Raw genomic sequence first — 144,179 nt, forward strand, 5'->3', positions numbered from 1 at the left:
CCTAGTCGGATAGTGAAGGCCGTCATGCCATGGTCCGAAGACGATCAGATGGTCTTCCTTCAAGCCTTTGCTGGACTTGGAAAGGCAAGATATCAACCTCACTTCGTCAGTCCTGGACTTTAGGTAGTATGAGTCGTCGAGCTTATGGCATTCATAGAGATGAACCACGTCGTGCCATGAAGGGCCGAGGTTCATCTGGTCGATTAAGGCGTCGGCGCACCCCAGGATACGGAACAGGTTAGCGGTACACTGATGAGGGGCCAATCTATGACCACGTAGGTAGTCCCTAGTTATTCTCCCCATTGGAATCGTCATTCCTCCTTCCACGAAGGCTATCATTGGAATTGCGACCTCCCCTGTTCTCCTCTTGAACAAAATTTCCTCTTGGTGGCAATACTCTAGGCCTACCTCCGGAGGAATACGATACTTCGCCCTGAAGCCCGCCATACCGGACAGAGAGTCTACCATTTTTTCAAGCCTACCCATTCCCCCTAGTCCTAGACGACAACACGAAGGGAGTTTGCCTAAAGAAGAGTAACAAAGAAGGAGAAGGTAAATTGCGCGCACTTACGGGAAAGGAACTCGACGGAATCTTTAAGAGAATGACGGCGAAGGTAAGAGCGTGCTGGAGGAGAAGGCGCTGAGACGTTTTGAATACTGGAGCGTTCGTCAAAAGTAAGGAACGGCCACCTTTAAAACCTTATATACCCAGAGGCAGTTGGACAGACATGCTCCCGCCTAGAGCAAATGAAATAATATCCACCGTTGATCTGGTCTCTAGCCGTTGGATTGGAAGAGCGTAAAGCTCCAAAAGCTGCAATTAATCCCCCCCGGGTCATTAAATGCCTACAGCATTAATGAGGAACGTGAGGGCACGCCCCCGCACTTGTAAAGCAGGAATCCCCCACGAACTGTCCAGCAGGCATCAAAATCCCGCCTTTCCTCCTCGGACCAAGAAGGAAGAGCCGGAATTTTGAGGGGCTATTGTGGGGGTAAAGTTCGCCAGTAAACTGTGGGCCATGGTACCCGTACAAAGCCCAATCATAATAGGAAGCGAAAACACGGACAGAGGACCCCCAGCCCAACCATGTTGGGCCGGGCTTGTTTAAGGGGCGTCCGAGGAGGAGTGCCTTCTCGGACGCACCAAACGGGAGTCCAATTCACACTCTTTACATGGTGAAAGGTCATCCAAAATCAAAGGAAAATGCTAGACGTTTAGGGGGCAACCACAACAGCCGCATTAAATGCAAGGAAGCTACTTTTCTAGCCGCATTAATGTGGAGAGGACAGGAGAACAGTATTATCTTGGCCAGTGCAACTCACAGAAAAAGAGGAGGATGTCCTATGGGACAGGCACTCAAGTAGAGACCCAGATGATCAACAAGTGTAAGGTCATTATCACTCGAAGGATGCTATATAAGAGAAGAAAACCCCCATGATCAGGGGAGGGGGAGCGAGAGAGCAAAAAAAGTAAGGAAAGGAAGAGAGAGAAAGAAAGGAATTCTGTAAACGAAATTCTGGGGTACAGCCCTACGAACTGTAATCCCAGGAAGTTTAATGAAGTATTCCCACGTTCGAATGGTTGCATGACTTACTAACAGTTACGTTTACTCTGTCAAGATCTAGTTCTACGATCCACTCTCTATAAATTCATTATTGAGAGTCTTTTGGGCCAGAATCGCTCGCTTGCTGGGCTTGGGCCTCCAAAATCTGCTCTTACAGTTACCAACTTACCATAATGTTTTTCTTTTTATAGTTCACTATTACAATTCTTTATACCTAATTAAATTATTAATAATATGACAAAATTTGATCCACTCATTTCAAAATAAATGACTAAGATTTTAGGATTGTTTGGGAAACAAATTGGCAAAAACAATAGAAAATTTTTCTTAGGTTTCATATTTATTTACTTTGGAGTGTTTCAATGTAATATAAACTATTTTACAGCACTCATTTAGAAGAAGGGTAGAACCCGTCAAAGATAGAATCAGCCTTGCTGGCAATTTTAAAAAATTCTACCATTTTTTTTTTTTTACTGGGTAATTGCAGGGAATAGAACTCTCGAGCTAACGGTTACAATGAATCTGGGTGCCACTAGGCTATAAGGCCCAGTGGCAATTCTACCGTTTGCATAGATGTCTTCTAACTATTTGCATAAAAGGTTTCTCTCCGCGTAAGCTTAAAATTTCTTTACAAGACAAAGGTCTGGGTCTGAGCAAAATAATCCACTATGTGAGCCTTTTGATTTTCATCATTCATCCACTTTTATATATATATAATAAAATAAAATAAAATTCCAGCCCAAACTCCAGCTAGCCCACTTTAGGAGAATTTGAAAATAGGCTTGTAATTGAGTTGGGCTGGATGCACTCGCTGGGTCAGATTCGGCATTAGCTTAAGCAAGACGGGCCATCTCGGCACTTACTATTTCCACTCCTCTCAATACTACCTCATAATACATATATCATTGTCATGAGTGATGTTCGAGGTGCAGGGAGTGTGGTTTTGGTCATTTTTAACACCGTATTAGGTGTGGTTTAACCAGAATCATAATAATATCGTGCCTCATTTTTACATCACATGTATGGTGCGATACAGTGCAGAGTTTAGCTAAAACTATAACTGCACCGTACTTTATTTTTGTAGTCACATGTGCAATTCGGTGTATAAGATGCGATTTGAACAATTTGAAGTTGGTATATTTTTCAAATTTTTGGCTTTTCCTGCCCAGTCCAAAACTGATTTTTCCTTCTTCTTTTTTGGGCCAAGTTTTAAACTATTGACCTAGTTTTTCTTTATTTTGAGTTAAATTTCCTAATCAACACTTGTTAGGGTTATTAAACTATTTTTTTCATTGAAAACTAAACTATTAATAATATATTTAATATTAAAAAATAAATATATTAATATATAGAGATGGTGCGATGTGGTGCAATTTTTTTATTATAAAACTACAAACTGCATTGCACTATACGTATTGATACTTGCAGCGCGGTGCGATTGTACCATTTTGCGTGAAGTTTTGATGCGGTTTTTGCAATTTGTATTGTTTGCACTGTTTGGTGAACACCCCTAGTCATAACTGTGTCCACAATTATTCCAGAGTTCAAATCTTCTGTCTCACTTTCTCTATTCCACTCTATACTCCACAAATAAAAACTTGTTAAACGTCTATCTATTTAATTAAATACTAATTTTGTGGCTTTATTATTTTAGTTACCTAAATTAAATAAATAAAGAAAATAAGAAAAACCCAAAAGTCAACACATCCTACCACCTACACCACCACCATTGTTCACCAGAGCCATCAACACCTTCATTCACAGCCATCCATCGGAACCAAAAAAATTTGGTCGTGATTTTCCTCATCACAAAGAGCACCTCAAAATATAGAGTTTGATATGACAAGTTTTTATTTCTCAGGAACCAAAGGTCGAAAAGATATAACGTGGTACAATTAGAAAGGTAAAATAAAAATAAAAGTAGTTTTATTTGAAAACTATAATAGATTTTACATCACCCACCCACCCACCCACCCGCACTTTTAACTGATTGAATCAACCATAATGTTTGGTTCCTGAGAAAGCCGAGAAAAGGAATGACAGAATATTGGACTTTGTTGGAGTTTGAAGGTCCTATATTTGGCTTGGCTTTGTTTAGAGTTCCAAGATGGTACCTTACTTAGATGGCTGTGACTAGATTTGTTGGTGGCTGTGGGGAATGAAGGAGGCGCTACTAGTGGTGGGATGGGTTGACTGTTGGGTTTTTCTTATTTTCTATATTTATTTAATTTAGGTAACTGAAATAAATAAGCCACAAAATTAGGATTTAATTAAGTAGATAGACATTTGGCAAGTTTTTATTTGTGGAGTATAAAGTGAAGTAAAGAAAATAAGATAAAAGATTTTGACTCATTATTCCAACCCCATAGATTCATAATTTATAAAAATACACTTTGAGATACATGTTCCATTAGGATAAATCATTAATTAAGTAATGACATGGAAAATGACGAATATATAGTCTTAAAATCTTTTTAAAATAGAGCAAAATTAAACATGATCAAGCGAGCATAGTCAATGGTTGAAAGCCATGTTGAAGACTTGCTTGCCCTATCTCCTCGATGTTGAACATCATGTCCCCACATTCGTGCACATTCCAACCTTTTAAGGTTTTTTTTTTTTTTTTTCTTTGCTGAATCCCTTTTAAGGGTTTTTGTGTACCACTTTATGTTCCACTTGCCGTATGTCCATTTATTTAATTAAATTCTATTTTTTTGCATTTCTTATTTCAGTTGCTTAAAATAAATATTAAAAAAATAAAAATAAAAATAAAACACAACAAATTCCCACTACCACCTGTCACCTCTACCAACCTTCATTGATGACACTAATAAGAGATCTTTGTCATCTCTCTCTCTCTCTCTCTCTCTCTCTCTCTATATATATATATATATATATCAACTTTGTATCATTGGCTCATTGCATGGTAAACAAAAGCTACAGCTTTCACCAAGAAAGGTGTATATATAAATAAAGTAAGATAAACACTTGGGGAATTTTATTAGAAGATAAAATTGAAATCTGATACTCTCCAGATTTTCTTATTGTACATCAAAGATGTAATGCCTTTTCCTCTGGTTTGGCAACATATCAGCTTAAATTAAGTACTAGTAGTCTCAAAAAAAGAAAGGGGAAGAGAAATGACTTGGCATTCGCCACAAATTTATGAACTAAATTTGAAATAAATTAAAACTTATTGCAGAGACATAGAGACAGAACTATATACAAACATCTTCAACACGAAAATTCATTCTTTCTCCAAGTTTAAGTAGTCCCCACTTTCTTAGACACGCCCGCAACTCGAAATCTCTAGCACTTAATCTCTCAATTGATCACAATTGAAATGGGAATGAGTTTTTCCAGCACTTCACAAACGGATGAATAAAGTAAGAAATAGATTTACGGATGCACCAATCTTTAGTTTGGGATGTAAATCCCAAACAATGTAGTCAGCTCAGGCATTCAAAACTCCAGAGGATTGTCCAACTCCTAAGTTGACGGTTGTTTCACCTAAAATTGTAGACATTATTGAAGAATGAATTAAAAATAATCACATATATATATTATATTGTTTGGCTACATGCATGGTAAGTAAGAAAAGCTTTTTGACTAGGCACTTACTCACTGGGATTTTATGAACAAAAAAACAAGCACCAATAACAATGTAGCATAGGAAAAGAACAATTCCCTTCATGTAATGTGAAGTTCCATCCTGAATAATGACAAATGATGAGTTTTTGTAATTAATCATTGAAAACCGATCATCAACAATATCTAACATAACAAAAGACATCGATAGAATCTAGTATAAATTAAGAACCTGTAAAGTGAAGGCCGTGACAATTATTGTGAATGCAAGACAACCAGTTTCGAGGAGACTAAAATCAAGATCCATGTCAATGCCCATTGTCCAAGCAACAACAACGCTCAGAGGAACCTGAAATTCATGGATTAATATTAGATGTTCCTTGTTAATTAATTAGGTGAAGGGTTTTTTTTTTTTTTTTTTTTTGGATTTTCAAGGTTTAATTTAGCATAATTTGAGGTTTTAAAGGATGATTGATACATGTAACATAACCATGTGGAGTGTTGATCCAACGTCACGATCATGGGAAATTTCACTAAATACCACTATTACCCTTCTTAAGAAGTCAATGGGTAAACTCTTCCATAATATGTTCATTGAAAGGAAAAAAAATCCATAATATTTCAAATGCATGTAGTATAATACTCATAGCATACGGGTCCTACCTCTGTGAGGCCCACATATCAAGATTGTAATGTTGCATACATCACTAATCAATGATAACACATGGCTTTCACTTCTATGAGGCCTTTATGGGTATAAAATTGTGTGCATCCAAAAATCTAAATATTGTCTCCATAGAAAGGGCTTCTAATTTGATGGACCTAATGTTTTGTATGTATATAGCATTATACTAATAATATGTAAATAGTATGATGTTGTGTGTATCCAAAACGCTAAATATCATCTCCATAAAAGAGAATTTTAATTCACTAGACTTTTTTAAGGAAAATATTTTCTACATGAGAGTTATTTTTAGAAATTCATAAAAGTCGTGGGTACATATCATTCTTATTATAAACCTAAGAATGTATTGGGAAAGATAAATAATTCTTATAAAATATTGAATTTCTCATCTCAAAATACCAGAATTTATATTCTTAACAATCTTATTTAATTCTTAATAAAAGAAAACATGAACACAATTATGTTTCTAATTTTTTTTTGTAACTTAAATTTCACCAACCAAATGCTACATAAATTTCCATTTTCCCTGTGTGATTGTGTTTATTTCTCAACCAAAAAAAAAATGCTAGCTATGTAAATGTTTTGACTTTTGAGCTAATTTAATCTTACCACAAACATGGAAATTTGAGATGCAGACCCCAAAGCTACACCGAGAGAGATATCCTGCATGGTACGCAGAATTCTATACAGTTAAATCTACATTCATTCAAGGTATACATAATACCCAGAATTTAATTTATACACAAAATAAACAAATCATATGTCATACCAACTTGTTCTTGAACGCAAATATGATTGATCCAGCATGTTCTGCTGCATTTCCAACTATTGGTAGCAAAATTATGCTGATGAAGCTAACAGAAATTCCCCAAGAATCTGATGCAGCCTAATTGAGAAAGATTTTTATGTAAGAGTATGCACTATGCCATAGAACGCAATTAAGGTTTTACACCAAAAAGGTTTGCATTTATACCTCTATTGTTCCCACAACATACTCAGATAGCACAGCTATGATAATTGTCATGCCAACTAGCCAAGTAAATGCACCCCAAAATCCTATCACTGCCTTTTCGTCTTCCTCGTCATCCTGGAAATAATTGCACCAAAATAAGTTTTAGTCATTGGGTTTTATACCGACTCTTTGAAGATAAAAGAAATGGTCTAACAACCCAACTACATTTTCCCAACGCCAAAATCAAGGCATGTGTATTTTACCTACTGTTGGTAATTTTTCACTATTGTTCTCCTGTCTTTTAGTATAGATGTTAAAAAAAAAAAAAAAAAAAAAAAAAAAAAAACGGAGAATATGAGTAAAAGAAATTTCTGAAAATATTAGAAATTTTTCACAAAGGTAATATAGAAAATTGAATAGCATTTGTAGGGTGGAAAAATAAAAAGAAAAAACGAATAAGCTTTTTTTTTCTTCAATTAAAATAATGGTAAAATGATTAAATTCAATTTTCTAACAATTTAAAACTTCAAAATTATTGATAATTTATTAGAATATCAAAATAGGTGGTTTTGAGTTGGAATCTTTCTCCACTTTATCTCCCAGTAATTTACAATTAAGTACTTGTTATAAAGCCTTTTTTTTCATTTCTGGACCAATCCGCTATTAAAGCACCTGCAATTAAGTTTCCCATGCATGCAATTTAAGCAGAAGGAATTTAGACAATAACTTAAAACTTTCTTCTTCTTCTTCTTTTTTAAATAGTTAGAAATCTCTACTCTATTGCCCGAATCCCTCCCCTCTCTCTCTCCCTCTCTCTCGGTACCATCAAATTAATTGGGTCTTTTGCAACCTAAAACATTGTTCACCGGTATAAACTTGTTTGTTTTTTTAATCACCTCTTGTGAATCAAACAATTCCCGGTGGGTTTTTAACTGGAAGAAGATATATGCAACATATGCTATAAGCATCACAATGCTGCTTGCTCTTGACAACTGGAGGGTATACACAGCTGTGGAAGTTTCAATTCCTGAGGCATATCTGAACATCAATGGTAGCAAGTGGCATAGCAATCCCAGCAACAGAAGGAGCGAGTTCACATCCGCCTGTTTCTGTTAAACCAAATAAAATAGAATAAAAATCACATAAAACCCACCTTCCTAATTTCTAAATTAAAGTGGCTAAATTGGAATTGATGTCTTACTCTGTCATATCTTTGTTCCTTTTTAATGTTGGCCAAGCCTCCACATAGGAGAGAGGTCCCAAGTACAAGAAGAAGGTTTGAAAGGATGGAACCCAGAAGAGAGTACTTCACAACATGTATTTTGTTTTGGCGAAGAGCAAATAATGCAATTATGAGCTCCGTTGCATTACCACATGTTGCATTCAGAAGCCCTCCAACTACACATCGATCCAACACTCAATATTTCAATTCCTTTGATGAATGTGGAATTCTTATTTTTGAAATACCAGATGAATAATGAATGAGTTCTAGGAATTGGATTCAAATAATACCTGTCGGACCCGTGAAGTATGCAATTTGCCTGTTTGTTACATAGAAAAAAAAATGTATAACAATGTTACATAATTGTCTTTTGTTTGTTCCAAATGTTTTTAATCACATAATTAAAATGCCAACTTACTCTGTCAGGAAGCTGACTCGTTCAGCAAGCGGTGCGAGTCCAAGTAAGCTCAAAGCAAAAATCCAAGGCTACGTGTCATGAAAAGAATATCGATCAAATAGCATATCATAATGTATGTATTTTAAGATCTCGATTTTGTGTGTAAACAAAATACACAGATACTATAAGTTATATATGAGTCACGTTTATCTTAAAAGCATGCATTTATCCACTAAAAGATCCAGAAATATTGACACTTACTCTTCCAAAGTTATAAAAGTCTGCAGCGATTGCTAGTGGAATAGCTGGGAAGAGCACAGCAATCTTGGTGCCAAGAATAACCTCTTGCAAATTGGCCAAGAATTGTCTAAGCATTTTGAACCGAACTCTGGATACAAGCACTGGATCCGATTTCTTGCGCAAAATTGAGGATGACACATTTTGTTGTGTCCGACCCTTGGAGAGGCCCTTGTTCATTAAGCTCTTAGAGTCACCATTCTCCACGTCGTTCATGGCCTCATGATGTGAATCCATGCCCATGGTATCATGATGTAAATCCATTGTATGCCAAGCTCTAATTGTGATGAAGATACCTTAGCTAACAATAACAATGACTTGGAAGAACCCCTGAAAGTACTCTCTCTCTTTGAGGTATTACACCACTGGATCTTATAAAGGACAAGCCTATTGCAGATTTAAAGAGTCGAGGCATAGTGTGTAATTAGTGTACGCAGCTTCCAGGAATTTTCGCATGTCCTTGTCTTCGTCTTGCATGAGTCTCTCCACGTACTTTTTTTCTTTTTTAATGAAAGTCTCTCCACGTACTTAAACCTCAAACTTACGCATAGGTGTTGCTGCTGCGTTGTCGAAAGGTGGCAAACGAATAGCCGTTTTACGTTGTGTTATAAGGCCCATAGACGAGAGATAAAAATAATAATTAAATAAATAACTTTTTATTATTAGTTCCACTTTCACACTCTCCGAGGTGAAATGTTTCACACAAAATCCACATGTTTATGCTAAATATTCACATTTTATGCAAGACATGAAAAAAATGTGAACATGTTAAACGGAAAATAATCAAAGCCCATATAATAAAATAAAATAAAATAGAAAACCTATGTATAGCCCAACCTCATCCAAAATGCAACATGCAAATGCAATATGATGATTGTTGAAGTTCATAAGTTTGGTTTATCTTTGAAGTCAATTTACAAATAGTAACTTTTAGGATTTATTGCTCGTTTAGGATACACTTATAAGCAAGTTTATTGTTTATTTTTTCTATTATTTGTGGATTACATGTGAGTCATCTACTTATTATATTTAACTTTTGCTTATTTTTATTACTATTTACGAGTCTCACATGAGTCACCTGTTTATTTTTGTTTAACTTTTACTTTTTATTTATAATATTTTTAGCAAAAAGTAAAATAAGATTTTTCAAATGCACACTTAATGTTGGGTTGGTATGAAGTAACAAGTTATTAAAATAAGCGTAGTTGAAATAAGAATGTTAAGATGGATAAATTAAAATATTAAGAAAAATAGGATACAAAACAAATAAATTTATTTAAAAATATCTATGATTTTTATCAATAAAAGAATGAGTGATAATTATTTGAAATGGTTTATATGTAAAAAGAGAGCAATTAATGCACAAATTAAAAAAGTTTCTTTTTCTTCTTCTTTTTTTAAGATAAGAATGAGTCATTTGATTCAAGTTAAGGGAACAAAAATATATAGAGCAAGACCTAAACTAACACTAGTAAAATAGTAAAAATGACATGTCAATTAAAAATAATAGAGAACATGAGTTTGGAGTTTGAGTGGCGGAAAATAATACCTATAACTGACCTTAGTTAGTTTGTTGAGAATAAATAGTTAACCCAAAATTTGGGATTAAAATATTTGTAATTATTTATAACTCTTGTTGTTTCTCAAAAAAAATGTATAACTTGTTAAGACCATATTTCATTTTTTTTTTTTTTAACCTTACTTTTATTTAAATACAATTATATTTTTATGCAACTAATTATTTTTAAAATTAAATAAGATAATGAATTTAAACTTATTTTTTAGTCATTCAATAGTCTGGAAGCAATGCTTCCTTCTCTCATATGAATGGCGACTCCCCACGATAAATGTGAGAGAATGGAGCATTATTCCAAAAGTATTAAATAGCCTTTCATACATTTTATTGTAATAAATTATAAAATATTATTTAGGATATTACTATCATTTTCACAAAATTCCAAGACAAATGTTTTTCTTAATTATAGGCTAATTAGTGTAAATTTTTTATTAAAAAAATACTATTGTCAGTACCAAAATCACATACTATATAATACAAATTATATCTCACATGTTATGGTTGCATCAAGTAAATGTTTTCTCCTTTTCTCTTTATTTTTTACTTTGTTTTTTGTTTTTACTTCTTATGCCACATGGAAAAAAAATTTCCCATTATTGTGCACTCTTAAAATTCTTTTCATTCCAACCAACAAAAGAGCCTAGGTGAAACTTTAGTACTACAGTTTTAATAAAATTTATATTAACATTTTATAAAATTTCTAATATCAAAAATTTGAAAATTATAAATTAATTTTGTTATATATTTTAAATCATTGTCATCATATACCATAATTTTTAGTTTTAAAAAACAGCCTTACTTTATAGGCTTGAATCTTAATATGTTTATCAATTACTTTTCGCTCAATTTTAGTCATGATATTTGTGAAATATTTTCACTATTTTACATTTAAATTTTATCTGACTCATATCTCACAAGCATACTACTATTGCAATATGATTCTTTTACTTCTATATTGCTCCCTACACATGCCATGCATGAAGACGCAAATATCATGATATACAAATTGATTGGTGTAAGAACAGGTCATAATCATCATACCCACCGGTGCTTTTGACGTGCAAACGATGCCATAACTTTATAGCACATGTATATAGCAATCCATGTCATGATATACAGTAAGAAATTTTGTATTTAAAGGGGAAAAAAAGTCTCCATAAGGCATATGACATTGTTCAAAAAAGTTAAAACTAGCTTACTCTTGCTTTGAAGGTAAATAATTTAAGAATTGTCCTAGTGCCACATAAAGTGACACAACTTGACGAGTTGTAAATGATAGAGATGTGACTCCACGTGAACCCACCATCATCTCTCTACCACTCAACATCAATGGACACAATAATTTTTACAATAATTTTTTTACTAGTTCTTATCTGAGCTTATTATTAACGTTACATAATTTTAAAATTTTATGTCTAAACATATTATTCAGTGTCAACTCTAATACTTATTCAACAGTACTAGGGGTATTATTTTAAGGTTTTTTTTTTTGGCTGAATAGTTTAGGGTATGTTAAAAGAATGCTACTCTGGTTGTAATGTGTGTGTCTATATATATATATATATATATATATATAGATATATATATAGAGGGTTGCTGATTGCTTATAAAATAGTGAGAGAATTTTCATCATTCGATTAAAAATTTAAAGAAGATTAAAATAAATTGTAATTTTTTTGTGAACAATGCGTGTTCAATGTTCAAGCTAATCAAAGGAATGGGAGAACATTCTACAATGAGAGGCAAAAAATCCGTAAAACTAAAAAAGTGAATACACGCAGCCTCTCCCTCAATGAAGTTTCTGATATTTTATTTCTGGGGGAGAAGTCTGTGGAAGTTTTCCATTGTTTAGAGAGTGAAGTTCCAATTAATGCTTGAACATATTAAGCGGTGAGTGCTGACACCATGGATCAGAGTTATCATCTTGTCATCTTTCCCATTAAAGCTGTTTGCTCCCTGTAAAAATTGATAGCCCAGGACAAAAATGTGCCGCATGGCGCATGGGAGTCTGAGACGACTGGGGTCATTGTGCATGCATGAGATGTCAATTGTGTTCTTGTTTGATCATATTTATGACGAACTGCATGCAAAATGATGCAAACAAGGCATGATTTTTTGGGATTAATATTTAGGGTAGATGAGTTGTGACGAAACATAGAAATTCGTTTTGATATGATTAATAAGTTAGGGTTAATTCTATGTTGACTTGTTTAACTTATAATCAATCTAAAATGATCTGACTTATGTAAATGTCATTTTTGCTCAATATAAATTCGTATTTTACCTATAGAATTGAGTTATCAAAAGAATTTTAAATTTTATGTTAATAAATTCATTCTTTTGGATACTTCTTAAATGAGCAGGAATAAGTTGCATCCATGTTAACCCAATACATGTTTATTAAAGTTAAACAAGTTGAAATTAATTGTGTGTATCAATCCAACATGAATGGTATATTAAGCAAGTTGCATGAGTCTTGTTGTATTAATCCGATTAATAAGTTGAAGAGTTTTGACATGATTATTAAATTAATTGGGTTGAAATTGATGTCAAATATTTTTCTCTTGCAATGACCCGAATACATCCCATTAACACGTTACCTCCAATATTATATGGATAAAAGGGCTGGAGTTTAATCAATCTTAGCCTTCAAGTTAAGCAAGGGGGTTGTGCACTTTTTATGATCAAAACAAATCTAACAAAAAAGAAGAAAAAGGATAAGTAACCTTCTTATGAAAGAGTTCAATAAAATTGTTATTGAAAGTTTGAATTATTTCCTAAGTATTCCACGATTGCATTAATCCTTCAGAATTCTTATCGTGTACGTGCATATTCAGACAACACTGACGCATATATTCACAAGCTTATTGCCGGCTACTAGAAATTAGTTTCAGCTCGTTTGCAAAGATTATATTGCTGATATTGCATATGAAATGATGAAACCTCCTTAATTTAGAGATCACAATCAAATGACTGAAATAATTCAATATATAGACTAATACTTAACATAGGCAAATTCCCCTGTTTCATCCCAAGAAAAAATCTGCAGGGAAAAAAAAAATTTATATATATTTCTTTGTGGAAATTTATATCGCCTAAATATAAACTTGGGAAACAAAAATTTTCAACACCCCCACCCTTCTAAAAAAATAATAAGAAGAAAAATCCATTGTAATGAGGGATAAACTTGAAGCAACACCTTATACCGTACGTCCGTACCAAAAAGTTAGAACTTAGAACTTTCGTGGAAATTTTCAAGGCACCCTAGCTCGGGTAGAATCTAACGGTTGTATATTTTCAGATTAATGAGAAAAAAAATAGACAAACTGCCATATTAATTAACTTATTGGGTTTGATCGTTGAGAGAGAAAAGAAGATTGGACGAAGTTTCCTCACACTCTTATACTTGCAGTCCAAAATGGTTGACCCGTGAATCATACTCAACTAATTAAACAGACCCGATCCGAATGTATACATTATATACTGCCATATTACAACACTTGCTACGAAAGCAGGAATGAAGGATCGATGCATATATCTCACAATGTTAATTGGGTACACTTGTTTTTCACTTCCGACCACGACTTGTGATTTTTGTGATACATCTCACAATGTTCCACAAACGATACAGTCTTGCTATGTTTGGTTTTATATGTTGTGTGGTTGAGCCAAATTAAGATCATGTATACAGTATACGAATCTTTGTACTAAAGTAAAACGTTTCTATGCAAACAAGGATCTTGAAATTAACTAAGCTAAATTGTTGATAGAGAGTTGTTGTTGCCTATTGATAATCTTCAACATTGTTTCAGCTAGTTTTTTTCACCTACTATGTGGCGATTGAAGATACAAGTTGTACTATTTTTTTTAATAAATCGTGTGACTTGTTTAAAAAATACACATTGTTAGTCTTATAAATCATCATATAACTTAATGATATTTAATTTGGACTTAAACTTTGTCTTTCAAATTGTGATTTTGATGGTTAATTCATTACCATAGGAATGTCACTACAAAACTTTTTTTTTTTTTTTTAATGCTAAAGCTACTACTCATATTCGTACAAATTTTACAAACTCATATAATAATGAATGTGGTTGGTGTTATATCAAAGATATGGTAACTAAATTTCTTAATCATATTTTGGTTATGTTTATAATTTGACAATTAATTTTTATTTTTCTTCATTCAGCTCATTATGATTGCATTTTACCATTAAACCAAGACACTAATAAATTTATTTTTTATGTAGCCTTTGGTGTAGGTGAAATTTTGAACTATTCATAAAAATAAAAATTAAAATAAAATTTTTGAACCCAAGTTTTTTGAGCAAAAGCCAATTTTTCTAATTCTGGTTTCCTTGTATGTTAACTTTAGGTTATTCAAAGAGGAATCTAACTTCTTGAATCAAGGAAGGGATTTGAAAATGGCTCACTTAGGACTCTTTTTTGTAAATGCAACAATAAAAATGAAAACAAGTGATATTGTTCTAAATTATTTCTAATATGGACTGAAATTAAAACAGATAAATTCGAACCATAATTAATTTGAAGTAAAATAATTCAAAGGTTATCATTTATCCTAATGTATATAGAAGATGTTATCGTTTTTTATATTTTTTTATAGAGACATTTCTTTAAATTATAGGCAAAAATATTAAATATAAAAATTTTCAATTTATACACGATATTATGTTAAATTATACACATGGAAAAGTGAAAATATAGTTTTATATATAAGGTTATTTAGGAAATTTGAACAATTTTTTAGATTACATCATTGGAATGGTAAATAGTACGCGGCAATCAAGCTTCAATCGATCGTCAAATGGTCAAAATATGGACAACTTGCTTTTCTTGAGTTGCTTCATCGTCAAACGGTCTTCAATTTTAATGAACTCAAATGAACTAATTAAAAACACATTTCACCATTTACATTATACTGAAATTTGCCTTCTCTATAGTCTATACTAAACAAAAACAATAGACTAATATTGTATAAGAATTTTCATTTTTCGTTGTCAATAGATAGAATGACAGATCGAAGTGGATCTTAAACTCAATATTGTCGTTATCACATCAATTTTGCTTCAATCTACAACACGACGTACATCATTATTATGAGAGGATCGATGAGCATCATGTGACATGTCGTGTAAGTATTATCTTTGCCTTTTAAACTCAATTAATTTGGTTTATAAACACACGTAAAGTCGCCATTAGATTGCCAAATTCATATTCTACCAAAACGTAACTTCGACAATATATAGAATATTGAGTTATCTAAAAGGTCATTAGATTGTGTGTGGGAAAAATATTTTGTTTTTTTCTTTAGTTAGTTGATGATGTCTCACGGCTTGGCACACTCACATGAAATGATAATGATAAAGAATATTGAGTTAACCGCAGTATCTACTATCTACTAAAAAAAAAATAAGCAATTCAATTTTGAGTGCTTCACAAACCAGACTAACCAGTGACTTGATTCAATTTAGGCAAAAATACTATTTTGATCTCTATGTTTTGGGTTTACTATCAATTTAGTCTTTACATTTTGGTAGCAATCAATTTAGTTTCTATTATTTTTAATTTGCATTCAATTTATGTTAGTGAGTTAACGTGTAGAGACCAAATTAATTTGAAATTGAAAATAACATTAACTAAATTGGCTACTATAAAAATATAGGAACCAATTTACTGCTGCTAAAATTTAAGAACCAAATTGATAATAACTCCAAAATATAGGGATTAAAACTGTATTTTCACATTCAATTTAACCCATAATCTATACTACTTGATGATGGTGTTTGATCAATGGCTAAACTTGGTTCGTAAACACCTAACAAAAAATACAAAAACATGTCGGGGGTGTCAGCAGGGAAATCTTTCTGTGCTTAAGTCATTAGCAAATCAAAAGGCCAAAAAGTATCTTAAAAGTGGGAAAAATGTGGTCGTACCTTTTAGGTGGTGAATGGTGATGCTGCTAATTATTTTGAGATTATCAGCAGGAACTTGGAGTTGGAGGTGATAAGGATATATGCAAATCTTTCCTTTCTTATCGGGCTTTCACTTTGGCCAAATCGACAAGCTTTAAGATGTTGTGGCAGAGCTGGTAACTCACCAATCCGAGAAATAAAGTTTCTCTCCAAACTAGTTTAAAGAGAAACTCTACAAACTCCTCATATATCTTTATAATGAATGTGAATTTAGAAAATCTAACCATTAGATTGCATGTTCTTATTATATTTTTCATGATTACAAAATTTCAAAAAGATCAATTACTATGTCATCAAATAAATGTTAAAATTTCAAATTTTTGTGATCTAAAATTGTGTATAAAATTAAGTTTATTGATCAAATAGTAAATAAAATCTAATTTGAAAGAAATTTGATATTCATGTTAAAAACAAAAGGAACATGAAATTCAACTGTTAAATTTTCAAAATTCACACAAAAAAAGAGATATATTAGAAATTTAAAAAATTTCTTTCTAAACTAGTTTGGAGAGAAATTTTGTTCCAATTAGAATTGCCACATTGGTCTTTTTGTTATATGCCACGTCATAGTTCTTCTCTAAAACTGCTAATTAAGCAAACCTTAAAATTGTCTTCGATTATCAATTTTGACACAAAATAAAACTATTACAACAATGTCCTCGTTTCTCATTGCCCAAGGTGAAAGTGGTCCAATGAAAGGTTTAGGGTGAGTTTGGTTCAGCTTTTTGTAAAAGTGCATAATGAAAAAGTGTCTTTTCAAAAAGCTGAGTATTTGGTAAAAACTGTTAAAAAGTGTTTTTTGAAAAAGCTAAATGTTTGGCTAACACTTATAAAATTGGCAGTTTGAGGGGTAAATTACCAAAAAGGACAATGTATATATAAGAGAGTTTATTTCATACTTAAATCAATATTGTGAAATTATTTTTTTCTCACCAATATTAGCTAATAATAACCTACCACTTAAGATTTATTGTGAAAATATTATTGTAGGGACTGAAATTGTGTTGATCCCAAGACTGGATTGGGCTCAAATGTTAACGACCCAAACAATAAATTTGTAGAGCGTGGGTAGAAGAACTAGATTTATCCTAGAAGGAAAATGATTAATTTCAATAGTTCAAAATGGTTCGACACGAATAATATTTTTCAATCTCTCTTTCTTTTTTGGAATAAGCTAAGTTCTTGGTTTTATATCGTTTTTCTCCAAACAGAAATCATCTCCATTTTCCCAATGTGTTCTTCCAGGTTATATATTGCAGTCCCATTATCATCCTTACCACACACGTGTTAGTTAGATTTGGGGGACTCTTTCCTGTCCCATCTAACATCTCCTAGAACCATCAACCAGTAGCTATAAAACTGCTTGATTACTGTTCAGGCATCATTTCCACATTAATGCGGCCAGAGAGTTGGTTGAAAGGCAATTAATGCGGAGGTCGCAGCCTTTGTAGATATTTGTCTGTCTTTTTATCCTTATCCTTGGTCCGATGTCTTACTCTCAACTGTGATGTTGCCCCGAAGTAAGTTCATGAAGATAAGGTACTCAGATTCATCTCGGACGCATGTTGTCGAGGATACTTTTGTCCTCGGACACTTGTTGGACCCATCTCACATTGCCTCCTCTCCTTTCTTAACTTTATTCTACTCATAACCTTATTTGGGCCTCCTCGGATGGTCCAACATCCTCGGATAAGGCCATAGGCCTAGTTAGTACCGCTTTTAACAATACTTCCTGAGTAACTAACCCCCACAATTGTGATAATTTATACTAATTTTAATTTGAACGTACTATTACAATTATTTTTTTCTCTTTCTAAACAAATTATTTTTTTTCTCACCAATATTAACTAATAATAACCTACCACTTAAGATTTATTGTGAAAATATTGTGATAATTTATACTAATTTTAATTTGAATGTACTATTACAATTATTTTTTTCTCTTTCTAAACAATTTTTTTTTTTTTACTAATATTAACTAATAATAACCTATCACTTAAGATTTATTGTGAAAGTATTATGAAAATATTATAATAGTATTTCTCAATTTTAATTTCTTATTATTTATTTTATGTTTCCCTTATTTTATTTTATTTTTTTATCCATATTTCCTTCTTTTTTTCCTTCTTTTTTTTCCCTTTTTTTTTTCTCCTCCACACACGTACCTTTACTTTTTCTTTTTCTTTTTCTTTTTTTCCTTCTTTCCTCTTTTTCCCTTCCACTTCCTCCACACACGTGCCCTTACTTTTTTTTCTTTACTTCTTTCGTCTTTTTCCCTAGTTTCCACACTCCAAAATGTTCCAGTGTTCCACAAAGTCTCCGCCCCTCTTATCCCTCAAAGTCTCTACTTTTTTTTTTTTTTTTGACAGTTCGAAAGCTACAAGGAAGAGAGAAGATGATGAAGATGAAGATGATTGAGTTATCGGTTTGTATTTGATTTTGATTTTGGGTTTGGGTTATGGGTTTTCAATTAATGGTTTAGTTTTGAGTTGATTTTCTGTGGATTTTGGGATTGATTTTGAGTTGATCTTGTTTTGGGATTGAGTTTGAGTTGATCTTGTTTTGGGTTGATTTTGAGTTGGGTTTGGGATGGGTTTTCCAATGGGGTTTGAGTTGATTTTAAGTTTTTTTGTGTTGATTTTGAGTTATTTTTGGTTTGATTTTGTTGATTTTGTGTTTGGATTATCAAATGTTGAAATGGGTTTTGTTGATTTTGTTGATTGTGGTGGTAAACGGTGATAATTGGGTGATGCTGTGTTTGTAGCAGTACGGAGAAGGCAGAGCAGAGAGATAAGATGAGAGGCGTGAGAGTGAGCTTCAGGGCACAGGGAGAGCAGAGAGGTGAGATGAGAGGAATGAGCTCGGACAGGCGTGAGAACTGAGGACTTTTTATCAAGGGTAATTTGGTAATTGAAGGAAGAGCCTAACGGATAGTTCAAAACGCACATGGACTTTTTGTTTTATCGACCTCCAGAGCTCCATAATGTTTTGCGCATTCTCAGCCTTGGCCCAAAACGCAACTTTTTCCAAAAAGTTGCATTTTAGGCTGAACCAAACACACTTTGGGCTCCAGCTTTCTTCAAAATGTGCGTTTCAGCTCCTAAAAGCTGAAACAAACAGGCACTTACTCAAGCTTCTCGCTAGTTAAGGTTACTAGGAACCCTAATGTACCCAAGGTTGGACCATAGTTAAAATCGTATGAGAGAGAATTTCTATGGCCCTCTTTAATCTTAAACTCCTTATTAAGCATTAGTTTCTCAGTGGATTACATTTAAATATGGTCTTTCATGTGTAAGGTCCAACCGCAGTGGCAGCGGCACTTCTATGGCCCTCTTTTTATTAGTTTATTTTATGTTTAAATATTTTTGCATACATTGGCTGAAATTTTACACACCTTGACCGTAGATTAATACAACCTAAAACTAAACAACAATTAGACATTTAGTATATTATTTATGTTAGTATATAATTGAAGAAAAAATAAATAGTAAAGTTGGCAATTGTTCAAATATTTGATTTGTTTAGTAGACACTTGGATCTATTTGGATACCGTTTATTTTGCTGAAACTGAAAACTTATTATTGAAAGTACTGTAAATAAAAGGTAAAAATTAGCTGAAATAGTACAGTGGGACCCATGAATAGTACCAAAAGTACAATGGGACTCATGAATAGTACAAAAAATAAGCTGAATAGTGAAATAATTTTCATTTTTCATTGGTATCCAAACGGAGGCTTAGTGTAATATTTATGCATGTATGAATATGAATGTGTTGGTTAATAAATAATATATTTTCAGTGGGTTGCATTTTGTCATTTTAGTTTAAAATATTTTTATAAAAATAATGACAACTGCATAAAAATTATTAAATGTTATACAAACTTAACAAAATAAAATGATCACACCTAGCACATTGACAATAGATAATAAAAACTAATAATAAACTATCATGTAACAATTTTAAAATATGAAAACTCGTAGAAGTTGTAAAATTTCATATATTTGCATTTTTTTATGACTCGATATATTCAATTTTTTTTGTATTTAATTTTATTTAATTTAAATTTCTTAATGACCCCCTTGAAAAAAATTCCTAAAGCCGCCACTATCCAACCCTTTTTTTTATATATTAAAATTTGACCTTATTTAATTCTCAAGTTTGTTTTGTTTTTTTGTTTTAACAAAGAAATACATTTTAGAGGAAATGTTAAAATTTGTGACTTTTTTTTTTTTTTTTGATAAACTACAATATCATTACACTAAAAAAGACTACAAGCAGAGGCATCTCCCTTACAAGCCACCTTAAGGGAGGGAGGGGGGGGGGAGATTACCATTAGAAAATCAAAAGGGTAAATCAGAGTTCAAAGTAAATCTAGTAGCTTCATGTGCTGCAGAATTGGCAAACCTCCGAACCCAACAGAAATTACAAGACAAAAAATTGTAATACAAACTACGAATGTTGCTGATGAGCGTGTTCAGATGCTAGCTGGGGGTATGATCAGACAGGGTCAAGGCATCAAAGCAAATTTTTGCGCCTCCTTCAAATATGACCACGTTCCAATGCTTCTGGATGGCAAGCTGCACTACCCATTGAAGAGCTGAAGCTTCTGCCTGTGAAGGGGTACAGAGATGGTGTTGTTTTCCCCACATAAAGGACACATCCCTATGATGATTTCTTGCCATGACAGCCAGAGCAAACTTTGAAGAGTTTAACGCAGCATCTACATTAATCTTAATGCAGTCTGGAGGTGGGGGGAACCAAGAGGTTGAGAAAGGGTTCGATGAGAGGTGGGTGATTGGGGAGTATACCTTGGATATCTCTGAGAACCTTGCAACCACATTTAGTTTGGCCTTGGCCAAGTCAGCTTTGCCCTCTTGGAAAAGAATGTGGTTCCTAGTCTTCCAAATCTCATCGATGATGATAGCCATGTTAAGAGTTATGGTCCATAAGTCTTATGCAGGAATAGGGGCGTTTTGGAGGGTTCGTGATCAACTTGATGATGTCTTCTCTTGAGGTCATTGTTGTGGTGTCAATTCTGAGTCCCCAACACGCAATTGCCTAAAGAGCTCTGGCGAAGTGGCAATGAAAGAAAAGGTGGCCAAGTGTCGGATGAGTCAATATGCTGAATTTTGTGCTTGAGGTTCGCCTTGGTGGGGATGGCGTTGGCTCCTATCCTCTAGATAAGCATTTTGAGACGCTCAGGGAGCTTGGCTCTCCATAGTTTTTTCCAAAGAGATTGATCTACGGAGTTATCAACGAAGTGAGTGAAAGAGACTTGGTGAACTGATTTAACAGAGAAAATAACTTTAGAATCGAGGAGCCATATAAGTCTGTCCTACCTGGGTGAGAGTGGGATTGGAATGGTAAGAATGGATTGTGCATCATTAGGGGCAAAATTTTCTTTCACCATACTTCTGTCCCAAGATTTAGTGGAATGGTAAAAGAGGTGGTGAGCCTTGATAGGAAGATGGTTGTATTCTTCAATTCTCGACTTCAGTTTAAAACCTTCAATCCATGGAACCCAAGGATCAACCCGAACATTAATGGATTTGTCATCTCCAAGCAAATAGCACGCCCCTTTTTCTATCAACTTTTTAGCTCTCTCTATAGCTCTCCAAGTAGGGGAGGCTGATTTAATTGGCTCTGCTCTAAGCAAATTTTCTTTTACCTTGTACTTTGAACGCAAAATCTCCATGCAAATGCTCTGCTTCCCAGAAGCAACCATCCAGGCCAGCTTGGCGAGCAACGCAGCATTAACCTATTTTGCTTTTTTGAATCCAAGGCCACCCTTACATTTAGGGCGACATAGATTGTCCCACTTCTTCCAAGCAATGAATCTGCCTTCTCTCTCTTTCTATTTCCACCAGAATCTTCTTAAGAGCTAATCCAGTTTGTCACAAATATTGTCGAAAATATTGAATGATGATAAAGTGTAGTTAGGGATGGCTTGGGCAACCAAGTTTATCAATGTGCATCTACCTGCCCAAGATAGGCATCTACTTCTCTAGCCCGATAACTTGGTTTCCAGCCTCTCTTGCAGAAACTTGAAGTCTTTAGAAGGCGATCTTGTCCTGAATAGGGGTGAACCGAAATATACCGAATCTTTTTTAAGGCTTTTCATATGGATATGCTGCTTTATAACTTTTCTACAGTTAGGACCAGTGTGCTTCGAAAATAATATGCCAGCTTTGCCTCTGTTAATGGCTTGGCTTGACCATTTGCAGTACTTTTCTAGACATAAGGCTAGTCTCTCTGCATCTTTCCTTGTTGCCTTAGAGAAAAGAACGATGTCGTCCGTGTACATGACATGCATTAAAGCTGGTCCTCTAGAGCTTGCTTTGGCACTACTGATGTTTCCAACACGGAGCTTCTTATCAAGCATTTTAGATAGGATGTCTTGCCCTAGAATAAACAGGTAAGATGAGAGAGGGTCGTCTTGTCCAAGTCTTCTGCTAGGTTTGAACTGGTCTGACTTTCCTTCATTGACTAGGACTTCAAAAGACACTGATGATATGCAAGTTAAGATCCAATTGATGAAAACAGAATTGAATCTGAGCTTGGTGAGCACAACATGAATGAACTTCCAATTGAATCTATCACATGCTTTTTGGAGGTCGAGTTTAATCGCCATAAAGCCAGACTTGACTTTTCTAGTCTTGAAACTGTGAAGAAGTTCATGGACTAGAACTTGATTTTCTGCAATCCATCTACCTGGAATGAAAGTAGATTGATAGGGAGAAATAATCTTATGCAAAAGAGGTCTCAGCTTTGCAACCAAAAGCTTCGAGACGATCTTGTACACAACATTGCAGAGACTTATAGGGCGGAAGTTGTTGACAATTGACGAATTGGATAATTTAGGAATAAGTACAATCAGAGAGGAATTGGCTTCTTTAGTTAAGCATCCATCTATGAGAAGGAAGTGACAATTTTAATTATAGCATCGCCGACTGTGGACCAAAATTCTTTATAGAACAACGCTTGGAAGCCATCTGGCCCAGGTGCTTTTAAATCTTGCATCTGGAATAATGTTTCCCTGATCTTTTCCAGAGTTTGTATTCTCTTTAGACTCAAGTTTTTCTCCTCAAGGATGCAGCTAGTAAGGAGATTATCTAGATGCTCAGGGAAGGAGACCGTTTCCTCAGTGAATAAATTTTTGAAGGATGAGAAGAAAAGATACCTAATTTGATTTGAACCAGTAACCTAGTTGCCCTCTTCTAACTTGATAGCATCAATATTGTCTTGCCTTCTTTTAATAATGGTAGAAAGATGGAAGAATTTGGTGTTTCTGTCTCCTTCTTTTAGCCAGAGTTCTTGGGATTTTTGTTTCCACAGAATTTCGGTTCTGGTAAGCCATTCTAAGGCTCTAATTAAAGGTTTTCCTCGATACTGTCATTGAGCTCAGAAGGGGGCCTCTTCTACACTTCGACAATCTTTTCCATAAGACGATTGATCCTGGCTTGACAATGCCCAAATACTTCCTTATTCCATTTTCAGAGTGCTTCTCTCGTATTATCTTGCTTTTTATAAAGCTTAACGAAGGTCGAGCCATTAGTTTCCTCATTCCATGCCTTTCTACAACTGTGTTGCACCCCTTATCTCTAATCCAAGCAGCTTCGAACCTAAAAGGTCTGTGGGCAAAGCTATCTTACGGGTTGGTGTCTAAAAGGATAGGGGTATGATCAGATTTTATAGCTCCTAAGTGAGTCACAATTGCTTTAGGGAAAGCTAAACACCATGAGATGCTAGCAATTCCCTTGTCCAATCTCTTCTTAATTGCAGCGCTTCCCCATCTTCCTCTAGCCCATGTGAAGGTGTTACCAAAAAAACCCAGGTCAATAGCTTCGAACTCAAAAATTAGCTCTTTTAGATAATTAATGGTTGCAAAGTTGCAGGCTCTTTTTGCTCTAAGCATTTCACTGTCATCAGTGGTGAAATTGAAGTCACCAATGTAGACCCAAGGGTAATGACATGAGTTGAGAAGGGCCATGAGATTTTCCCAGGCTTTTTTCTTTTTGGATGGGTACAAAGGGCTGTAAAAACCCACAAGGAGTCAGTCGCAGACCATATCAGACACTTTGAAAACAACTAGATTTTTATTATAGTCTACTTGATGGATAGAAAGACCAAATTTCCACATGATACAGATACCACCTGCAGTACCTTTGGTCTCAACAACACACATATCAACAAAATTTATTGATTTTAACACTTCTTTCATCCTAGTGGCCGAAGCCTTGGTTTCACAAAGAAAAATAACATTAGGGCTATTCCCTTTTATTTCAGCCTTAAGGGCTTTGACTGTCGCGGCGTTGTAGATGCCATGACAGTTCCGGCCTAGGAACTTCATGGGGAAGTTAGGGGCTTGATAAGGCCCGCCTCCTCAACTATAGAAGTAGCAAGATAGCATGAATTAGCAATGATAAGAATAGCAAATTGAGATTTTTCAGCTTCAAGATACTCACCTTGGAAATCAGGGGTGCGCTAGCTTGATGAATTTTGCTTTTCTTCAAGAATGAAGTGATCTACCCTTGATTTAGGGATGGAGGTGACTATCACAGGGTCGAAAAATACTGCTTCTGGTGCATTAATTGCAATCTTAACCCTTTTTGCAACATTTTCGAGCTCTTGCTTCGTAACTTTCCTTTTTAGAAAGGGGTTCAATTGGATGGTAAGCTTCTCTAATGGGTCTTGGCGTGATTGGGGTTGAGATGAGTCTAGTGGAAGGGAAGGAGATGAGTCTTGGGTTAGGTTAGAGTTAACATCAGGTTGTGGTTCTGGTTTGGGCGGGTGAGTTTGGTTTAGATTAATATCAGGTGGGCCAAAGCCTGGAGGGAATGCTAGGCTTAGGTCGTTTGTTTGGGGATTTAAGAAAGGGTGGCATTGGGCTTTTGGGTCCATCTCGTGAGGGTGGCTAATGCCTTTTGGGTCTAGATCATGAGTTGAAAGGATAAGAGAGGGATTGTCTACGTGTGATGGTGAGAACGCCAGCTAGTGACTACTAGTTCCTTCAACAGTACTCTCCTCCTGAGTAGTGGATCGTTGTTGTGCTATCCCACTAGTGTCGTGCACCAATAGTACACAATTTTTCCAGGGAATTTGTGTTTTGTCCTGGCTTGATGACATGGCTTGGCATGTTGGCAAGGTTGGGTGTGAATCTGTTATGTTTGAATCTACACCGATGGGGTGTTAGGACATATGTGGTTCACTTGTTACAAACATATGTCATTATTTTATGTAATTAGCTAATCCTTTGACAAAACGCACTTTACTTGTATTTGGTTAGATCTAGGATGTATTTAATGCTTCAAGAAACTTCGTTTCAAGTTCAAGTGTTAAAGCCATGAAAGTCTATCCAAGATTCAAGTGCAGAAAATGCTATTCATTAAAACTTGACAGCTAGCCATCTATCGAGCCTTGAAGAGCTGTTCTAACCCGTGGCTCGACAGCAGCTTGACAAATAAGCATCTGTCGAGGTTTATAAAAAACAGAGTTTTAGGTATGTTTTGACTCCAATCTGTGATTGTATGTTTGAGCTTTCTTTTCTCACAACCCTAGACATATAAAAGGATTCTTTTAAGGGCCGTCAAAGGTGGAGCAAGTTGCACAAGTGTTGAGCAAATTTTGTTCAAGCAAATTGTGACCGGAGACAGAATTTGCCCTAGTTCATCTTTCTTGTGAAGAAGATGTTGTGTTTGTGCACCGTAGGGTTTTGTAACCAAGGAACTTTTCGATCTTCATCGTGTGATGAACTGAAAAACTTTGCAGCCAACAACTTTCTCTAGTTGGTGATTGAAGTCACATACTAGAATTCGCACAATTGGTTAGCCACGTACTGGGAGCTGTGCATTATAATGAGAGATTGTCACTACAGAACAAGTCCAACTGGGTATTGGGGTAAGGATTCAACTGTAGGTTGGTATAAAGTACTAGGATTCCTTTACTTGTAACTGCTTGTTTTGATAATAGTGAATTCTCGAGAGTGGTGAACTTAAAATCACCCGATGGGGTTTTTGCCGTGTAGGTTTTCCCCATTCATAAACAAATCACCGTGTCAATTTATTTTCCGCTATATTTAGTTTAATTGGTGATTTGTTTATGTTGCCACACATTTTGTATGTTAAATTAATTAATTAATAAATTTAATTCATCACAATGGGTCAATACATTCTTCGCCTATCATGAGGGACGGTGGAGGCGTGTGTTAGCCGGCGTGATAGAAAAGCTTTGATGGAGTGGTATCATTCTCTGCTCTTAGCCATGGCCCTGAGGCGAGGAATTCATGGCCAAATGGATTATGAATGAGAAAATACTTTCCTTGGCATGCATGGGTCTCATGGCCAATAATACCACATCGGTAGCACACATTAGCTAGCTTCTCGTACTTCAAACTAATCCATAGATAGGGGAGGTCCTTTCTAAGCAGAAATATACCTGGCATGATAGGACGAAGGAGGTCTACCTCTACTTGAATGCATATGAACCTCTTCCAAGCTCCACCTCTCTCATTGAGTAAATCTATCTTGACGACTTTTCTTGCTTTTTCACCCAACTTTCAAAGATTGTTTGGGGCTTTCCATAGCTCAAGGAGCCCATGCACCTGGACCCACATGGTGGAGGTGATGAATGGTATTTCTTGCCAAGTGAGAGCTAGAAGCCACTACTTTAGGACTAAATGACAACCTCTGATGGACCAAGGCCTTCTGCGATATGCGTTAGCCATGTCTGCTTCATGCTAGAAGTGGAACATGAAGGTGTTTATATGGGGCAGGGCCCCAAGTCCATTGTTCCTAGGACTCTAGGCTTGTGGTACCACACAGGATAGGGCCCCAAGCCCGTTGGGCCTTGGGCCTTAGCCTTGTGATACAATGTATGACCCTGTCCCTGTTGACTTGTGACCTTGATCCGAACACACCTCGAGGCCCAATTTGAGCCCAAAAACCGAAATGACACCATTCTGTCTTAAACGTCACAAGCAAGCCCCTCCCGATCAACTTTAACTTGGTCGTGAGCGTGATTGTTCGGAGACTTAAGGTCTCGGCTTCCCGGTATTGCCTTGGGGAGTATCACTGCCGAACAGTCTTTTGGAGGCAGGAACCAATTCCAATGCCATTACCACTATTCCCAACAGAACATCCACTTAGGACTGATGGAATTGGACCCACTTTCACACGAGTGAGATCAGGAAGTAATCATAATACCTGCACTTATCTCAAGCTATAAATAGAAGAACAGAATGAAGAAAAAAAAAAAAAAAAGGGTTGGCAATTCTAGAGAGAACAGAGAGAAAAGAGCAACTGTATCAAGAGAAAAGAGAGCAACTCTGTGAAGAAAAAGAGAAGGATTTGCAGAGTAAGAGGGTGCGTCTGGGTCTCCGAGTATAGGACTACCCATAGTAGAAAACCCAAAACCCACATTATAAATAGATTTTGAGCCTAAGTATAGGTAGAGTCTGTTAACCTTATATTGGGTGCACACGGTGTTGTTATTAAGACAACCAACCTGAATCTGAAATGTTGGTCTCCTGCTCTGTTTGCCACTTCTGAGATGGTGGCTATGCCTATATTTTTATGGGTTATGAGTTTTCCTAGCAGGATCCAAGAATTAGCGTTTGGGACAGATTGGTTTAAAGGGAGCTCTAGGCTAGCATCTATCCATGAACTGTTTTCTGTGCATGCTATGAGATCTGAGACCTCCATTTTTGAAAGGAAATAAAGTGTAAGGACTAGTAACACAAGGGTAAAAACAAAGATGGCTTAAGACAGACAACCAAAAAAGAGAAGGGTGAGAAGCTTATAGAAAGGAGAGAAAAAGGGTGCTACTGGAGAGAGCACGGGAATTTATTAGTATGAGATAGATGGGAGCAAAGAGAGGTAACCTCTCTTTTTTTTTCTTTTTTTTTTGAAGGAGGAAGCCATATTTTTCAATCAAAAAAATTAACCCAAAAAAAAAAAAAACATTTTCAAAGAAAACTTACCATGATATACTATTATGATTACCCTTTTTTTTTTGGGTTACTTTTTTGAAAATGCTCAAAAAAATTCTTCAAAAAACATTTTAAAAATTCCACTTTTTGTTAATGGAAATTTATTTTTTTATGTTATGTTATTGAATTGCTAATAAGTAATAAGTCTTTTGTAATAGAATAGGTAAATGAATTTGCTTCTAAAATAAAAAGAATAGGTACAATTATAACATTTTCATTTTTCTCTTAAAAAAAAAGTATTACTTCACAACATTCTTTTTCTTTTCTTTTTTTTTTTAAGAAATTACTTCACAAAATTCTCATATGACACTTTCGTAATAGGTTTTTTTTTTTTTTTTTTTTTAGGAAAAAAAAAGTTATCATTTGTAGATAAAAAATAAAAAATAAAAATCAGTATTAACTTATTGCATAAAATTTGTTGCTAAAGATTGTGAAAATATATTTCTAAAAAAAAAATAATAATAATCCTTAACTCTTGTTTAGCGAGAGAGAGAGAGTTGCAGAGATTAGACAAGTCAGCGAAACCGCGCGAAACGAAGAGTCAAAACCCTAAGGGAAAAAAAAATGGCGGAGAAATTGGCACCAGAGAAGCGACACAGCTTCATCCACAACGGTCTCTCTCTCTCTCTCTCTCTCTATCTCTATCTCTTTCTCATCAATTTACAGTGGTTTGGGCAACTGAAACCATGTTTCGTATTTTCATTTTTCCGGTTTTGATTTGTTTGTTCAGGTGTGAAGGTGTTCGAATGGGACCAGACTTTGGAAGAAGTGAACATGTACATCAATCTTCCACCAAACGTTCATTCCAAGCAATTCTATTGCAAGATTCAGTCCAAGCACCTCGAACTCGGCATCAAAGGAAACCCTCCCTACCTCAATGTCTGTTTCCGAATTTCAAATTTGTTTTTGTTTTTGTTTTTGTTTTGATTTGCGTGTTTGGATTTGTGGGTTTTGTGAATTTCGCTAATGTCTTTGAATTATTCGTTTTGGTTTTCTTCTCAGCACGAGCTCGCATCTCCCGTTAAGACCGACTCTTCTTTCTGGACCCTTGGTAATCTTTTTATTTTGTTTTCTTTTTTTTTTTTTTTTCTAATGCCACTCAGATTGCTGTTTGTTCATAATTGCTTGTTTGGTTCCCGAGAAAAGTTAGGAGAAGTTAAGAGGACATATATAGAATTTCTAGCTCAGTTTTGTTTGTGTCGTAAATCTTAAAAGCAAGCTGTTTTCAGTGGTTTTGTGTGTTTCCTGAAAGGAAAATGAGTAACTGAATTATAGAAGAATGTTTTATCTATGTGTTCCATGTTAGTGCTGTTAAAAATTGTTTTTGAGAATGATGCAAAACAAGGCCTTTTGTGTTCTGCTGTTCTTCATTTGAGCCAAATGGTATTTGTTGGGTGGATTGGATTTTTTATTTTTATTTTTTTGAGGTATTAACTTAAATGATTAACAAAATTTATTTATTTGATTGTATTGCCCTTTAAATTTTCAGCAATTAGTTGGAAATAGTGTATTTCTTGTTTTACAGTTAGGTTTCTACATAGTTTGTGCTTAATTAGGGTGGTTTTGCATGGCAGAGGATGATATAATGCACATAACACTGCAGAAGAGAGATAAAGGTCAGACCTGGGCTTCACCCATATTGGGTCAGGGTCAGCTAGATCCTCATGCTTCCGATCTTGAACAGAAGCGCCTCATGCTCCAGAGATTTCAAGAAGAGGTGAATTAATTTTTATTCATTTAGTCTTATAACAGACATAACAATGTGGATTCATAATGCTTGCTAAGTTCACTATATTATGTTTAAAGAATTTATTATTGGCATTGACCACCATGTAGTTTGTATCAGAGTGTTAATTTATCTCATATATTGAAACTCAATGCCCCTGTTCGTAATTTGTAATTATGGTCCTACTATTGATTACGATTGATTGTTGTTACTTGTTCCAATTGTTAAACTCCATATCCCCCATTTGCTATCAACATGAACAAGAGCAGTTCTAGTTGAATCTGTAGCTCACAAACTAAACTTGAGCCTTTTCTTGAGATTTCCTTGTGACTTGAATTTGCAATTCTACAGTCTTTCATCTCATATTAAGGAGATTAATTTTATATAAAGAACCGAATTTCTGAGGATCTAGTCTTTTGCTTCAGGTTCAAGGTGAAGTTGTCACTGGCACCAATGTCTAGTAGTACTAGTTCTTGAATCTGCACCTGAAGTTGTTGATTTTAAATTTCAATTTATCCAGTTTATTAAGATATAAAATTTACATCTAATCAATAATTTCTTATGTATTTGGTCTGGGAGATGAGTGTGGTTATCATACCTTCCTTTGATTGAGCTCATTATATTGATGCATTTGGATGGATTGCTTTTCTGTGACTTCTATGAGTTCACTATTGTTGTGACATTATTTAAAGCATATTGGGAAACTGATAAGACCCTGACAAGAATTAGCTGAATTCAAGGACAGCCAACCTCCAAGAATGATAGAGAGTAGAGAGATAGAGAGAGAGAGAGAGAGAAAACAGATCATTAAAGAAACAATGGAACTATGTGTTATTTCTCATGCCCAATCAATACAATCCAACTTCCTATGTACTGAATCCAATGTAACTAACTAATTCCCTAATCCATGATTACAACCCACTAATCAATGCTTACACGGTAAATGAGTAACTAACTAACTACCCATAACCCCCTGCTCTTAACAGCCTAACTGACTAACTACCCCTGAACTCACATCAGCAGCCCACACAGCTCACAGCAGCAGACCACGCACCACACAGCAGCAACCCACGCACCCCCAGTGCACACCTCAAGGCCACACAGCTGTACAACACACAACCCTTCAGCCACTAACTGCCTTAGCACGTGCCTCCATATTTAGCCTTGTATCAGAAACATGTCTTCTATACTAGACTGTTTTTTTTCTCCCCCAACCCCCCTCCCAATCCTCCTTTCGTAATCCTTGGATCTTCTCTAATTTGTGCTATTGTCCCCTTAGAAATATTTCTTTAACTAAGTCAGATCACTTACCTTGTGTTTTTCTTTATAAGTAATAAGTTTATTGATATCAAAAAGGGAACACCCTAGTACACAGGGAGTGTACAAGGGGTCAACAAATCAAGTACAAAAATTACAAGAATCAAGGAAAACAATAAAAGAAGGGAATGATCAGTTTTTGCATAGCAACCAACCAATCTAATAAAGTTCTAAAGAAAAAATAACTTGAGGTCTGGTATGGATCTCTCATTATCCTCAAAACTATTTCTCTCCCTCCAAAGACACCACATTAAGTAGTGGGGAACAATTAACCAAATATAACCATTTTGATGACAACCAAACCTGCCTTGCCAACACGCTAGGAGCCCCAAAACGGATTGCGGCATAACCCAGCTTACTCCAAATAAACCCAAAACTATATACCATAGATCCATAGCAACCAAACAATGAAGAAAGAGATGGTCAACTGAGTCACCATTACACTTGCACATGTAACACCAATCCAATATCCAAACCTTCCTTTTTTGTAAATTGTCAATCGTCAAGCATTTCCCTAAAGCAACAGTCCAAACAAAGAAAGCTACTCGAGAAGAAATCTTTTGTTTCCAATACTTTTCCAAGGAAAACAGTAGTCAATAGAGCCCACTGAAATTCTACAATAATCATTAACCTTAAACCCCTTATCTCTACTAGGTTTCCAACACTTCTTATCCTCACCAAACCCCCTTATTGAAGAACCATTTATGGTATTCATGAAACCTAACATAGCCTCTAATTCTTGAGCATGCACACCCCTAAAGAAACTGGCATCCCAAAAGAGGACGCCATTGGTGGACTTCATAAGCTCAGCCACACTAGCCTCCTTATCCCTGCAAAATCTAAACAAGCCAGGATAACTGACTGCAAGGGATGTCTCACCACACCAACCTTGTGTTTGGATGAAGTAATTGATATTTACAAGGAAAATCTAAAATGAATGTATTTATAATCTCATCATTTAAAATCCCATCAATCATTAATTCCACTGTTCAGTCTTATTAAAAAACATAATAATTTCCATTGTTTGGATTTAAGTTGGAAATTCCATTTATCTAAATCAACACAAAAATTGAGAAACAACATCCATAGTTGATTAGAAACTCATCCCATCTACCATCAAGCTAACTAGACTTTAAAAATCATTTTTAAAATTTTCAAATCAAACTTAATCTTTTGAATGATTAAATCTTAAAGCATTCCACACAAATATATACTAAAGCAATATATTCACACCGATAGGACCATTGTCTATAAAAGGAAGATACAGTACTATTAAGTTTATAAAAGAAGTAATGTGACAATACAATTCAAGGTCTCCAATTTGGTTAAACTTGACGGAGTAGGACCTATGGTGGGTGTGTCCTGCCTTAAGTTCTTGAACCTAGAAACTACTTTGCTGGTGGGGTATTCAGTCTTGTTTAGAATGACTCACCCTCTCCCTCTCTCTAGAACTCTTATCTTCAACCTCCTTTTTACCCATGTAATCAATTTCTAAATTGAAGAGATGGATCACCTTGTATTTGCTTTCGTTAGTGTTAAAGTTTGTTTAATAATATTCTTATTACCTATCAAAAAAAAAGAAGAGATGGATCAACAAGCTCACTGCATTTGTTCTATCTGTGGTGGAAATGGATGCAATTGGACAAACGAGTGAACAACAACTTGAGAAAGAACTTGAGATCTACTCAAGCTGACCCATGATAGGGTAAAGTTGTTTTTGTTGTTTAGATGTATTGGGGTGAAATCTGATCTATGAAGAATTTTTTGCTGATGCGTTGGTCATTTTATCATTGGTAGAGAGGGGAGAGGTTAGGGGGATAGGGCCAGAGACTATTGGTGGCAACAGAGATTGTAGAGGAGGTGGAGGTGGGCAAGGGCGGATGAGAACATGCCAGATAGGTTGTGGTCAAATTTTTCAACGGTAGTCTTCTTTGATATTTGCTAAGCCTTATATAGAGAACTTTGTAAATTATAGTTATATTTTGAACCTCATGTTAGGTACTTTAAATAATAGTGAAGAATGATTTTATTCATCATTCTAACTACCTTGCGGCAGGCTATTAGAGAGGGATTAACTGCACAAGGTAAGCTTCAGGGAAGGGGTAGTGGGGTACTGTCAGTAACATAATATGAACTGCGTGTAAAAGGGACTGTAACCACTCTCATGGGTTATGGTTACATGAGAGCAAAAGTCTTATTATTAATAAGACTTTTGCTCTTGCCATTTACAGTATTTGAAGATTATAATAAGACTTTTGCTCTTGCCATTTACAGTATTTGAAGATAAAGGAAGCAATGAGCTATAGATTAACTGGCACTTCCTTCTCCCATAATAATTGGTTGAAGGGTAAGGTTGTGGATCCAAGATTCACTGGGTGCTTGTGTAACTTACCAATAAAAAAATAAGGCACATGAAGATCAGAAGGGGACCTTTCAGGCATGAGTAGGAATTTCTCCTTTGTGATTCATGTGATCGCATGCTACACTAGGTTTGGGCAGAAACTTTTTGTGCGGTAGAATTATCTTTGTCAAGTGGGGAATCAGTTGTATTTTAAATACATCTTTATGGCACTAAATGCATTATCTGCTGTTGTCTGTGATGCGTTCGCCTAATTGTTTTCTTGTGACTCCCCAACTTAGATCTCTAATTTTCGTTTGTTTGGTGGGCTATAGATTTGATGTGTTTGCTTTGGTTAATGCACATCATGTTATAAGCCATGCCATGTGTGTCAAACAACTTCCTCACATGCACATCATGTTATTGGCTATATGCATTGCTTTCTCCATTTGTATGAGATGTGTTATAGTTTCTTGATATGCTTGGCAGCATGAGTATCTTTTGCCCCTGTTCTGATAACAATTGTTTCTTTTCTGCAGAACCCGGGTTTTGACTTCTCACAAGCTCAATTTACTGGGAACTGTCCTGATCCACGGACCTTTATGGGTGGGATATGCACTGATTAACAATCTTGGTATGATGCATTGGTGACTTACATTAGTGTGTTATAACCTAACTGAGATTTGGTAAATAAAATGATCATATGTGCTTGTCCTCACTTCGTTATACAACTTTGATAAGTGATTAGTCTATCTACCAGTCTTCACAAATCTCTGTAAGAACAGAATTAACATCGTATAGCATTTGTGGTTGCTTGTTTATACTATTCTCTAGTTCCTAATCGCAAAGGTAACATAACAGACAATGTGTGATTCATCATCTAGTGTTTGCACCCCTGCATTCTGCAAGTCATAAAATACAATACTGTGGATCAGAGTTCAAGCTAGACATATTAAGGGCTCGTTTGAATGAGCTTGTTTTCATTGCCATAATTTGTTTAAAAAATGAGATGTACTTTTACAGCCCTAAATAGAGAAAGTGAGGTTTTAAAAAGGCTTCACATAAACTAGAAGTAAAAATAAGTTGATATTGTAAACTAAAACAAATAGATCCTAAGAAAATGGCAGCTTTACATGAGGTTGAATTAATGAATGGATGAAGATAAATAGAAAATGATGAACTGGAACTAACAAGAATACTAACAGTTATATCGGTGGATTAGTGGATATTGGATTGGCTAGTGATGTTCCTGGTTAACATGATTAGGGATTAAAATTAGCAATAATTATCCTATGTATTTGCCATGCATTGACTCTCTCTCAAATATGTGGATCTCACAATTGTGTAGTCCAAATACTGTGAGATAGATGATGTATGTGCCATTAGAGACTTACACTATATTTCGATACCCAATTGGGAAGTTTCAAATGTCATTTTTGTTTTCTTTTTTTGACAAAGTTCTCTTCCAATCTGAGAAATCTATATTAATTGGTGGTGATTCATAAAATCATTCACTTGTATGAGTCATGACTTTATTAATTTATTTAAACAAGTTATAAGACTTTTTAAATAGGTCATGTAACTAAAAGTAATACGTGTAAATTGTCATTTAAGTCATTACGTAATAGGTTGGAAGAATTTTCAGAGTTGAGTAGTCATATAATAGGTTGGAAGAATATTTAAAATTTTCCTTCAAACTAATTTAGAGGTAATCTCTCTCTCTCTCATGACGCTGTACTCAGTGGTGGAAGTATGTTTAGGTGAGAACTCATTTATTGGTTGCATAAATATGAACGGTACAAGTGTTCTGTCGGCAAGTGGAATGGATGGCGAGAATCTGATAATGGGCATCGTTTGGCCGAAACAAAAAGTGGGGAAAATATAAAACCAAAAAGGAACGTCGCTATTGATTACGAGCGAACCAGAAGCACAATTGTTGGCCATCAACCAGAATCACATTCTAAAGCATCAATAAAAGGTTGTGAACGGACTAGAATCACATACCTCAGTTCACAACCTTAGATTGCTAAGTTAATGAAAATGTAGAACGAATACTCTTTTTATAGTAATTTACACTTATACCGTAGTATGGTGGTAAAAATCTATAGCTTCCTCGGATTGGAAGAGAACTTGACTAAAGCTGTAATATCTGGAATAGAGTTATACTCGACTAAAGCTTACGGCCATTAAGCTTTAACAAGGCCTTGGTTCTCAGGAATCGACTTCTACTGTAGCAATAATTTAGGGTCACCAAAAATCAAAGTCCAGAAGCAAAACAATAATATAGGTGATTGCTTTGGGCATTATTCTTCACCAAACAAAACTCAAAATTTGTGGAAAATACGTGGGATCGAATATTAATTTTGTAAACACCAGTAATCAGCAGATTGGATACCTGTGTAACAATATATCTGAGAAGTTTATATATATAAATAAAAAATAAAGAAAATAAAAAGGTTAACATTAAGGAGATTAATTTGGCATTATGATTAGACATTTATATTTCAGCGGAATTGGCATATAATTTTTTTTTTTCTTTTTGCTAAAAAAATTGGCATACTATTGTTGATGTGAAAAAAAAAAAAAAAAAAAAACCATACAAAATTTTGGGCTGGAATGGAAACGAATTTTACATGTGAGAGAAACAGGTGTTGAAAGTAGGGGTGACGGCCATTTTTAGCACCGCACTTTGCGGTACGGTTTAACTAAACTATAACTGCACTGCACTTTATTTTTGCGATCACATGTGCAGTTCGGTGCGGTTTAGAGTTTAGCCAAAATCATAACTACACTGCACCTCATTTTTGCGGTCACATGTGCGATGCTATGTATAAGATACAGTTTGAATGGTTCGAAGTTGGTATATTTTTCAAATTTTGAGCTTTTTCTATCCAGCCCAAAACTAATTTTTCCTTTTGTTTTAGGTTAAGTTATAAACTATTGAACTAGTTTTTCTTTATTTTTGGTTGGCTTTCCTAGTCAACATTTACTAGATATCAAACTTTTTTTTTTTTGGTTGAAAATTATGGTTATTAACGCTTTGTTTGTTTCAACAATGATATTTTCTAGAAAATGAGTCATTTTCCAAGAATCATTTTCAATAAAACTATTTCATTTTTCAATATTTGGTAGTAACTTTAAATGAGTTGAAAAACAATCTCCTAACTTTCCTTATTTAGTTTGATGTGAGATAGAGTTGTTTTCCAAAAAAATTTAGTGGAAAACAATCTCTAAAAATAAGTCATACTTTTTATGTTAACCAAAGATAATTTTCCTTTGACTTATCTTTTTTTATGCTACCAAACACTAGAAAACATGGAAAACTATCTTTACACAAAGTTTTCCACCGAAACAAAACTATTAATAATTTATTTAATATTAAAAATAAATAAATATATTAATATATAGAGAGGGTGCAGTGCGGTGCGGTTTATACAGTTTTCTTATTATAAAACCGCAAATCGTACTGCACCATGCGGTGCGATATGGTTATACCATTTTGCTGGCAGTTTTGGTACGGTTTTTGCAATTTATGCAATTTGGTGAACACCCCCTAGTTGAAAGTCTCGGATTACATGAAATTCTAGTGCATATATGGCAACCAAATTTTGCCACATCTATAAGCATTATGCAATGTTGAATGCGGTTTTTGAGGAATAACTGGATTCCATTTAATTTTTTTTTTCAATTCTCTCACTCTATGTACATGATGGAATTGGATGATTTCAATTGGATAAGACGAGTTTCCACCACCATGACACATTTCATTTACACAACACATGGATGCTGCTGCTTGTGCTTGGTAATGAAAAAAATAAAGCTAAGAAAAAGGGAACAAAAAAAAAATACAAAGATAAAATAAACACAGATTTTGTACGTGAAAACTATCTATGCTTTGGAGAAATAGAAAACCATTTTCTTAAGTCAAGCAAATGATCCACTATATTCTGGAAAATTGTCACAATAGTGTATGTATTTAGTATTTACGAGAGAGAGAAGCAAAGCAATGCGTTTTTTAAGAGATGAGGAATCCAACATCCCCTCCCAAATTGTTCTTCTTCATTATCTTTGGCGGTGGTAAGGAGTACAGGTATGTGTTGCTTTCCCATTCGACATTATAATACTGCTGCCTTAATTGACAATGTGTTGCTTGCTTCCTTATTTGACTTGAATATTACCCCATGCCATACACGTTTCCTTAACACGTTGGTCCTTTACTCAAACATGGCCAAAAAATTATGGTATTTAATTATCACTAACAGTCCTGGATGTTAAGTTGTGTTAGATGAAGTCCCCTTCTCTACCGTCGGAAAAAGTATTTTGTATTAAATAATACCACATCGTCATCCGTATCAAAATTTAATAAATGAAAGACTTGTATAAAAATAATTACCCACTAACACATGTTTTTTATTTGTTAATGGAGTAGTTATTAATTTTTTACTGACATGTCTCACACTTATTGAATTTTGATACTATGACATAGTATCATTTAATACCAAATACCTTCCCTATGGTTGCCATTATTCACAAGCCTTGCTCGGTCACACGACCTCTATGATTGGCCCATTATTTTCCTAACAGATACCATTTGTACACTCCAATTTTTTGAATAATAATTAGATCTCATTCCCTTTCCTAACAATTCATTTAGAAAATTTTGAAGAATTAAGACAAGATCCAATTGTAATCCCAATAAATGTACATTCTGATTCTTCAACAACTAGATCTCATGCATAGGCCTTTTTGGATATACATCACTGTCGAAGTTTCATTAAGACCTTCTCCTATTTTCCCATGTGTGTGTTAAAATACTTAGTATTCTCAACAACGAAAAAAAAAAAAAAAAAAAAGATCTCATGCATTCCACATCCCAAGTGTAAGTGTTTGTAGGGTGTGAGAGGCAAGGGTCGGGTTCAAGTCTCCAGGAGAGAAGTTCACATACATATATACTTAAATTAGGTTAGAGTAAAATTTCTATCTAAAAGCTCATAAATAAATAAATAAATAAAAGATCTTATGCTTTCATTCTACTTCATTTAATTTTCACCCATGATGATTGTTAGGAATTAGCACACCATAAACTTCACTCAAAATCATAGTAACTTTTAAGTTTTAAAAGAGAGTAAGGCAAGTTATAGTACACACAATACACTCTCTCAAGCAATGAGGAAAAATTACATTTTAAAAAAAAACAAAAAAAAACAAACACACTCACATACAAGGAAGGGAGAATGAAGTTCAAACACAAAAGCACGTCACAAAAGTTGTTATTTACAATATTGTAGCATTTTAACACTTTTTGCATCACTCTCTCCATCTCTAAAACATCTTATTGAAAAAACTCTATACACACGTGACGCAACTTGCATTTTTTTCAAACCATACTAAAGCTTCTCCACCACAAATTGTAAGTTCTTAGGCTTCGTTTGGGAGTTCATAAGGGAATGGAATGGAATGATCATAAGGCAATGAAAAGGAATGGAATTGAATGTATTTAAGTAAAGGAAAAGAATAGAATGTAATAGAATTAAGTAATCTTGATTAGATATTTTAAAATAAAGGAATGGAAATGAATGGAATGTAAGTAATCTTGTTTGAAAGTAACACGGAAGGAATCAAATGGAATCATTTTATGACAATATTACTATTAGACCCCTATTTTAAAATAAATGGTTAAATATATGGGGGTATTTTGGAAGTTTTAGTAAAAAAATCATTCAATCTAATTTTATTCCCTTATATTCTTCCCAATTTCGGGGAAAATGAAAATTTGAGATTTTAAGGGAATAGGGAGAAATGAGTGTTTCCTCCTACCCATTCCATTCCCTCCCACTAAAACTCCCAAATAAGGGGATAGACTTTCCATTCCCTCCATTAAAATTCCTAAACAAATGAAGGAAAGAATATTCTAAAATTATTTTTTTCATTCCTTTTCCTTCCATTTCATTCTCTCCTCCCAAACAAGGTTTTAATATCCAACATTTTTTAATCAATAAAAATTGATTTGCTAATATCAGTATATCAGTATAATGATTCGCTAACTTTAAATTTTTACTTTTAAACAGTTTTATGACAAAATTTTATCAAAATTTTATATTTGTTATAATGAACTTTATAATATTATTATGCTTTATAACGCCATTACTTGTAGATTTGGGAAAACAATTTTACTTGTGTTCATTTGCATGAATAATTTGTATCGAACTTTATATCTCTGTTAATAAATGTAAGGACACGATTCTTTTGCGGCCCAATAATGATGTTGGGCTCGCACATGAAAGATCCCTCACAATATGATTTGTAGAGAGTGGGCTTGAAAAGCTAGCCGTTGGGCACGGGGCGATGTTCCGGTCTTGATTTTAGAGGAATTCATATAGAAAGAGGAGTTGGGTTTGAACATTTAAGCCCTACAGTGTCGCATCCTATGGGGTTGGACTCCTCGGACTTGATCCGAGGATCATTAAGGTCTTACCCCGATTACCCGACGGTGGGTTTTTCTGTGATGTGCAGGTGTTCTCCTGATATTTTCCCCCATGGAGTCCCTTTTTTTGGAGGTGGAATGAGCCTCCCCTAGATTTACTTACTTCTTTCTTTTATACTCGCCTGCGTTAGCTGTCCTTCGTCCACGTGTCGGGTCAACTTTTACAAGACTGATATTTGTCCCATCAGTCTAATCCCGAAATTGTTGGGGATGATTGATAAAGCTGAAGAATACGGCTCTGCTAGGTGCAGAGTCTTATCTAGGAAGGGTCATAAGGGTAACTTTTCCAAGATATTTTAGATCTCTTTTCAAGTTTAGTCCTATACCAGTTTTACCCCTTTTTTCCGGTGGGATTTTGGATCTGTCGAGGACTGAACTGTCCTCGGTTGTATTCCAAAACTGTCTTGTGCTCTATGTTATCGGGCTTGGGTCATAGCTCTCCTCGGCTTGGGCCTTCGAATTCTCCACGAGCAAATGTGCCTGGCCCATAAATTATTGGGCCTCACAATAAATTTTATATCTTTACTAGTAATTTGTGTTAATAACTTGCTATAATAATTTAAATTTTACTTGTGAATCATTTGGTCAAAAATGTAGATTTGTGTTAATTAATAAACTTAATAATTACTTGTAGAGTTGTGTTAATAACTTTAAATTTTTATTTGTATATACTTGTATGGAAAACTTGTCTCTAAAATCTAGATTTGTGTTAATGAACTTTATATTATTACTTGTAGTTAATAACTTTCTAATTAGTTTTTGAATTTACTTGTATATATTTGTATGTAAAAGTTTGTGTAAATGATTATATATTATTACTTGTAGATTTGTGTCAATGATTTGTTAAGGAACTTTAGATTTGTAATTGTAGAATCTACTACTACATATTATCATAATAACAACAGCAGCAACAATAATAAATTAACAATAATATCATTTTACCATTGTGCATCATTGGCGTGATGGTCATTCTATAAATACAAAGTTCTTGTGAGATGGGAATGACAAAGGCTGAAATTCAAGTCTTTATGAAAGAACTCGCACACTTATACACTTAGCTATGGTTAATTATGTCATTTAAAAAATAAATAAATAATTGGTTGTTATTGTTATCACCTATTGTTAATTATTAATTTTGTACTTTCATACTTTCATTTAGTGAGAATGGTAGAAATGCCAAATAATTTAGTGAGAATGGCAGAAATGCCAAATAATACGGTCGTGTTCAATAAGGTCAAAATGGGGTTTATCATGAGAGTTTGCCACTTACGGCTAAAGACAGAGAGGAATTCGGTAGCCAACGGCAGGAGAAGCAAAGGTATCCCTCTCAAGTCTCATCTAATATTGAATACTTGTTTGGGATGACTTTCTTTTAATAATGTGTTGACACTTGACACTGTGACTTATAAAGAAAACTTAAAAAAAAGCATAGAGCAACTAAGCAACTAGCGTAGGGAGTCAGCCAATGGCAGTCAGGGACGCTGGGACTGGGAGCTTGGGGCTAGGACGGAGAGACCTGAGACTCAAAGACAGAATATACTAGAGAGAAAGAGTTAAAAGAAAGGTAAAAATCTGATCCAAGACCCATCTTTGTCTTTAGCATTCTTTTATAAATGAAAAAGTTGCATCTGACAAACACAACACCACACGCAACAGTCAACATTTATTGCATTTGATGTTTTGTATTTTTTTTTTTTTTTGTAGTTTTGTCTTTAGTGTTTTTGTCTATTAGTTAGTGTCTTTTAAAACATTAAAGTTGGATAAATAATTAAAGAGATTATTTGTAACTTTGAAATTTATTGGTTAGTTGTTGAATGTTTGTGTGCATAGTATTTGTCTATTGTGTGTAATGATTGTAGATTATTGACCATATAATGACATAATAATTTCAAATTATATTTTATTTGTAGACTATGAAAAAGTCAACTAGCATATTTGATTTTTTCAAAAGAAAAGTTTCAAATGATTTAGAAGTTAATACTAGTGGTGCAACATTGCCAAACCACTAATGTTGAGGAAAATCTCAACGTCCTAATTGAGGAAAATCCTGATGAACTTGTTGAGGAAAATCTTGATGTCCCTATTAAGCAAAATTCTCAAAAAAAATTTCAAAAGGTTGATATGAGTTCGTTGCAATTAGAACTTGATCCTGGATTGTGTAGATAAATATATACTTATCATGTTGATCAACGAGATGAGATCCAGCGACGTTTCATTAAGTTGGGTCCATACCAACCTCGTTTTAAAAAAATTTAAAATCTGAGAAGGGTCGAAGCTTTCAAGGTTCTTGATATGAAGATGATCGCTTTAAGTCATGGCTTGAATATTCTTCTAAAAAGATGTCGCTTTTTGTCTACTATGCTTTCTCTTTCATAAGCCAACTGGGCATGACGGACAAAATACATTCATAGTTAACGCATTTAAGAGTAGGAAGAAAGTTAGAAATGGTGCAAGTTGTTCTTTTAGTCTTCATATGGGGAAAGATCTTAACTCCACTCATAGAATTGCCCATAAAGCGTGTCTAGATTTGATGAACCAGTCTCAACACATAGACAAGGTAGTAAGCAATTTCACTTCAGAACAAATTGCAAATAATCGAGTACGATTGAAGGCTTCAATTGATGTTGTTTGACATCTTGCCTTGTAAGCTATTGCTTTTAGAGGTCGAGATGAAAGCTCTACTTCAACCAATCGAGAAAACTTTCTTACAACATTAGATTTGATGGTGGGCTATAATAATAATATTGTTGAAAGAATGGAAAAAGCTCCAAAAAATTTCACCTACACATCGCCTCAAATTCAAAAAGAAATTCTACATGTTATTTCAACCAAAGTGAAGAAGACAATTAGGGAAGAAATTGGTGATATAAAGTTTTGTATATTGGTTGATAAAGCTCGTGATGAGTCCATGAAAGAGCAAATAGCTGTGGTTTTAAGATATGTTGATACAAATGGCTTTATGCAAGAATGATCTTATGGGATTGTTCATGTTGTTGACACTGTAGCAGTAACCCTTAAAAATGAGATATATGATTTGTTCTCTAATTATTGCTTAGATATCCAAAACATTCGGGGGCAAGGATATGATGGTGCAAGCAACATGCGGGGTGAGTGGAATGGATTACAAGTTTTGATTTTGAATGATTGTCCATATGCTTACTATGTTCATTGCTTTGCACATCGCTTACAATTGACATTAGTAGGAGCATCAAAAGTAGTTGTCCCTCTTAATAGATTTTGCACTAAATTGATTTTGGTTATCAATAATATCTGTGCTTCATGCAAACGTATTGAGCAATTAAAAATTGCTAGAGCTTCTGATATTGCATATTTGATTGATATTGAAGAGCTTGAGACTAGGAAAGGACTTAATCAGATGGCCACTTTACAGCGACCTGGAGATACTCATTAGGGTTCGCATTATAAATCGATTTCTAACTTGATAAAGTTGTTTAGTCCAACATGTGAAGTTCTACTAAAAATTATGGATGAAGGAAATTCTTCACAAAAAGTAGAAGCAGAGTCCGCTTATGAGGTATTAATTTCATTTGAATTTGTCTTCATCTTGCATTTTGTTAATGAAACTATGAGGATCACATATAAACTTTGCCAAGCTTCGCAAAACCAATCGCAAGACATTTTAAATGCTATGCATTTAGTTTCATCCACTAAAAAACTTATTCAACAATTTAGAGATGAGAAATGGGATGATTTACTAGCTACTGTGACATCATTTTGTAAGGAACGTGGTTTAGATGTCCCTGATATGAATGCTCGTTATGTTACAAAATTTGGTCGATCTCGTCATCAACAAGAGGACTTTAGAAATGACCATTATTATAAAGTAGATATTTTTAATGCAGGAATAGATTCTCAATTACAAGAACTAAATCATTGATTTAGTGAGAATGTCATGGAGTTACTTATGCTTAGCTCAGCTCTAAACCCTCGAGAGGCATATGAATCTTTTCGAGTCAATGATATTTGTTCATTGGTAGATAATTTTTATCCAATAGACTTCACAAATGATGAAAAGAATGATTTGAAAAAGGAATTTGATCTTTATAAGTATGATGTAGTTCAGCATTTAGGGTTCAAGAATTTGAAAAATATTTCTAAATTGTGCCAATGGATGGTGAGAACTAGAAAATCAGAATACTATCCGCCTATTTATAGAGTGGTCAAGTTTGTGCTTACTCTTCCCATTTCTATTGCAACTACAGAGCAATCATTTTCATCTATGAATGTCATCAAAACTGACTTTCGCAACAAAATGAAAGATGAGTTTTTGTCAAACGCTATGATGTTATTCATTGAAAGGGACATTGCTGCGACAATTAGTATGGATTCAATCATAGGTGATTTCGAAGATTTAAAAAGACAGCGAGTTCCATTGTCATAAATAATTGCATTGTAATATCTTAAAAAACAATAATTTTGTGTATTTTTCTTTGTTGATGGTTTATTAAATGAATGTTTATTTAGAGTTTCAATTTTTTTTTTTTTTTTATACTTCTGCTCCCCTAACTCCAAGTCCTGGCTCTGTCCTTGATTGTCACCATCTAGGTTCGGGTCACCCTGTGCGTCAATTGTCTTACTTGGGTTTTGTAGCATGACAACGATGGAGAGGGTGGAGTCTGGGAGGAGCTTACGAGCCCAGATGTATGCTAAACTTAGTAAGGAGAACTCGCTTCGACGAGTTGACTTGGCTGCGTCTAATTTTGGTTGGGTGTTCGAGCTGGTTAAGTGAATTGACTCATCAAGTCATTTTCGTCTTATATATATATATATATATATATTTTTTTTTTTTTTGGGGATTTAAGAAATCGGTGGCCTTTGATTCTTCTGACGGTGTAAATTTTATGTTGATTTTGGACATTTTTCACTGTAAATGCTCACTTGGTTAGGAAGGGAGATTTGATGGTTGGGTGTCGCAATTGTGGGTGGTGGTGGTTGTGGTTGTGCAATAGTTTCTATGGTTATGGTGGTAGTTATGATTGTAGTTGTTATTTATTGTAGTGAATATATTATTTTATTATATGTTATTTATATTATTTTAATATATTAAATGGTAAAATAAAATCATTGATTTTGAATATTTTATAAAACGAAGGACTAAAATAAATAAAGTAAATTTGTAAGAATTTATAAGTGAAATTTTTAGTTCTACCAGTGCAATGCTTGGAAGTCCGAGAAAGAATCCATTCATTTTTTGTTAGTATTTCCATCAATTGACACTAGACGATCAGTTTCCAAGGTTCGCAAGCGAACGCAAACACTATTGTCAGTCAGCTCCTCCCAAAACGAGTCAAGAAAAATAAAATTTTGATCCTTCTTCCTCACTACATAACAATAAATACACTGATTCTTAAAAAAAAAAAAAAAAAAAAAAAAAAAAAAACGCCGTCGCTGTCCATATAAAATGCCGGCCAAACAAAACCCATCCAAGGCGCGCGTCCTCTCTTCCGTGTTTACGCGACACGTAACGTAATTCATTCCCCCAAACACTCAATTCCATTTTCTCTCTCTACAATCTTTCTCTATATTTTCACGGTGTCTCTCTAAAAGAGTAAAGCCCATGATCCCAGAACTCACTTTTCACAAATCGCACAAACAAACTTACCTCAATTCCTAGCTCCCGAATTTTATAAATGGTGAGAGACCAAAACACTTCACCACAACGCCTTGGTGGGCTACTCGTGGGAAATTACTGCCACGACGTTCTTATCCGAGACGGCGTCGTTGTGGGCGAGACTCTCGGTGGCGGCGCCGCCTTCATCTCCGCCGTGCTCGATGGGATTTCGATTCCGTATAGTTTGGTCTCTAAAGTTGGACCAGACTTCGCCTATACGACGTGTCGTAGCCCAATCGTGATACCCACATCGAGAACGACTCTCTTCCACGCGCATTTCCATTCCGACATCGACGGGAACGGGAACGATGACCGGGTACTAAAACGGGTCACCGTCTGCGACCCGATCGGGGCATCGGATCTTGATACGGAATCCAAATTCGGTTTCGGAATGGCTGTCGGTGTCGGCGGCGAGATAAAACCCGAAACGCTGGAGCGAATGGTGGACATTTGTGATTTAGTTTTGGTGGATATCCAGGCTTTGATCCGAGAATTCGATGAAGATGGGACTGTGAAGCTCGTGGGGTTGAAGGAAAGTGGGTTTTTCCACTTGTTGCCGAGAGTTGGGTTCTTGAAGGCTTCGGAAGAAGAGGCTGTGTATATGGATGTGGAGGAGGTGAGGAAAATGTGTTGTGTGGTGGTGACGCATGGGAAAGAAGGGTGCAACGTGTATTGGAAAGATGGGGAATTGGAAATCAAGCCTTTTGAAGCGAATCAGGTGGATCCCACAGGTGCTGGGGATAGTTTCTTAGGTGGGTTTGTGGCTGGCTTGGTTCATGGCTTGCCTGTGCCTGATGCTGCTTTGGTTGGCAACTTGTTTGGGTCTCTCACTGTTGCTCAAATTGGATTGCCCATGTTTGATTCCAGATTGTTGCAGGTTTGTTTCTCAATAATCCTTCTTTTTGTTATTGGGTGTATTTGTTTTATAATTCGAGTTGAGATACAAGTCTGTTGGTTTTTGATAAAGAGAGAATAGGAAGTTACAGAATTTGAGAACATAATAAGTTAAAAGGGTGTATTGGTAGTTGTTGCTTGTTAAACCTTTTGGGCTTGTGGAAATGCATGGAACTTAAACTTAGGAATGTAATTGAATTCTCTGCAACCCCCTGTATTGTGACTCAATTTTTAGTCTATTAGGTTCTGGACTAGAGAGGGGTCTTTAAAGTGAAGTGGGCCATTCTATTGAGAAATGTTGGTTTTGGTTGTTGAGAGAGAATTTAAAATTTTATTTTCCTTTTGCAAGAGCTAGACCATGATAAAAGTTGATAGAAGGGAGTTGGTTTCAGATGTTCGTGATGTGGTAAGTTGGTAACATGATAGAATGGATGCACTTTTCTTTTGTTTCTTTACTATTTTGGTTGATTGCTATGACTGAGATTGGTGCTTTAGTAGGGAAATAACAATAATTGCTTGTTAATATAGATTGACTGTTGGAACAAACTTACCATATCGGACTTTGAACTTTTATAGAGGGTAGATATGATAAACTTGTGTCTCATTGGGCATAAAATTTTTCACTATTGAGTAGATATTCTTTTTGCCATATATTTTTGTCATGCGGTTGCATGTTTTGAGTTTGCACCTTTCATTGAACTGAATTGATCAGGTAGCAATGTTCTGATCACGTTATTTCTATCAGATTTTTGTGGTATTTTCATTCTTAAGCACCTCAGAAAAATAAAATGATTCTTTTCTTTTCTTTTTTTAAAGAATCAATGACAGAAATAAAATGATTTGGTTTCGATTGGATCCTGCAAGTTCCCAATATCTTTGGTAATTTTACACATTAGAATTTGATTTGTCGCATAATAGTAAAATGTAAAAGTAGCTCTTTACCTAAATGAAATAAATAAATAAATATATAAAAACAGTGATGAAGTTTCGAGAAGTCTCCAAGTAAAGGAACTGATCATTTAGTTTTAGTTACCCAATTTTTTTCTCATAGGTTCTTGTTTTTGTCATAACAGCAATACTTTCATTAACTTTTTCATTGTGGCTTGAGAAAATGAGTGTGATTTCCTACATAAACATGTCATGACACAAAATTGGCATTTCATTGTCCTTCCAGAGAGTTAAGGATGAGGTGCAGAGGAGGAAGATGCAGTTTACCACCAGCCATGAAATACAGGATGATGAGCTGAGGTTTGTGAAGCCAGCAGGGCATGAACAGTTCCATGCATCCCTTGATGCAGCCAAAGTAATACCCACATGCATTTCTCAGGAATGTCAATGGGATCTTCCAAGCTCTCCTCCCAGAGCAGTGGAAAAGGCTATCCTAAACTAGTACTTAATTCGATTTATGAGGAAAAACTTCACACAGTTGAGGATAAACCTTGACATAGAGCAGGCATCTCTGTACATCTCATTTTCTGTACCAGATAATTGGGCTACCATAGAGATCTCTTTGCACAGGGTGTTTTTTGGTTGTTCAATCAGAAATTCTGGAATCACTTATTGGCAAATTAAAGCTGTAAATGCCTTTTTAAGCAAGAAAGGTTCTTAGTTTTGTGTTTGTCAGTGGGCTGCATTGGGTTGTGCCTGGACTGAGAATGTATTGGCCCCAGGTACCCTGCGTCTGATCACTAATGTAGGTTTAACTGCCAAAGCGAATGTAAGAGATTGCTCGAACTTGTCGAGATCACAATCTAGGTATGGCAATAGGTTCTGATCAGAATTCTGTTTTAATAAAATGGTGATCTTCACCGATCTCAATGTTTTACTCACATTCAAATACGAAGGACACATTGATATTCCAGTGTATTATGCCCATCTTCTTTTAGTTTCTGCCATTTCTCTTTCTATGAACTCTTTCAGGTGACCCTAACTGGAATCACTACATAATCACACTATAAATTTCTTAGCAATGACCAAATAGAACCATAAATTGAGATTCGTTTACTCTGTCATTAACCGATGCATAGAAGATAATGGAGCTATCACGTAGCCTTCTGTTTCCACTTTATTCTCTGGTTTAAAATTTTGAAATGCCTAGAGGCTCTCTGTTCCACTTCTTTGGTTGAAAAAAGCTCCATACAAGGGAGTTGTATCTGACATAGATCGTGATCTGTTCATTTGAATATATTTATAAATCCTTACCATATTAGTATTTATTACAGTATTACGGTTTTTTAGAGAAGCACTTATTCCTTCTTTTTTTTTTTTCCTAAAAAAAAAAACTTTGTAATTACTAATTATCACGGTTTAGGAAAAATGCGAGGCAATTAAAGGAAACTTTAGCCTACCAATTCTAAAAAAAAAAACTTTGTAATTACTAATTATCACGGTTTAGGAAAAATGCGAGGCAATTAAAGGAAACTTTAGCCTACCAATTCAACACCTTTCTTTCTTTTCTAGCCTGGCTTTTAAGGGCACATGTAGAAAGTAGAAAGTATAGAAATGAAAAGTGAAGTGAATAAAGAAGAATGTAAAGTAGGGAAAAAAATGAAAGGTGAGTGTTTGGATTCAGATGATTTGCAGTGCGTTTTGCGTCTGCATTTCTCTTTTTTTTTTTTTTTTTACCAAAAGCATGTGAACAAATATCCGCAAGTGGGTTTCATGCACTGTATACGGAACTCATTACCACTTTCAACGTTCACATATTTCACTGTAATGGCACTGTCAGTGGGTCTCATGCACTATTCATGGGATCCACAAACATCTATTTTCACCAAATCTTTAATTAAAAATGGGTCTCATAGTACTATTTACACATTTAAAAATTATTTTGTTACAGTATTTTTAGTTTTTAGTTTTCAACAAAATAAGTTGTATCCAAACAAAGTATATCTCGCTTATATAGCTGTAAAATCAGAACTACTCTTGGAATTTTTAGTAGATAGCCAATAAAAATGCCCATTTCTATTGAAACTTCCTCCAGGAAGGCTAAGAGTAAGAGGTTCTACCTTCCCTCATCCATCCATCCACTTTACATTTATGTGGGTTAACTTTTGGTTGCAAAATTTAGTGTCTTTTTCTTAACATTAGTATTCAATTAATTATGCAAGCTCCACACTGGTGTTCATTTTGTAGACATCTCATTTTACAATTGTTGTTTAATCTAAAATTAACAATAAAAGGGTAATTTCAGAACATGCGTTAAAGTGTATTTTAGTTTCTTACTAACAATCAAAACAATACCTCTAGTGCAAAGAATAAACCACCAGTTTGTGAGATCAAACCATATCAAGTTTCAAAGGACATTTGAGTTCAAAGAAATCAATTGCTTGAGTTTCCCATTGTGAAGTGTTTATCCCTTGTTATTTACTTATACGTTGGTTGATTGAATAATTATAGTGTGAATTTGTGAGAAACTCCACGGGCCAGTCTCTGCTTCCTGACAATATTTAAAAAGCAACAATTCACCAAACTGTACAAGATAATTCTAATGGATAGTTGTTGCTTTAGATGACTGGCTAATTATTGCTTAACAATAGATGATTAATTAAAATCTAAAAATCTTAATTATCCTTTAACATAATTTGATCATAAATTGATTGAAAATAAGGTTAAAACTCGTAATTATCCCAAAACTTATAAATAAATAAAAAGAGCAAAATGAATAAAATAAAATGTGGCCCTGGAGTCGGCACTTGGACTAGAAAATAAAGTATCAATTGGGAAATTGCTTGCCCCACTTTTCGACGTTTAATTTTCAGCTTCTGTTCCAATTTTGTTGTTATCCAAATCTTTTTCCAAAAAAAATAAAAAGCTTTAAGGGATAAATATAAGTTAAAATAGTCTTCATAACTGATTTCTAACGAAAGACTAATGCTTTTAGCTCGCACTTCTATAAATAGAAGGGTATACACAACAAAAAAAAGGAGTTTGTAGCATTTTTTATAATATATATATATAGCATCTATAATTTGAATGGTTGCTCTGAGTGACTATTCACTTTAAGTAAAACCATCCTCATAATTTTGATGATTTGATATTCTAATACAATACAATTTATCAACAATATATCATCTTCTTTTTCTTTTTTTAGAAGAATCATCCTTAGGCCAATTAATTTAATATATTTATGTTGTTACTAGCCTTATAACACGTGCTTTGCGCGTGCAATGAGACTTTTTTTTTGTTTAATGTCATAATTTTTCATTCATTTTAATTTTTAGATTATGACCAAAAAAAAAAAAAACCTTAATGCTCTCATTTAGAGAGATTAATCTGTTTAGACTGTCAAAGTGGACTGAGAAATTTTTTTTAATCAAATTTTTGGATAAATTTGTTTTGAATACATGGATTAGTAGGAGAGTATCTTATTTTGTAAACATTTTAAGTGGAGTTGGAGACATATTTTTACCATGTTATTTCTAAATTTTGTCTCTGTTTAACGTAGGGTCTAAGGGTATTTTTGAAGCACATAAAAGTACAGTTCAAATAGGGGAATTCTATTATATATAGTATAGATAATTAATTTAAATAGTTTTTCTCAAAAAAAAAAAAAATTCTATTTGGTATTGCATAGGGCATAACTACTAGCTATAATTAAATTAGATATGTTCGATACTACAAGTTTGAATTGAATTTGATTTGTTTTTCAGAAACATATCCAACTGTTCAACTATTTTTTTTAGAAGAAATTATCTAACTAAATTAGATATATTTGATTTTCTACTAATTCTTTAATTGATTTATTTATAAATTTCTCGTATCTTCTATACTATTAATAACAAGATTCTTTGTTTGAATTTTAACATTTTTTGTACTAAAATACTCTCATAAAAATTCTTAAATTTTTAAAAATATCTCTATTTTTTAGCTAAATAATTTTAAATTAAAAAACACAAATCAGTTAAAAAGAGTAATTTACTATTCCTAAATTTTAGCCTTTTTTCTTTTATCTTCTCAATTCAGTCTAAAATTTAGGATACTATTTATATCTTACTTTTAAAAAATTATAATCCAAAATTTCTTACCTTCTTCTCAGAAAAATAAATCCAAAAAAACAAATAAATAAAAAAGTTCATGTTAACGGATACCTTTAGAACAATTATTAATAAATTATAATAGAAAAGTTTAAATATCATTTTAATAAGAAATATAAAAAATTGTCAACAATATTTATTGTTTTATTATTTTTTCAGTAAATTGTTTCTAAAAATAATTTTTAACATTTGCTATAAAAAGAAAAAAGAAAAAAAAAAGAAAAGCATTATGAATCTAGTATTACAAGATAATTAATTAATTTTATATGGGGTGGGTGGCTAATAATTGATTGAGATGTAAGCATGGCCCACAGATTCCATTAAAACGCGTGGCTCAAACAATATATTCTGATGAAATAAAAATACATTTCTCATCTTATCGGCCAAAAAAAAAAAAAAAAAAAATTGTCATCCATCATTAAAAAAAAAACCTTTTTTCAAAGGAAAAAAAATTGCTTCCATGTGGGTGAATAAATAAATGGTGTAATAAAGAGTACGTACGCCTTTGAAAAGTAAGATTCTCACTATCATTCATTACATGCCGTCAAAACATGAATCCTTTTCCTTTTCCTTTTCCTTTACCCTCTCTATCTCTCAACAACTACCCCACCACCGTCCACCACTTTTTCCTGCAAATTCCATATTTCTCCCAGAATCCCTCTTTGTATTTCAGTTTCATCCTTCTCTCTCTCTCCTCTCCAATTTAGGATTTTCAAATTCCAACGCGATCGCTCAGAATCAGAAACCCTAATTTTTAATTAAAGAAAAGGAAATCAATCAGAATCCTCACCGCGATCGTTGTATCTCGGCCGTTGATCTTCCATTCTGATACGCAGATGAAGAACACGAGGAAGAAGAAGAGAAGGCCTCGAGTCTCTAATCCCGTCGCCGGCGACAATGGTGGCGTTGTTCCGACTGCCGAAGAGGACGAACAGAGTAAGATCTTCAAAGCCTTAGCGGATGCTTTCTCTTTGGCTTCTCTAGACGACGCCGATTCGGCCCTCCGCCAAGCCAACGGCGATCCTGACAAAGCTGCCGAGATATTATCCATGAGCTCGGGTTACAGTGCGGATGACCCGTCCACGACGTCGGGTTCGGGTTCAAGTTCGGGCGCGAGTTCGGGTGCGAGCTCGTCGGGCTCGTCAGAGGGGTTTGTGGAGACCGGGTGCATTCAGAATGTGATGAACGGGAATGGTGGGTTTAGGGGGACGAAGCAGAAGAGAGTTGTTGCGTCGACGGGTTCGATCTCGACGTTGTTGGGGAAAGATTACGTGAAGTCCAGCCTACGGAGGGACTCGAAGAACAACTCCAAAGGGTTTAGTAACGGTAAAGGCGTTGTCGACAAAGAAGAGGCTGAGCAGTTTTTGTGTTCGATGCTTGGAGATGAATGCGAGCTCAGCTTGGCTGTTGTTAGAGATGTGCTCTGTGAGTACCCAGCTATATCTTTTCTTGTTTTTCTTTTGTTCCTTTTTTGGTTATTTGGAAATATTTTTTAAGACTATGTAATGGATTTAGGGAGTGAAGGAAGTTGATAATTGATTAGTAGGGGCTAATCCTAATATGAATTTGAAGGTCGGTGTGGTTGCTTGGATTAAGATAGTTTTTTTGTAGTGTTTTGTGTGAGCTTTACTAGGTCTAGTTAATTGGGTTTTATTGGTACTTTTTTTTTTTTGGTAGTAGTAGTAGTTTGTTTTGTGGAAGGACCATGGAAGATTGTATTTGGGTGTCGGCTTATTTGGTTAAGTTTGGATAATGAAGGTGTTGATGGTGCAGATGAGAATGATAGGAAGGATAGCGCTAGAGATGTTTCGATGTATGAGGGCCAATGGGGGAACTTGTAAATTTTAGAAGAGGAAAGACACTAATTGTGGACATGTATGAACAGTACCAATGATAATAAGAATGGAGTTGATGTGATGAAGGCAGGTGTAAGGGGTGCTAGGATGGTCTGAAAGGCACAACTTTAATTGGTTATGTGTAAATGGATTATGTTGCCAGTGCCATCTATGATGCTACAATGAAAGCTGGTTTTCTTTACTATTTTTTCCTTGATGCTGATATGGAAAAATGAGTATCTTGAGATTTACAAAAATGCATATGTATGCATGTATCTGTGTACACATAATAATTTATTTATGATATACTAATGTGGAGGTTGGGCTTTGGTGCGGTGCTAAGTGCCTTCCACTTAAAGTGATAGGTTGCGGGTTGGAGTTCAAAAATCAACCTCTCCAAAAAATTGGGTGTAAGGATGCATACCATGACCTCATCCAGATTCCACAAACGTGGGACGTGGGAGTTTTGTGCACTGGGTATGATACAACATGACATTTTAATGCGGATTTATTGTTAAAATTTAGGGTAAAATGCAAAACTGTCCCTCTAAGTTTTTTCGAATTTCATTTCAGTCCTCTAACTTTGCTTTTGTTCATTTCAGTTCTCTATCTTTCAAGTTTATTCAATTAAGGCTTTTTCATCAACTTGTGTTATATGTTGTGGTTAGTTTTTCAATTTTATAAATTTTTCTTCAAATTTTTTAAATTAAAAAAATTCAATTAATGATTGAAAAATATTTTCCAGATTTTTTTTTTTTCAAAAAATTTTAACAAAAGTTAACGGAAAGGGCTTAATTAAATAAATCTGAAACTTAGAGGACTGAAATGAACGAAAGCGAAGTTAAAGGACTGAAATGAAATTTGAAGAAAGTTAGAAGGTCAGTTTTACATTTTAGCCTAAAATTTATCACCTAGTACTCTCAGTTACTTATGCCACCACATGCCTATCTTCTTCTTGTGTCCTTCTCTTTCCGAGTGTTTATCCTTCATATACCCTTTCTTTTCCAATGTTTCTAGATTTTTATTTGAATTCATTATTTATTTATTTATTTATTTTTATTGTTTTCATTATTCCTTTCGATCATTTTTGCAGGTCAATGTGGATATGATGTTGAAAAGGTATTTTGAGTATTGTGACTTTGTTTTTGTTTCATTCTTTTTTGATTGATCATTGATGATGAATTTTTTTCCCCAAGATATATTACATTTGATGCTAAAGAAAGGTGTAAGTGAAATGCTTTCTGCTTATTTGCTTTCCAGGCCCTAGATGCGTTGATTGAATTATCATCTTCCACCTTTGAGCAGTCTAGGAATGATAGTTACCTCAACAATAGTGTTAACTATAAAGAAGATATCAGATTTCTTATTGAACGCAAAGACAGTGTAAGTTATGTCATTTTATTGCTTGATTATGTGTTGGTAGTTCTTGCTTAAAGATTCATATTTCAGTTTATTTTAATCTACCTTTTTTTGCCAAGAGCCTTGTAGCTTAGTGGCATAGCTTGCTCTACTTTATTAGGAGAACCATGGTTAGAATCCTCCCTCCTCCATTGTTGTACCTATCGAATTTTAATCTACTCTATTTTAGGTTTCCTGTTGGCTTATTTGTACAAATAATGCATATGGTCTTGTTATGTTTAATTTTATGAATTTTGTGGTCAAGTCATGATATGAGTTTCAGGGTTTATGCTTTTGGGCCTTGTATATTGACCATTAGTGTGTTTGCAGTTTATTACTGTAAGTCACAATGGAGTGAGCTTGGTATTTGTCTTTGTCATTCCTTGATCAAGCCTTATTAATGTTATGCTCCTAATGGGTGGCCAAGGAATCCATTAGCTATTTTGTTCTATTGCCCTTCTTCCTCCAGCATCCCATATGTATATTAATTGCTGTCTTTGCCATACTGTGTCTTGGTTTTTCGATAATTGCCGTGTCCCTTCTGTATATTGTCTTAGTTTTTCAAGAATAGCTGTGTTGCCTTATATCGTATTGTATTGTGTCCATGTCCATGTCCATGCTGCTTAGGTCTTTGTCTGGCATGTGTTCTTGAATATGGGATATATAGTCAAGCAAAAATGTAGATGGTCAATAGGTACATGATTACAAGTGTATTGGGTAGAACTTTATTCTTGCAACTGAAATCTCATTGTCTCCTATCTTGACCTGTGGAGGATTAACCACTGATGTAGCATGCTTCATTCATTGTTTCTTGTATAATTTAATTTATGTAAATATTTAGGTTAACCATTTCCTCATCTGAATAAAATAATTTTACTTCTAAATTTTTTATTTATTTTTATTATTATTATTTTTTTTAAATTTTTTAAATATTGGTTCCAAATGATGACAGGAATACTTCAGTGTTGTGAACTTTTTACCATTTGGCTATGTGCTTTATGTCTAGTGATCAAGTACATTTTGTAACAGATTACTGACAGGGCTTCCGATTGCACATCTTATTCTTCTGAAAGTGAAGTCCAGGATAGTATATGGTCTGTGGGGTATGGTTGCAGGTAATTCATTCAGATGTTATTTTTGTTGCTTTAGTTGTTGTCATTATAATTTTATTATTTTCTCAAGTAGAAGGCTGCAGTGTGTATCTTGCAGTGAGCATGGTATTACAGATTGGGGTGTTGAGTTTAAAGTAAAATTCTAGAGAAAGTTGTGGAGAGATTTAGCACATACAATATGGCTTGTTCAAGTCATTACAGTGGAAATTTAAACTGAACTAGCCTACATTGATATACATGTATGCATAGGTTGAAAGGCCAGAAGGTGCAAGTGTTGCTACTGTTTTTGTTTTAAAATGCATATTAATAGGGAAAATAGAAGAAATGATATAATCAGATGTCATTATTTGCACAACATGAGCCAATGAGCTCTAGCTCTACCAAGGTAGTCAAAGGTGAAAGATGACCCTAAGGTGCCAAGGCCTTGTATTGCCCGAGGCAAGAGGCGACAAAAAGGCACTAGCCTGAATGAAGCTAGGCCACCAAATTCTAAATATATTTGTTATACGTATAGAACTTAAATCATATGTACCTAGTGTATCGAAATAGTGAAGCGTTTTTAAATGTGTTGCATGAAGAAATTAGGTCTATCAAATGATTTCAAAATAGGGTTAACATGGTTTAGGCTCTATTAGTTATTTTAACAATAGGTTTTACCACAAGCTTCTACCATATGTAAGACCCATCCATTGCGTGTTTAAATTTTTACCAATAAAAGGGATGTAATGTATGTGAGGTCAAATAAAATGTCATTAACTGCATTTTGATGATGAGCTTTTTGGCCTTCCGGATGGTCTCTGCTCAGCTAGAACTGTGATGCTTGCCCTGGGGCCACTTCCAGCTTAAAAGTCTGAACATGTGTCTCACTGCAAATAGCCATAATTGTACAATTTGTGAAAAAAAGGATAAGTAAAATTAGCAAGTTGTTTCAGATTTCTTGAACATCAAAGGGGCAATTCTTTGTGGTTTATAAAGGCTTAGGAGCTGTTGACCAGTTAAATTTATATATACTAAGCAGATTAAGAAATTATCTCAAACAACGTAAGATTATGTTTTATTTTTTAATCTAACCACAACATGATCTTTGATATTTGATTCATGTCATGAGAGTTTCAGCTTTGGGTGTGTTTCACTTGAGCAGCGGCATGATGTGAGGCTCAATCCATAGGCTCTCAGTGCCCTGCAAAATTGTGCATGTATAATATAATAATTCTTGTTAATCTGTGTTCAAATTTTATTTCATGTAACATCTACTAGTTTATGATACTTCTTAGATACCAAATTCTTGGTATTTGGAATCTGATTCTCCGAGCTTATATTTTTTCTTCATTTTAGGAATTATGCAAAGGTTCTTGCTAATCCTGAAGCTAAGTCTCCAACTGGCCCAACAATTACTGAGTCAGAGCTCCCTCAGAAGGTTTTGGAATCTTTGTTTAATGTCTCCAAGAGTCCTGAATATGAGCCAAGCACAATGAATTGGAGGAATGTAGTAAAGAAACTGCAGTCATTGGGGCCTGGGCTTGATGTTTATCCTTCTGGTGTTGCAGAACCGCAGCAGAATACTTGCGGTATTCATAATTATTTTCATAATGCTTTATTGCACTTGCTAGTGTCTCTATATTAATAATTTCAGAAACTGAATTTCTGCTGTGGTTCTATAGCTATTTTACAATTTAACATTCTATCATTAGAAGTGATTTTGTAGGAAATATGTTAATAGGCTCTGATCTTCATAATGTTGTACATTTGGGATTTTGTGTAATATCTTTATAATTTTATTCTTTTGGGTACTGTCAGTTATTAGCCAGCTGCGGAGAATGCCCCCTCCCCAAAAAAAAAAAAAAAAAACCAAAGAAATATACTTGCTACAATCAACTGTTCAGAATAAAGGACTTCTAAGTGGTGATAATTTTCCAAATCCGTGTACAGTTGGTTGCTTTTATATTTTGTCTTTTGCTATACATATTTGATTATGATTGCAGCAGACTTTAGCATTTAACTTGTTCAACCCACATTTTCTAGGTTGTGTGTGCATCTTACTAACTGAACAAGGGAAGTGAGAGCATTAGATAGTGTTGATTGTAATGGCTTTAAAAACTTGTCTAAGCCAATGTGCTTGGTGTGGTTGACCACCCCCCTTCCCCCATTTTGTTTAGTGTGATTAGCTACTTCATGTTTTCCGCATGATGCCCACTCAAATGCAACATGTACAGACGTCCACACAAAAAGGGAGGGGTGTGGGGGTAGGGAAAATAATATTAGTAGTTTAGTCCCTCCTATTCAAAACTTTTTCTTCTTATTTATTTATTTAAAAATTGAAATACTTGATAGTTGTTTGGGAGGTTAAATTACTTCTCTCTGGTCAGTATCTGCAACCATTACTTTTTATAGAGTTTTTTAAAAGGTTTTTCTTCAATACATCCATATTAATAATACATGTGTAATAAATTGGTAATTGTTATCAATGATATCAATTTCTTTACATTTGAGTTTTCCTTGGATTGTAGCCAAAGGAGAGGAATATCACGTGTTCAGAACATCTGCTAAGCAACATTGGGATTCAATGAGGTCTTGCTATCAGAAAGTAAGTTTGTTTTAACTTTGTATGTGGGTTAGGGTATTTTTATGACACAAGCTCTAGTTTATTATAGACTTGAAAAGAATCTGATTAGGAAGCTATTCTGCAGGCTGCAGTGGCATTTTCAAAGGGAGAGCGGCAGTATGCAGCCTATCTTTCTGACCAGGTTTGTTGTGCTTCAACAAATAACATTGTAAATTTAGTGTATTTATGTTTGTGTTTGCACACTCTTATACATCTTGTATCAGTTTAGTTTTCTCTGATGTACTTCCAACCCTGCATATTTCAAGATGTATAACAGTGTAAGCCACTGCATGGAGGAGCAGTTAACATTATATTGTCGCTAGATATCCAATGGCCTAGCCAAGAATCCATTACATAAGTCTTTGGTAAGAAAGAATGCACAGCTCAAAAGTGTGTTTGGCAAGCCCAAAAAAGATTGCCCCTCCATTTCTAGAGATTACTTTCAGGAAAGCTCATCCAAACACACTAGTTCCTTCTGAATGCTCTCTCTTGATTCCAGTTGAGCTCCAGTTTGTTACATCTGGGGTCATTCAGAAGCCTAATAGTTTTAAGAAGCAGTCCATTTGTTGCTATATCACATATTATTGTGGGATTTGGGCAAAAGGTTTTGGTTTGTCATGGCCATAATTTTTTTCCTCTGTTGATTTATGGATCAACCTGATTTTTTATGTTGCATTTTTTCTTGAGGATGTTCCGGTATAAAATGTTGATCACCTCAAAATTGAATGATTTTTATGATAACATGAATTTCAGATATTTTTTAATTTTTGATTTTTTTTATTTAGGTATGGCTTGTCCTTTGTATACATCCTGTGTTCTGTGGTTGCACACCTTATGCTTTTTTTTAATAAATTTTTTTATTTTTAATAATGAAATCATTACTTAGAAAAAAAATGTAATAAGATATGCTGCATTTTACTAGGGCAAGGTTCAAACAAAATTGGCTCGAGAGGCAGATGAAAGGGCAAGCCATGATATATTTAAAGCTAGGTTGGTACATTGCCTAAAAGATTGACGCAAAAACTGTCTACCTCTGGTGTTCTTTATTCCACTAAGCTATTGCATCCAATCTGCAGAAACAGGGGCATTGAAAATGTGATAACAATTGATTTACATGGGCAACATGTCAAACAAGCAATGCAGCTAGTAAAAGTTCACCTTCTACTTGGAACATATGTGCCCTGTAAGTGCCTGCTGGGCCCCCCATATTTCTTGCGTTTCTCTTCTTTATTTCAGAAAAAAAAAAAAAATAATAAATAAATAAAAATTTGCCCTTTCTGGTGTTTTATTATTATTATTATTATTTTTTGGTTTTCTCCAGCGGTTCAAATTCTCAGGGTTATCACAGGATGTGGGTCACATGGATTAGGGAAGTCAAAGGTTAAACAATCGGTATGGTTTTCCAAAGCATTTTGCAAAGATAATATCAATCTTTCAATCTTGGTACAGTGGCACAAATACTATTGTTAGCATAACTTTTGGAGCTAAAATGATGCTACCTAATATTTTGACATAAATGTATGTAGTTTTCAGCCAATCCCAGCAGGCATAAGCGCTTGCTTAAAACTTTGAGTTGAGTATGACCTTGAGAGAGCTTAAAATAATGTCATGTGGCTATTTATAAGTGTGCCAAACTCCTATTTTCATTCATTTAGATTAGATTGATTAAGAATTAATAGAGTTTTTCCCTTTCTATATATTAGATCAAGTAAGAATTCATTGAATTCAACCTTTCCCTTTTTGCTTGATGCGCAGCAAGGGAAGAATAATGTCAATTTCACCTGAGCTCTCCCTTTTTTCCCCCATTATTTTGTTTATGAACATTTGTTTATCAAGTGTACAGTATATTAAAGCTGAAAAACAGATGTAGGCCTTCTGCAGGTGGTTTAGTTATAATGTCTTAATTAATCTTCTTCACAACTAGCCCATTAGAATCTTTAGAGAGAAACAAACTTGTAGGGTGTATTTATATTCTTATGTGGATGCAGGTTATCAAACTTCTGCAACGGGAAGGTATAGAATGGAGCGAGGAGAACCAGGGAGTGTTGCTAATCAAGCTCAATGGATGTAGAGAGTTTAGCTTTCTAAATTCTGAAAGTGATACCGAGTAGATTTACCCAACTTAGTTCTTTACTACTCACCATAGTTTTTTTTTTGTTTTGTTGTCAAAAGCTTGTTGTCTGACTAGAGACCATGTATGAAGTGTTCATGCATAGGCTCCAGTTGTTTATATTGATGTAGAAGCTTTTTCTTTTATAGGTAGGTGGAAAGAGAAGTTAGACCACCTAATTGTAAATTTATTTATGGCTTAAGCTGCTGTCTGTGCGTTGAATCTGTATTAACCAGCAGAATAGTGTATCTGACTCGATTGTCTATAATGACATGCATGACCATGATTACCTTAAATACTGACTGTTGATCGATTAGTTTCTTCTGGCACTTCAATTGCGTTGTTACCTTGTTTTTGTTAAATTTCATTAACTGAAAATCCACGTGCTGGCATCTGCCCCCTGCATTTAATTTGATATGAATCATAAAAACATGAAAATGGTTTGGGCAAATAATTCGCCATGAGAAATAGTTGTAGCCTAGTCAAACTCCTGGTTGTCCTACATTTAATTATCCTTGGAAATATAGCAATGTTTGTGCTTAAATGGTCAATGCAACTAGGTGTTTTGTATTCAATTGGGAAACCTAATGTATTCCACTTAAAGAATTGTACATTATACTTCAGTTTTATCATTTTTTGGGCAGTTGGGCAATATTTGTTTGACCACTCTACCCATTATCAGCCTAACAAGTATTAGGTTTCATGACATGAAACATGTTGTCAACTAATGGAACTAGCAAACTCAATTGTAAGGTTGTGGGTTAGTCGCAGTTGAGTGATTGTGTGATATTGCAAATTGTGCAAATATGATTGTACTGGATTTTTTAAGTGTATGATGAGTTTTACATCCGGGGTTGGCTAGATAGATCTTCAATTTGTAAGTAGTTTTGGAGAAACTCGAATTGGTCCTAGGGTTTAAGGGCAAATGTGACAGCCCAAGGGATCTTTTACAAGTCAATATACACTCTTTTAAGTCACAATCAGCAAATTTGAGAATTTTCCAAGCCGGTCTAAACACAAAACTTTTCCAAAATTTTTTTGAAGTTCTCAAATCTAGAGTACACTGTAGCATCTTCAAACCATTATTTTATCTTAAAAAAAAATACTCGGTTGAATAAAAAAAATTCTCTCTTTCCTCCTCTCTTCTTTGTTCATCTGTATCTCTCTCAAACGGTAACACAATCAAAACACAAACACAATCTAAAATCAGAATAGAAACAACAGATCAAGAACAGGGAAAAATACAAGTTTAATTAGAACAACAAATCTAAAATCAAAACAAAAACAACAAATCAAGAACATGAAAGCCTATCTAAGCTCCATTGTAACAACAAAGTGATCAGAACAAGAAAAGAAGGAAGAAAAAAGAAAAAAGAAAAAAAAAAGATAGACGAAGACCAACTCTCTCAGTCGGCTGTGTGTGAGTGAAGTGAGATGAAGAAGAACGAAAATAAAAAACAAAAATGCAAACATAGAGGAGAAGTCAAAAGATCATGGTCGGCTATGTGTGTGTGAAATGAGCTGAAGAGGAAAGAAAATAGAAGTAGAAATAGAAGTTAGAAGATCATGCTAGAGAGTGTTCTAGAATAAAAAGAAATAGAAAAAGTCTAAAAAGAGAGAGCTAGAGAAAGAAAAAGAGAGTCCGGAATGAACTAGAAAAAGAAAAAGGAGGGTAGATAGAGATAGGAGTGGGATACGTGTGTGGTGGAGAAAAAACCAATAAAAAAAATGAAATTAAGGAAGAAAAAATAAGGAAAGACAATTAAGATATATTACCATAATATTTTCACAATAAATATTACTTAGATTGTTATTAACTAATATTGGTGAGTAAAAAAATAATTTTAGCGGTGGGTTCAAATTAGAATTAGTAACAACTTTTCACATAAGATTTTGATGTGATTCTTGTGAAAATATTACGAAAAATGTTGTGGATATAATACTTTTGATTGAAAAATATAATCATTGGGAATGAATATAAGAAGAATAAATGATGATAAAAAAAAGAATAAAGAATGAATAAAGAAATAATATTTAAATGAGATAGATAATGAGATAGAAAATATGTTAAAAAGTGTATTTGAAAAAATGAGGAAATAAAAGGTAAAAGTCACTGTTTATTCTCCAGACAGTACAAAAAATTGGAGAATTTGTTGAAAATGCTCTTACTGTGACATGTCAAATCGACTTTGGCTATAGTGTTAATTAATATCACCCCTCCCCCGCCCCGCGGGCGAAAAAAGAACTTAGCCTTACTCAAGTAACAAAATCAATACCTCAGTTTTTTTTGTTGATTATACTTATCGCTACCTCAATACCTCAGTACCTCAGTAACAAAATCAATACCTCAGCTTTATTTCTTTAAATCATTTTTCTTTTTGTTCATTTACATTCGAAGTAAGATCTCTACTATATTTCAATGTACACACGCACATAGACGGTGTGGTGCTTTTACCTATATAATCTGCCTTTCAATAAACCATCTAATAGCTAGTCATGCATCTGATCCATAACATGTTAAAATTACAAACAAAATTAAAGTTTCCTAAAAAAAGCCAAGAGCCTTATAGGAGAATTGCTTGAAACCTCATAGTATTTTCAACATAGACATCCAGGTAGGGATGTTCATCGGCCAATGCGGGATTGTTTTTGGGGCATTTATGAGCCGCATTGATAGTGTTGGTGGCTTGAAAACACCAACCATCGTCACCACCATAGGAACGGTTTTTTGGAAACGTTAGTGGCAATTTCATCCAAATAGAAACACGATTTTTATTAGAATATGAGAAAGAGATTTGAAACAATCACCATAAAGACATAAACTCACAAGATCGAAGATTCAAAACACATACCAAAACCTAAGATCTAAAGAAGAAGCAGTAAATCTAAAAAAAAAAAAAAAAGTAGAAGAGCAAATTTGAAAATAAATTCGAAGCAACAGATATGAAGAAGCAAATCTAATTCAAACCTAAGATCTACACACAAATATATGGGTTTGGACAGCCCTACACACAAATATATACTTACATTAAGTTAGAATAAAATTTCTAACTTGTATTAAAAAAAAGAAAAAAAAAAAAAGGGGGCCATTTCGAGTCGGTTAGTCAATGACTCAACAACTGATCGCCCCCCGTTTTTCTTTTTGACACTGCCACCAGTTACCACAAGATATAAAGTCCCAATTCTTCAAATCTTTTTTTGGCAAAGGCCAGAGTGATACTATATTATGTATGACAGCGCCTGAATCTGAGTCTTTGGTGGAGTCTATCATGGACCACTACACCACTATTACCAAACCTCAGACCCTTTACACCAAGAATCGCCTAAACGACAGTGACGACGATGAAGAAGAGGAGGAGTGTGACGTGGAGGTCTGGGAGATGCTGAGCAAGAGCTTTATTCAAGTACAGTCCGTACTGGATCAGAACCGTGTGTTGATCAATCAGGTGAACGAGAACCACCAGTCCAAGATCGCTGACAATCTCGCCAAAAACGTTGCCCTAATCCGCGAGATCAATACCAACATCTCCAAAGTTCTCTCCATTTACTCCGACTTGTCCCTCAATTTCTCCACCATCGTTCACCAGCGTCGCGCCGCCATGATCAATTGCAAGAGGAGCGTCGACGACAAAGCCTGAACATGATTGCTCGTGAATTCAGTAAATTCAATTACCTTTAGCTTTGGTTTTTGGATCAAAGTTGTGTTTGGTTCTTATTTGGTCTTTAAGTGTTTGCTTTAATGTGTCAGTGAGTGTGTAATTGTGGGAAATCAAATAATTTGATATGTTTTCAAAGTTTGGGATTGTTGTTGTGGTGGGAAAAATAAATAAATAAACTGTGGTTAATAATGGGCGTTTGTTATGTATGTTGTAAGGAACAAGGCTGCGGGAATGCTTATCTACATTCATCCTTACCCGCAGATGAATTGAGGTATATATTTTCTGTTTGCAATTCTTTGTTTTAATTCTTCTTTCTTTCTTTCTTTATGGTTTTTGATTTGTTGGTTGTAGTTTTAGATGGTGATAAACAATTGATTTATGGGGACATTTTGTTGCTTAGGTAGGTCATCATTTTCATATTTATTGGCAATGCCCATCTAGGAAGATAGTGCATTTTATTTTAACATGTATTTTGTGGAGGGATTAGTGATGTTTGGTGTAATTATTTTCTTAAGTGAAAATGTTTCAATTTTTGCATGTTAATGAACAAGTTACAATTTATCACGTATATTGAATAATTTATATCAATTTGAATCTGGAATATATGAAAATGACATGGAAAATTGCAATTAACTTACTATGTGCTGTGCAAACAGGTTGTTGTCAACTTTGTATGTTGTGCCTTTTGTTATGGTAATGTGGAGATTTCAAGTTCTTTATTTCTTTTTGGTCGATAAGTATCACATACAGCAAGTATGTCTTGAATCCATGACTTCACCCTCCACCTTGTTCTTGTAAGGAAGAGGTTGCCATTTGAGATGGAGCTCATAGGCAATATTAAGTTCTTCCTCTTGCACCACTGCATTTATTATGGCATAAGGAAAATTTAAGCTCTTGGTACCAGTTGTACACACTCCTTTTAACTATATTTATTTTTGCAGCATTATAATTGAACATAGGAATTCCTTTTGATATGATAAGCTTGTGGAAGTTTTGAAGAGAAATAATGCAAGAAACTAGGTACAAGTGCAATTTGGTTAAAAGGGAGCCATGTCCATTTTTTGGTATTGAAAAGCTAGTATCAGGCTATCAACTCATAGAAGATAAGATTACCTTAGTAACTTGAATTAGGGAAAGTAGATTGTTAGGTTTTGAGTTTGTAATGTTGGCAAACCATGACAAAACATGACAAAAAGTAAGTCTCATTGGTTTAGAATGGTCTACATTGAAGTCCAAGACAAAAAACTCAAGTTCGGGATGAAAAAATGAGTTACAAGCTGTTTCGTTCGATTGGTACTCGATTGCTACTAGTGATTTTCGATCGATCGAAAATCGCATATCAGCAAAATCAGCAACGTAAAACGGCCATAACTTATCCGTTTGAAGCCCAAATCGCAAGCCGTTTTTTCCAGTATTTAAAGGACATTATAAGCTAACCCTAGGTGGGGTTTTTGAGAGTTTTTAGAGAGATTAGAGTGCATCTTGTGCCTCTTTTGTAGATATAGGGTTTTGTACCCAAAAGCTCTCTTATGTCTTCTATTGGTATTATTCTTTGAAGAATCTCAAGATCCGGTGTTGTAGAAGTTACTGCATACAAGATTAACGTTTAAGGAGATCCAAAACCTTTGAGTAGAGTCTCAAAGTCACAAGCAGATAAGCTTGTGTTGTTGCAAAGTCCAAAGAAAGAAGTAGTCCGTGGACTCAGAGCTATCATGGGGTCGTGGTAGTAAGTTTTCTACTAATGGGTAACAATAGAATGTTAGTGGTCTAAGTTCTATTATACAAACTTCAATTCTTTCATAGTGGATTTGCTTTTTACCTTGAGGATAGCTAGGTTAAATCCTCCCTAGATTTTTTACCGGTTTGGTTTTTCTGTGTTATCATATCGTTGTGTTCTTTATTTTCCGCACTTTACAATGATATGATATATGTGTGTTAATCTAGATCTGATTAATTTGACTAAGTAATCACTTGGCTAATTAATTAGGTTAATCTGGTTGTCTTTTAAGGGGTCTAAAAACATACATAGATAATTTATCAACTAACTTATAATTAATCATTTCCAGCATGCATTGAACTGCCACCACTGCTTTTGAATGATACCTCAGAAGGTTAGGAGGCTAAGGCATTCTGGCCAAGGAATGAAGTGGAGATAGTGTTTTTATTGCTCAAATTTGTTAGAATCTGTTTGTTTTCTTGGTTGCATGACTTTGGACACTTCAGTTGGTTCGTAAGTTGGAATATTAACAGAAATTCATGGGGGTTAATTGCTTTTTGGCATAGTTTACAATCATTGTTTGGGGCTATGTTTTATGGGTGCTAAGCACATGTATTGATCATTTGGCAAAAAAAAAAAAACACATGTATTTACCATGCGAGTTTCACCATATCAAGTATGATCCAGATATAGAGATAAGGTTATGGGAACTGAAGACCTTGCAATGGAATCTTCAATGAAAAACTGACTTGTAAACATATGTCACGTCTAGAAACCTGAGTAGAGAAATCCCTTAATCCAAAAACTTTTCTTAGACACGATTCACATATGTTTTCTGCCACACCATGTTATTGCCCTCAGGTTGCTTCCTCTTAACCATCCTTCTGTTGTGTCCAACAAATACATTAGGAACATGGCAAAACTCTGTTGTCATTATTCATTTCATACCTTTTGACCATTTTTGCTGAGTATTTTCGATTTGGAAACTCATTTGAAGCTTTTGATTATATTTTTAAATATTGATCCAACAAAGAAATAACTTCTTGCTCAGATTTATCAAGGAGATTTTTGGGGGGATGGTAACAGCCATGAACTGTTTGTACTCATGGTTGATGGTGAGTGGAGGTGGATGGTGGAGCTGGTGAAGACAAAGGAAGCTGGCAATGGATGGTTCTGCAGGCAGATGAATCTAGAACTACAGATGCTGAATGTGACAATTTATTTGGGTTGGGGTTGTTGGAATTTTCAGTTATGATTATGTTATGGAGCATTAAGTTTCTTGGTTTTCATTGTAACACATTCACTCATTGTTTCATTTTTTCCTGGTTATGGATGGGAGAAGTGGGTTGTAGTGGAAAGATCAGTTTTAAGTACATTTTAGGGAGGTAAAATTGAAGATGGATAGTGAGTTTTATATTTCCTGAGAATGTGGATGCTCATCGTGGATTCGTGGTTGAGGGCAGTGGTTGCAGCTCTCAATTTGGTCGAACTGGTGGAAATCATGTGGTGAGTTTGTTTCACTTGTAATGAAGCAAAATGGGACTCGTCCAAAGCAATCCCTACAAATTAGAGGATGAGGGAAATGTTTGGTTATTGTTTTACGGTTTCAAAGCAGAATATATATGTGGGGGGTTTTTGGTGTAATATTCTTACAGTGTTGTGTATTTTCTTCTCAATGTACAAGGTCTCGTGTAAGAGGATAAACAAATCGGTCTGTGTTTATAGCCCACCTTCATTCTTCTTGTGGAATATTCCTTTTTCCTGGTCTTAAATTTGTATTTTCATCATTCAGTTGAAGATTGTAGTGTCATCTTGTGGACATACTTTAATCCCAGAGCTTCAGTGTGCTCTGGGTCTCTGACAACGACATTTAAACCTATCTAGATGGCTATAGGTTCCTTTAAGTTATTACTTATATGTATAAAAGACTTCAAGAGTTCCACCGTGTATAATCATCTCCGATCTTTTAACTTTTCCGTATAGGTCAAGACTTCAAGCATTCCATTGGTTGAGTAGGTAGAAATAATTTTATAAAACTGGTGATCAATTTAGTCCCTTGCTGCTAACTTTTAATTATGGTATTTTATCTATGAGATAAAAAGGGAAAAAAGAAGAATTGAAGATGGATATTTTATCCAACAAGTTCTGTGCACGATCATTGGATTTTTTTTACTCTTTGAGGTTCAGATTCTTAATATGGCTTTGCCATGCAGATCAATTATTTGTATATTTTATTCTCTAGATTGGTTAGTGGAGAGAGTGGCAAAAAAGGAGAAGAAATGAACTTTTAGCTTAGTCTTCTTAGTTTATTACTTTACAAAACAATTTACACTGGCATTCTGAGTAGTAGATATGTGGATTGTGGCATTGACATTGGTGAAATTACAAAATGGATGCTGAAACTACTGCGGAGCAGATTTTAAGGTTGGCCAGATAGAGAATACTGTGGCAGGGACTGAAATTGAGAAGTTCTCGAAAGAAGGTGGTTCAATGACCTGCCAAGAAAGCTCATGATGTATTCAATACTCACAAACAAGCATTTTATAGACCTCACTTGTTGCATCTGGCTGTATTTTTGCATTGGCTTGAAAGTGCATTCAAAGGATTTTCTCATATGTTATTCGAGACCAACTATTTGGACATATTTCTTCTTATTATGGGCACACACAGGAAAGAGTACCAACTTGAAATCTTTTTTGATTTATTACTTTTGTGGAAATATGAATTAAGGATATAAGTAATTGGTAAATGCTATATTTACTACAAAAAGCTTCTAAACTAATGTAATTAGTACTACTTTAACAAAATTAATAAATATTGAAATACTAATTTGTAATTGGTGACACATCATTTTGTAAAATTTATGTTAGGATTTATATAGTATCCTAGCATTGCTTATAGACGCTGAATGTGGGTTGCCCAGATATACGTCTAATGTCCTCATGGAAATATAACATGTTTAACGTTTAAGCAGACTCCAAGGTTAGCTCACAGTTCGTCTAAATTCTGAGTTGCTGCAGAACCAGAGGGCACTCCCAACGCATATGCTATCCATCTCGAAGCCATTTATATTTGCTTGGTAATAAATAGACCGTATCTTTGCTTGGTAATAATAAATAGACTTACTACGAACTATTTGATGGTAAACATTGAAGTCCAAATCTCACATCCATTTTGCATCCCGAACTTAATTCCAGCAGGTCAACAATATAGCAAGCTAATTGCTACATCAAGAATAGCACAACACTGGCTGTTTGGTTCAAAATCAGCAGTTTCTTCCAAACTGCTACTCAATAATGCTTTATTAATGGCTTCCGATTTTAACTTTCTACATCTAATAAGACTCAAGTTTCTCAAAAAACTACTCGTTTCTCACAAATTTATAAGGTATATGCAACTATGCATAGAGCACAAGTTTCTCCCGATCGTGGGCTTCCATTTGATGCTTCCTCACAATGTGGAAAAAAGACGCACTTCCATTAGATGTTTTCTCATAATGTCGAAAAATGACTTTGAACATGAACCTAGTTCACAACATAAAATGATAAAATCCCTCTTCCCCATATACATCAATCAATTATCATAATTAAATGTGACCAAGATGGCCACACAAAGTAACTGCAGCAGGATTTGGATTTTGGTGCTAATGGCAGATTTAACGTAGTAGTAGATTTAACTGTGCTGGAACTTTGGAAACCAGATAAGAAGCACAGCTATGTCAACCTTTCTTACCTGGTGATTTAAGGATAGACTGCTTACAAGGTAAAGAATGGCCTGATGGGGTAAGGGTTATTATTCTGTGTTTTCAACAGGAGCAGCATGAAATAAGGAGAGCATTTATATTTTGAGTGTTCATTGACACGAAAATTTAGCAGGAAATTCTGAGCTAAATTGGGTTGTAATGAAGGTAGAAGGGAAGAGCATTCTATTTGCAAATAGACCTGTTCTGCTACTATTTACCATATTTGGGGGAATAGAAACGAGAGTGCTCAACGATAGAGGTTTTTTATTTTTTGTTTGTTACCCCCTAGAAGAGAGTACCTAATGGTAGAGGGAAAAATGAAATGCAGATCTTAAAGACCATCATGGCAGATGTGAGAAATTGACTCGCAAGTATAATCAAAGTTAGAGACTCGTTCAAAATGAAGCCTTGTGTTGTATCTGGAAATTGACTAATTCAGTTTTGCTAAATCTCATTGCTAGTTTAGGTTGTTGAATGTTGCCTTTTGCAGTTCTTCTATTTCTTCTTGTTGTCTGCTGTTTTTACTGCTTGATTGTATAAACTGTTCTGCTCTTTGGTTAAATAAAGTTCTTATTCGTTAGAAAAAAAAGAAGCTATTACTACAAAATATGGGGAAAAAGAACAACTTAAATGCGAAATATCTTTTCTTACATTAATACCTCAAATAAAAGTCTCATACCTAACTGAAAGGGGAATACGATATTACTAAATATGTGGGTAGAAAATAAACGAGGAAAATTACGCATCAAGTTCACCACTGTCTGTAATAACGACCTTGCTCTTGGGTGTGCCGCTTTGGTTTCCTTCAGCTTCAACCTTGTAAACAACATCCATTCCAGATAGCACCTTTCCAAACACAACATGCCTACCATCCAACCTGAAAATACAAAAGGAAATAAAGGGATTGATAAATCCATTTGAATACAAATAGCAAGGTTGGGATATTTAGAACCATCCCATGTCAACAATTACCTCTCTCTCTCTCTCTCTCTCACACACACACACACACACACATAAAAGGAGAGGAAATGTGTGAAGTTGCAAGGGTCAAGAAAAAAAGGTTAATATTGAGTGCTAGAAGTGCAAAATAATAATGCTGCTGATCTGACCCATGTCTAATAAACTACCATGAATCCACTACACTTTCAGCATCACACAGAAAATAGTAAACATATATAACTAAGAGAATATTTTGACTAAAAACCTGTCACAACAAATAACATAAGATGCAAATTAGACGATTTGTTTTCTCTCACTTAAAATCTGAGGGCACATTTAATTACCAGCTAGTTGTCACTGTTGTAATAAAGAATTGTGAACCGTTTGTGTCAGGGCCAGCATTTGCCATTGACAGAAGCCCTATACACAAGAAAGAGAAGAAGAAAAAAAATGTTACTATTTACATAAATTTGGGGGATTTTTTTTTTTGGGGGGTGTGGGGGTGTGCTATTCGTACCTGGTCCGGTATGCTTTAGCTTGAAGTTCTCATCAGCAAACTTCTCTCCATAGATTGATTCTCCACCTCTTCCATCACCTAGTGTGAAATCACCTCCCTGGAGCATGAAGCTGGGAATAATCCTGTGGAATGTGCTACCTTTGTAATGGAGTGGTTTTCCACTCTTTCCAACACCTTTCTCCCCTGAAATGATTGAAAAAGAAAAAACCACATGTTAACCCTTACTACTTTCCTCATAAATCTACAACTCTTTTTTCAAATTGTTGAGGAAAGGTGATGGGAATATCTAGATACTTTTCTCTACAGTATCTCCCAAGTAATTTACACTTTTCAACCGCACACACTTGGTTGTAATTGTATTTGAGATTGTGTTACCGTTATGTCTAATTTTAATACATTGGTCATGAGGAACCCCAAAACTTAAAGCACCACATAACATATTTTCAGATGAAGCAGAATACGCAAGAGTCAGAAATTTGATTTGAACATAAACTATAGATATAACGATCAGTATATCTCAAAAAAATAAATATAGGAAAGAGGCTGAGGTCACAGTCTCACCTGTGCACAGTGCTCGGAAGTTCTCTGCAATCCAAAATGAAGGGTGCAAAAGTCAATAACCATATAACGTATTAAGTTTGAATGGATGATGTATTGTATGTATCTATCATCTAATCCAGTGTTTTCAAAACAGATAATACACAATCATACCTGCGGTTTTTGGAACTGCCTTCCCAAACAGACCCATCACAATTCGACCTGAAAGATGACAGATCATAAAGATTAAAGAGTATCATAACAACCATGATCACAGTTCCTCCAACAACATTATATCATTAAATTTCACAACTTTTGATACCCATTACTCACAGCCAATTCCAACATGGAATTGGCAAAATACTTCTACAATATCAAAGTAAAATACCCATTTTTTTTCCAACAAAGCAAGTCTCTTTCTTTTACAAAAAAGAAATGAAATGTAATGGTATAGAGCATTACCAGCGGGCTTTCCACCAATCTCAACATCAAAATAAACTTTATGGGTCACTTCCTTCAAATCTTCCTTTGGCTTCTTAGCCTGAAAGATCAATCATTTATATCATACATAAATATAAGTATATGTGAATGAATAATAATATTTTATTAGATCGATCATCGATCTTGATCTAATAAAAACATTATTAGATCAAAATTATAGAGGAAACTAAATCGACTTAAGAGAAATGAAAAGAATAATGGTTTTCTTTTAAAAAAAGAATTGACCTGACCTGAATGAGAGCTAGGGTTCCGAAGAGGACGAAAGAACAAAGGAGGAACGATGTCGTTCTGGCCATGGCGTGGATTCTTCTTCTGCTGCAAATAATCTCACAGTTTCGCTTTCGGTTTTGCTAATAAGTACTGAGGTGAGGATGTAGATGCTATTTGTCGGAAACTATTTTTAAGGAGCCTGGAACAGGTATCACTGTCCAATTCACGTTTGACACGTAGATTGTTGTGTGTTTCGGCTCGTTTCTATTGGTTGGTACTGCTTGAAGAGTGTAGGCTTGGCGATTTTTCCAATTTGGGCTTTTGCCTGGATTAGTGAGAAAATAGGCCAATCAGTATTCGCTAGTGATATGGGCTTCGGCTTATTGAGACAATCATACCCTCCTCCTCTTCATCAACATAGTTGTCAAATAATAGCATCCTTTGGGCAAAATTTGTGAACTAATATCTTTTTAATATTAATGGTATAACCGCACCACATTATATGTAACTGTGCATCGCATTGTATAGTGTAGCGTGGTTTACGGTTTTATAATAAAAAAATCACACAAATCACACCGCATTACACTCTATCTGTATATTTATATATTTATTTATTTTTAATATTATATATATTATTAATAGTTTAATAACCTTAGTTTTCAACAAAATATATATATATATATATATATATATAGTTTGATAACTCTAACAAGTGTTGACTAGGAAAGTCAGCTCAAAATAAAGAAAAACTAGTTTAATAGTTTAAAACTTGGCCCAAAACAAAGAGAAAACTTAGTTTTTGGCTAAATAGGAAAAGCCTAAAATTTGAAATATATACCAATTTCAAACCGTTAAAACCGCATCTTATACACCGCACTGCACGTATGACTGCAAAAATAAGGTGCGGTGCAGTTATGGTTTTGGCTAAACTCTAAACCGCACCGCACAAGTAACCGCCAAAATAAAGTTATGGTTTCAGCTAAATCGTACCGCATCGCGAATACTCCTATTTGGAGGTGTAGTTTTTTTTTTACTATTATTTTTAAAAAAAAAAAATCAATTAACTTGATCAAAATTTAAGAAACGACACTTAAAATCGTGTTTTGGAAACATGATTTTAAATAAAATGCTATATTTTCAAATAGTTTCAAAACAATATCAAGTTAAATAATAATAATTAAAATAATCTAGAGTTATGCTCTTGTGATGCATAACTTAATTAAGAATAAGATGTAAACTAATAAAAAAATCAATAACATATTTAAAATTTATTAATAAAATGGATCATAAAATTAAAGAATAATATACTTCATGAATGCACTTTTTTCTTTTTCTTTTTTGCTATTAGATGAAATCGAAAGAAAAATAAAAGAACACGAATTTTTATTATTATTATTATTTTTTTTTTTACCCTTCTAGGTCATTTTTCCTCATAAATGTCACATATTTTAGGGAGAAAATTCTTTTAGGCCCTTTTTTTTTTTTTTTTTTTTTTTTTTTTGTTTCTCCCTAGGAGAAGATATTGAGGGGGGGGGGGAGGGAATCTTAAAATTGTCTTTTTTTTAATGATTTTTTTATCCCTTTAGAATCGAATCCAAAGTAGCATATTATGAGTTTTTGACTTAGCTAGTTCTTGTATTAAAGTATGACTATGTGCTTATAAAATGAAATAGGATAAATTACAAACTTGGTCCTATCCTTTGTATCATTTGTCAATTTGTTCCTTAACATTTCGGTATTATGTCAAATTAGTCACTACTTGTACATAACACCACTAAAGCATGAGAGAATGCATATATGGTTGAATTTGGACCTTACATATGGAATAGCTGTGAGCAAAGGAAGAGGAAGTGTTGGCTAAGGGATCTTGTTCTTGGTTTGTGCTAAAGGCATGATTATCTTGGAAAGGAAGTAAGATATGCACTTGACATGGTACTCAAGCACTCACAAAAAGGGAGATGGTGACTTTCTAAGGTCAAAAGCTATGAGGACACCCCTTATTGGTTGAATGCATGTTGGACCACCTCAGAGACACATGTATCAATCACAATACTCCTGATGTGCCTCTCAATGTCCAGGAACTTGTCTCCCAAGCAGTGGCAAAGTCACCTACCCACGGGTCCCAATGCCATGTTGGCGCAATTCCTATCCTCTAGTCAACAGATAACCTCACAGTTGTGAAAAGGTCCAAGATAAGAAAATGATGACTTGACACCTGACCTTATATTCAGCCATATTTCTCAGATTATAAGAGGAACATGCAACTGTATTTTGAGGGCAAGAACCCAAGGAGATATTGGAAGAAAAGAGTATAAAGTTGATAAGATAGGAAGGAAAACACCCTTATTGTACAAGATTGACCTCTTTTCACACACAATACAATTTGAGCAGAGCAAGAACATTCCATTCTTTCTCACGCCATGGTTTTTCATCCTTTTTTAGGGTTTTTCACGTACATCTCATGTCCTTTTATGTGCTTACTATCACTTTCTTCTTCTTTTTTTCGAGTGTCATGTTAAACCTAGCATATTTTCAAGCTTTTTCGTGTAATGTATAGTTAGATAACTTATTTTATTTCCCTACATAAACTCAATTTTAACTTGCACATACACTATTGTTAAGTGTTGGACGGAAATTGTTGAGGTATTTAAGTAAACCTTTTTATGGGGTTAATTTTATAATTAATATTACTAAGGGAGTTCTTAGAAAATAAGGTTGAAACCCTAATTATTTATAAGCTAATTTAGTCAGCGAATAACTATTGATATTTTTGTGAGAGAGAGAGAGAGAGAGAGAGAGAGAGAATTACTCAAGATATTCAAGTAAAGATATCTGAAGTAAGAGCCTAAGAAATCTCAGCTTTTATCAAATTTAAGTTTTATATAAAATTAAAAAAATTTATGTGGGTATTTTCGCCAATAATGAAACTATCTATATATCTTATCAGTTTGATGATGCAAACGGAATTGGGTGTTATATCTTCATTTTCTCGGTAATATAATTCTTCTCTTTGATGTCCACTGTTGCGCTTAATTGTGATAGAAACTACGGGTTTTTGTGCCTGATGTGTCAAGATTCTTTCAAGCACTAACTTGCAGACTTTTCTTTAAGAAATGGTCTACTAATAGTCTACTAAAATTGTTGACTACTAATAGTCGAGGCTATAAGATCTAAGGTGATAAAGAGCCTGTTTGGCCAACCATTTTTCATCACTTAATTTCCATCACTTATCACTTATCACTCATAACTCATCACTCATCACTCAATTTTTCACACCCGTTTGGCATCCTCACCCAATTTCCATCACTCAATATTTTTCACACTATTTGTGGTCCCATACCTGTCAGCTGGTGTAGCTTTTTCTCTCTCTTTTTTTTTTCTTTTTTTTTTTTTTTTTCAGTACCCAAACTCACCGAAGCTAAAAAAAAAAAAAAAAAAAAAACAAAAACAAAACCAGAACTGAAGACTGAACAAGTGAAAAAAAAAAAAAAGTCAAAAGGTGGTCAAAAGTTGCGGTTGTGGGTCCCTCCATGTGTGTTTATTTACGAAAATGTCATTGAGTTATGAGTTATGGAAATTGAAAACAACCTTTGGTTGTTTTCAGTTTCCATAACTCATAACTCAAAAATCAGAGAATTGAGTGATGGAAACAGAGTTATGGAAACAGAGTTATCGTTTGGCCAAACAACCTTTTTGCTATGGGTCCCACCATTTTTGAGTTATAAGTTATGGAAACTGAGAATTGAGTTATCAAATTTGGTTGGCCAAACAGCCTCAAAGTTATCACAAGTCTAATGTCTTTTTTTTTTTTTTTTTGATAATCATCACAAGTCTAATGTCACGAGTAAAAACACACAAAAAAAAAGGGGGGGGGGGGGGAAGAACAATGAAGATTTTGAAATACATGAAAACTAAGTTTGGTACCATAATTAATTTTACAATTTTATTACAATTTTGCCATATGACGCTTTATGAGTGGTGGAATCATGAACTTACATAGACTCACCATTTTATTTGCACCCTTTAGAGCATCCACAGTAGATGTTGCAAAAATTATGTCATTTTACCACATTAAAGGCTTACTTTATTATTTTACCACATCATTTTATAACATCTCATTTATCAGATATTTTATCATTCAATCCTATACATTAAAATAATATATTATCCCATCCCCCATTATCATCAACAATAGCAACAACAATCTACACCACAGATCAATTGCCACAGCCCACAACCACCAGCCATCCCCACAGATTAACCACCGACCACCAATATTAGCCACTGCTACCAAAAAAAAAAAAAAAAAAAACTCAAACAAACACTACAACCAATATCAGCCCCTACACCAAAAATTAAAACAACCAACCACCAAAAAAGAGAGAGATCGGCGAGATCGGAGCGGCGATGACGACGACGATGATGATGGCGATGATCAGAGTGGCCTTACCCATACCGCTTGCGCCAAAATACCCATGAACACCAACCAATCTCAACACCAATTCAGCCCAAGCCAAAATACCCATCACCCGCAATCGATTCAACCCAAGCCCCAACCGATTCAAGCCACGGCTCCACCACTGAAACACCAACTACCACCAGAACTGAAACCCAAACGACTGAAGAGAGAGAGAGAACTAAAACCCAAAACCGATCTCAAACACAATCTCCACTGTGACCCATACCCTAACCTGATCTCCACCGTGACCCAAACCCGATCTCCACCATGAAACCCAGCCAACACCCAAACGACCACCACCAATCCGAACCCAGCAACCACTGAAACAACCCACCACTTTAAACCCAGTAACCACCAATTTCAGCTTGTGATAATGGCCACCTTGCCTTGGAGCTTATTGTTTGAAGATGTGGAGTGTGTCATTTTGTTCTTTCTCTGTTGAGGGAGGAGCTGGGTCTGATGTGAGAAGAGAGAAAAAATCAAGACCAGAAGTGAGAGGAGAGAGAAAGCCGAATAAAAAACAATACTTTGGTTTACCATTTCTGTCCGTACCATTGCAAATTTGCAATGGTACGGACAGAAATGGTATAATTTTGGCACATATACAATATCTGATGGAAGGTGTTTTTTGTGTTTGGTGTGGCAAATGTGCCAAATATTTGGCATTTGGCACATTTGCCACATCTACTGTGGGTGCTCTTATAACTTGTTAGATAGGCAAAATGTGACAAAAATAGTGAAAATTATTGTGGCTTACTCATACATGAATGGGTACAAATCTATTTTCTTTATTACAAGTGACGTTGCCTTATCTTTTCTAGCATAATACTAAAAATTTTGGTTTTGATACTATATTCATTTTATAGGCTTTATCACTAGGGAACTAGTGGTGGCAGAAATGTAAAGAAAGTATATTTATAAATACGTGGATTTTTGGGTGTGAGATAATAGTGGAAAATTATTAGATATTTTAGAAGCTTCTTTTGTAGTCGAGTGTCATTATAAGTTTTTCTTTAATTATTTGATTGTTGATTAAATGGTACCTAAAGATTGTTTTAGGTGATATCTAACAATTTTAGAAGAAGGGTTAATGAGAAATTCTTTTGTGGTGTGTTAGTTGAAATAAGTAACCTTATTTCCAAATGGGCTTATTTTTGCTTATACTACTGCATTTTAGCTCTTGAATATTGTTTTACAATTATTACAATTTTATTTCAATTGTTTTAGCTACATTGATTTAAAGAAAAGAATAGGAATCATCATAAATGTATTTGACTACTATATATATTGATTTGGGAAAAGCTAACTATGCTCTGAATCTGGTACCCAACCAATAAGGGCCATTCATTGGTAATAAAATTAGTTTCATCTAGGGAATATACATTAGTATGAAACTAGTTTCATCTGAATCTGATGCTTAGTTATGGGGATATAGCGTGACCATGGTCATAAAATATTGTTAAGAATATGAATTTGTTTGACTATGTGAATTATTTTAAGTCTATGAAACTTCTTATGTTTATTTTGAAACCCATAATATATTATAACTTTTGACATATGTGAAATATTTGATCTTATAAACAATGTATTATTTTATCAATCTATATGCTTGTTTTAGCTTGTTAGGATTTGATTACTAATTGAGTTGTCAACTCACCCCTCTTCCTCCCCCTTTCAGATCCTTATCCTGAGGAATAGCATGTGTATGGGCTTTCCCTGGGTTGTGCGTATGAGTGAAGTTTAGGAATTGTTGGAATAAGATTTGGACTTTTATGTTTCAAAAGTTATCTTTTGTTTAGACTCTTAAGAGATTTAGTCTATTTTTAGTGATGTTGGGAGATTATTATTATTTTCGTACTTTTGTGCTTAATTGGATTTGATCTAAAATATGACAATTGTTGAGGTTTATTATTACTCTTTGAAGGCATTGCATGCTTGTAAGGTTAAAAACCTTGTAAGTGTGTGGCTGTTGTTGCGTGCTTAGCCCTTTTGGTTGGGTTTGGGGCATGACAAAAAGAAAATATTATGTGATTTTTCAGGGAAGATTAGAAATTTATTTATTTTTTGTAACGGATTCCTAGCTGTGGAAAAGATTTTTCAAATGCTTGTTTATCTGTTCATGTGTAATTTAACCTTTTCATTTTTTGGATTTATAATTGGTCACTTTCTCACTCACAATTGAAATAGTCATTATTGGATGAGGAATTTATTTAGTATAATATGAAAACAAGTAATATTTGTTGAATAGATATCTAAGAATAGCAGTTTATGAATTTGTCTTGGAAGTGTTTGATAGAATGCTTGAAAGAAAATATCAACCCTTGGAAACTTGCTTTGATTTGATGTTTGTTGAGAATTATTCCTATAAAATGAAGGCTTCGTAGAGAAAAGCAATTTGATTTGATGATTGTGGTTTTTTTTTTTTTTTTTTTTTTTTTTTTTTTTTTTTTGGTTTGGGCTAGTGACAATCAAGTCCAATATTTAAAAACTAATAATCTCAGTCCAATACCCCAAACAGGGCCAAAATTGGCCATTAACCCCAATTGCCCACTATATAGTTAGTAGGCACTGTTTCGAAACTATATTTTTTACTAACATCTCGAGTTTCTAAAACTCGATTTAGGGCTTATGTTCTAATTAGGTCTAACGTGGCATTTTTTTCACGTGGCGTCCACCTGGAAATCGAGTCTTAGAGACTCGATTTATATCTCGACAGTTAGAAGCTCAATTTATCCTACAAGCCACAAACAGACTTATACGGAAAAAATAAAAAATAAAACCAGCTGAGTTCTTATTCTTCTTCTTCTGAAGTCTCTCCTAGCCTCCTCTCCATTCTTTTTGAAAAAAGCACAAAATGGGTTCGCTTCGTATATGGGACTGTCTCTAAATTCCCCAAATACACAGTGATGAAAACCCCAGAACCCACAAGAACTTTGAAAAAAAATACAAAGTTACAGAGAACTAATCCACCAAGAAAACCCATTCTACTCAGCTTTTTCAATCCATGGCGACCCACGACGATCTAAACCCGACCCACGGCTAGCTATGAGCACTGATGACCATCGACGGCCACCCACTCCCCACGACCACACACGACCCACGCCAACTTGAAACCCACCCACCCATGGTCCCATGATGATCTAGGTTTTTTTTTTTTTTTTTTTTTTTTTTTTCTGATTATCTGATGAGATGAGAAGGTGTAAAGGGTGTGCATTATACTTGTTTTGTAAAGGGCTTATAAATCGAGTCTTAGAGACTCGATTTTCATGTGGACGCTACGTGGAAAAAATGCCATATCAGACGTGATCAGACCATGAAAACCGAGTTTTTGAGACTCAATTTATAGCCCAAAATTGAGTCTTGAGATGTTAGTAAAATATATATTTTTGAAACTGTGCCTACTAACTATATAGTTAGGAAAATGGGCTTAATTCCCAATTTTGGCCCCCCAAACGGCTTGTAATGCCTTTACTTGTTTTATTAGTTTCTCTCTCTCTCTCTCTCTCTTAGAACTCTCTTCTCTTTCTCACATTTCTTCTCTTTCTCGTCTCTCTCTTCTTTCTTCTTTCTTCCTCTGATCCTCTCACCTCTCTCTCCGATTTCTATTTTCGCTCTCTTCTCTTGTCTCTCTCTTCCTCTGACTCTTTCGCCTCGCTCTCTGATTTCTATTTTCTCTCTCTTCTCTTCTCTCTCTTACTCTGACCATCTCAGTCCATAACTTCTGACTCTCTCGTCTCTCTTTCTTCATCTTTATAATGGCGTCGTGGTGGTGGGTTTTGTAATGGGTTGGTTTTGGTTTGGATCAATGATAGAGAATTTGGGTTTTTTTGTATAGGTGTTGGAGTTTTGTGGGATTTGGTTTAGATCATTGGTTCTGGGTTTGTTGTGGGGTGGTTAGTGGCAGATTGTCACAAAGCCACAGAAAAGAGATGTGATGAAGATGTTGTGGGTTTGACATGTTTGTGAATTTGTTGATGCTGGTGGTCTGTGGTCGCTAGTTCTAGGTTTGTGGATGGGTTTTGTTGATGGTGTTTATGGGTTTTGTTGATACCATTGTTTTGCTGGGTTTATGAGTTTTACTAATGCCATTGTTTTGCTGGGTCTGTGGATTTTGCTAGTGGTTGGTGGTCATTGGGTTTGTGGGTTTTACTAGGTCGGTGGTCAAGCATTTTTTCTTTTCGTTGTTTTACTGAGAAAGTTCATGTTCTTCAATTTTTAAGAATCAGAGAAAGGGGAGAGAGAGACTTAGGGAGAGGGATGAGAGGGAGGAGAGAATATGTAATGACGTTATAAGCCGTTTTAGGATAGGGACTAAGAGGGTCTATTTTTAAATGTTATGGACTTGATTGAAATTACCTCAAATCTCAGGGTATGTAAGTGAATTTTTTTTTTTTTTTTTTTTTTTTTTTGGGTTTGCGATACCTTTGGTAATTGGCATGACATGAAAAATAATTTTTTATTATTCTATTTGACACATCAATTTTTTTTCCATCCAAAGAATAATGACAGGAACTAAATTGACACAACACTAAAAGAGTTAGGGACCAAAATAACATACGATACAAAGAATAAGGACCAATTTTGTAATTTACCCAATTAAATAATTTAAGTCCAGGAGCAACAAATACATAGAAATAGAGTAATGGATTCAACAATGCCATACATCCATGATACAAATTTGTGACACTAAAAACTTCTTGAGGAGTCGAACATTATATAAAGTTTGAGAATAAGAAAGGTATAGAACATTATTTAACTTTAGAGAAAAAAACATTTTCAAGAAAAAATTCAAACTGGTAAATATCAAACCGTTGAACTGAAAATAAAAAACATATTGATCATGAAAAGGGCCTCAAAAAGGATAAAATATTCAACCCATTTAGAATATTTCCTTGTCTAGTTTTTTTTTTTCAATAAATAATTGAAATAGAGAACAACTAAAACAATTAAAGAAATTAATTAAGATTCATTTTTACAAGCAAAGAAAACAATGATCATAGTTAATCACTTTTTGATTTTCAAAAAAAAAAAAAGTTAATCACTTTAATATTATTTATAATTACCAATAAAAGTGAGATAAATTTGATTAGAGCACTTGATACCTAGCCAAGTTTATTTTAATTCCAAGCAGGTTTATTAGATTGTTGAGCTCTCTAATTTTCTCCTAACTTTCATTTTTTGTTCAAATCACAATTGAACGTCTTACTGTACTAAGCTTTCTCACCATGGGTTTCTTTTCAAATGGGCAACCTATTTAACCACCGCACACCTTTGGTGCGATGATCACTCCACAAGTATAAGTGCTTGTGAGGTGTGGGGGGCAAGGGCCGGGGTTCAATTCTCCAGGAGGGAGCTTCACACACATATACACTTAGATTAGGCTAGAGTAGAATTCTATCTTGTATAAAAAAAAAAAAATGGGCAACCTATTTTCTTGACTTTTTTTATGTTATTTTATTTTTATAATTGGATATTGGAATGAAATGAAATGAAGGGATTTGAATCCTATTAACTTATTAAGCTGTAAGTTAAAAACAAAATGTATTGACTATTAAGCTATAAGACTCTTAAACTATTTTTGTGACCTAAGCATAATAGAAGTAAAGAAATGTTAACAAATGTCTTAAGAGTGTTGGATTATATACTATTTTTTAAAAATATTTTATAAAAAATTGATAAAATAATTAATTTTGTTGATAATTTTTTATATTTTTTATTGAAGTAGTGTCATAATTTATTAATAACGGCCTTTTAAGTACATTTATTAAGATAAGCCGTACAAGTATAAATCAAATCGCCATTCCCATGTCAATTAAACTGTCCATTTTGGTATTCTAATGCTAAAAGCAAGGGCAAGTGAAGGCGAAACAAATTGACTATCAAACCCAACTCAAAATAGCTAGCAAAAATTGGAACCCAACTAACTGTCACCCAATTTCCTTAAAAAAACGAAACTAACTGTCCCCAACTAACATTCCTATGACCTAGCAAAAAAAAAAAAAAAAAAACTAACATTCCTAGGAAGAAGAAAAAGCCTAAGAGAGGACCTATTGGTGAGTGACGTAGCTTCGCCACCATCGCCCTGTATTTCCAATGGCTCATTCATACCAAAATTTTCAAGGTAAGAAAGACTGGGAATTAAAGATCTTGGAAAAGGGTTTTTACTTTCATGATCAAATTCTAAATTGTACTTGTCGATAATCTATATTATTATACTATTAGTTCTGTGTTTTTCATACTCTCTCTCAAAAACCCATTTTACCAATTCTAACTTTTTTGTCAGAATGGAAGAACCAGAACATAGCCAACATGGAACTACGCCTTCTTCTTCTTCTTCTACTGTCACAACCTCCACTGACGGTCCATCTTCTTCATTGCCGCCTACTTCACAGGTTCAAGAAGAAGTAGAAATTGAACAACATGAGAATGGAGAAAATGATCACCTTCACCATCACCGCCACCACCACCACCGCCACCACATACTTCTCAATCATCGCCGGCAACAACAGCAGCCTTCTAATTTATCCTATCGTGTGAACATATCCATATCTGATGCGCCCTCGACTGAGACAAGGGATGATGTATGGGCTTGCCTCTTTGTGCTCGTCACATTTTGGTTCTTTGGTAAGTTTCATCCTCATTTACTTTTTCCTCTTCTTCATCTTCTTCCTTTTTTCCCCCCTTTTATGCATGTTTGTTTTACTTTTGTTACATGTCCAAGGAAAATGCATATAACTATAATTAAGTGCAGATAGTAACTAGATATAAGAATTATGAATGCTTAAAAGATTGATCTTTTCGGGTTCTAGTAAACCCAATTGGTAAATTTTTTTGTCATCGAATAAGGGCCTGAGTTCTAAGCTTGTCTACACCAAAAGCAGTTAGTGACTTGGCCTGATAGTAGAGATCAATCATCATGGAGTGAACGCATACCTACAAATTCTATAGTATCTATTGAAAAAAGAAATAAAGAAAGAAAGATTGATCCTTTCTTGAATTATGAATCAGCCATTTTGATTTATTCACTTCCCATTTTTTTTGTCCATGAATTAAATGGGCACTATGTTACTTGCAGTGAAAATTGAGGCCAAGTCAATGAAATTAATTTGCCTGTATTAGAAAAGGTGTTCTGATGTTCAATTGTGTTATTGGTTTTCTCAACATATTCTAAGAAGCCAATCGTAGCTGTTATTTTTCTTGCTTTTTATAGTCACGTTACACATGATTAATTCATTTGCTCTTGCCTTATAATCTTTCTGATCTGGTTTGGTTTTGGTTTGCTATTCATCACCAGCAGCATCCATGACTCTGATTTTTGGATTTTATGGATCTGTGGATCTACAATTGGGCCCAAATTGCTCCCGCCTAATACAAACTAACCCATTCTTTGTGCAGTCTATTATGGTAATTTTCTGTATCTAATAGAATTCTCATTTAGTTTTTCTATTTTTTTTTCTTGCTTATACTGCTACTGTTAATATGCACTAATCTCATTCTGTTTACAAACAGGCCGAGGAAATCAATGAGCCAGAAGTTGGGCCAGTGCTATATGGATTTTATAAACCTCCTCCCCTGGATGTTGAGATCACCTGGACTGAAACACATAATATATTTGTACCAGCCAATTTTCACAAGGCACATTTCCTACGACCTATACAATCTTTTTCTGAATTCATTTCATTAAAAATTCAATTATTTCAGTTTATTTGTTCACTTTCCTCTCTGTACTTTCAAGTAATAGATATGCATGAGCTGTATTCCTAGAGCATTCTAGGTGTTTGGACTGATCTGGTAAATTTGGAATTCTTCTCATGTTGTAGGACTTGATTTACTACCTGAACAAAGGGTCCACAGTGGATATCATATACCATGTAAAATCTCCAAGCTCCTCACCTTTATCCCTTGTGATTGCACAAGGTATTTTCCAAAGTCCACTTTCTTGATCCTTGAATATGATGGTATTATTCTTATTATTATTATTTTAAGAATGAAATACTTTTGTAGAAATGCATCGAAGTTTTTAAGTCAGCAGACTCTGTAATGTTATCAGAATCTATTCTTATCCCAAAGCAAATAGGTGGTAGAATTGGAAAAATATTTATGGAACTGCTTGGTATTTAATTCAGTTTAAGGGCCACAATTCAATTTAGACCCTATCATTGCATCTGGTACAGTTCAGTGATATATTGCAAGTTCACATGAGAATCTAACTAGTTGTGGAACATCAAGTAGCTTTTACATATATAAGTGCACAGTAAGCTGGACCATATGTCCTACGGTATGGGATGATCAATCAAATTTTTAGACTTATGCTTAACTATTATTTGGAATGCATGCATAAACAGAAACATTGGTACTAGTTACAACAATGATGTTCCTTAGTTGATATTTCCCGTCTTAATTTTCATCTAAATCTGCAGGTAAAGATAGCCTTGTTGAGTGGATAGAGGACCCATCATATCCTAATACAACTTTGTCTTGGAATATTATTCATGGTAAATTTCATTAATATAAGTTTCATTTTCCCCCTTTGACATGAGGTACAATGTTTGAAACTACTTACCCAAAATAAAACTGATGTTTAAAACCCACCTACATTGCAGGAAGTGGTAAGATTCAACAGAAAATATCAAAGTCCTCCGATTATTATATTGCAGTGGGGAACTTGCACTCTGAGGAGGTGGAGGTAATTGTCTGAATGTTTACTACATCCTGTATTGCTACAAAAAAAACTTACTTCCTTGTTGAGTCTCTTGTTTTGATATACAAAATGGCAAGACTTGTGTGTTTGAAAATTTTCATGGTTGTATCATAGGCCAGGGCACATGCCTTATACTGTTAGTTTTTTGAGATGTGGTGAGAAGATATAATGTAGTGTACCAAAATATTTCTGTAAAACTATATTTACCAAATGTCCGATCTAGTAACCATAAGAATCCAATGTCAAAGATGAGAATCATGAGATGGATATAGAAAAAAAAGTAAATCCTCTGTTTGACTGTTTCCACCCTTCTCCCCAATAATGGCACGTTTGGTAGACTGTAATAGGCATTGTAATGTAATAATTATTCCTATGGTTTAGCTATTCAATAGTTTGGTTATGTTTTTATTACAGGGAATAGTCATTCCTTATGAATAGCTATTCTTTAAAATGAGGAATAACTATTCCTCTCTAAAAGGGTTGTAATAGTTATTCCTTAGTAGATGTAATAATTTCTAACATTAATATATTTCCAAATAAATAAACTTTCCATACTCACTTAACAATTATGGAAATAAAAAATCATAAAAAAATAACTCATCTCTCTAAAATTTAAAATATATTATTTTCTAGGAAATGTAATTGTATGAATGAGATTTTTCCTGAAATAGATCATAAGTTTTATTCTAATATTACAACTCACAACCAAACTAATGAATAGATTTAGTTATTCCATTACAACACATTTTATTCTTGGTAATAAAGGTTACCATTCCTGTTGTAATCCACATTCAGTGTACCAAACGTACCCTAAGGAAAAATGTCTTAAGTGTAGTCATTGGAAAAGGCATAACTGTCACTTTGGTCAAAATCATCCTATTGGTTCCCTTAGCTGCTTTGGTTATTTCAACCCCACTGATTACGGTATAAAAGATTGAAAAGTTGGTGTTTCATCAAGAGCTGCTTGTTTGGTAACCCTTTCTGTTGAACCTATTTCAGAAATAGGCCTAACAAGGCAAGACAGTAGGACAGTGTGATAAGAATCACTAGAAGCCTTGTGACTCAATTGCACCTAGTGCACTTTACTGGATATTTCAGGTTTGAGTTGAGAAGTTCTAACCACCATGTTTAGTATGTTGAAAGTGATGATTTATTCAGCTGTATGGTAAGAGCCACTTTTGTAATTTGGGCTGCACCTGTAATCCATCTAGTAAGAGGAGTCTACCATATTGCATATAATGAGGGGTATGAAATATAAAGTAACATATCTGAAACTCCCTTATAAATTTGATTATAGCATATATGCCCATACCAAAAACAATGTTTCTCATGTTATATTTGTTTATTTATCTAAAATATCAATATAGGCTGCTAAAAGCTGCACAAAAGAAACTTTGCACGTGCTGTTGGTAATCCTCCTATTAGTTAAAACAGAAAATGGATGGGTTCTTTCTTTTTTGTTTAGCACTTTACTGATGGTTATGGTATAATACATTATATGCACATGCAGACACCTTCAAATCATTAGATAATTTATCTGCTATGAATGCTGAATTGTAACAGGTAGAATTAAATTTCACCATAAATGCTTTCCTCTATAACACAACTCAGGCATATTACCTGTGCTCCCTGGGTAACCCTTTGTGTAGTTTGAAGCTCTCTCTTTTAGGAACAAATGTTGCTGTCCTTATTTCTCCACATCTGAAAGAGGTAAGAGCTATCATTTACTAACTTCACAGCACCATTCAAATTTCATTTATTTGTGAAGTTTATGTGTTCTCTGGATCTTGATATCATTAGAACTTTTAGTTTCTATATGTGAATTTGACAAACGTTGGTTCTTTCAGGGCACTGATGATGAATGGTATGTCAAACTCTCTTATGGACCACGATGGGTCACATATTTTGTTGGATCAGGTTATTTTGATTTGCATTTATGTCCTTTCATGACAGCAAAAAGGGAACGTCCAACTTCATATTCACCACTTTCCTGCATGCAGGTGTAATGACTGTACTCATCTTACTGGCGTTCAGATTCTTCAACACTTTCCAAACCACGGCTGAAGATAGAACAAGATTTCAGCCAGCGGAGGTGGGAACTGAACGAGCCCCATTGCTTTTGCACAAAGATGAAGATGTATCAAGTTGGGGTTCATCTTATGACTCTGTCTCACACGACGAGGAGGATCTGGAGGAGCAGCTTGCGGTGAATTGTATTGAAGGTCAGCAAATAACAGAAGGCAAAAACAGCAACAATCCCCAGCGTCTTTGTGTCATTTGCTTTGATTCCTCTAGAGATTGTTTCTTTCTACCATGTGGTCATTGTGCTGCCTGTTTTACATGTGGAACAAGGTAAATATATACTGCACTTACTATTTTAAGAAATCTGAATTGGAAAACTTGTGACTTTAGATTTTGATGCTGTTAGCAAAAAGGCTTGAAACAGTTGAAAATGATTCATGGAACCAAATGTTAGCATTAAGGCTTATTAGATTTGAGTTGCAGCCATGGAGCCTTAATTAAGTTTGAAAATTATTTTACTTCATCTAATGCTTAGACTTCATATCTCAGTCTCTAATAATAATTCATAGAGATATTTATATTTTGGATGATTTATAGAGATTACTTAGCACAACAACTAACTTATATGCAAAACTTGTTCAATGTAAACTTTAAATGCGTTCTATGTTCATTGTCACATATGATTTTGTTTCCAACCATTGGCAACTTGTTAAAATTTGACAGAAAGATTTTCAAATCTGTTAACTCTACAGGATTGCAGAAGAGTCTGGTACTTGTCCTATATGCCGCAGGAAGATGAAGAAGGTGAGAAAGATTTTTACAGTTTGAGCTTTGTAAATGAGTTTGTAATAAGAGGGGCTCTCTGGTGGTGCTACTCTTATTGGTCCACTGCAGAAAATTTTTACTCACGGCGTGGATTCAGTTGATATGCACTTGTAAAAAGTAACTGTTAAATTAGGATTGTAAAAAAAAAAAATAATAATAATAATAATGAAATTCATAGGGTTCAGCAGTGTTTGACTAAAGGCTTTGCATTTGTTGTAATCACAATGCACCCTCTTTTTTCAAAGCATGAATTACTCCCATATACTTGCATAGTAGGGTTACTCGGTGTATTATTGTACCTTTGGTTTGATTTAGGTTGATTTAAGAAGTGATGATGTGCATTTAAATGTTGATAAGCAGAAGTTGATTTTAGATGATTGAAAAGTTACAAGAGCCCTTCCATCTCTATAGATTGATGACTATAAATATCTGGTTGTGTCCATACAGTGAGATCAAAATGATTGTGAATTTGATTATGTTTCAGTTTTGATCTAGAGCACCCAACAAAGCTTAAATGGTTATACCTATTTTGATCATCACTCTGAATTTCATGCGAACTACGAATTATCTTTCATTTTAAGTGAATGAATTCATAGTAAGGCACAAGATGGACATTGTGGTTCACTTCATTATATTTTATGGTCCTATAATACATAATGATTTTATTCTACTTTCATAGCAGTAACAGGGACACTCGTTCTTATGGAATTGAGCTCTCAATGAAAAATAATTTTGTAGATGCAAAAACTGATTCTACATTAGAGACACCCACTTTAATTGGTCACTAGTTACAGACCCGTGCTCCGCACGGTTTTTATTTATTTATGTGTGTGTGTGTGTGTGATGTGAGGTTTTTCCCTTTATTATTTAATTATTGCATATTCAAATTTATTTTATTAAATAAATAATAATTCTAAGGAGCACGGTTTTTTCTTTAATTATTGCATATTCAAATTTATTTTATTAAATAAATAATAATTCTAATAGATATAGACACATTCAATTTGAAGACCATCTCCAAACACTCACTTAGACATTATTAGTAAATAGATGTTAAATCAACCTTAAAGATGAAGGAGTCTCTAGTTCGGCCTTAAAAAGAAGTCTATGTTTATAATAAAACTTAATAGTTTATACCTTCTAACCATGATGGTAGAGACGGAGCTATAGTTTGACCTTTTTTTGGGGGGGGGGGGGGGGGTGGCAATGGTCCGCCTGAGATTTGGAAATATATATATATATATATATATATATAATAGGCTTGAATTAAAACTTAGGTCCAAGTGGCTTGTTCATCACTGGGTAAGGCTCTGGGGTTCGATTGGGTTTGCTCCCCAGTTTGAGTCCCAGTAGTTGCAATACCTTGTAGCCAGTGGAAGACTCCCACCGCGAGCGAGGATCAATCAAGGTGTGCGTAAGCTAGCCCAAACACCCCATGGGAAACCAAAAAAAAAAAAAAAAAGTTACCATGCATGAAGATTGAAGAGAGAGATAAAAATCATTAGGAGCTACAAGTCTACAACACATGAACGTGTGTCTTCTCTTCCTTTCAATCAGGGGCGGCTCAACATAACTTGGGGCCTAAGGCGAAAAATTTATGCGGGGCCTTTAATATGTAAATATTAATTAAACAAAATTATTTAATACTAATCAAAGTAAGGTTAATTTGATACATTAAATACATAAATAATACCAACTAGGCTAATGTTAATTTCATATAGAAAATTGAATATCATAGTTGAATTATAAATATTAATAAAAAGAAATAAAAATATATTGCGATTGAAAAAGATACTTTATTTTGGATATAAGACGATGCATAGTTAAATAAAGTTGTAATCTAATTTTTAATTTTATATTTTGATTTTAAGAGAGAGAGAGATAGATATTATTTGGTGTATGGTTTTGTAGGATATTAGTTTACAAAAATCAAAGTCTCAAACTATTAGGGGAGATTAATCTATAATCGATGATTTAACACATTTGCAACATCTTTTTGAAATATTTTAGGGTTTCAATTAAGTTAAGGTTGTCTCGTACTTTGATAGTCTTAATATAAATGAAAAAGAAAAATGCGCTAATTAAAAGTACTATAAATGTTCAAAATATAATATGATATTGTTTTTCATTGATGAACTTCATCAATTTAACTAATGAATGTTTATATCACATTTTTTGTGATTAATAACATGGCAATTTGTAAGCTAATATTAAAATTTGTACATCATTAATAATAAAAAATGTACAACCTTTAGAAAATATATATAATTTTATAAAAATTTGGGGCTTTAACTATAAAAAATGGGGCATTTTTTTCCAAGGAAAATTTTATTTTTTGGTGGGGCCTTAGGCCTAGGCCTAACTTGCCTAGGCCTTGAGCCGGCCCTGCTTTCAATTCTTGCATCAATTTTTGTCCCAACAAAATAGATCTGTGCAACACTTGTTCTCCAAACTATATAGTTCATAAATTTAATTTTCAAATTAATAGACGAACGTATTAGGTTAAATGTAGAAAATAAATATACGTAATACATGCACAAAATAAAATAAAAAATTAAAAACTCTACACGCAAAAAATTACAAGAAAAAAAAAAGTAATGACAATATGTGTTTGCATGTGTCTTATTTGCATATGAAGTAGAGGTAATTTACACAACTTTTAATAGCAACAGTCATAGAAATAATAAACAACAAACAACATTTTTTTATATGGTAATTTAGAGTAATCATTTTCTGAAACATGCTTCTAATCCCAATCCTCCTAAGCTTAAATCAATCCGGCATGATAGGAACCTTGGCAAATCCTGCAAGGAAAACATACCAAAAAAAAAAAAAAAAAACTGAAAGACTACTACATGCCATACAAAAAGTGATAAAGACCAACATAAAAAGAAATAACTTTTGGCCATAAAATAATCGTTCAACCTGAAATTCTATATACATAGAAAGAAATATGTGAGCTAAAAATATGAAAATATGTTGAAGAAACATTTTATCCAAGAACATGAAAAAATATTGAAGAATAAGGTTAGAGAGAAATCAAGAATTAAAGAGAAAAATCATTGACGGTGAAGATAAAAATAAATGTAAAAAATGGTGGTGAAGCTAATTTCCCCATTGCAATTCCTAAGAGTCATTGAAATAATGCAAATCTGAGTATATATATACATACGTGCATGATTTTGCAAGTTTGTTGAGAAAGGGGAATGGTCATAGAAGAGTAAGAGTTTCATTCGTTTTGGTATAAATCATGTCAACATATGTAATGTTGGGATGAACCCATAAATGTAACAAATTAAAAAACTTCCCTTAATTTTTTTTTATAAAAAATTTATGAAGTACATAAGAAAATTATGGGTAGTTCAACATCAAAATAGAGGGGGGGGGGGAATAATTGTCAACTTATATGCTAATTAAGAGAGAGAGAGAGAGAGAGAGATGTTCAATTTCTAATGTATTGGTCATTGTTAGGGTAGTAAAAAAATGAAGTCATTATTAGGATAATATGAAAATGAATAAATCTATCTTTTATCTCAAAAAAAGAAAAGAAAAGAAAAGAATAAAGAGGTGAGAGAGAATAAATCTTTAGATTTTTTTGAGGAATTAACAGATTTAGGAAATTGAATGAAGACATTGAAGAGGAGAGAGAATTAGAAAGATACAAAATTAAAAAGTAAAAAAAAAAAAAACAAATTGACATAAATGACCACAACAAAACTGAATTAAAGTGTTTTAAAAGTCATTACCAAAAAAATAAATTTAGTTCATTTAAAAAAAGGAATTAGAAGAAATGACTTGTCTTTATTGTATGTTTTGAGAAAGGAACATATGTCATCATTGTATGCATCACCAGTTTGGAGATCCAACTTTTATAATCTATACTACTAATAATAGGATTTTCTATTTGAGTTTTGTCATTTTGTGTATCAAAATATCTTCACGCAAATTCTAAAAAGAGACACTATTACCTGATTATATGACTTCTAGGATAATTTGGAGTGGTTGTAATTTATGGGGTAGATGTTAAAAATTAGCTTTGTAGTACAAAAACACTAATTATATCTGTATCTATCAATACATGTACTTTTAATATTCTCCTAAGCAACAATTTTTATATAATACGTTCCTACTTATCTTCTCGTAGGTAGTTTTTCTATATATAACGATTTGAACATAAATTTTTTTAATTTCAACCAGTTATAACAAAAAAATTAATATATAATTAGATAAAATGCGCGTAACTACGGAAAAGAAAATTATATTATATATCTCGGAACTTCATGTCATGTTGTTTTACCTAAGGGCCACACATTCATAAACAAAGGTACAATTTCTACAGAAGGGGCCATCATAATTTAGTTATGCTCTGATATAAATAGTGATTTTTTTTTTTTGAGAAACCAACTTGCTTAGCTTTTATTTAAACTAAATCACAATTAAAAAAAAAATTAACTTCAACATATGCCTTGCGAGTGATCAATGGAAATTTTTAAATATGCATGTATTCAATAAAAAAAAAATTTAGTAAAGATAATTAAAAAAAAATAGTAAACATTGATATTTTATAAACTAAAACTAATATTTAACTTGTATAATTGCTAAAAGTCAGCCCATATCTATTAATATTTCATAACTTAAAAACAAAAATTGATTTTTCAAATATCTACCTAAAACTAGCCTCTTCGGATGTACGTTGCACGTGCTTAGATAGTGGCTTTTCTATTTTTTTAATTTTCTTTTCTAAAGGACAAAACTTTCATGTATACTAATTTTGGGTTATTTACATTTTCCAATTATCAAAATTCCTAGGGGAGAGAAAAAATTTATAAATAGATAGATAGATAGATAGATTGCAAGTTTTGTTAAGGAAGGAGAATGGTTGTAGAAGAGTAAGAGTTTCATACGTTTTGGTAACAACCATGTCAACATATGAAAGGTTAGGATGAACCCATAAATGAAACAATTTAAAAAATTAAAAAACTTCCCTTAAAAAAGTTTTAAAAATATTTATAAAGTACATAAGAAAATTACGGGTAATTCAACATCGAAATAGGGGGAAAAACAATTGTCAACTTATATGCTTATCTATATCTATATTAATAGGTAAAGTTATGAGAAAGTTCAATTAGAATTTGAAATTAGAATCCAATTTTGTGTCATGTGTATAAATTTATGCGAGGATCACACCATAATTGTCCCTTTAAGTTTTTTAATCTTTGTACCAAATGAGTTAATGAGTGTAAAATACTAAAAATCTAATATTAATGAACTATAAAATTAAAAAAGAAAAATCAATCTCATATACTTAATAAAAATCACTACACAACAAAGATCACCACACGTTCTATCTTACTAAAAATTAGAAAAAAAAATGATCATAAGTAGTATTAAATATAGGTAAAAATTTTAATATGTGACTAATTACGTTTAATTTTTAAAAAAATAATAATTTGACTAATAATTTATTTATTTATTTTAATAATTTAACTAATTATTTATATTTTTATAATAAAAATTGTGTTTAATTTTAAATCCATCTGTAAGGACATAGGGTTGTGACCAATGTTGGCCGATTCCAATAAGGACAGGCCCAGCCCAGTAATCGTAATATATGGATATAGGATCAATACTCGGGGGTAACTTGTAGTTGTTGAACTGGGTTCGAACCGATGTCAACAAATGGGCTTGGGATGATTGAAAACTCAATAATCAAATATGGGGTCAGAAACTGAACACTGTTAGTGACTTGGGGGAATCCGCTGCCAAATGTTGTTTAGCGTTTGTTGCAAGTTTCAAGAGAATCTTCAAAATGGGCCAATTTACGAGGGATTCTGGGCAGAAGTGTGGGCCTATCGAACCACACCGAGGAAGCTAATTGGTGGAACTCCCTTTTCCATGACGTATGAGGTAGAAGCAGTCATCCTAGTGGAGATAAGCATGACAAGTATGAGGGTTGTTGGTTTCTCTCTGGGCAGCAATGATGCACAAATGTCCGAGAATTTAGGCTTCTTGGAAGAGAGATGAGACATGGTGTTTATTCAGCTTGCTGATTACTAGTAAAAGTTGGCTCGGGAGTACAACAAGAATGTAAAGCCCAGAGAGTTTGTGGTAGGAGACTTGGTTTTGTGGAAAGTAGTGGAAATTATGAAAGACTAGAATGCGGGAAAGCTTGCCCCGAACTGGGAGAGGCCTTACCAAGTGACAGCTGTGGCCGGAACGGGGGCTTACTATCTGAAGGATATGGAAGAGAGACCCTTACCAGACCATGAAACGTCTACAATCTAAAGAAATATTATCTTTAATTGTAATATAACTAGTCGCTAACCCGTGCGATGCACGGGAAATGTATTGAGTACAATATATAATCTAATCTTTGTTTATTTTACTACAACACCAAAATTGAATTTGTAAAATAAAATCATATAGCTAAAACATTTGTTAACAGCTATACGTTTCAGGCATTTATTAAACTATATTATTATTATTATTATTATTATTATTATTATTATCAACTTAACAGTATTTTAATATATGATACCAACATGCTTCAAGAAAATGTTCAACACTGAAAACAATTTCGAAAACAAACTCAACTAAACAGTTTGATGAATAAATATATTACAATCTATAATATAAGCCAAGAAATAAACTTTGAAACCAATATGAACAAAATCCACGTCAAACAAAACCATTTCGATCATTAAAAATATGACTCACTAAAGTCATAAAAAACACAGGATTCATTACCAAAAAAAAAAGCATCTTTAGTCTTTATAGATTTTGCCTAAGTACCCAGATACGATGACACATACTCACACAAAAAGAGACATAAGCACGGACAATTAAAGAAAAAATAAGAAAAACAAAAAGAGACGTAAACACGGACAATTAAAGAAAAAATATAGGAAAAAAAAGTTAGAAATAGAAATATAAGATAAAGATGGCTTACCCCCAAAAAGAATAATCCATGGATATTCATTGAAATCTTCTAGATAATTTCTGATAATAGAAAAAATAAAACCCAAAAGTTATGATGTTAAAACTTCCAAAAGGCCAAAAAAAGAATTTTAAAAAAAATCAGAAGATTCAAAGCTTCAAAAGTATTGAAATAAAACAATATATATATATATATATATATATATATTACGCAATAGAGAAATACAATAGAAAGAAGGGAATCCATGATTATAGCTTTTCCACTTATGTATTGGACTCCTCTCCTTCTTCGGTCAATGCATCAAGGTTAGGGTTATTTGATTTGTTCAATAAAAATTTGAAGATTTAATTAAAAGATTCAGGCCCAGCAATTAAATAAACAAAACAACAATTGACAAACTTATAAGAAAAAGCAACAAATCTATAATTTTTATTGAACAAATCAAATAACCCTAACCTTGATGCATTGACCGAAGAAGGAGAGGAGTCCAATACATAAGTGGAATATGTGAATTGTGAAGCATAAGCCGCCCTAAAAAAAAATCTTGAAGAAAAATAAGTTTTAAGGAGAAAATTGTGTTGTGGCAAAAATAAGTTTTTGGGGCTTAGGTTTTCTACGCAAGCAATTCTTAAATAGGAGAGAGTAGAGGCGGTGGGAGAGTGTCCTTATTTGGCTAGAAGTCTAATTTGCATTGGAAAAAGAAAACAGTGATGAGGTGAAAAATTTAATTTAATTTAAATTTAATTTAATTTAAATATTGTGCTGACGTGGAAAATTGTGGGAGCTTCAAAAGTTTCGGTTATATATATATATATATATATATATATAGATTATTGTAAGAAATGCCCAATGTTGTAAGGATTGGACAGAAAAAGCAGAAAGGATCTAGTTGCTTTGCATCACATTACTCCTGAAAATTGTTTAATTATTTTACTAATGATAGAAACCAAGCCTTGGCCTGTTCCTGGTCATCGACTAGGTGGAAACCTTAATGAATTATCTCTAAAGACAGAAACCTAGCCTCGGCTTGACCTCAGTCACCGACTAGGTGGAAACCATAATGAATTATCTCTAAGGACAGAAGTCTAGCCTCGCCCTGATCCCAGTCATCGACTAGGTGAAAACCATAACGAATTATCTCTAAGGACAAAAACCTAGCCTCGGCCTGATCCTGGTCACCGACTAGGTGGAAACCTTAACGAATTATCTCGAAGGATAGAAGCCTAGCCCTGGCTTGACCCAGGTCACCGACAAAGTGGATACCTTACTGAATCTTCAATTCTAAAAACAAGGGATCAAGCCCAGATCGTTGATCGACTAGCTGAAAGACCTTGGCTATATAAATTAAACTATAAGCCTTTTTGTTTAGGACGTTTCCCGTGCATCGATAGCAGTTGTTCACAAAGATTCGTAACACTAATTAAAGGTCATAATTACCCAACATCTAGGTCAAAGGGGTCGGTTATGCCACGTTTGGGTTGCCAATCGTATATACTTAGAACAATTTGTGAAATTTATTAGCACGATATCATTCAAAGATTGTATGTTATTCGGATAAAAGGGATTAGTTACATAATCACATGCTAATCAAAATATTGTAATAGTCTAAATTGTAGAAAAAAATTAGCCAAAGGAATTCAATCTCCATATTTAGCAAATAGAACAGTGTTCAATACATTAAAAAAAAAAAAAAATACAACTTAATTGTGTACATAGAGTTTAGCAAATTTAAACATAAAAAAGATGGAAAAGATTAAGTAGGTCAGCAACATTGGGGGACTAGGCCCTGGTTCACGGCGGGGGTGGCCGAGGAGACTTCATTGGCATTCAATGGGGTTGGCCCCGGGTTTACTTTAGGGGTGCCCTGTCACTTGGGAACGACGGTGGTTGTCGGATTATCCACGTTGATCACCACCACGTGGGAGTCTATTTGCTTGGTAAATTCCGCCATGTTGGGGCTGTCCTCTCCCTTTTCGTCGCCTTCCTCATCAGATTGCTCCTGGGTTGAGGCCTGAATAGGCGTATCATTGGGCAAGGGTATCTAATTAGGGTCCCTGAACACAGAAGATTCGGGGAGATTGATGGTATTCATGGCAGCCATCCAACCTTCCAAAAACCCGAGCCTCCGAGCCTAGAAGACGACCACACTTGTCGAATTCTCAGCGTCATTGAACCCCATGTTGTAGAAAACCTGCTCGCACATCTTTATGGTTTTCTTCAGGTCGGCAAGCTCCTTGTCATGGGTTGAGACAATGCTTGTGGCCTCGGCAAGTTTGGTCTCAGCGTCCTCGAGTTTACCCTATAAGGCCTCCACCCTTTGCTTGGCCAATTCCCAGGTCCTCTCGATAGAAATTGCCCTTTGGTTAGTGATGGCTAGCTCAAGGGCCTTTTCATTTAAGGTGGCCTCAACCACCTACTTTAGGGCCTTCTCCTTGTCCGCCTCCTCCATGACACCCTTTAATCGACCCTCCACAACGTGGGTCAGTTGGGCGGCTTGGAACAATAACAAAAGTGATCAAAGAATTAGTACAAATTGAGAACTAACACTTAAGCAAAAGAGAGAGAGAGAGAGAGAGAGAGAGAGAGAGAGAGAGAGAGAGAGAGAGAGAGAGAGAGAGAGAGAGAACAAAGAAGGATGGAAGAAGGCAGAGGTACTCACAGCTATATTGTGCCACTTCAACTTGAGGACGAGGTCCTCGTCCCGGTAGCTTGAGTAATACTCCATGTCTATGGGCAACAATAGAGCTTACCCAAGGCTTTCTACAACCTAACCCCCCAAGTCGCTCCTCTAAGTCCGCATAAAGAAGTCATTGGAGAGGGACTTGTCACCTAGCATGAAGGTGCACTGCCATCCTGTGAAAGGGGGCATGAATGTGGAGGCCACATTAGACCCAACAATCACTGGTAAATTGGCAGGCCTTGTCTTGAGGGGAGTATCCTTGGCCGGCATTGTCACTGCAGCACTTGAGACCGGGGTCGGGGACTGTTTAGTAGGAAGGGCACCAGACCCTGTTGAAGGATCGTTAGCACCCCTTTGCCTCTTCCTGTGAAAGAGAGATGCATGGGGAGTTGTTTTCTAGGGAGTGGGTTGGGGAATGGGCTAACCCCTGATGAGTTGGGCGCTTGAGAACCAACGTTTGAGGCCCATGTTTTTAGTCGGTTCAGGGGGGATGGAGGCTTCGATGGGTATGTGTTACACTTGACTGTGAAAGACTGTATTTGCTGAACCGTCATAGATTTGTTCAAGAGAGCCCTCCCTTATTCTTCGAGGTCCCTTATACCGAGCATCGCTGCTACTGAGGTCGTTCGGTAGAAAGCCTGGTAGCTGTACGTCCAAGTAAGATAGAATCCTGATAGCTAGTGTATAATGGCACGCACCCACAGATTAGGTGTGACGCTCTAAGCTGAACGTAGTAAAGAACGAAGATCTCCGAACATAGGACAAAATTGAGGTCCCAAACCTGCATGATGTTCAAGTGGGGTTGGAATCACTTAGAGACTGCATAGGGAAACAAAGAACAACATTACAAGAAAAAGTTAGAAAACACTTAAAAAAAAAAACAAAAAACAACAACAAAAAGGATGGGGAAGTTAAAAATAAAATCTGTCATTTGGGATTATGCTAAGCCTCGGGGAGGAAGGTACTGACCTATCTACCGAGGAGAGGTCAGGTAAGTGAGTTTGAGCCAATTCCCACTCACTTTCATGAACTCCCCTGCAGAATTCCTATTGGTGTCGGGGAGGCACGATATCAGTCTAACCATGGGGTTTTGGGTCTGAAGATAGTACCCATTCTTTAAACTACCCTAGATGTCATATAGGAAGTTAATGTCATGGTGAGTAAGGTTCAGGCCATATAATCGATTAAGACGCCCAACACAACTCACCACCCTATAAAAATTGGGCAAGCACTAGTTGGGACTAAGCCTATAAAAGAGGAGGGTCCTAAGTAGGAGGGGATCTATTGGAAACCTAACCCCACCCTCCAGTATGGCCATTAAAGGAAAAAATACTACCCAAAGTAAGCTTTGGTCCTCTATGTCTCCCTTATGGCAGTATGCTATATGTACATCATGAGAGATGTTGAATTTTGTTTTGAAGGCTTCTACGTTTGCATTAGTGTTTAAGAGATGTGGAAAACCCTTTTCTTTTTTTTTCTTTTTTTTCTTTTTTTTTTTTTTTTTTTTTTTTTTTACTAGAATTTCTAAGAAAGAACAGGAAAGAAAAAGGAAAGGGGTAGAAGAACTTACAGTGTAATTTGGTGCTAGCAAAGTTGGTCTCGAGAGAGATTAAGGGCTCGGGTAGATAAAAATAGCAAGGTTTTGAACTTGGAAGAAAATAAAGAAGATTATGGCAGAAATCATGACATTATTTATAGGGGGAGATGCCATTAAATGCAACTGTAAAAATAATAATTAGTAATGACCATTAATCCTTCCCATGTGCACATTGGTAATTGAAGCGTCGGATCATTTGGACCGTTCGATGTGACAGCTATGACCATGCATGCACTAAGTACGAGCTGTCATGTCTGTCGCAATTATTGGTTGATGGTTGATCTTCCTGAGGTGTAATAGTAGTTTTGAAAGTCTTTACCGACCCAAAGACGAAGGACCCTGATCCCATCTCCACTTCATGAAAACGAGATCATGGTGGAATATTGTAGGGACATAGGGTCGGTGACTAGTGTAGGCCCACTCCCATGAGGATAGGCCCAGCCTAGTAACCATAATATATGGACATAGGATCAGTACTCGGGGGTAGCTTGTAGTTGTTGAACTAGGTTCGGCTTGATGTCAACAAATGGGCTGAGGACGACCAAAGACTCAATAGTCAAATATGGGGTTGGTAACTGAACACTGTTAGTGCCTTGGGGGAATCCGTTGCTGAACGCTATTTGGATTCTGCAGCAAGTTTCAAGAGAATCTTCAGAATGGGCCAATTTACAAGGGATTTTGGGTAGAAGTGGGGGCCATGTGGGATAAGTGGAGAAGTTATCATTTGGGTCCCTACTTAGAGGAGACTATAAAAAGGAAGGGAGGAAAAGTGGAATGGGGGTTGGCAAACACAGAAAGGGGTGTGAGATAATGAGAGAAAAAAAGGGAGAGAGGAGGAATCATAGAGAGTAAGGACTAGGCTTGTGACAAAGAAGGTTAAAGAGTTGGGCTGTCAAGGCAGTGTTTGAAGCAATAACTAGTAGGAGTGCAAGGAAACCCACCAACAAATAAATTGCGAGCCCAAATTCTCCATCCCTAAAGGAAGTACTATTGGGTTTGGGTACCACAATATCCAAGCATTTGCATGGGTTACATGCCAGTTAAGAAAGAGAGAGACAGTGAGAATACGCTCAATTTCTAATGTATTAATCATTATTAGGAAAAAATATTTTGTATCAAATGATACCACATCATCTATATAAAAATCTAATAAACAAGAGATGTGTGAAAAAATAACTACCCACTAACACATGTCTTTCATTTGTTAGTGGAATAGTTATTTTTTGCAAACATGTCTCTTACTTATTGGATTTTGATACTGTTGATATGGTATCATTTAATAGGGTAGTAAAAAAATGAAGTCATTATTAGGATAATATGAAAATGAATGAATCTATCTTTTATATTAAAAAAAAAAATGAAAATGAATAAAGAGGCGAGAGAGAATAGATCCTTAGATTTATTGAAAAAGGAAAAAAATATGACAATTTTTTTTTTTTTGGTGGTGGAAGTAACGGAATTAGGAAAAGGGATGAAGACATTGAAGCAAAGAGAGCATTAAAAAGATACAAAATTTAAATAATAAAAAAACAAATTAACATAAATGACCACAACAAATGTGAAAAATAAATGACCACAAAAAATTTGAATTAAAGTGTCTTAAAATTCATTACCAAAAAAAGAAGAAGTTAATTTCAAAAAAAAATTAGAAGAAATGAGATGTCATTGTTGTATGCTTTGAGAAAAGAACACGTGTTATCGTTCGTCGCATGTATCCACTAGTTTGGAGATTCAACTTTTATAATATATTATAGATAGATAGATAGGCTCACACTAGGTTCAAGTCTATCCAACTTTTGGATTTATTCCGAAGCTGTTGAAATATATCCTCTGGACCAATTGAACCAAAAAGTCGCATTTGTTATTGATTTTTTACTTCTTTTAACCTTCCTATGTTAATATTGTACCCCCCCCCCCCCTTCCTTTTCTTTTTGGGTGGTGGGGGGATGAGGGGGGAAATATATATGGAGACAATATAAAATTAGAACTGATTAATTTTGTGTTAATATTACACCACTTAATATCATTTTATTGGATTTATATTTTCAATCTTTTTATTGTATTCAAAATACCATGCCAAATTTCCTATTAATCAAATGTGATTTTCTTTTTCTTTTTTCCTTTTTTTTGATAAGTAAATGTGATTTATAATTTTATCAATAAACTCAAATTATATATATAATTTTAACACACAAAAAAGAAGGCCTTGATATTTGAACATTTTAGGGATGAGAAAGACCGACAAACCATAAGGATGTTGGCTACCCAATACATCATGTGTGCACATCAAGAGAGAGGAAAAAAAAAGCTACATCATGTACTATGGAGGGCAACTCTACAATAGGTCATACATGGCATATTGGCATACAACTTCATTTTTTTTGGATAAAAACGGGAAAGTCTTATTTAATTATAGTAAGAGTTTATACAATCATAGCTATATCCTGCCTCAAGGGACATAGTCTACTGATCCATTGGCCTGCCATATCCTTTACAAAACATTGATACACAAAATTGGGACAAGTGTCGTAGATTGTCAAAAGATGCTGTTGGTGGTTTTCCCGTTTCGCTAAAGCTTTTGCGCATTCATTTGATTCACGGTAGATATGGCGCACCTGGACCTCCCATGCCCACTCCATAAGACTCCTACAATCACATAATAAAGGAAACACATTAGAAGGGAAATTAGAAATTTTTGCAGTTAACCAGGATAACACTGTTATAGAATCAATCTCTACGTGGATAAATTTGAAACCTAATTCCCATGACAGCATGAGGCCCTGACGCATTGCTCCCAATTTGGCCATATTGTTTGTTGTAATACCCATACTTAGAGAAAATCCTGATATCCATAACCCTGAGCTATCTCTTAGAAGACCCCCCTTCCCCTGCCATACCTGGGTTGTCTAAAGAACTACCATCTGTGTTTAGCTTTACAAATGGTTCGGTTGGAGCAGTCCACTTAATAGTTTGAGAGATATGAATTTTAAATGTTTTATCAGGGCACACTTAGTAAAAATATTCTATAATGGCTTGGACCGTTTTGTGGACAAGTCTATGCTGGGAGCTAGATTGGTTTTTAAATATATGCTCATTTCTAGCTAGCCATAAATGCCAACATATGAATGGAAAGTATATTTTCCAAGGAAGTTGCTGGTGCAGGATAACACTATCAGCAGTAACATTGGTTTGAAGCCAGCATTGTAAGGGGGTTTGAAAAAATGAAAGTGGTAGGATACCCGGGGATTGACACTAGGCCTCCTTAGCCCAAGGGCAATCTCTTAAGATATGGATCGTTGTTTCAGGAGTGTTGCATCTAGGACATTGATCATTCATGTTTGGGTGAGAGAATGCTAAGTACTGCCTTGTAGGAACCCAATTGCACATGGCTTTCCAAATGAAAATTTGGATCTTTTTGGGATAGTGGAGCTTCCAGATCCAATTCCATAGCGGTTTATTTATAGGAACATTTTTGTGTTAGTATAAATATTTTGAGGCCGAACTAACCAAGCAAATACCATTGTTGTGAGGCCACACAAAGGAATTAGGTATCCTAGTAAGCTGCACCACAGGAATACCTCTAACTAGTCGCTAACTCGTGCGATGCACGGGATAGTTAAATTTAAAATCACATATATTTTAAAAGAAACAAATAAAGAGTCCTATATGAAAAAACTATTAATTAAAAGTTAATAGAAAAATTATTTTATAATTTAAAATAGTTTCCCATAGGTATTGTATAGGTATCAACCTAGTAGGATGCATATTTTAAATAAATATAAAGAGACTGTAATGGTGGGCGGTGGCTACTTTTGTTTTATTGTTTATCCAAAAAAAAGAAATAGAATTTGATAGGATATGAACAAATAAATTGTAGTAGAAGAATTTCGATTGTAATCAAATTAAGATTTTTATCAACTTAGAAATTATATGAGAAGAAGATAAGACTAAAAAAATAATAAAATACAATTTTGTTAAAAAATAATAAAATGATAATGATGCGGCAAGCTCTAAAGAGGTTAACAAAAAGTCAAAGACTTCAGTTTTATATATATATCAACCACTAAACACATTATTTATGTAAATTATCCCAAATAGTTGAATACCGAATAGTTTAATATTTGACAAAACAATATTAAAAATAATAATATAAAATATTATTAAAAAAAATGTGAATCTATTGGTGGCTTTAGACCACTGTTTGGGTGTGAGACTGGAATTTTACATTACTTTTTAAGTTCAGTAGGTTTAGAGTAGTAGACTTACTCTTAGGTTTAATAGATGGACATAACTAATAAAAAAAAAGGAGATGGACATAAACATCCATAAAATTAAGAAATTTGGGATTTTTTGATCTATACATAATATACTCCACTAGGGCTGTGATTTAACCACCGGACAAATGATAAGTATATAACTTTTCGTGATTTTATACGGGATGATGCAGTATAAATGCTTAGAGAAAGAGAGTGACAGATGTGGAGGCTTCCGGCTCGAAGAGAGACAATCAAATTTGAGGGACTAAAAAGAGGAGAGGAAGAAAAAGAATCGGGTACCATCAGCTAAAAATAAGCATAAATTAATAAATAAATAAAAGAAAAGAAAATATGCATAAAAAATAACAAATAATTAGATGATGTGTAAAATTAAAAGGCTTCTAATAGTAGAGTTTGTTATGGAGTGAAATTCTCAAAAGTAGACGTGCTCTAATTGGAATTGGTTATATATATACTGATGGGAAGAGACGTAAGCACAATAATATTGTAATGAAAATAATGTACGTAACTTGAAAATAAATAACTTGAAAGTATGAACAATAATAAGGCGGTAGAACCAACCAAGCAGTATATATCAAAATAATTCAAAGAAAATGAAAGCAATTTAGAACCGTCCGTTATGGCGGTAATCCGTCCAAGATAGCGGTAGCAACAAATAGAACAATGAACATAAAATTGAAAATACTTGTTATTGAAAGTACGATAAACACTTACAGTAGTAGTGAATACAAGATCTCAACAATACAAGTTAACAGTTACAAAGTTTGAGCTAGTCCTAGTTACAAGGTTTGTAGAGTTACAAAGTTTGTTTGTAGTGAACAAGGTAGTATTAGTAGAAGTAGGGTGAATTCTCTTTCTAAGAAGGCTTCCTAAGGGAAGGAGTTCTAAGGGAAGAGAAATTTGACATAAAACTTGAGTTAAAACTTCCCAAACTTAAGGGACAAGCCCCCTTAAATAGGCAAAATTTTGGAGTGAACAGTGTCATGAACAGTAAAAAGTGAACAGTGTCAGTGAACAGTAATCTATGAACAGTAATCCATGAACAGTAATCTGTGAACAGTAAAAGTGAATAGTGTTTTTTCCACTTTCTTGACTTAAAAACATCTGAACTTTTTTTATCCTTTTCTTGGTTCAAACATTGTCAGGAGAAGCATGGCAATAGCAATATCATGCAAGCAATGTACGTGGATTCTCTTTTTCTTTTTGAAAGACTTCAATATGACCTTTGTCGGCTTTACTAAAACCTTTGTCAGGCGCATCACTTCATATCATCTCTTCTCTTCATATATCATCATTTCATGGCTTGTGGCTTTTCAGACGTATTTTGAATATTGTAACAATTTTGGCCGTTGTGCAGGCTTGACAAATAGGGGAATCAAAATCTTCCACAGAATCCGGAGTATCATGAATCAGTTCCGGATTTTCAGCAACATATTTGTGAAGGACAATAAAATATTTTGGCTTTTGTGCAAGCCAGGCAAGTAAAGTAGCATTAGTCTTGTAATAGTAGTAACCTTAGGAATAAACTCATCAATCAGTAGAGGGTGCATCGGATGGATAACCATCAAAAGGATCAAAAGGGCCTTGTGGGGAATCACATTCATGCTCATGGTAAATAGCATACTGGTTACAGAATCCACAATATAGAATTGGCTCAAACGTTGGAGTTTTCCCCGGGATGAGAAGACTCCTTAGATTACAATGATCAGCAATCCGCAAATGAGCAATAGCATCAGAATATGGTCTAGGACCAAAGACAGAAATCCTATCTGTGCTTCCCATGAAATGATAATTTTTCCATAAATTCTGAGCAACATTAATAATTTGGTTATTAAAACAATTTCTCCAACATTCTACAAGAGCAAAAGGATTATCAAAAGATAATTGAGAATTTCCTTCAAACCATGGCCCTTGGTGAGTGTGACCATTAAGGAGAATGAGATGCTTTGAAGGCTGGACGTTCATCCGGTTATCTCTTTCCCATTTTGGCAATGTACTCCAACATCTGATGGAAACAAAATGACTGTTAAATTCTTTAATAGCATCCTGAATAATTTGTGGGAGTTGGCTGGCTTGATAATGGCTTGTTAATTTTATAGATCTAATAAAGCCATATTCAAACATTTGTGAAAGCCAGTTAGGGTTCCTGTCATCATCATCATCTGAATCATTAGCAACAATTGCACCATCATCATAATTTATCAAGAGGCAAGGAAATGGATGTTTCTTTTCATATACTCTAAGAGTACTCCCAAAGTGTTCTTCTCAATCAAGTTGAACAAAGACATTATCACCTTTATCTAATTCATCAGGATCAGGAATAGTGGCTGTAACAAGTTTCTTAAAACATTTGAACCATAGGTCGAAAGACCTAAACATAGCCTTGCTTCTCAGAATACGGGATTGTATATCTGATGGCAAGTTGGCAAAAGCGCTTCTTATCATAGATTGGGTCTTAAGACTCAATCTAGCATAATCAGTGCCCATTATAGTCATGTTATATTTGAATGGATATCCTCTTTGCCAAAGAGTTGACTAATGTAAGAATCAATTGTAATATTTGGATGTTCAACAAGATGGCTTCTAAAAGCCTCATTTTCTGAAATAAAAATATTTCTTGGAACAAGGTTTGAAACAAGGTCATTTTTCGAAGCAAGGATTTTTTTCTAAAATAAGGTTAGCATAGTGGCTTATATAAGCTTCATTCTGAGCAGTAAGATTAACAAGGTGGATTTCGAGAGCTTGGAGGGTTTTTTCAAACAGGGAATGATTGTTTCTAGTAAAGGCAACATAGAGATTATCAAGAATATATTTTGTGGAATCTGGTAATTCACTATAGACTCCATTATGAAATTGTAAGGATCTAGATAAGACTTCCTGTAAAGCAATTATCATGTCACCACTGGAATATGTCATTTTGGCTAGGACATATCCTTGAAGGGATGTTGATCCATTGGGTTTTACCCCAGAAGATGCACCTTCATGCATTGCAAAAGGTCCCGCTGGGAGTCTTTTGTTTTGGGAATAGTCCTGTGTAGGAGCTTTTCCCTTGTTTTTCTTTTCCATAATAATCCACTTACTAGTGGTATAAATATGAATATTATTATCCCACTTATTAGTGGTATTTATCCATGCATCATTGTCCGATTCCTGCAGAGAATCATTGATAATGTTAGAATAACTGATAGCATTTAATATTTTGGTATTATGAAAATTACCTTTAAAATCATCAGTAAAATATTGGCAAGAATTCATCACTAGTTCTTGAATAAGTTCATTCATGGGAGAATTTTTCTTATAAGACAGATTATCAATATTAATTTCAAACTTTGAAGCAAATTTGAATTTTACTTTCTGTCCAAAAGGATTAGTAGTGATTCCATCATGTTCAACAAGAAAAGGATATAAAGCATTTATAAATGGCAGACCAAGAATCACTTTATCAGTCATATTTTTAACAAGAACAAAAGGAATCTTGAAACAGACATTATCATGGCAAATATGAGCATTATTCGATTCATATTTGATCTTCATTTGGGAACCATTAGCAGAAACCAATATTTCAGTGGATTTTTCAAAATATTTTGAAGGAATCAATCCTTTTTGGATACAGTTCATATCCGCACCAGAATCAATCATAGCAATAACAGTGAAATAATAATCAGGAGAAATAACAATTTTAACTTTTGTAAACCATTTTGGAGGAAGTATTTTATTAACAAAAGCAAGTTGAGGATCGGTGAAAGCATCAGGAATACCTTTATCAGAAAGAAGAGCCTGTTGACTGGATTTAGCTCCATCACTGTGCTCATCTTGTTTATCTTGTTCATTATCGGATTTATTAAGATCTTTATCAATTTTTAACATTATCAATTATTGTTTGAGATTATTGTAATCACTTTTCATGCTTTTAAATTCATGTTGTAATTCATTTATCTCTTGTTTAACAATATTAATTTCATGTTGGAGATCATTAACAGTTAATTCTTTAGATTTCTTTTTGTTGAATCTTTCCAAAGTTTCTTCAAAGCTTATAGTAGATTTTGTTTTTTACCAATTTCATCTCTTATCAAATTTTTCTTAAACCTATCCAAATACTCTTTTTGCAGTTCAGGGTTTTGAATTTGATTTATTAGTTGAATTATTAATTTTTCATCTTCTTCACTCTTGGTGAGAGCATTAATAGTTTTAACGACATTGCAACAAGAATCTTTACAACCAATCTTAATATTAGGAGAATCAGAAGAATCATCAGCAGATTGATAGCAAGAATTAGATGAAGAAGAAAAATCATCTTCCAAAGAATAGACGAGTTGTTTGATTCAAGGATTCTGAATAATTCTTCTTGCTCTTTATCATCAATATTTAGCATGTTAAATTTGTTTTTTAACTTACCAGGTTTTTCCTTACAATCTTTAATGAAGTGTCTAGGTTTACCACAGTTAAAGCATTTTCCTTTACCTGATCTTTGTTTAACATATTTTTTAGAAACATTTTTCTTCTTAGCATAGAAATCATTAGGTTTAACAAAATTATTTCTGTATTTTTTTATATTTTTTATGGCTTTTATCATGTTTTTTACCTTTTTGCCTGGAAGGAGCAATAGGGGGCAAACCATATTGTTCATAGAAATTACCCATTTCATATTTAGCTTTTCTTTTATTCTTTAATTGGTGTTTTAACAATTTTTCATCATTACACATATTAATACCAAGTTTTTTAATAGTACTGAAAATATCACCATAGGTTAAATTATCATAATCAATAGAATCATTTTTACCCATTAATTCTTGTTTTACCTTATAAGCAAAGATACGAGGCAGACCGTTAATAAACTTTTCTTTCCAATAAGGTTTATGACAATCTTTCCAGAGCATCACTCTGGAAGTAAAAACATCTTGATACCATCTGTAAACAGACATAGTAGGACAACTCAAATTATTCAAATAATCAGAAACACGAGATGAAATATTGGATGGAGTACCAACAAAATGTTTGAGAATAGTATAGATCAAGGTATTAACACCATCAGGAATACCATGACCAATACTTTCATCAAAAATAGGCAAACCTTCATCATTCTTCTTAACAGCATGTTTAATAGACTCTCTGGATTATTCAGTAATGTATGAATCCCACCATCCACGAAAAGTACCAGAAAAACCAGTAACAAGTAAATTAACAATCTCAGGTTGATCAAGATCATGGTTATTTTGATAAGCAATACCAACCATAGACATGTGACTCATTTTATTAATGATTTCTTGTTCAGACAAACCATCAATATTCCATTCATAAAACTTATCAGCAGAAATAGAAAACTGTGTTTGAAAAGATCTCTCTTCAAATTGCATATCAGGAGGAGTGGGTTTTGAATACCAGTTTTTAGTAAAAGACATGGGTTTGGAGTTTTCAACAAATCTTTTAATTTCTGGTAAATCATCATCAAAGATTCTTTTTGCAGAAACAGAAGAAACAATATCAGAATCTGTATTTTCTTCAGAAACAATTTCTTTTTTGGAAATAGTTCAAGCAACTGGAGTACTTGTAGAAGTACCTTCAGTTTTAACTTTTAAATTAGAAAGCATTTTTTCAACAATTTCAAGAGTCTTGGATTGAGAAGTTTTAAACATAACTTTTTCTCTTTGACTGGGTAAATCAATCAAAGGTTTCTCAGTTTTAATAGAAACAGATTTTTCCGAAACAGGTTTTTCAATAATTTTTTCTTCAATACGGTCAAGTTGTTGACCAATAATATGCAAAGATTGATTAGTAAAATTGTTTTATTCAATAAGACTAACAATGGGAGTTTGATTATCAGCAATTTTGAAAGGAGAGGCCTTCACTTTCTCTTTTGTCACTTCATCCTTCTTAATAGTTATCAAAATTGGCTCAAGAGGAGGATGACTAGACCTAATAACAGTTTTATCTATTTTAACAAAATTTGATTTTTTTTATCACATTTAAATGTTGTTTTGAAACCTCATCTTTTGAAACATAATGGTTTTCAAGAAAATCAAAAAACAAAATATGTTTTTTCAATTGATTCATCTTTTCCAACCATTTTCTCTTAACACAGTCTTTTTCAGACTGAGCAAAATTATTTTGGAAATATTTTCTTTTAGGTCTGTTTTTTGAAAGCATAAACTCATCTTACAAAGCAAACCTATCAATTTCAAAATCATCATTTAAAACAGTTAAAACTCTTAATTGATTTTGGTAAACAAGAGGATTTTCAATATGGGGAGAATCAAAGTCAGATGGAGTAACAGAAACAGAGTCTTTTTCATCATTAATAGCAACATTGCCATAAGGAGAGGAAGATTCAGCTTTAGTAGAATAGAAAGGAGTGCTAACTTGTGAATTACTATTGGAAACTCCTTTTAACTTTAAATCAGAGGGTTTTTCTAAATTCTTTTTCAAAAAATCATTGGGTTTTTCCAAATTCTTTTTCAAAAAATCATTGATCTCTTGATCTCTTTTTGAAATACTTTCAGATCCAACAAAGGAATGTCTTCCTTCGTTGATCCTTAAAGGTGGATTGTTTTGAGAGCTTATTTTAACAGTACCATCAAGATATTGTTGAATATGGTGAGATCAAGTTCATCAAAAACAGGTTTAGCAGGAGGGGACTCTTGTTCTAACAACCAATCATTAGGAAGCTTAACATCTTGCCATTGAATCATTTTTGGAACTTGAATTTTAGCATCAGGGGTTGAAAATTGAATTAACATGGTTTTACCAGAAGGTTCTCTAGGGATTTTAGCGCATGGGTTCATTTGAGTACCTAATAATCTATAATAAATGCGATAAATCAAAGCAAAAGGCTTACTACCTTCTTCCATGTGATAACCAGATGAAGCAATATTCAATGTCAAAGCTTTAACAATATTAGGATCATCCAAAGCAAGAGTAAGATCAGGATAACAGTTAAAATAAACATGACCATCATACATAGAAGCAGTAATCATACCAAGAATGCTATCTTTAAAAATCTTAAATCTAGCATCTCTTAAACACATGAGAATAGAAGCATTAATACCCTTTCGGGTAAGTGGTTTGATAGCAACTTGAACCGTACCAATATGCAAATAATTGAATTTTTTAGCAGCAAGGAATTCATTAATATTTCTTTTAGTAAACAAGCAGCATTTTTCATGAACTTTAGAAATAGAGAATATTTGTTCAACAGTTCTAGCTTTGTAAGCAACATGAAATTAATATTGTTAAACAAGAGATAAGCGAATTAAAACATGATTTTAAAAATATTAAAAGTGATAACAATAATCTTAAACAAGAACAAATAATGTTAAAGGTTGATAAAAATATTGATAAACAACAATCTAATAAATCTGATAATGATCATGATGAGCATAAAGATGGAGCTGAATCCAGTCAACAAGCTCTTCTTTCTGATAAAGGTATTCCTGATGCTTTCACTAATTCTCAACTTGCTCTTGTTAATAAAATAATTCCTCCAAAATGGTTTACAAAAGTTAAAATTGTTGTTTCTCCTAATTATCATTTCACTGTTATTACTATGATAGATTCAGGTGCGGATATGAACTGTATCCAAGAAGGACTGATACCTTCAAAATACTTTGAAAAATCTACTGAAAGATTGGTTTCTGCTAATGGTTCTCAGATGAAAATTAAGTATGAATTGAATAATGCTCATATATGCCATGCTAATGTCTGTTTCAAGATTCCTTCTGTTCTTGTTAAAAATATGACTGATAAAGTGATTCTTGGTTTGCCTTTTATAAATGCTTTGTACCCTTTTCTTGTTGAACATGATGGAATTACTACTGATCCTTTTGGACAAAAAGTAAATTTCAAATTTGCTTCAAAGTTTGACATTGATACTAATGCTGCTTCAAACATGATGCATGCTAAAATTAAACATCTTAAATTCCTTCAGCAAGAGGTTAGATACAAGAAAATTGCTGAACAAATTTTTGATAAATTGTTGCAATCCAAAATTGATAATTTTCAGAAAATGTTAATTGATGATGTTTGCTTTGATGTTCCTAAAGCTTTCTGGCACAGGATATTGTTGATTTCCCATATGCTAAAGATTTTGATGAGAAAAACATTCCCACTAAAGCTCATCCTATTCAAATGAATATTGAAATTGTTGAATTTTGCAAAAACGAAATCCATGATTTGTTGCAGAAAAAATTGATTAGGAATAGCAAGTCCCCCTGGTCTTGTTCAGCTTTTTATGTCCAGAAAAATGCTGAAATTGAAAGAGGAACCCCAAGATTAGTCATTAACTACAAACACTTGAATAAGGTTTTGGAATGGATTCGGTATCCTATTCCCAATAAGAATGACCTGGTCCATAGGCTAAGTGAAGTTGTTGTGTTCTCCAAGTTTGACATGAAATCTGGGTTCTGGCAAATCCAGATTAATGAGAATGATAGGTACAAAACTGCTTTAACCACTCCTTTTGGACACTATGAGTGGAATGTTATGCCATTTGGCCTTAAGAATGCTCCAAGTGAGTTTCAAAATATCATGAATGATATTTTTAATTCCTTTAGTCATGTCACCATTGTTTATATTGATGATGTTCTTGTTTACTCTAGCTCTATTGACAAACACTAGAAACATTTGTATTCGTTTCTAGACACTATTAAAAGAAATGGTCTTGTTGTCTCGGCTAAGAAAGTTAAATTGTTTCAAACCAAAGTTCGTTTCCTTGGCTATGATATCTCTGAAGGACAGATTCGTCCTATAGATAGAGCCATCCAATTTGCTGATAAGTTTCCTGATGTTATCATTGACAAAACACAGCTACAAAGATTTCTTGGGTCATTAAACTATGTTGCGGATTTTTACAAGGACATGAGGAAACAATGCAAACCTTTGTTTGATTGGTTAAAAAGTAATCGTCCTCCTTGGTCTGATGTTCATACTTCTCTTGTTAAACAAATCAAATCTCATGTTAAGACATTACCTTGTCTTGGTATTCCTACTGTTGGTGCTTTCAAAATTGTTGAAATTGACACCTTTGACGTTGGTTATGGTGGTATTCTAAAACAAAGAGTTTCTCCTAAGTCACCTGAACAAATTGTTCGTTTCTATTATGGTATTTGGAATAATGCACAGTTAAATTATAGTACTATTAAAAAATAAATTTTATCTATAGTACTATATATTTCAAAATTTCAAAGTGATTTGTTAAACCAAAAGTTTTTGTTATGTATTGATTGCAAAAGTGCTAAATATGTTATTGAAAAAGATGTTGAAAATATTGCTTCAAAATATATTTTTGCTAGATGACAAGCTATTTTAAACGTTTTTGATTTTGATATTGAATATATTAAAGGATCTCAAAATGCTATCCCTGATTTCCTAACCTGTGAATTTCTGTAGTGTCACAATGGCAAGTAGAAGACCCAAAGATAATCATCCTGCTGAAACCTCCAAACAAATCGTTAAAAAAGAACCTGCTTCTCCCCTTGAAATTACTAATCGTTTCACCACCCTAGGAACCATCCCTAGGCCCAATTACTCCACCGTTCTTGCCTCATCCTATGACCCTTATGCCATAACCTCTGTTAACCAGCCTATTAAAACTGCTTTTCCCAAAAATTCCCCTCAATACATCAAAAAACAATATTTCCAACACTTGTTTTATATTGAACCCAACAGAGTCTCTATTTCTGATCCTCTCAAACTTGCTAAAAGTTATTTCCCTTCGATGTTTAACTGGATTTCGGAGCACAGAGAAAAGAATTTAAATTATTATTCTGATCTTCTGCGTCATGAAAAATCTATTATTATTAACACCATCTCTGACAGAGTTGATACTTCCAAAATTATTTACCACAGTGTTTACTTGGTCAATTTTATTTCTGAAGAAAAATGGGGCTCTTCTCTTACTTCTACCAGAACAATGCCAAGTTCCCCCATTCCCTATTCTTATTATGATTATATCACTGCTTGGTCAAGATTCATGCTGCACCAGAATGAAAACATGTCTCATTCCTGGTTTGTTAACTTTGACAAAAATTTCACTGGTTATTTGCCTCTTTGGTTCAACCGTTGGTGGACCCAATTTGGTCCTATTGCTGAAATATTTCCTGAGCCATTGGTTGATGCTTTCGAATGTTTCAAGAAATGTTATAGGTGTGATGCTTATGGAGCCAAATTCCCTGCTTTGCTTCACTTTGTTAAAAAAACATAAAATACCTTGGATATTAAAATGGCAATATGAAAAAGAAGGTGATGTTCTCTCTAGACATTGGTATGTAAAATGGTGGGGCAAATTCCCTCACACTCAACGTATTATTGCTACTATTTCCAGAGAATTTTCATCTGCTGCTGCTTTGCCCATTGCCAAGGATCATTCCCTAGTTCAAACCCCTGCCCCTGCTGATGCTCCCTCTTCTTCTTCCAACAAGAATGTTAAGCCTCCAGCAAAGAATAAGAGCTCTCCTATTGACAATTTGAGAAAAAATCCTGATGCTCTTCTGGCTTTACTCAAATGGGCAGAAGAAGCTGTTGCTAATCAAGAAGAATCCAAAGCCTCTTCAGAAGAATCTGTTGCCCATAACCCCTATTTTCCATATGATCAGGAGCTGTTTGGACATGATGAGGATAACACTCCAGATCTTCAAGAAGAATGAGCTTGTTTGTCTGGTTTGCACAAAGGCCAAAAATGCTACACTGTTTACTTACTGGTGAAATTCCACTATTATTTTCCACTTCTGATGATAATGTTCTAAAAAGATGATTCTCCATGTTTCACGTGACTTTTAGTCACACCAAGATTGCTTTCAGCAAACTATTACTGTTAACTTTTACTTTTCACTGTTAACTTTTACTGTTCACAAGTAGTGTTTACTCGAAACTTTGCCTATTTAAGGGGGGTTGTCCCTTAAGGGGTTTTTAACTCAAGTTTACTTCAGATTTCTCTTCCCTTAGAACTTCTTCCCTTAGGAAGCCTTCTTAGAAAGAGAATTCACCCTACTTCCACTACTACTACCTTGTTCAACCTTGTTCACTACAAACTTTGTAACTCTACAGACCTTGTAACTAGGACTAGTTCAAACTTTGTAACTGTTAACTTGTACTGTTGAGATCTTGTATTCACTATTACTGTAAGTGTTTATCCTACTTTCAATAACAAGTATTTTCAGTTTTATGTTCATTGTTCTATTTGTTGCTACCGCCACTTTGGACGAATTACCGCCATAACGGACGGTTCTAAATTGCTTTCATTTACTTTGATTTATTTTCATATATACTTGGTTGGTTCTACTACCTTATAATTGTTCTACTTTCAAGTTATTTATTTTCTTGTTACATACATTATTTTTCACTACAATATTACTGTGCTTCTGTCTCTTCCCTTTAGCAGTGTGTCCCCTTCCCCCTTTATGGTATATATATATATATATATTTATTTATTTATTAAAGTAATGTTGATGTGTAAAATTGTGGAGAGGTCAAAGGCTTTGGTTTTATATATATATATATATATATATATAGATAAGTTGCTCAATTTGCATTGGGAGAGGAACTTGAAGGAAGTCTAATGTCCAAGTATGATTATTTTGCAAAGAGCTGACTAAACGCTGTTCTTCGTATGGCATTAGGGGCCCTTCAATGCGACTCCGAAGGGTGCCCCCAGGGATCCAAAGATCCTCCCACACCTGAATATTTTGACTGTCCCCTAAGATCCATTTCATACCACGCCATAACCATTGTATTCCTTCATGTAGGACTAATTATGAGTGAAGTGCATAAAGGTGAATGTGGTCCCCATATGAATGGTTGAATCATAATTTTAAAAACCGGATTGGACTTAATAGTTCAACCAAGAACCAAACCTTCAACCAGTCCAATGAAAATCATAAAAATAGATAGTTTAACAGTGAAAACTGCCAATTCAACCGGTAAAAACGACCACAAGGAACTAGTTTGCCAAGCCCTACCACGAGTAAAGATACTGAGAATTGGATACTATTGGACCATGATGGAAGCTGACTGTGAGAAGTTTGCCAAGACCAGCCACAAGGAACTAGTTTGTCAAGACCTTTTATGGCATATACATACATAGTTACATACATATATAAAAGGTAAATAGAGTTTAAACTTTAAATCCCTTACCTAATATATTTAAAATCCATATTATCACTAATTTCATCCAAGCAATTAGTACAAAATTTGGACAATTAATTTTCTGTTAGGTGGAATTTCTAATAAAATTAGAGATACAAATTTCCAAATCAGCATACTGACTCACACATGGATTCATCACAATATGTAATTTATTTTTGGGTGAATTACACATTTGGTCTCTAACTTTTGAGTTGTATATCAATTTGGTTTCTAACATTTCAAATGTGTTAGTTTAGTCTCTAACATTTTACTGTTGTGTCAAAATGGTCCATGCCGTTAAATGGTGGATGAAAATGATGACTTGGCTAATGGTGATATTAAAATATCATATTTTATACCATGTAAGCTGCAACATATCCTTAATTAAAAAAAAAAAAAAGAAGATTTAGCTTATATTGATCTTCATTACGAGAAACTAAAGATTAGAAAATTTTCTTTTTCTCTACTTTTCTTTTCCTTTGCTTTCTCGAGAACCAAACATGGTTTAATTTAATACTAAGTTGAGTTTTGAATTTTGGGTTCCAAATCAATTACTTCTCTCAAATATTAATAACAACACCAGCTATAACCTCTTTTAAAGAAGAACGAAAAAAGAAAAGAAAAAAAGAAACACTAACGAACAACTCTATCATGCGATAAATAGATGAAACTAACCACAAATAATAATAACATAACGAAGAAAAAAGACCGCGAGAGATTTGGGATTTTGCACAAACGAAGATAAAGAGAGATTGGGCCTGTAACAAACCCGAGACGCTAATTGGACTAGAATGAATCAAGGCGTCCTAACTCCTAATTATCTTTCTGGGAAAAGAAGGAATGATGAGAGATAAGAGTAGTAATTATTTAGGATTGATTTTGGGGATAAGAAATTGGGGGAAATATTAAAAAAAGAGACAAAAAGCGTTATGGTTTCTTTAAATTCATTAAAGCCTTTAGCCCTTCCTCTGTAGGGAAAGCATTGTTGCTTGTATTGATACTCAAGTTGCTTTGAATCTTCAATCTTACCAAATCCTTAATGGCCCATTTCCCTTTGGATTGAGGGGGAGTAGAGTACTCTCCCTCCCTCCCCTCTCAATCCAAACAAGCCCTAAGAGTACACAAGTCTCTCTTTTAAGGGGAACACATTCCACCAAGAAATTGCCATCGCGGGCCCTGGTGATTATTGCTAATGTTGCTTTCTAATTACCAACTCCAAACCGCTTGAGGACTTGGAGTTTTGTGAGAGAAGCTATCCCCCTGGGCATGTCATCTAGCAAGTAATACTATGAGTTGAGTTTTGAATTCGGGATATTTAGCCCATGTTGGTTCTTGAGAATTCAAAGGAAAAGAAAAGTATAGAAAATGAAAATTTCTAATCTTTAGATTCTGGTAATGAAGATCAATATAAGCTAAAATAAAATATATTTTTTTAATTATTTTTTACGTCGGGGACCATTTTGACACAATACCAAAATGTTATAGACTAAACTAACACATTTAAAATGTTATGGACCAAATTAAAATACAACTTAAAAGTTAGAGATCAAATATATAGTTTACTCCTTTATTTTTTTAATTACCCACGTGTGAAGTAATAGACTATTTTAGAAATGTTGTGAAATTGTTATAAATTTTTGTTGGGTCTCAAGAAAAACTATGAAATTTCACAATACTTTGTAAGGATAATAAGGCATTCTAAGAAGACATTGTAATACCCCTAACATTTAACTATGGTTCTTAGGCAATCTATCTTGATAATGAAAATTAAAGCCCTTACCTAATATAATTAGAAAATTAAAACTTGTAGAATCATTTGAAGGGAATAAACCCGAAATTCCCAACCTGTGAGAAACAAAAAAAATAGAGAAAACACATGCCAAAGAAAAACAATCACACACACAAGACAATATTTGTGTGGTTCGGCAATTTGCCTACGTCCATGAAGTTGCAGGGATTTCACTATTATCAGGGGAAAAATTACAAAGGTGCGGCAATACAGTGTTCAAGTCTATCAAGAACAACAACAATAATAATAAAACCCTAATCACCAAAAAACGGTTTTTACATCCTGAACTCTGGCTTGGGCCATGGACTAAGCTTTAGTAAATCTCTCATTAAAAAAAAACCATGCAACATTATTTGGGTCAGGGCGGGTCGTCAACCCGATCAAACACAACTAGGCTCCACAAAGCCCAACAAATCTCCCACTTGGAGACTAGTTTAATCACCAACATCAACCGCAATCCTCCAAAACACAATCCCTCATCCTTGCAACTCATCCTCCTCTCCTCAAGCTAGAAGGCCAACCGAAGCTACACACAGCTTCAGCTTCTGAATAGTGACACCCTTAGTCAACATGTCTGCCGGGTTCATAGATCCACAAATATTCTCAAGTATTACCAGCTTATCTTCAACAAGGTAATGGATAAAGTGGTATTTTGTCTGTATATGCTTCGACTTTGAATGAAAAACCGAATTTTTGGCAAGAAAGATTGCACTCTGACTGTCACTGTGTAGAATGCCCATCTCCTGCTTCTTACCCAATTCATCTAAGAAACCATGTAGCCAAATCATCTCCTTTCCAGCTTCAGTTGCTGTAACATACTTAGTTTCTGTAGTAGACAAAGTAACAATCTTTTGTAGATTTGAAGTCTATGATATAGTTGTACCACCCAGGGTAAAAACAAACCCAGTAGTACTCTTTCTACTATCAATATCACCAGCAAAATCATCATCTACATAACCCTGCAGTTTCAAACTTGCACCTGTGAAGCAAATACATGTATTTGATGAACCCTTCAAATATCTCAGAATCCACTTGACTACCTCCCAATATTGTTTTCCAGGCCTACTCATGAATCTGCTCACAACTCCCACTGCATGTGCAATGTTTGGCCTTGTACACACCATAGCATACATCAAGCTGCCAATAGTTGAGGCATATGGCACCTTACTCATATAGTTCCTTTCTTCTTCTGTCTTTGGTGACTGTTCTTTGCTTAATTTGAAATGACTACCCAAGGGTGTGTTCATTGGTTTAGCGTCATTTATATTGAATCTACTGAGAACTTTCTTTACATACTCTGACTGTGAAAGTTTCAATGTACCATTAGCCTTGTCTCTAATGATTCTCATACCAAGGATTTGCTTTGCAGCTCCCAAATCCTTCACTGCAAACTATTTGGACAATTGCTTCTTCAGATTATTAATCTCCTCAATGCTAGACCTTGCAATAAGCATATCATCCACATACAACAGTAATATGATGTAAGAATTATAAAAAAACTTAACATAGCAACAATGATCAGCTTCACATCTCTTGAACCCAATTCTATGCATAAAACTGTCGAATTTTTTGTACCACTGTCTTGGAGCTTGTTTTAGGCCATACAAGCTCTTTCTCAATTTGCAGACTAGATTCTCTTGTCCCTGAACAATAAACCCTTCTGGTTAAATCATGTAAAGGTCTTCCTCCAAGTCACCATGAAGGAATGCCGTCTTCACATCTAATTGCTCAAGATGTACATTTTCTGCAGCCACCATTCCCAGTACCAATCTAATTGTTGACATCTTCACAACTGAAGAAAATATCTTTGTGTAGTCAATGCCTTCCTTCTGCTGGAACCTTTTAACAACTAATCTGGCCTTGTAATGTTTGCTACCATCATGCTCATTCTTTATTTTGTATAACCACTTATTGTGCAAAACCTTCTTTCCTATTGGCAATTCAGTTAGTTCTCATGTCTGATTCCCCAACAAGGAATCTATCTCATCCTTCATGGCTAACTCCCACTTGTTTGAATTCTCATCTTGCAAGGCTTCATCATAACACTCTGGCACACCACCATCAGTCAACAGGAGATAATTTAGAGCGAGTGAATAATGCTATGGAGGTCTAATGTTCCTAGAAAATCTACGGACTTCAGCTACAGGTGTACTCAGATCTACCTGTGAATTTACATTCTTCTTATCTTCTTCACCCCTTTTCTGGATAATATTTTCAGTCAATTCATCTAACTTAACAAACTCAGATTTCTTTTGATCTATCTCTGTAACATCTGACACTACAGTTGACCTGTCCTTGTACATAACCTATTCATTAAATATCACATTTCTACTTCTGATAATTTTTCTATTTTGTTCATCCCAAAACCTATAGCCAAATTTCTCATCTCTATAGCCAATGAAAAAATATATTTTAGACTTTGCATCAAGTTTACTATGAGCATCATAATCAATATGAACATAAGAAATACAACCAAAAACTTTTAAATGTGAAAACTTTACCTCTTTACCACTCAAAACCTCCTCAAGAAGTCTAAACTCCATGGGAACTGATGGTCCTCGATTTATTAGGTAAGCTGCAGTGCTAACAGCGTCAGTCCAGAAAGTTTTTGGTAGTCCAACATATAACCTTATACTCCAAGTATGCTCATTGAGAGTTCTGTTCATGCGCTCAGCCACACAATTCTGCTGTGGTGTCCCAGGAATGGTCTTCTCCATCTTAATTCCCTGTGCAGCACAATACTCACTAAACCCTCCATTTATGTATTCTCCTCCATTATCTGACCTCAAATCTGTTTTTGTCTCAACCATGGCATTCCACTTCTTAAAAGTTTCAAATACATCAGATTTATTTTTCAGAAAATAAACCTATACCTTTCTGCTTGAGTCATCAATGAAAGTGATGTAGTACCTTGAACCTCCAAGGGATGCAACCGGAGAAGGCCCCCACAAATTAGTGTGTACTAACTCCAATTTTTCAGCCTTCGGTGTCCTGCCAGTTTTCAAGAAGCTCACCCTTTTCTGCTTTCCTAAGATGCAGCTTTCACACATGTCAAAATCAATAGACTTCAATTTTGGTAGTTTTCCTTTTGACAACAACATCTTTATCCCTTTCTCACTCATGTGACCAAGTCTGCGATGCCATAGGCTTGTATCAGTACTTACATTAGCAACTGTAATTGTGTCTCTTAGACTTGAAGTCATATATAGAGTACCAGTCTTCTTTCCACGAGCCAATACCTTAGCTCCCTTTGTAACCTTCCAAGTATCACCAACAAATAGTATTGTATGTCCTTTATCATCAAGTTGTCCAACAGAAATCAGATTCCTCCTCAGGTCAGGAATATGTCGAACTTTCTCCAGTAACCAAATAGACCCATTGGGTAACAATATCCAGACATCTCCTATACCTACAACATCCAAGGTTGAACCATTAACCAAATACACCTTACCAAAATCACCTGCAACATAATTCTGTATGATTTCTCGGTGTGGAGTGGTATGAAACGAAGTTCTTGAGTCCAAAACCCAATCATAAAGTGGATTGTCTACTACAGGAAGTAATGCATCATGTACCTCTTCTGTGACAACATTAGCAGAATCATCTTCATTATTCTTCTTAGGACTTTTGCATTGCCTCCTAAAGTGACATGTTTTCCCACAGTTCCAGCATTGTACTTGTCGGCCTGATCTAGATTTACTTCTGTTCCGATTAGAATTTCTGAATTTTGATTTGCCCCGATTTGAATTTCTGTCATTACCTCTGCCTTTTGTCTCAAGGTTTAGGGCAGAACCAGATCTTGAGGTTTCACCTGCATCTCTTCTGCAAATCTCCTCAGTCAGAATTAAATCTCATATATCATTGTACTTGAGTTTTTCATTTCCTATAGAATTGCTTACTGCCATCCTCATTGCCTCTCAACTGTTTGGTAAAGAAGCCAAGACGATCAGAGCACGAATCTCATCATCAGAGTCAATTTCTATAGACGACAATTGATTTGTGATAGTATTAAATTCGTTCAGATGTTGTGCTACTGATGCATTCTCTGCCATCTTCAAATTGAATAGTTTCTTCATCAGATGCACATTGTTTTTTGTTGACGACTTTTCATACATACCAGACAAAGCCTTCATTAGATTTGTTGTGGTCTTCTCCTTTACAACATTGTATGCAACAGACGTAGACAGAATTAACCTGATAACTCCTAGTACCTGTCTGTCAAGAAAAGCCCATTCCTTAGCTTTCATAGTCTCAGGTTTTGTCCCCAAAAGAGGCAGATGCAATTTCCTTCCATAGAGATGATCTTTAATCTGCATCCTCCAATACATAAAGTCTGTGCCATAAAATTTTTCAATTCCAGACGCCTTTCTTGCTTCCTTTGCCATTGCTCTCATTCAAACCTAAACCCTAGGCTTTGATACCAGTTATAGGGAGTAAACCCGAAATTCTCAACCTATGAGAAACAAAAAAATAGAGAAAACATAAGCCAAAGAAAAACAATCACACACACAAGACAATATTTATGTGGTTCGGCAATTTGCCTACGTCCACAGAGTTGCAGGGATTTCACTATTATCAAGGAAAAAATTACAAAAGTGCAGCAGTATAGTGTTCAAGTCAATCAAGAACAACGACAATAATAATAAAACCCTAATCACCAAAAAAAGGTTTTTACATCTTGAACTCTGGCTTGGGCCTGTCGATCTAAGCCTTTGCTTCATGGACTAAGCCTCAGTAAATCTCCCATTAAAAAAAAAACCACGCAACATTATTTGGGTTAGGGCGGGTCGTCAACCGGATCAAACACAATTAGGCTCCATAAAGCCAACATCATTCTCATTAAGGCTTTGTAACCTAATATAATCATAACAGTAAACCTCATAAATCTTACCAAAAAAAAAAGTAGTAAACCTCATACGAAAAATGCTAAAGTCACAAACTATTTTACAAACTACTGATATGATGAGTGGTTATTAGTAAGTAAAAAGTGATGTTAGTGAAGACCCATATGAAAACCAATAAGAATTTGTCACATCAATAATTTGTAAAAATGTTGTAAAAATAGTTTATGGTTGTGGCATCATTAAAACTTTATTACCTATATAATCATAAAATTAAAATTGGAATGTTATGATAAAATTTGTGAATAACATGTTAAGTGTATTAAAAGTTATGCAAAAGACTTGTAACTTAATTGATTGGTACCTCTTGATCTTTTCCAATGAGACATCCAGAGTTCAAGTTTTCTACACAATTGTTGAATTATTTAAAAAAATAAAAAAATAAAGGTATATAAAACTTTACGATGAAACTTTCATGTATTCACCTTTATTCTTTTGTTTGCAAAAATCTAAAATGGCACAATATAAAGCCCTAAGTGACAAAAATTTATAATTTCCATTATCGTTATATTGGATAATAATTTGTTCTATAGACTAGAGAAGGGGAGGTAACTTGTTATCATTATTTTTATTTTTGTTTTTATTTTCTTTGGTCATGATAAAATAGAGTTTCAATTTCATATCTCAATATCACCTAAAGACCTAAGGGACGAAAGTCTATAATTTCCGTTATCATTATATTGGATAATTCTTGATTCTATAGACTAGAAGAATGAGGGGTAACTTTTTTATTATTTTTATATTTATTATCTGTAGTCATGATAAAATAGTGTTTCAATTTCATATCTCAATATGATTCTTTAAAAAAAAAAAAAAACTCACATCTCATTATAGTACAAATTGTGTATCATATTTGTTTACCACAATTATATTCATTCATAATTCTGCTTAGTGGATTTTTTTTAGTCATCATTTTGTTCCCCCATTGGTAGCACGAGTGCTAACCCATAATGAGGCACACAAGACACCTAAGCCAATAAATCATAGGTTTTTTTTTTTTTTTTTTTTTTTTTTTTTTTAATTTCTTGAGAGATATGATAATATTTCAAACATATGCTGCTCCATGATGATTATAATTTATCATCAGGCCAAATATCAATTAGTTTTTTTTATGTAAGTGAAGATTGAACTCTAGATATCTTATTCGATGAGAAGAGATTTTACAAGTTGAGATAATTGGAACTCACAGTTTATTGCTATTTTTCTTAAATTTTCCCCTCTGTGGATTCTAGTTGGCTTAACTAGTAAAGTTTCTTGTTGTCTAATAAGAGATTTAAATTTGTCTTATTCTTAATAAAGTTACAATTTTCTCATAAAAAAAATAAAAATAAAAATAAAAATAAAAATAAAAATAAAAATAAAAGAGATATGATGTTTGAACCTCACCTACACATAAAACCAATTGGCGTCTTGGACTTGATAATAAAGAACAATCATCATAGAACTGATGTCATAAGTTAAAATTCTATTGTATTTAATTTTTTTTTTTTAAATCTTTAAACATATGTCATCACTTACATAATTTTATTAAGCTTTTTATTCTATAAAAATGCTAAGGATAATATAAAAATTAAAGACAAACACTATTTATACTTGTTAGTGCATTTTAAATTAAATTATATAAGAACCTGATTTGAGTCCCTAGTTAAAAAGATAGATGGACTTAGGCCCAAAAAACCCAAAACAATGAATTTGTAAAGAGTGGGTTGGAAAACTGGGCTAAAATGAGTTGGACAACAAATAAAGTTGATTCAAATGATAAGAACAGAAAGATAGATTGATTTAGCCCAAAGAAAATCGTCATTGGCATAGTCGGAGGAGATCAGCACTTATATATTCCTACTAAGTTTGATTACAAATTTGGTTCCTAAATGCTATAGTGTTCCTCTCTTGATTTTTCGATCCTCTTTTCTCAGGAGCCTCTTACATTATATATCTCCCTTTTAATGATTTTGGCCCTCCATTTGTTGATCATTTAGGCCACTACTTGAATGCTTGTTCCATCGGACACCCTCTCTGCCCTCTGTGAGTTGAGATAGCCAAGACAGCACTGTTCAGGGGTCTTCTCCACATAAATGTTGCCAGAGAGTTAGTTGCAGAGCATTCAATGCGATGGTAGCAGCTTTTCCTTAGATATTTCCTAGCTCCTATCCTACCTGTATGTTCATAGTACATATCTTTATCAATAGGACCTCCTGGGATGTCACCCTGGATGACAGGAGACATGTCTTGATCTTCGTTGCGTTTAGCCGAGGGGATATTCCTCCTTAGACAACCTCTCCCAACCTCTACAGTCATAGTTTGCTCGTGGAGTTTGAAGTATTATGCAATTTTTGCTATTGGTCCATTCTCAGACCATTGTGCCTCCTTAGACAAGGCCCAAGGTCCAACATGTATTTGGGCCTACGTCCCCACAACCTAAATTAATTGAAGATTAATAAAGAGATAAGTTATAGTGGAATTTGTTAAAGAAAAAGTTAACCTATGTGTAAGTTAAATTAAATTAATTAAGAGGAGTTATCTAAACTAATAAATAACATGAAGGTTATGAGAATGATTGGAAGACTATATATATGGCTATGCTACAGACTGATTTTATAATCAAGAGTGAATGAAGAGAAATAGTTAAAGTAAAGAGTGTTGTGTGAGAGAGAGTGAATTCAATAATACTCCTAAATACTTAAGATTTTGGGCCAAAGAAAGATGTTTCTTTTGGTGGAGCTTTGAGCTCAACCACTTATGCAGAGTTGGTCCGAACTACACAACGAACTGTTGTATCTTGAAGGGAACAAGTCAGAAGTGAATTTCTGCTGCATTAGTTTCTAAGCTTTGCCAACCACAAAGGGCTTGAATCTCCTTAAAGAAAGTGAGATTTTCGTGCCTCAATCCGACGTTGTTCATTTATATTTATATTTTTATTGTAATCAAAATATCATTTTATTGGTAATTTCTTAACAATGCCTTTTGAGTTTTGGGGTACTTTTTTTTATTTTATTTTTTACCATAAAAACTTGCAACTTACAATATTGAGTATTATAATAATATCAACGTGTGCTTTTCATCAATCTACGTTAAAATCTTGTTGTTAGCCCATTCCATAATGATGTCATTTTCAACAAGTTAATAATAAAAATGTGATGGACCATATTAAAAGAGATACATCGACATTATTTTAATAGTTGATGAAAAAAATTGTAAACTTAAAAAGGAAAGAGATTGATGTATAATGGACCTCCAAAATTAAAATGTAAGAACTTTTTTTTTTGTTAAGAGAAAAAAGGAATATGTCTAAAATGAGAGAGAATAAAAAGATTGATGTATAAGCGTAAGCAACTTCAAAATTAAAAGTACAAAATTTAACCTAAATTAAGAAGTAAGAACTTTTTTGTTAATAGAAAAAAAGGAATATGCCTAAAAGGAGAGAGAGAGACTCGGTGCAAGGTACCATGATACTATCCAACATTCCAACTTGTTTAAAACTAACAATAAGTTTAGATTCATCTAAAAAAAAAGTTTAGATTTCTTTATTTTAACATCAAGTCTAAGAAAAATTATATGGTCTTGATGGTGGATTACGTCACTTATTCATCATTCTACTAAAAACTTTTACCTATTTAAAATTGCTGAATTAGTTTAAAAAGGAAATTAGTTTTTATTTAAAATTTTTTTTATCATAAACTAACTCAGCAATTTTAAACAGGTAAAATTTTTTTAATAGAATTTTTAACAAGTGTTGTGGTCCATTATGAGAACCAATAATTTCTCCAAGTCTAGACATACAACAAAATTCACAACTAATATTGTTAAAAAGAAGTTACAAGATTTGTTGTTTGGAAGTTACCATAAAAAACAACATTCAAATTTTGAATCCATACTCTTCGTCAATTATTATATAATATAAACTTTACTGTTATTAATGAAAAAGTCTAAAAACACAAAAAATTTGACTCATTTATTAATAGTTAATGAAAAGATATATTAATATTGAATTTAAATGAGAACCACTAAAAACTTCCAACCTAACCTCAAAAAAGTTGTTGAATTATTGTTGTTGTCTTAAATAAGATGAGTGCGTTTGAATACCGTTTATTTTACCGAAAACTAAAAATAATAAAAAAATTACTGTTTGCCCGTGAAATACTGTTCATGGACGAAAACGCAGGGTCCAAAACAGGTCCAAAGAAAATTAGCAACGTGGAAGTCGTTAGAGACAGTGGGTCCCAACTCCCCACAGAGAAAAGGGGAATAGAGCAAGAAAATTGGCAAGTTTGAAATTGAAACAGTAAGCAAACGCAAGCAGATAGGAATAGAAATGAGAGAGAGAGAGGGGCAATGCAAGCAGAAGAGCCATGGGATTGTCCCCAAAGAACACTCCTCGCACGCCCTCCTATCTCCTCCTCCTTGTTGCTGCCTTGGCCCTCACCGCCCTCTTCCTTTACAAGGTCACACTCTTTCCATCTCTTTTATATTTAATGGTGGCATTTCATCAAGCAGGTGCTCTACGTTTTATGTTTTATTTGCTGATTGTGTTTTTCTTTCCGGCATTTCATCGAACAGGTAGACAGCTTCATTTCCCAAACCAAAACCGTCGCGGGCCACAACTTAAACCCAACGCCGTGGCACCTTTTCGAACCCAAGACCTTCAGTGAAGATAGCCGCCAAATCCGAGCCTTCAAGATCTTACATTGCTCTTACCTTACTTGTCACTCTAGCAATAACACAGTCCCCAAACGCCGCCGTTTACATTCCTCAAAATCCAGCGAGAAATGCCCAGAATTTTTCCGGTGGATCCATCAGGACCTCAAGCCCTGGGCTCGGACTGGGATCTCCGCGGCCCATTTGGCGGAGGCCCAGAAATACGCGGCTTTCCGGGTCGTGATCGTTGGTGGAAAGCTGTTCGTGGATTTGTACTACGCGTGTGTGCAAAGCCGAGCCATGTTTACTATATGGGGGTTGTTGCAGCTTCTCAAGAGGTATCCTGGGATGGTACCTGATGTGGATATTATGTTTGATTGCATGGATAAGCCTAGAATCCACCGGGCTGAGCATGAATCGATGCCGTTGCCGCTTTTTCGGTATTGTACCACTGGGGAGGACTATGACATTCCATTTCCTGATTGGTCTTTCTGGGGTTGGTAAGTATTTTTTTAGACAGAGAAAACCAAACCCTTTATTTTTTTATTTATGTTAATTTTGTTTGAACCGATGAAGCTATGGCATTATGCTCTCTTGTTCTTGTTGCTAGTATTTGTCATTTAATGTAAAATATGGCTTTGCTATATTCCCTCTTTCTTTTTTTTTTTTGATGTGAAAAAGCAACATAATATTAATAGCGATCATAAACAGTCTGGTACATCAGAGGCAATAACAGTTTCTAAGAAACTGGGGGTTTCCTCAACCCATGCCACAAAATCACTAACAAATTGAGCATGTTGAGCTAAAATATGGGCAGGCTTGTTTCCTTCCCTCCTAATATGTGAAAAATCAAAAAAGAACGAAAAGATTGAAGGTGGATCAAAAGGCCATTAAGAACATTAGCAACAGCAGGAGGGGCTTTGGAGGTTCCATGTAAACAGTTGTAGACTTGCAAATAATCTCCTCAAATATAATATTCTGAATACCAACATCTCTTGCAAAAATCACAGCTGCTTCCGTTGCCTTGGCTTCAACCTCAAGAGGGGACCCAAAGGAGCAAAAAATCGTTGGCTTAAAGCTGCCACAACCTGACCCTTATAATCACGAATAAGAACACCCATTCCAGCACTAGAAAGAATTTTAAAAGCAGCTCCATCCACATTAGCTTTGTAGACACCCGGCTCAGGAGGTAACCAACTAGTTTGGGAATGACAAACAGAAGGTATTGGAGGGTCTTGAACAGCTTGAAACTCAGAGATAAACCTGGACGCTTTGAGGATCAAATTTTCCTTTTTCTTTGGCTCTTCGCCATGTCGAATACCATTTCTATTCCTCCATATATTCCATGCAATTGCCATGAACTGAGCAAGAGAGATAGCTGATGATCCCACATCACAACCCAGCCTCCAAACCACATCAGCAAAATTCCAATGACAATCCACCAACAGATTACAAGATTCCCACACAGACCTTGAAAAGTCACAAAATAGCAGCACATGACTTGTCGTCTCACTACTCTGGCCACACTGGTCACAAACATCTGAACTGAGCACATGCCGATGGAAAAGGTTGGATTTTGTGGGTAGAATATTTTGACAAGCCCGCCAAACAAAGTTTTTAATTTTGTTCAGCACCTCAGCCAACCAAATAGTTTTCCAAATCCTGCTTTGGCTAGTATTACCAGAAGTTCCTTCTTTCTCTGCCTCTTTCATTATCATAGCAATCCAATAAGCGCTTTTAACTGTAAAAGTACCATTAGGTGTGGCAGCCCAAACTAATTTATCTGGAGGCATACGAGTACTCAAAGAGCTATATTCCCTCTTGATTGACCGTATTATTGTATAACCCCTTTAATGGTATCATACTAATGGTATGTAACATGTATGCCAAGTACTTTAATTTGCTTGCTGAGCACAAATCAGTGAACCATTTGGCAATCATTCTGATGCATTTGGAAATGGTATTAATTCGTATGTGTGAATGTCTTGAAATGAGAATGTTTCTTTTACAGGCCAGAGACAAATATAAGGCCCTGGGATGAAGAGTTCCATGATGTTAAACGAGGTTCTCAACGTCTAAGTTGGTCAAAGAAGTGGCCCCACGCATACTGGAAAGGAAATCCAGATGTTTTATCTCCTATCCGTACAGAGTTGCTGACATGTAATGACTCTAAGATGTGGGGAGCACAAATTATGCGTCAGGTGGAGTTTGAACTACCTTGTGAACCACCCTCTCCCCCCCCCCCCCCCCCTTCTTTTAGAGTTAAACATATGGATGTGATGGAATACCTAAGAGTTAATATGGACTTTGCCTTGTTACTTTACATTGCAGAATTGGGAAGAAGAAGCAAAACTTGGTTATGAGCAATCCAAACTATCGAATCAGTGTAATTACCGGTGAGTACTTCTCTTAGTAATGTCACATATTGATAGGGAATCCTCATTTTCTAATGGGCCGTTTGAGTTACTGTGTAGACTGACTTTGGTGGTTAAAGAACATAGCATAATCATCACACGGTTGTGTGTATGATTTTATATTTCCACTCGAATAAGAAGAGATGAGGAAAAGTATACATTTTATCTCCTAAGACTTTGCTTTCAAATTTTCCTTGTCCTATATATATGAAAATTGTATATGATCTAGATTATTGTCCTAATGTACCACTCAGCCTTGCACTATTGGAAAACATCAGTAAACTTGCAAAGAAGATTAACCATTCTTGTGTTGCATGTCATTCCTTTTCTTACAAAATGCCTCAATGATGATTGGGCTTTGATCGACTTCCTCTATTGTGAGTATTTTTTGAGGATGGAATTATATGGGAGTTGTTCTCATTGAAGAACTTCTTTATTCGAATTGAACTTAGACTAGGATTTTCCTTTTGTTTGGGGGGGGGGGGGGTGGCGTTGTTCCATGGCTTTCATGCAGTGTCTAGCTGTGGAGTTTCAAAATATCTCAGTACAATGTACTCTATCTACCTAATGTCCTATGATAGGATATGCTTTCATCTTGCAGTTGATCGTTTGTGTTGCTCTTTTTCCTGGATATTCTCTGCAGATATAAAATTTATGCTGAAGGGTTTGCTTGGTCTGTGAGCTTGAAGTATATTCTATCATGTGGTTCTCTTTCCCTGATAATATCCCCACAATATGAAGATTTCTTCAGTCGTGGTCTCATTCCCAAAAAAAACTATTGGCCTATCTCTCCTACCAATTTATGCCCCTCAATAAAGTTTGCTGTTGACTGGGGTAATGCACACCCATCAAAGGTATGTTTCCACTTAACGTTATTTCAGTATATCTGTCTCTTCTTGTTGGTTAATTTGCTGCCATAAAATACTGGTATCTCTACATCTGACTAGTATGGGAGTTTTTATATGTCTGGATCTTATCTGAGTCTGGCTTCATGCTTCCCAGTAGATTAAGCATGTCTGTTTGGCTAAAGTTTATAAGCCCATCTTTTAACTTTTAGCTTTTATGTGCAATTTTTTAAAACCTTATTTATTCTTACTTTTTCTCACTTATTATCTAGTTTTTAGCTAAAAGTACTGTAAATAAAAGGTCAAAGTCAAAGTCAAATAAGTAGGTGACTCATGTGAGACCCGCATATAGTAGGAAAATAATCAAAAATGAAATAAAATAAGTAGTTGACTCATGTGGGACCCGCAAATAGTAGGAAAAATAAGCAATAAGCTGCTTTATAAGTGCATTCCAAACAAACACTAACAAGTAACAACATTTAATCGCAATATTTGTAGTAATGAATAGTACCGGTAGTTGGTAGTAGCACTACAAGTACTGGTACTTCTTGTAGCTTAATGATGTGATTCTCTTCAAGCTTCATGGTATACCACACTTAACTAACTAGTAAGAAGAACAACAGTGAAAATGATAAATGATGACTACAGCGAGATGACCACAGGAACAACATTGCATTTAGTAGTACAAAACTATTAACTATTTTTTGATAGTCATGCCAAGAAAAGGTATAAGTTTGTAAACATTTCATTGAAAATGCAATGGGAACTTTCATTTGCAGTATTTTTCAAAGACTATCATTATATGCTTTATATAAAGTATGATGTTTACAAGGGTGACCATTTTTAGCAATTCACTCTCTCTTACACCATGCTTTCTTATGTGTTGCAACTCACTTTTCTGCAAGATTTGGTACTGCCATATATTCTTAACAACTAGAGTGATAATTTTTGCTTTTAGCTCAGCTCGGTTCAAACTAAAAATAGAGAAAAGAAAGTTTAGTAACTGGTATGGAATGCCAAATCGATCAATCCTATTTTCAGCCACTTTGCTGAGATACCAAAAATCAGTTTTCATCAGTTTATGGCTAAATTGGTTTACCTAGTTTTGTGTTCATAATATTTTTGCTTATGAATTAAGGGTCAAATGTTAGCAACATATTTTCTAATGTTGTATATATCTGTTTGTTTATGTGTATATAAATATGGCTGATCAGGCTAAGGTAATAGGCAAAAAAGCGCAGAATTTGATGGAATCCTTAAGTATGGATAGGGTCTATGATTACATGTTTCACCTCATCACGGAGTACTCAAAGCTGCAGGACTTCAAGCCAGTCCCACCATCTTCTGCTCAAGAAGTGTGTCCTGAATCACTGCTTTGCTTCGCTGATGAGAAGCAGAGGCAGTTCCTGGAAAAATCAACTGTCTTTCCTTCACAAGTACCACCATGCACCCTCCAGCATGCTAATAGTAATCTCATCAAGAGCTGGATTGAACAGAAAAAGAAAAACATCAAAGATGTGGAAGATATGGAGAAGGTGAAAGCAGAGAGACGTGCAAATTAGGATGCATGGCGTGGTGGTTATGAAGTTAAATTAAAATTTGTAGGTTTTTTCACTAATTATTTTTTTAAGTAGCAATGCACTCAAGTCACTCATTTCCATGTATACTAGGAATGCGAGGAAAAAAATCTGATTGTGTGTAGGTATCCTCCTAAGCACCTTAGTTTTTCTTTAGGATAATTATGCTAACCCACCTATGGTTTGAGGTGGTAGCCATTTGTTTATGTTGTTTAGAAAGTATCGCTTTACTTATCTAAGATTAGTTTTTTATAAGTACCATATCTCATCTCATTGTTTACCGTTAAAGAAACGGTTAAAACACATCAAAACATAAAAGAAAAGCATAGAGAATGCTCAGTGAAAGAGAAAGTAAACACTTGGGTCTGTAATTAATCCGCTGCTTCATCTAATCTCTTTTGATATTCTCCATAAATCCAAGCTTTTCGATCATCTACCTCAAAAATTTGCCTAGAATTTGAGTGTTTGAAGTTTAATTTAAGCTCGCACAATAATGGTAAGATGGTAGTTTTATTTTGATTTGCACCATTTTGTAAGCTTCACTTCCATGGCTTCCATGTGTTTGTCAAATAGCTTTTACACAAGTGGATGTTTGCGTGAATCTGGGGTAAGATTTATTTTTTGGCTTTGGGTTCATTGTATTATTATTATTTTTTGGCTCCTTAGGAAATATTTGGAGGGATGAATAGTAAGACGTTTAGCTTGTCATGAAATGATGATGGCATGTGTTCGTTGGTTGAAATATATTTGTCGTTTGTATTTTGTATAAGTTGTGATGGAATCATGGAAGAATGTTTGTTGATTAGTCAATGTGTGATGGGAATTTCTGCAATGAGTTTGTGTTGTTAAACTATGTAATGGTGTAAACAGTTAACTATGGGCTTTTCATCGCAGTTTGCTCATTAAAATCTAGAAAAAAAAATTTCCCCTATGATCATCATCATCAAAATTTTCTATGCTTCCAAAATCATCGTCAAGGGCCTGTTCAACCCACTCATTTTTTGCCACATTAAGTTGGCCAAATTTACCAGTAAGGGGTGAATTCTATTCTACATTGCCCCCTAAATCATGTTGCATAGATTAACCAACATTTGGTGCATTATGCCCGTAATTATGCTTAACCTCATGCTACAGAAATGGCCAGGCATAGGATGCATTACGCCCATAATTTTCCCTATCCTCATGTTGTTTAGATGGCTCAACAATGTCATTCTCAACCCTATATATGTCATTGGCAAAATCTAGTCCCTCAAGACCATCATCTCTCTAATCGTAATTCACTCTCTCATTAAACTAATCACTTTCATCCTCATGAACGGTGTGTTTATCAATCCTTCTGAAATTTTCCACAAAACCAGTCTCATGATCTTCCCCATTCTCTTCGATATCTCATTCCTATCCTCTTCTACATTCTTACCAAGCATGGCAACTACAAGCGGAACCCCACCACTTTCTTCATTCAATATGATTTTATCAGTTGGCCATGCAGCCTGTAACTCATAAATATATACCACATCCTCATCTCCACTAATTAATCTTAAACCTTCTCTAAAATACCGTCAGGGATAATGTGATATAACCTACTACTACCAGTTGTCTAGTTGAACACACATGTTTTGCATATCAAAGTGTCTTAAACTGTTAGGATCAAAATATTTGACTAAATCCACTTTCCCACCTAAATAGACAAGCTAGTTTTGGGTTCCGCACAGAAGTAACATCACTATGAACCTCAAATATAAATAACATATATGCCATCTTCATACAAAGAATTCCCACACACAAGCACATGGAGAAAAGAAACAACAACGTAGACAACGATAGCAGACAAATAAATAATGCATACCATGTTAGGGACCAGTAAACAATCAAAACTCAAAACTAATGGCCTATTGGTGAAATGACATATCTTGGTGATGATGCCGAAAATATCACCAGTAAGCCACACGGTCCTCGCGCGCTCCAAACAGCACTTGCACAGTAAAACGAAAGGACCTAGCATAGAGCATCGGTGTGGTGTCAGCCAAATACCCTCCGAAGGTCAAGTCAGAACTATACTCACAACTCTAGAGTACTAGAGAGGGTAAATTATGCGTACCTCGACTAGTGAGGGTATTGGGGCTTTTATAGTAGTAAAGGGTTGACATCTCTTCCTTGTCACGGAAGTCCTTTCCTTATAGGAGTCTTCTTGGGCGTATTTGGTGGGATCCTTCCCTTATAAGGATCCCTTGAGTAGCATCAAACATGGGAAGCAAGACAATTCCTTATATGCAATCGTGGGTAGCAAGTAAACTTGCCTCCGGGCCGTCAGCTTTATTTATTTCCTTCAGCTTTATTGGCGTTGGTTTGATGGTGCCGTCAGCCTTTAAGTACATCTCATAGACTTCCCCAAATCTAGAATTTGCTGACTGGTAACTGTCGGTCATAACTATACTGTCTGCTTATGTCTGAAGGCTTCGCCCAGAAACCGTCAGCCTCATGTTCTGTATAAATAGACACTTTATTTTTTATCCTTATCACTTGGTATCTTCAATGTAGATGTACATGGTTCAAATCTCCCCTTCCCATTTAAAATGTATAAAAAAAGGGATAGGGATATTGTAAACACTTCATTTTGTACCTGGTTAATAACCTTTGGTCCCCAATCCCAATGATGACAAAGGATAATTGAATTTATTTTGATAGTTTGAAAGTAATCACAACTCAAAAGTGCTTTGAAAATGATGCTAAAAAATGACATTTGCTCACTTTTTTTATCATAACTTTTGAACCAAAAAGAATTGCTAAATGAGATTTGTTTGATTGGATAGTAGACATCCTGGGCTTTAATTTGAACATAAAATGTGCATGATTTGGATTTATATTAAGTGAGTTATGACCATTTCAATTTGGACTAATAGTGTAGTCGAAAGTAAGATTCTTGGGAAGCATGCGTACGCATGGGGTAAGGGTGAGTATGCAGCCTCAATCCTACGTACGCAACCTTGTTTCCAGCAGCCCAAAACTTTAGTTTTAGGGGCCCAAAACCTCGTTCTTTGATGTAGGCCGACCCTTAGACCCTTGAGAATGTCCAAATGCCTTTGAAAAGCTTTGAAAACCCTAGTTTTAATGTATAAATACAACCTTATGCCTCCAAACTCAAACCCTAGCTAAAGAGTATGTATTTTCACCACCTTTCTTCCAAGAACACTTCTTCCACTTTCAATCTTTTGAGATCACAGCAACTAGTACATTTTTTGATTCCTTCCAAACCTCTTTCTAGTGGTCTTAAGGCGAAAACTATTTTCTTCTTGAAATCAGACACTTTCTTTAAAACATTTTCAAAAATCCTTTTTATTTTGAGTTATGGTCACTAATGGATTATTAATATATTTGATTCCTTTGATTCGAATCTGAATATGTTGTATAGGCACTAAGGGGCTGGTTAAATCTCTACGAACTTGTGATCCATAAGCTAGGTGAGTCTCTTTCTTGGCTTTTCCTTATTTTGGATATTCATGTTTTGTGTTCTTGTTTTGTTTTGGATCTTTAACATGTTTAGGGTTTATTTTTGATTTGTTTAGTCTTAATCCTTTGTGTAATATTATGTTCTAAGTATCAAGTTAATGGATATGTATGAACATGCCTCCTTTATGTTTTGTTGTTCTTGAATGAATGATGGATCTAATGCGTGTTTAGAAGTAGACATTGATATGATTGTTTTATTTTTACTTTGTTCTTGATCATGTTTAGGAATATATTTTGATTTTTTGTGTCTCACTATGTTTTGATTAAGAAGTGAATTGATATATAAACCATATGATAATTTGTTTGAGCATGCGAAAGTTTTTGGATTTGTGTTTCTAAGTGACCATGTGCGCGTATGCTTAAAGGTGCGTGCGTACACATGCTCATAAAGATGCGTACACATCATTCTCTATGCGTACGCATGTTGACTTGAAAAAAAATGAAGAATCTTTGTCTTAATTGCATGATTGATTTGTTGTGATATTTTCCATGTCTATTTATTCTGTTTGACTCTAATTATGTTAGAATATTTTAATTAATCGCTTGCATGATTTTGTCCTTGACTTTTCCATGATATCTTAAATTGGTTTTGTTTCCTTAAATATTTGATTTAATTTAATTGATTTGTCTTGTTTAATTTGAATTCCTTTCCTTTTATACCATGATTGATATGCCGTGTTGAGTGTTAGAATAACCTATTAGAAGACACTTTGATGGGATTAGGATTTGAAACACAATGAGTAGAGGCCGACCTACAGGTCGGGTGGGATTGGGTGCCTAACCCCCTTTCATCCCCAGACCTAAACTCAGGACGCGTGCTTTGGTATGATCAGTCCTTCCATAGGGGCGCTATATATATGGTTCTTAGACCTAATTTAGGTGGCGACTCCATTTTCACCCTCCGCCTGGTCCACCCTAGGCCGAGGTATACTTCCCATGAAGAAACCACTAATTGCGGGCGCTTGTGCCCACAAATATCAGTTGCTAATGACTTGTAGGCCAAATGACATTTTTTAGTAGGCTAAGGCATACTTCCCAGGAAGAAACCACTAATTGCAGGCGCTTGTGCCCACAGATATCAGTTGCTAATGACTTGTAGGCCAAATGACATTTTTTAGTATTTTAAATGGAGACATGCATAGTATGAATCCGCCTTCCATCACTTAAAATGTATTCCAAAAAAACGAAGAGAAGATAGGGACATAGGGTACTTATCAAATATTTGGGATAAAAATACATATACAAAAAGTAGGACATGTTTGGTTCACTATAATGATGATTATTAGACAAAGTTTGACCACAAACTTGGTTGTAGCCAATAGCTATATCTATCACTAAAAAAATTAACATTAATACATATTTTGAAAATCTAAAAGTTGGATTACATATTTTTTATGCTCTTAACACACATGTCAAATTTGGTACCAATTAGATGTTATTTACTATTCGATCAATAAGCTTATTTTTTATGCATACTTTTAGATTACAAAAAATTGAAATTTAAACATTCGACTGATGACATAACTATTGATTTTTGATCTTCTGGAAATTTAGCAAGCATGAAGTATATAAGAAGAAAATATAATACAATGGTGGATTTGTTAAAATTCACATTTAATAAAAAGATATTAAGTAAAGTTGTAGCCAGTGTTAATTTATAGCCAAACTTTGTTCATGCTTATTTGGGAACAAAAATAATAATAACAACACAAGAAGTTATAATGGAACAACTATTCATATGCATATGATCTAGGAATAAACCCCGAATCTGTACTTCATAGTCAGGGATGGCAATGGGGCGGGGTGGGGCTGAAGGATGGGATCTTCGTCTTCACCCCACATGATGGGGAAAAATTTCTCATCCCATCCCTGCCCCTTGGGGCCCCGCGAAGCCCTACCCCACCTCATAAAACTCTACCTTTTATTAAATTTTCCCTAAAACTAGTACATTTTTTTTTAATGAAACCTATTTCATTAATAAAAATATACTTAAAATTACAACTAAATTTATCCCATCAAATAAAATCAATTTTTAGAAAAAAATTGAATAACATATCCAAGTGTTTAACAATACAATCATTAAATAAATAAATAAAAATCTCATTGGGTAGAATAAAGGTAGAGAACCACATTGAGTAGAATAAAATAAACCAATATTGATATGTTTGTTTAAATAGTAGGGTTTTAGGGTATGAAAAATTTACAATTATAACCCTTAGCAACGCAGGGCTGGGACAGGGAAGGGCAGAGCAGGCGGGTCTAAAATGTCTAAACCCATCCCCGCCCCGCCCCGTGGTGCGGGGCTAAAATCTTGCCCCATCCCCGCCCCACCACCTTTTTGGGGTAAGGAAAACCCGCATGGGGTGAAGCGGGGAGGGGCAGGTTAAGCAAGGCGGAGAAAAATTGTCATCCCTATTCACAGTTTGGTGTTTGGTATAACATATCTTGATGATATAATTGTGTTATATTTCTACTAAATTTTCTAAAATATCCTTATATAACCATATTTATACTCTTTGTGGGTATCATTTAATACTCAAATAGTCAATTAATATCATTGTCATTTATCCAAGATTACTATCTCCATGTTATCAAAAAAAGAAAAAAACTGATACAATATTTCCTAAATATTGAATTCTAATAAATGACAAATTCACCTGCATGAATATATATATATATATATATATATATAAAACAAGCTTGATTTTTTTTAATATAACAAAAAACATGTTCCATAAAAAAGTTAATACATATTTTAACTTTAAATTAATAATAATAAAAAAAGAAACGAGTTTATAATTTGTATGTTGTTTGTAATTAATACCCTAATATAAATTGAATAATCTTTTAGTAGCCGATAATTTTATTTAACAAAATTAATCTTACTATTATCATCATTATATATATATATATATGGGGAGAGAGAGAGAGATTTTAGGAGTGGTAGCTCACAGTTGTTTTATAGGGATCTTTTAAATATTTTTTTGAGCTATTATATGACTTAAGTTATAGCTACTAAAGTACTAGCATCAGGTGTGCTAAATGCTAAAAAAAAAAAAATTCTCTTTGGGTAGAATAAAGGCAGAGAACCACATTGGGTAGAATAAAATAAGCTAATATTGATATGTTTGTTTAAATAGTAGGGTTTTAGGGTATACAAAATTTACAATTTTAACCCTTAACAGCGTAGGGCGGGGCGAGGACTCGGAGGGGTTGGGTAGGTCAAAAATGTCTAAACCCATCTACGCCTTACCCTATGGTGCGGGGCTAAAATCTTGCCCCATCCCTGCCCCACCACCTTTGCAGGGCGAAGAAAACCCACGCGGGGCGATTCGGGGAGGGGTGGGGAAAATTGCCATCTCTATTCATAGTTTGGTGATTGGTATAACATATCTTGATGATATAATTGTGTTATATTTCTACTAATTTTTCTAAAATATCCTTATATAACTATATTTATACTCTTTGTGGGTATCATTTAATACTTAAATAGTCAATTGATATCATTGTCATTTATCCAAGATTACTATCTCCATGTTATATATATATATATATATATGATTACTGATAGTCCTGATTATATCCTTGTCCATAGAAAAGATAATGGATGAGAGTAACTTCAATCTTTGTTCATCTCATGGTACCCACTAGACGAAGATGAGGCCATTCACCCACAATCAATGACGAAGCGTTACATAACAATAATGAGTCTCCGTACCATTGGAAAGACAAAGATCTTATCATTAACACCCCACAGGGGCGTTACAAGTACCACATTGAAACCACCATTAAAACACCACCAACAACTAAAAGGAAGAAACAAGCGCATATGTATACCAACACCCTAAGACCTAAGAAGGTACGAAAACTCTAGCTAATACTCTCTCATATTCTAGTATTGAATCTTCTTTTCTCTTCTAGCCATTCTGACTTTACCATTGGAGACTTTGTGGCAAGCACCACACCAGTGACTTACACTTCTTCCATTCTTCATTTACCTTTTTAGGATCTTGTTGGCTATGGACGGCTTTCCCTCTAGACGATCATTCTGACTGACGATTTCGGCATCATCAGTTTGGCATCGTCTATGAGAAACGACTTTCTTCGCACCTAGGTTTGAAAGCACAGTTCCACTCAACTCACAAGTCCAAATGGAATCAAACGTTAACCAAGATCCTGCAGCATTAGCTCTGCAAATTCAGACACTCGCAACCACTGTGGAGGAGCTTACAAGACAGAACCAAGAGATGAGGCTGCGACTACAACAAGAAGACAATTGCTCTGAGACCAACTGGGACGATGACGAAGACAACCAGAAAAGATGACTAGGTACTCTAGAAGGGGCAAGCTCGGACCTTCTCAAAGAAATGAGAAAAGAGATGGATGAGCTGAAGAATGCGATTAAGGAGAAAACAGATTGGAGTTTGGATAGAATGGTCAAGAGGATGGATTCACCCTTAAAGTTTCATTTACCATAGCTCGAGCCATTTGACGGACTGAAGGCTCCCTTGGATGATCTTAACACTTTCAAGACGACTTTGGGTCATCAGTAGCCCCCTAACGAGATACTATGTTGTTCTTTCCCCACTACTCTCAAAGGAGTAGCCAGGGAGTGGTTCACTAAGCTACCAACATTGTCCATAGATAACTTTGAGCAGTTAGGTAGTTCCTTCCTCCGTCACTTCATCAGCGGGTAGCGCCCAGAAAGGCCAACAGACCATTTGCTCACCATCAGGCAAGGAGAAAAGGAAACCCTAAGATCGTATGTAATGCGTTTCACTCGAGAAACTTTGGAGGTAGACGAAGCAGATGATAAAGTATAGCTGACAACCTTTAAGGCCGGATTGAAGTCTAGGGAGTTCATGGTCTCCTTAGCGAAGAATCCCCCTAAGATGATGGCAGAAATGCTCTTGAAGGCGCAGAAGTACATGAATGCTGAGGACGTCTTGGCAGCAATAGAAGGGGTAGAGAAGCCCAAGGAGAAAAAGAAAGAGAAGGAAGATGACCGAAAAGGACGAAAAAAGGGATCGAGCAGATCTCTAGAAAGTTGAAGGAAACAGACGAAAAGATGACAAAAACCCTCATATAGTAAAGTTCACTCCTTTAGTTATGCCCGTTGACTAGATTTTGGCGCAGATTAAAGACGAACACTACCTCAAAGATCACAGGCATTACACAGGGGACTGCAGGGAGACCTGAAGGAGCAGATAGAAGAGCTTATACGAAAAGGGAAGTTGCAGAAGTTCGTGAAGAAGAGAGATTCCAATAAATCTAGGGATGATAACAAGGGTCAACATGAAGTCCCTCAGAGGGACAAAGATCACATGCCCCTTCGTCCACAAAGTGCCATAGGGGAGATAAAGACCATCATAGGAAGACCGTCTATAGGGGGTCATTCAAGTCCCTCAAGAAGTCATACTAGAGGCAAGTGAATAGTGTTCATAGCATGCCACCTCTAAGGTAAAGGTGAATAGGCTAAGATATGCTATTCTCAAAAAAAGATGCCAGAGGGGTGAAATAGCCTCATGATGACCTGTTGGTCATTATGCTCATGATTGAAGGATTCAATACCAGAAGGTTTTTGGTAGACAATGGGAACTCGGCAGACATCATTTACCTTTCTGCCGTTCAGCAGTTAAAAGTAGACCCGAAGAGACTTCATCCATTTGAATCCCCTCTCGTCAATTTCAGTGGATCAAGGTGTACCCTTGGGGAATAGCAATACTGATGGTCATGGCTGGCTTGTACCCCCTCCAAGTAACCAATAAACACAACTTCTTGGTAATAGACTCACATTCGTCCTACAATGTGATCATAGGAAGGCCTAAACCTCAATTTTTGGAAAGCAGCCACTTTCACGTATTGCCTGAAGGTGAAGTTCCCAACAAAACAGAGAATTGGGGAAACAAGAGGAGATCAGGTGCTGACACGAGAATGTTACTAGGAAGTTTTAGACGGTGTTGAATGATGTTTGCTGGTATGCCAGGCATATCTTCATGACTCCAAGCGAATACGTCCAGGTTACTCCTCAAAAAGTTGATGATTTCTTTCTTTGTCTGGAGGTTCAGACTCGTCCCTACTTGGGTCGTATTTGTTGGATCTTGAGAAGAAACTCATCTAGCTGAGAAGAAACTCGTCTAGCAGAGAAGAAGAGTTTTCACTCCTAAACGAAACAAAGCAATCATGGACGAGGTGAACAAACTACTTGCTGCTAATTTCATTAGAGAAGTATACTATCCCGAGTGGTTGGCCAACGTTGTTATGGTCAAAAAGGCAAATGGGAATTGGAGAATGTGCATCGACTTCACGGATTTGAATAATGCCTGCCCGAAGGACAGCTTCCCTTTGCCCAGGATTGACCAGCTTGTGGACTCGACATCTGGGCACAAACTTCTTACCTTTATGGATGCCTTCTCTGGATACAACCAAACACAAATGGCAGAGGGGGATCAAGAGAAGACTGCCTTCATCACCAGCTAGGGTCTCTATTGCTATAGGGTCATGCCTTTCGGTTTGAAGAACGTGGGAGCCATGTACCAGAGAGTGGTAAACCAGATGTTCAGCAAGCAAATTGGGAGGAACATAGAAGTATATGTAGACGACATGCTTGTTAAGAGTAAAGAAGAGGAGAATTATCTAGACGATCTTAAGGAGACGTTCAACACATTTAGGCAATCCTCGGCTTCATGGTATCACAAAGAGGAATAGAAGGAAATCCAGAAAAGGTGAGAGCAATCCTCGAGATGTCCTCCCCAAAGACGATTAAGGAAGTGCAAACTCTAATGGGAAGGGTGGCAGCCCTCAACAGGTTCATCTCTAAAGTAACAGAAAAATGCCTTCCTTTTTTAAGACCTTGAAATAGGCTTTCTTCTGGAAGAATGAGTGCGAAGCAGCATTCCAGGAGCTAAAACGTTACCTGAGCAACCCCCTGCTCTTGAGTCCATCCAAGGAGGGAGAAGACCTGTTCTTGTACTTAGCCGTGTCCATAACTGCGGTGAGCGCATCCAATGTATTTCATCAGCCAGGCCTTCCAAGGAGCTAAAGCCCAATACCTGCGAATAAAGAAGATCACCTTCGCCTAAATAGTAGCCTCTAGAAAGCTTCGTCCATACTTTCAGGCTAAACTAGCCTATTAAGAAAGCAATGAATAAACCTGAGGCTGTTGGACGAATGGTACAGTGAGCTATTGAGCTTAGTCAGTTTGATATAGAATATCGACCCTGAACAGCCATAAAAGCCTAGGCCCTAGCGGATTTCATAGCAGAATTCACCCCCCCCCCGGGGGAACGTTAAGACAACCAGGAAGAACTTTGGACGACCCATACAGACGGGTCATCCACACAAAAGAGAGGCAGAGCGGGCGTTGTCATCATTTCCCCTGAGGGGGACATTTTGAAATATGGAGTTCAACTTAAATTTCCTGTAACCAACAACGAAATAGAGTATGAGGCTATACTGACGGGGTTGAGGATAGCCCAGGTGCTTAGAGCTAAAAATGCTTTGCTAAGGAGTGGTTCACAGCTCGTCATAGGGCAAGTTAGGGGAGATTTCGAGGCAAAGGAGACAAGGATGCAGAGATACCTCAAGTTGATGAACTGATTGGTAAGCAACTTTGATCGGGTAGAATTTGCTCAGGTCCCATAAGATCAAAATGCAAAAGCTGACGAAATGGCTAGGAGTGCATCAACAGATAATCAAGCAAAGGTGATTGATTGGAAATTGGAAGAACAGAACTCTCCCAGCATCGAAGAATTTCAGACCTTCTCGGTGCACACTTGCGTAGGATGGACGAGCCCAATCCTATCCTATCTTAAGGATGGATGATTACCACCAAATTTTGATAAAGCCAAGAAGATCTAGAAACGGGCTGTCCGGTTCACGATGCTGAATGACAAGCTTTACAAAAGAGGCTTCTCACAGCCTTACTTGAGGTGTGTTGAAGAAGAAAAAGCCAAGTATGTTTTGGAAGAGGTTCATGAGGGCATTTGTGGTGATTACATTGGAGTAAAGTCCCTCGTAAGAAAGATCATAAGGGCAAGCTACTTTTGGCCTACAATGCAACAAGACGCAACGGATTTCGTCAAGAAATGTGACAGCTACCAAAGGTATGGGAACGTCTAGCGAGTCCTAGGAGAGAAGATGACAACCATCTCTTTGTCATGGCCATTTGCACAATGGGGAATTGACATTATGGGGCCTCTGCTACAAGGAAAGAAGCAAGTAAAGTTCTTACTCGTCGCTACTGACTACTTCACAAAGTGGGTGGAGGCAAAAACACTAGCCATGATCACAGAACCAAAGGTACGAAGTTTTGTATGGAAAAATATTA

At 34.8% G+C, this 144,179-nt stretch overlaps 8 protein-coding genes across 9 annotated transcripts; 6 read left to right on the top strand and 2 right to left on the bottom strand.

Annotated features, from left to right (window-relative positions):
• Positions 1–4,536: 4,536 nt before the first annotated feature.
• Positions 4,537–9,063, bottom strand: LOC115989554 (vacuolar cation/proton exchanger 3-like). The gene is made up of 11 exons (XM_031113314.1): positions 8,671–9,063; positions 8,431–8,498; positions 8,303–8,331; positions 7,992–8,188; positions 7,687–7,899; positions 6,812–6,925; positions 6,608–6,724; positions 6,448–6,501; positions 5,386–5,502; positions 5,187–5,277; positions 4,537–5,075 (listed from the first exon to the last, which is right to left on the bottom strand). Exons 1-11 carry the CDS (start codon positions 8,968–8,970, stop codon positions 5,020–5,022), a joined length of 1,356 nt encoding a protein of 451 aa, XP_030969174.1. The 5' UTR covers positions 8,971–9,063; the 3' UTR covers positions 4,537–5,019.
• Positions 9,064–28,728: 19,665 nt separating this feature from the next.
• LOC115989560 (nudC domain-containing protein 2) lies at positions 28,729–34,486 on the top strand. The gene is made up of 5 exons (XM_031113320.1): positions 28,729–28,877; positions 28,995–29,143; positions 29,267–29,315; positions 29,839–29,981; positions 34,185–34,486. Exons 1-5 carry the CDS (start codon positions 28,829–28,831, stop codon positions 34,269–34,271), a joined length of 477 nt encoding a protein of 158 aa, XP_030969180.1. The 5' UTR covers positions 28,729–28,828; the 3' UTR covers positions 34,272–34,486.
• An 11,052-nt stretch (positions 34,487–45,538) lies between these two features.
• Positions 45,539–48,521, top strand: LOC115989567 (inositol 3-kinase). Its single transcript, XM_031113329.1, is given in 3 exon segments — positions 45,539–46,638; positions 47,830–48,031; positions 48,034–48,521. Coding segments are annotated over 3 exon segments (1,125 nt in total). The 5' UTR covers positions 45,539–45,780; the 3' UTR covers positions 48,099–48,521.
• Positions 48,522–52,205: 3,684 nt separating this feature from the next.
• LOC115989577 (SMR domain-containing protein At5g58720) lies at positions 52,206–61,044 on the top strand. Its single transcript, XM_031113338.1, has 11 exons — positions 52,206–53,116; positions 54,620–54,645; positions 54,787–54,909; positions 55,954–56,039; positions 57,372–57,604; positions 58,544–58,620; positions 58,724–58,780; positions 59,561–59,628; positions 59,715–59,821; positions 59,960–60,030; positions 60,627–61,044. The coding sequence occupies exons 1-11, from the start codon at positions 52,528–52,530 to the stop codon at positions 60,747–60,749; spliced, it is 1,560 nt and encodes a 519-aa protein (XP_030969198.1). The 5' UTR covers positions 52,206–52,527; the 3' UTR covers positions 60,750–61,044.
• Positions 61,045–63,840: 2,796 nt separating this feature from the next.
• LOC115989586 (protein EARLY FLOWERING 4-like) lies at positions 63,841–68,067 on the top strand. Of its 2 annotated transcripts, XM_031113352.1 has the most exons (3): positions 63,841–64,407; positions 64,623–64,678; positions 67,176–68,067. In XM_031113352.1, exon 1 carries the CDS (start codon positions 63,979–63,981, stop codon positions 64,384–64,386), a length of 408 nt encoding a protein of 135 aa, XP_030969212.1. In that variant the 5' UTR covers positions 63,841–63,978; the 3' UTR covers positions 64,387–64,407; positions 64,623–64,678; positions 67,176–68,067. The 2 variants fall into 2 exon arrangements, with proteins under 2 accessions (XP_030969212.1, XP_030969204.1); XM_031113344.1 differs by having other exon boundaries at positions 63,842–64,678.
• Positions 68,068–70,453: 2,386 nt separating this feature from the next.
• Positions 70,454–72,780, bottom strand: LOC115989597 (peptidyl-prolyl cis-trans isomerase CYP20-1). Its single transcript, XM_031113367.1, has 7 exons — positions 72,591–72,780; positions 72,322–72,400; positions 72,034–72,081; positions 71,884–71,907; positions 71,323–71,505; positions 71,150–71,225; positions 70,454–70,743 (listed from the first exon to the last, which is right to left on the bottom strand). Exons 1-7 carry the CDS (start codon positions 72,654–72,656, stop codon positions 70,605–70,607), a joined length of 615 nt encoding a protein of 204 aa, XP_030969227.1. The 5' UTR covers positions 72,657–72,780; the 3' UTR covers positions 70,454–70,604.
• Positions 72,781–83,166: 10,386 nt separating this feature from the next.
• On the top strand, positions 83,167–88,970 carry LOC115989602 (E3 ubiquitin-protein ligase APD2-like). Its single transcript, XM_031113380.1, has 11 exons — positions 83,167–83,186; positions 83,313–83,653; positions 84,324–84,433; positions 84,539–84,664; positions 84,850–84,946; positions 85,450–85,524; positions 85,633–85,715; positions 87,294–87,440; positions 87,578–87,647; positions 87,731–88,082; positions 88,505–88,970. Exons 2-11 carry the CDS (start codon positions 83,314–83,316, stop codon positions 88,578–88,580), a joined length of 1,476 nt encoding a protein of 491 aa, XP_030969240.1. The 5' UTR covers positions 83,167–83,186; position 83,313; the 3' UTR covers positions 88,581–88,970.
• Positions 88,971–127,129: 38,159 nt separating this feature from the next.
• Positions 127,130–132,598, top strand: LOC115989609 (O-glucosyltransferase rumi homolog). The gene is made up of 6 exons (XM_031113393.1): positions 127,130–127,314; positions 127,430–128,007; positions 129,519–129,708; positions 129,839–129,903; positions 130,565–130,775; positions 131,981–132,598. The coding sequence occupies exons 1-6, from the start codon at positions 127,222–127,224 to the stop codon at positions 132,326–132,328; spliced, it is 1,485 nt and encodes a 494-aa protein (XP_030969253.1). The 5' UTR covers positions 127,130–127,221; the 3' UTR covers positions 132,329–132,598.
• The last annotated feature ends 11,581 nt before the right edge of the window (positions 132,599–144,179 follow it).

Source organism: Quercus lobata, chromosome 1 (genome assembly GCF_001633185.2).
Source record: "Quercus lobata isolate SW786 chromosome 1, ValleyOak3.0 Primary Assembly, whole genome shotgun sequence".
Lineage (NCBI taxonomy): Eukaryota > Viridiplantae > Streptophyta > Magnoliopsida > Fagales > Fagaceae > Quercus > Quercus lobata.

Excerpts from the sequence above, each read along its gene's own strand:
- LOC115989560 (XM_031113320.1), top strand. The coding sequence starts at position 28,829 with ATGGCGGAGAAATTGGCACCAGAGAAGCGACACAGCTTCATCCACAAC. Across the intron at positions 29,144-29,266 it reads GAAACCCTCCCTACCTCAAT|CACGAGCTCGCATCTCCCGT; the intron begins GTCTGTTTCCGA and ends TTTTCTTCTCAG. Across the intron at positions 29,982-34,184 it reads TCCAGAGATTTCAAGAAGAG|AACCCGGGTTTTGACTTCTC; the intron begins GTGAATTAATTT and ends TCTTTTCTGCAG.
- LOC115989597 (XM_031113367.1), bottom strand. The coding sequence starts at position 72,656 with ATGGCCAGAACGACATCGTTCCTCCTTTGTTCTTTCGTCCTCTTCGGA. Across the intron at positions 72,401-72,590 it reads GAACCCTAGCTCTCATTCAG|GCTAAGAAGCCAAAGGAAGA; the intron begins GTCAGGTCAATT and ends TTGATCTTTCAG. Across the intron at positions 70,744-71,149 it reads ACAACAGTGACAACTAGCTG|GTTGGATGGTAGGCATGTTG; the intron begins GTAATTAAATGT and ends TTGTATTTTCAG.
- LOC115989554 (XM_031113314.1), bottom strand. The coding sequence starts at position 8,970 with ATGGATTTACATCATGATACCATGGGCATGGATTCACATCATGAGGCC. Across the intron at positions 8,499-8,670 it reads ACTTTTATAACTTTGGAAGA|CCTTGGATTTTTGCTTTGAG; the intron begins GTAAGTGTCAAT and ends CATGACACGTAG. Across the intron at positions 5,076-5,186 it reads TGTTCATAAAATCCCAGTGA|GTGAAACAACCGTCAACTTA; the intron begins GTAAGTGCCTAG and ends CTACAATTTTAG.
- LOC115989586 (XM_031113352.1), top strand. The coding sequence starts at position 63,979 with ATGACAGCGCCTGAATCTGAGTCTTTGGTGGAGTCTATCATGGACCAC.
- LOC115989602 (XM_031113380.1), top strand. The coding sequence starts at position 83,314 with ATGGAAGAACCAGAACATAGCCAACATGGAACTACGCCTTCTTCTTCT. Across the intron at positions 84,947-85,449 it reads ATCCCTTGTGATTGCACAAG|GTAAAGATAGCCTTGTTGAG; the intron begins GTATTTTCCAAA and ends CTAAATCTGCAG. Across the intron at positions 88,083-88,504 it reads TGTTTTACATGTGGAACAAG|GATTGCAGAAGAGTCTGGTA; the intron begins GTAAATATATAC and ends TTAACTCTACAG.
- LOC115989609 (XM_031113393.1), top strand. The coding sequence starts at position 127,222 with ATGGGATTGTCCCCAAAGAACACTCCTCGCACGCCCTCCTATCTCCTC. Across the intron at positions 127,315-127,429 it reads CCGCCCTCTTCCTTTACAAG|GTAGACAGCTTCATTTCCCA; the intron begins GTCACACTCTTT and ends TTCATCGAACAG. Across the intron at positions 129,709-129,838 it reads GAGCACAAATTATGCGTCAG|AATTGGGAAGAAGAAGCAAA; the intron begins GTGGAGTTTGAA and ends TTTACATTGCAG.
- LOC115989577 (XM_031113338.1), top strand. The coding sequence starts at position 52,528 with ATGAAGAACACGAGGAAGAAGAAGAGAAGGCCTCGAGTCTCTAATCCC. Across the intron at positions 57,605-58,543 it reads ACCGCAGCAGAATACTTGCG|CCAAAGGAGAGGAATATCAC; the intron begins GTATTCATAATT and ends CTTGGATTGTAG. Across the intron at positions 58,621-58,723 it reads TGAGGTCTTGCTATCAGAAA|GCTGCAGTGGCATTTTCAAA; the intron begins GTAAGTTTGTTT and ends GCTATTCTGCAG.